The 144179-nt window shown below is 39.6% G+C and overlaps 2 protein-coding genes across 2 annotated transcripts; one reads left to right on the top strand and one right to left on the bottom strand.

The window, feature by feature from the left end:
* Positions 1-26596: 26596 nt before the first annotated feature.
* Positions 26597-91135, top strand: LOC126334581 (COMM domain-containing protein 2). The gene is made up of 5 exons (XM_049996966.1): positions 26597-26834; positions 36023-36100; positions 36182-36264; positions 75267-75440; positions 90570-91135. The coding sequence occupies exons 1-5, from the start codon at positions 26768-26770 to the stop codon at positions 90768-90770; spliced, it is 603 nt and encodes a 200-aa protein (XP_049852923.1). The 5' UTR covers positions 26597-26767; the 3' UTR covers positions 90771-91135.
* Positions 91136-105827: 14692 nt separating this feature from the next.
* On the bottom strand, positions 105828-120556 carry LOC126334580 (opsin-1-like). Its single transcript, XM_049996965.1, has 9 exons — positions 120445-120556; positions 119996-120114; positions 119655-119893; positions 114001-114107; positions 113813-113919; positions 112459-112606; positions 110877-110987; positions 110301-110467; positions 105828-106217 (listed from the first exon to the last, which is right to left on the bottom strand). The coding sequence occupies exons 2-9, from the start codon at positions 120112-120114 to the stop codon at positions 106088-106090; spliced, it is 1128 nt and encodes a 375-aa protein (XP_049852922.1). The 5' UTR covers positions 120445-120556; the 3' UTR covers positions 105828-106087.
* Positions 120557-144179: the final 23623 nt, after the last annotated feature.

The following is a 144179-nucleotide window of genomic DNA, read 5'->3' as shown; positions in this document are numbered from 1 at the left end:
CTCCATTATGGTTATGGAGCCAGTACCAGCTTGCACAGTGCCTTGTTGACAACTTGGGTTCATGGCTTCGTGAGGGTCTGCGCGACACTCGGACCTTATGATCACCTCTTACCAGCTGAAATCAGAACGCATCTCACTCGGCCACGGTTTTCCAGTTCCCTAGGGTCCAAGCGATTGGTCACGAGCCCAGCAGAGGCGCTGCAAGTGATGTCCTGCTGTTAGCAAACGCACTCGTCTGCTGCCACAGCCCATTAGCGCCACATTTCGCCGCGCTGTCCTACTGGATACGTTCATCGCACGTCGACATTGATTTCTAAGGGTTTTTTTCGCGCTGTGTTGTTGTCTGTTAGCACTGACGACTTTACGCTAACGCCACTGCTCTCGGTCATTAAGTGAAGGCCGTCGGCCACTGCGTTGTCCGTGGTGAGAGATACTGGTTGAAATTTGGTATTCTCGGCACACTCTTGTCACTACTGATCTCGCAATATTGAATTCCCTAACGATTTCCGAAATGGGATGTCCGATTTGTCTGGCACCAACTACATTCCGCGTTCTAAGTTTGTTAATTGCTGTCGTGAAACCATAATCTTGTGGCGAACCTCTTCATATCAGTTACCTGAATACAAATGACAGCTCCGCCAATGCACTGACATTTTATGCCTTGTGTATGCAATACTGCCGCCATCTGTATAAGTTCCTATCGCAATCCCACGACTTTCCACCCCAATGTAATTCATCCCATAGGTGTTCCATTCGATTAAGATCGAAATTCCGGCCAGGCTTGTCCTTGAAAGGTATGTTATTGTTTACAAAGCATTGTCTCACAGATGCTACTTTATGTCACGGTGCTCTGTCATCATGATACAATCATAGTCTCCGAGCCGTTACTCCACGGCCGGCGGCGTGGCCGTGCGGTTCTAGGCGCTTAAATCTGGGACCGCGTGACCGCTACGGTCGCAGGTTCGAATACTGCCTCTGGCATGGATGTGTGAGATGTCCTTAGGTTAGTTAGGTTTAAGCAGTTCTAAGTTCTAGGGGACTGATGACCACAGATGTTCAATCCCATACTGCTCAGAGCCATTTTTTTGTTACTCCACTGTAAGCGGTACACACTCCTGAAAATGTGTTCATATCTCTTTGGATTTAAAATTTTCTTGGATATAGTAAGGGAACCACACTTAAGCCATGAAAAACATTCCTACGCTGTAACACCACCACCTGTAGAACTCTGTTGACAACACATACGATGGCAGGTAACGTTCTCCAGCTATTCGTCAAACCCAAATCCTTCTGTCGGATTGCCACGGGGTGTAGTAGTATGATTCATCACTCCAAATCCAGTCATCCACTGTCCAACGGCGTATCTCCCTGCACCACCTCAAGTGTCGCTTAGCTTTGCCTACAGAAATGTGCAGCTTGCGAGGAGTTGCTTGACAATTGTATCCCATTGTTTTTAACTCATTGAGCTATCTGGACTGCTGCTAACATACTGGAAGTCACCTTCTCCTTATTTCATGCAATCTTTTTACAATGACCCTCCGCAGTGTTTGACGATCCCTGTCTTTCAGTACTTGGTCTTGGTTTACCTGTGGTTGTTCCTTTGCTTTTCTACTTCACAATCTCATCACAAACAGTAGACTTGGACAACTTTAGAAAGAGTGAAATGTCAGCGATGGATTTTATTGCTCAGGTCACATTTAGTGATTAGCCCACATTCGAAGTTACTGAATTCTCTGACCGACCCATTCTACTGTTATTTCTTCTCTATCGACAACGCAATACTTCCCGCTTCCGCTTATACTTACGGGTCTCGTGAGATCTAGTGCTCAATTCCACATTACGTAGAGGTGTCTGGATACTTCTAATTTCTGATCAGATAGTGTGTGTGGGAGGGGGAGAGGAGGTTGGTAGGTGGAGTGTGCTTGTCTGACATTTAATACGTTTTTCTTGTAGCCGCAATAAGACTACTTAAAGCGAACAAGGATTTCATGTTACGTTTAACATTGAAATTAGCTCCTTTCGTAGCTCGTATCTATAATCTCTTGTGCAGTGCATAGTGCCATGTGACCGGAAAGGAGTGTTGCTCACACTTAACGGCTACAGATCCGATACACAGAATTACAGGTCAACATCGCTGACGTCCGTCTGCTGCAAAGTCCTAGAAAATTATCTAACCTTAAACTTTAGGAAGTTCGTGTAGAAAAATAAACTCCCCTCAGAGAATCAATACGGATTCAGGTTCAAATGGTTCAGATGTCTCTGAGCACTATGCGACTTAACATCTGAGGTCATCAGTCCCCTAGAACTTAGAACTACTCAAACCTAACTAACCTAAGGACATCGCACACATCCATGCCCGAGGCAGGATTCGAACCTACGACCATAGAAGTTGCGCGATTCCGGACTGAAGCGCCTAGAACCGCTCTGCCACCGCGGCCGGTACGGATTCAGGAAAAAACCTTGCTTACTTTATTTACACTGTACTTCTTGTGAACAACACAGTCAGGTGAACAAGTAGATGTATTCTTAGATTTCCGAAACGCTTTCCATACTGTACCATACCGTCGACTACTAATCCAGATACCGGCTTACCGACAGCAAAGAAAGTATCATAGGGTGTAATAGTGTAATAGGACCTCTGGCGTTCGCCATGTACATAATTAACTTATCAGACAGGATCATCAGGACTATAAGATTGTTCACTGACGATGCTGACGTGTACAGGAAAGTAACATCGCTGGACAAACGCAAGAAATTGCATCAAGACTTGTACAAACTTTCTATTAGGTGCAGTAAATAGCATCTCTCTTTAAACGCAGATAAATACACGACAATGCTCATAACAAAGAAACAGGGGTATATACTATTTGATTACAAGGTTAATGGGGAAACATGTGAAGCAAGCTCTCAAAAGGACACGGCAAAGTTGAGATCTTTAGTGGGTACTTTTTCAATTACATACTGATTTCCCCTGGGCCCTGCACGGCGCCGAGCGGGCAGACCGATTAGTATTAGGTCACAATTTCGTTGCGGGTCCGTATTTCTCGTGGGCCCTGTCATTTCGTCAGGATGCCAGAGACGGTGTCCAATGTCTGCTCTTGTACCGCCACCTCTCTATTAGGAACGTAAACATTTCGCGCGCTCAATCTTCTCTGCGTCGCGAGTTCACTTGCACGCATCACTAATTTTATATCCACTGTCCTGGTTAAAGTTGTGCTCGCACATTCTAATTTCTACAGCCTCTTTAATAATAGAACCTCTGTATATAGAAGCATGTGACAAGAATTGAATTTCATCAAACTCTATTCTGTATTTATTTGTGAGGCTTTGCTCATTTATCCTTGTTCCGTAGTCAATGAATACGACATTTCGTAATGATGTTTTCATAACACAAAATAATTAATTAGTTTTTTTCCAGTTACTACTTATCAAAGAATTCATCTATTGAGTAGAAAGAGTTGTCATTCAGAAATTCTCTTAATTTGCTTTTAAATTTTGGTAGGCTGACTGTCAAACTTTTTAATACTATTTGGCAAATGACCAAAGGTTTTTGTGGCAGCATAATTCACATCTTTCTGTGCCAAAGTGAGATTTAATCCAGAAGAATGAGTAACATCCTTCCTTCTAGTGTTGTAGATATGCACATTGCTGTTATTTTTTAATTGGGATAGGTTACTAATGACAGACTTCTTAAATGAATATACGTATTGCGAAGGTACTGTGAATATCCCGAGTTCTTTAAATAAATCTGCCAGGTGATCTCGGGTGGGCTCCAGCTATTATTCTGATTACACGCTTTTGTGCAATGAATACTTTATTTATGACGAATTGCCCCAGAATATGATGCCATATGAAAGCAGTGAATGAAAATAGGCATAGTAGGGTAATTTACTGATATGTTTATCACTAAAATTTGCAATAACCCTAGCAGAATAAGAAACTGAACTTAACCCTTTCAGCAGATCATCGATGTGTTTCTTCCAATTCAATTTCTCATAAATGCACAAACCCCAAAATTTTTGAGTATTCTGCCTTAGCAACAGACTTCCGTTCGTAGTCTATATTTATCAATGCTCTTATGCCATTTACTGCACAGAATTGTATAAGCTGTTTTTTATCAAAATTTAGTGAGAGTCCATTTACAGAGAACCATTTAATAATTTTCTGAAAGACATTATTTTCAATTTCCTCGGCTGATTATTGCTTCTTGGGTGTGATTACTGTACTTGTATCATTAGCAAAAAGAAATAGCTTTGCATCTTCATGAATATAGAGTGGCAAGTCATTAATATATATTAAGACTGAACCATTTGGGACACCATTCTTGATACCTCCCCAGTTAGAGGACTCTGCTGGTTTTTGCAGACTATCTGTACTGTTAATTTCAACCTTCTGCCTTCTTGCATTCTTCCGGTTAAGTATGAATTAAACCATTCGTGCACTGTCCCACTCAGACAACGATACTTAAGCTTATAAAGAAGAATTTCATGATTTTCACAATCAAAAGTCTTTGAGAGATCACAAAATATCCCAGTGGGTGATGCTCGGTTATTCAATGCATTTAATATTTGATCAGTGATAGCATTTATAGCATTTTATGTTGAAACGCCTTTCTGACAACCAGACTGACATTTTGTTAGTACTTAATTTTTACAAATATGTGATGCTACTCTTGAATACATGACTTTTTCAAGAATTTTGGATAAAGCTGTCAGAAGTGAGATTGGGCTGTAGTAGTTAGCAGCGGTCGGAAACACTGCAAATCAACAGATCAGTGTTGTTGCATCCGCACACATTTTTGTTCAAACTAAAACTCGTTCCGTTGTTCTGCGTACTGTGAGTCTGTTATTAAAGCGTCTTTCGAAATTAGAATGTACGAGAACAACTTTAAGCTCGTGATACACACCGAGAAGATACGGAGAAATGCGCTGTAATATTTACGCTCCTAGGAGAGCGGTTTCGCCACAAGCGCAGATATTTACTCAATCTCTTTCAGTGTGACGTAATGATTTACACCGATCAATCACAAGTTTTTTTTTTGGGCAATATATGGCACTTACAACAGAATTCATCATAGTCAGCCACTCCTGTAGAATACACAGGTGGTACTATCGATAGATTGAGATTTATATCTCGTGCGGTATTCAATTATTTCCGCTGGGGCTTGTCTTTTCCCCTGGTTGATCTAAAAAATGGCTTTCAGCACTATGGGACTTAACTTTTGAGGTCATTAGTCCCCTAGAACTTAGAACTACTTAAACCTAACTAACCTAAGGACATCAGCCACATCCAGGCCCGAGGCAGGATTCGAACCTGCGACCGTAGCGGTCGCGCGGTTCCAGACTGTAGCGCCTAGAACCGTTCGGCCACTCCGGCCGGCTGGTTGATCTCTGCTGCATGCAGCCAAGTTGCACGTCCTCAGGAAATACAGGGTGTGTCAAAAAAATCATCCGATTTAATAAAATAATAACTATTATGTTATTTTAGACATATGCGTGAGCAACGTACTGTTGGAAAATGCAAACTGTCGAGTTTTACATGGTTCCCCTAGGTAGCAGCAGTGTGCGCCTACTTCATTTCTAGTAAAAATTGTGTCAGGACAACAGAGAGCGTTTTGTGTTGTGCGTTTTGTGCAGTGCGGATCAGTAATAACTGTTCAGCGTGACTTTGCCGGCCGTGGTGACCGAGCGGTTCTAGTCGCTACAGTCTGGAACCGCGCGACCGCTACGGTCGCAGGTTCGAATCCTGCCTCGGGCATGGATGTGGGTGATGTCCTTAGGTTAGTTAGGTTTAAGTAGTTCTAAGTTCTAGGGGACTGATGACCTCAGAAGTTAAGTCACATAGTGCTCAGAGCCATTTGAACCATTTTTTCAGCGTGACTTTCGTACTATGTATGGTGTGGCTCCTCCTACAGCACAGAACATTAGAAGATGGCATGAACAATGCGAGAAACGGGTTGTTTGTGGAAAGGGAAATCGTCGGGCCGTCCCCGAGTGTCTGATACAGACGCCGAATGCATCCGCCACAGTTACCACAAGGAGTCCGCAAGAATTCGTTTGCCGTGCAACTCGACATCTCAACATGCCCCCGATGTCCGTCTGGCGAGCGTTGCGTCGACGTTTACTCATGAAACCACGCAAAAGGCAGCTACTGCAAACTCTTCGTGAAGGTGACAAACAATGACGTGGGGATTTCTGTAATTTCGTTCTTGGCAAGATGGAGGTGACAGTTTCCTTCCCCACTTAGCGTTCAGTGACGAGGCAACATGCAGATAAAATGGAGAGGTGGACCGTCATATGAGAGAATATAGGGTACAGAACAACCACAAGAAGTTGTAAAACATGAGAGGGGGGATTCTTCAAAATTTAATGTGTTTTGTGCAGTTTCATGGGAAAAGGTGTATGGTCCTACCAACAGGATGGGCCACTGCCACACTATCATCTGGAAGTACGAGGATTTTTAAATCAGAAGATTACTGAACGATGGATCGGTCGCACTGGACAAGATGATTCAACCTTACATTACTGGCCTCCAAGGTCACCGGACTTGACTGTATGTGATTATTTCTTGTTGGGGTTTATAAAAGACTCTGTTTATGTGCCTCTGTTACCAACAATGATGAAGGAACTGAGACATCGCATAGCAGCAGCTGTGGAGGCTGTAACTCAAGACATGCTCGCTGCAGTGAATACCGCACTGACATATGCCGTGCATCTCAAGGAAGGGCATATTGAACACCTATGAAAAGGTATGAAAAAGCTTTTGGAGTTTACCGTTCATCAAAAAACAAAATTCACTGTATATGTTTACTAGTTTCAGAAACATAGACGCCGGCAGGGGAGGCCGAGCGGTTCTAGGCGCTACAGTCTGGAACCGCGTGACCGCTACGGTCGCAGGTTCGAATCCTGCCTCGGGCATGGATGTGTGTGATGTCCTTAGGTTAGTTAGGTTTAAGTAGTTCTAAGTCCTAGGGGACTGATAACCACAGCAGTTAAGTCCCATAGTGCTCAGAGCCATTTGAACCATTTTTAAAAAAATATAGACATGCCAAATCTGATGATTCTTTTTGATACACTGCGTATAATAGATTTATTTTCGCTCTTGGTCTCACTTCAGCCATTTGCAGTACAGTATCATCAAAGCCAGGCCATACTTTTTAATGTAATACAAGACCATACCAGTCAGTCATCCAGACCGACGCCCCTGCAACTACTAGTATTGAAGAGGCTGCTGTTCTCTTTACAAACCGTATGTTAATCTGTCCTCACCATAGATATCCATTCGATATGGCTGCACCTACGGTATAGTGTTTCTATCGTTAAGGGATGTCGGCCACTCCTCCATGACAAGGTCCTTAACTCGTGAGGAAAGGAAAAGGGGGGAGGGGGGGGGGAGGAAGAGGCAGAGCTGAAAAAACTAAACAGCACATTTCGGTATGAACAACATTTATTTCAGTTTGTAAAAGTCAAACTGTCTGGCTGCACAACTTTTCCTGATAGTAAATCAATGTCGTTCATCTAGATTTACATTTTCTTTGATTTGCTTAAACTAGTGGAGACAAATGCCGAGATGATTCTTCTGGAAAGGTCTCGGAAAGTCATTCCCTATCCTTGTTCATTCTTAACGCGAGCTTTATCTATAACAACCTAGTTACGGACGGGATGTTTACACCTAATCTTCCATTCTGTTTCTGTTTTTCGTGGCGCCCAGAGTCCACGCTTATACGCTTCAACGAAGAAGGGAGTGCATAACGCGGTGCATTGTGTGACTTCCAGTGTCTCAAATCTAGTCAGGGTCTATATATTAAAATTTGTAACACAGGTATTTGGTCCATCCGTCCAGGCTCAAATAACTTTTCTTCTTAAAATATCTTTATAATCCAATGAGAAATTGGTTTGGCTGGGAGATTTGCTACACGCTATTGGAAAAGCGCATTTGCTTTATTTCCTTATTCCTGTGGTTTTCTGTATTTTTATGTAGCGATGGAGGTGCGTTAGTTGCTCTGGCAGGATGAGTGTAGGGCGGAAGCAACGGCCATTACGCAAACTCTGGTTATGGAAGCGTTATAGACGTTCAGTGATAAGAGAAACGAAGAAATACAGAACGAAACTTGAAGTATCACATTCAGTCAAATGTTTTGACGTAATCTTAGTACCTCATCTTGCTGCTGACATGAATAAAGAAACCCCCCCCCCCCCCCCCTCCAACCACCTCGGCCTATAATTTCGGGGGGAGCTGGTAGTTTTTCACTGTCATTTTATGTAACGAAACACGGTAGCTACTGAACGCGATGGACAATGGCATCAGAGTTGAAACGGGACCATAAACCGTTTAACAGTAGTGCATATATATCTGCAAAGTTTGCAAAGGTCGCGATGAAATATCAAACATTTATGTGTGGCATAATAAGAAGTATGTTTTGCCACAACATCGATATAATTTTGAGAGCTATTCGTGTAGATTTGTGACAAGCGTTTTCACATCTTTTCATGCCATAAACAACTTAGGGAACTGAACAAGAACGTCTGGGGAGAAGTCAGTGATGTGGTTTGTAGCGCACGCGTGAACTCATACGAGTCCAGAACACTAAGCGCAACGCGCCAGACCTTGACGGTCAGTGGCTTCTTGGGCGTGAGTCATTCATTGTCTTTGTCTCTTCCACAACTTATCTAACATCGCACCGGATGCAATTCTCTCAGGAAGCCCGTAGTACCGATTCATGACAAAGCAGAACGAAATAGAAACAATACGGCGTCTCAGAGAAAATGTCCAAGCAGTTGTTGAAAAAAAGTGAGATTGTGAATTACGTAGCGAATCTTCTCCAGGAAGGGACCTCATTGTAATGAGTGGCAAACACACTGATCTGGTACTTCTCTAATTTATGAATAATGTCCCTCACATCTGCTAACAATTATAGTTAAATATATGAAAAAAATTATTGTTTACAACAAACCATCGAAATCATTATCACTTCCTTGCTGGAAGGTGCGAAGCGAAGTGTCTTTTCGTTTTTCTTAATAGCATCCTCGTACATGGAAACTGAAATAAAAAGCTGAGGTTGAAAAGCAGAGTTTGTCCATTGTCTGCAGGCCGATTTCAAATACAACGCATTTGACTTAACCACAGACAAAAAACGGATAGAAGTCATTTTTAGCTAAATCAGAAGACAAAGGAACCATGTCAACGAAATAGCAATGCACACTGTCAAATAACGTCCTGTGAATGGCTACGTAGGTTTTTTCGTACCTTCCCATTTCAACGTGCAGGGTTGATGACAAACATTTCACATAATTGTTATGAGCGTGGTGTCTAACATTCTCCATGTGCGTTCCGTTTTTACTGCCGTGAAGCGTTGAACTGTTACTCTGTCCTGATCACAGTTATAGTTCAGATACATGCCCAATTAAAGCATTCTGAGTGCAATGTTGACGATGTCGACCACTCAACAGTAATTCAATTTAGGCAATACTATTCCTTAACACGATATACTTTACATAGCTCTGCCACGTTATCACAAACATGCACTGCACCTTTGTAGACAGCAGCGAAGTAGCTACAGTCGCTAGTTACTGACGTTAAATCTCTGGTTCGACTCCCGATGAACACTTCACTTTGCAATCCAAGGTCTGCAACGAGGTTCACTCTGGCTCGTGAAGCCACTTACGAATTTGTTTCAATAAATGAACAATGAAACTGCTACCTAAGCCCCCAAAGTGGTATTAAATCGGACTTGCACCAGGTTTTTAGTAATACTTCTACTTATTTAGCGTAGTGGACCAAATGGTCTGTGAGTCATTAATTTTCAACGCCAATAACATCTTAAGTTCCGCTTAAAGAAGAACACGGGAAATAACGCATATATGCAACAAAGTAATAATGTCAAAGCAGGTATTTCGTCACGCTGCTTGGAGTAATTCTAAAGTTATGAGCTGTAGAAACGTTGGCACACAGTAATGGTAGCGTGTGAATTGTCCAAAACTACAGGAGGCGTACGTCCCATTTGCCAAAAGGACACCTTTCACGCAGATAGTGAAGCATTTTTGTTTGAGGGATATTCACATTGATCAAAAGTATCCAGACACACACAAAAACATACGTTTTTCGTATTATGTGATTTTGCTGCCACTTACTGCCACCTACTCCATATTAACGACTTCAGTAGTCATTAGACTTCGTGCGACGGCAGAATGGGGCGCTCTGCGGAACTCACGGACTTTGAATGTGGTCTGGTGACTGGGTGACACTTGTGTCATACCTCTGTACGCGAGATTTCCACACTCCTAAACATCCCTAGGTCCACTGTTTCTGATGTGATAGTGGAGTGGAAACGTGAAGCGACACGTACAGCATAAAAGTGTACAGGCCAACCTTGTCTGTTGATTGACAGAGACCGCCGACAGCTGAAGAGGGTCGTAATGTGTAATAGGCAGACATTTATCCAGACCATCACACAGGAACGTCAAACTGCATCAGGAGCCATTGCCAGTACTATGACAGTTAGGCGGGAGGTGAGGATACTTGGATTTCACGGTCGAGCGGCTGCTCATAAGCCACACATCACGCCGGTAAATGTCAAACGACGCCTCGCTTGGTGTGAGGAGCGTAAAAATTGGACGATTGAAAAGTGGCAAAAAGTGCGTGGAGTGACGAATCACGATACACAACGTGGTGATCCGATGGCAGGGTGTGGGTATGGCGAATGCCCAGTGAACGTCATCTGCCAGCATGTATAGTGTAAACAGTAAAATTCAGAATCTTATGCTGTGGTCGGGTTTTTCATGGAGGGGACTTGTACCCCTTGTTGTTTTGCTTCGCACTATCACAGCACAGGCCTACATTGATGTTTTAAGCACCTTCTTGCTTCCCACTGTTGAAGAGCAATTCGGGGATGTCGATTGCATCTTTCAACACGATCGAGCACCTGATCGTAATCCATGGCCTGTGACGGAGTGGTTACACGACAATAACATCCCTGTGATGGACTGGCCTGCACAGAGTCCTGACCTGAATCCTATAGAACACCTTTGGGATGCTTCGGAAAGCCTACTCATTTTCAGCCAGGTGTCCGGATACTTTTGATCACATAGTGTACGTTGCGTCAGATTTTTTTGAGAAACATTCCACTAACCTGAGGGGCTTACACGCACCTCCTCCACCTTCTCCCAACATCACCTCTGAGGTTACCTGGTCTCAAACCGAACATAGCGCCATGGACCAAGCTCTGACGATCTCAATGAGTTAGTAGGTGGCGATTGGGCAATCATGGACCATCAGGACTCCCCATCGCTTTAGGTGTCTCGTGGAGTTCCTTTCATCGTCGCTATCATCATGTGAAAGTGGATGCTACATGCTGGTATATAAATGTCAGTAACTCAGTTTCTCAAGAGTGTGTCTCAACATCTAGAAACAATCTTTGTGGCAATTAATGATTGAAAATTGATTATTTTGCTCCATTTTTTAAATATTTATGACGGTATCTGCATCAACATGGCACAAGTTACCGCCAAGTTCATGGTAGGAGGTAATTAATACAATATGCACACTCAATTACCCCTTTCCAATGTTTACGGTTGGAGACTGGCCAGACAGACACATCTTGCAATCTTAGCTACGCTAAGACAGTGGCCTGCGGAATTTGGATATCATCCAAAAATAACATTTTTCCATAAAAACGAAAATTTACTTCTCAAAGTAATTTCCATTGCTTGAAATACATTTGGACAGAAAAATTGCAATTCGTTTTTATTTTCATAGAAAAAAGTTGCTATATATTCTGTGTAACACTTTCGTATAGCACACATAACCTGTTCACTGAATGAAAAATAATTTCCTTCCAAGTCTTGTTTTGAAGTGAACAAACAGAAAATTTCAAACTGGACGAATCTGCAGAATAGAGCAAGTGTTGCGCAACTTCTGGAGCCAGCTGATTCACAGTTTTTATCAGAATGGACGACATGTGAGTAGATGTATTGTCATGGTAGAAGAGCACATTCTCCCAAGTTACTCTGAGTCACTTCGGTATCTGAAGCTAATTCCAGGGCAGTGTGCATTATTGTTGGGTATATCCCAAACCTTCTTCCTTTGTAGAGCGTGGCTAGATTTTTTGAGGAAAAAATCAAAGCGGAGGAAATGACTGATTTTGCTATCTAAAAATCAAATATAACGTAAAGTAGGTTACTTGCCCTCTGTCAAAATGACTGGAGAATCGCCAAAATACATCCAGTTGAAATGGCAAGAAATCTTAGTAGCGCACTTGACCTAAATAAATGCTGAGCAATACATTCTCAAAGTGTTTTTCATTTCCCTCGAGTCCTGTCGAACCCTTGTGCTTTAATTTGTATCTGAGAGATCTCATATTCAAGATCCGCTTATGAGATTTTTTTTACAAAGCATGCTGAATTTTTATTTTGTAACGATCTTTCATAGTATCCTACGAGTGTTTCGTGTCATATTTTCGTAACACTTTACTCGGGCCTAACAGCTAAAATGGTTCAAATGGCTCTGAGCACTATGCGACTTAACTTTTGAGGTCATCAGGCGCCTAGAACTTAGAACTAATTAAACCTAACTAACCTAAGGACGTCATACACATTCATGCCCGAGGCAGGATTCGAACCTGCGACCATAGCGGTCGCTCGGTTCCAGATTGTAGCGCCTAGAACCGCACTGCCACTCCGGCCGGCCCTAACAGCTAAGAATTCCACTGTCATATTGTTTTAATAAATTCTTAATTTTACCATTCCCACATTTGCTAAATAACACAAGCATATCGTTAGTTTTTCTTTGCATCGTATAGCCCTACAACAATGATTTCAATGATGCAGACTAGTTATACACTTTTACACAATTTTTCGCTAAGACAGCCATATCATGTCATTAAACTTCAAGAATACGGAAATCACATAGACCACTGTTACAACCCCCTGAGCTCAGGGTTTGTAATATGTGAGAACGACCGAGAGCTGTGGTTTGGAGAGAAAGGTGACTCACAGCGAAGTGTTCAGAGAAACACTGGCAAGTGTGTCATTGACTGTATTGCATCAAAGGTACACAGACGGCCTTTTGCTGATCCCAGTGATGGCGCCTCGTGGTGTGCATGCGTTGGTCAGCGCCAATGCCAATGCTGAAATCTGCTGCGTCAGCGTCTGCTCACCTAGTCCTGCAGACATAGTGCTCCTACTCACACCATGGCTAAGTGGCCACCACGTGTGTTGGCTGTGCCAGTAGCCTGGAACACGGCTGACTGCTCCTCAAGTGAAGTTCGTGGACCCCATGTGGAGCAAGTGTGTGTTAGGGAGTGCTTTGGACTAGTGTAATCGCTGTCAGGTACACTAGATGCAATGCTGTGGTGGTATAATGACTAGCATATCTGCACAATAAACAAGGAGACATGGGTTCATGCCCCAGCCAAGGCAATAATTTAAACTCATTTCTTCAGTTTCCATCATTATCGTAGATAAAAATGAGTCTCAAATGTCTCAAGCAAAATTTAATTATATCAGATCTATATTTTAACTTTTGCTTTGATAGCCTCAATTTCAGTTTCTGTCCTCACTAGGGTCTGGACAGTACCTTTGGTGCCACTAACAGCCTTTACATATGGCCAGAATTTCTTTGGGTTCTGTGAAAGATTACTTGACAATATTCTACTGTGGTAGTCACTGAAGGCCTCACGCATTGATCTCTTGACAGCCAATCGTGTTTCATTCAGTATTTTTCTATCTATAGCCCTAGACTATGTTTTACATCTATTATACATTAACAAGTTTCTCTAGAAGTTTCTTTACATTGACTGTATGCCACCGAGGTTCCCTCTCTCCCCCCCTCCCCATTATGAAATGTTCTACTGGGTAAGTATCTATCCAGTGTATGGTCAACTACTCTTTTAAACTTGAGCCAGAGGTCCTCTGTATGTTCCTGCCCTGTGCTGAAAGTTTCAAGTTCCTCATTGAGATATGAGACTACTTTTTATCTAGTTCACTGAACATATACAATGAGGAGCCAAAGAAACTGGTACACCTGCCGAATATCGCGGAAGTGTCGCAACATGATGTGGCATTGTTGTTGTTGTTGTCTTCAGTCCTGAGACTGGTTTGATGCAGCTCTCCATGCTACTCTATCCTGTGCAAGCTGCTTCATCTCCCAGTACCTACTACAACCTACATCCTTCTGAATCTGCTTAGTGTACTCATCTCTCGGTCTCCCTCTACGATTTTTACCCTCCACACTGCCCTCCAATGCTAAATTTGTGATCCCTTGATGCCTCAAAACATGTCCTACCAACCGATCCCTTCTTCTAGTCAAGTTGTGCCACAAACTTCTCCCAAATCCTATTCAATACCTCTCATTAGTTACGTGATCTATCCACCTTATCTTCAGTATTCTTCTGTAGCACCACATTTCGAAAGCTTCTATTCTCTTCTTGTCCAAACTAGTTATCGTCCATGTTTCACTTCCATACATGGCTACACTCCAAACAAATATTTTCAGAAATGACTTCCTGACACGTAAATCTATATTCGATGTTAACAAATTTCTCTTCTTCAGAAACGCTTTCCTTGCCATTGCCAGTCTACATTTTATATCCTCTCTACTTCGACCATCATCAGTTATTTTACTTCCTAAATAGCAAAACTCCTTTACTACTTTAAGTGTCTCATTTCCTAATCTAATTCCCTCAGCATCACCCGATTTAATTTGACTACATTCCATTATCCTCGTTTTGCTTTTGTTGATGTTCATCTTATATCCTCCTTTCAAGACACTGTCCATTCCGTTCAACTGCTCTTCCAAGTCCTTTGCCGTCTCTGACAGAATTACAATGTCATCGGCGAACCTCAAAGTTTTTACTTCGTCTCCATGAATTTTAATACCTACTCCAAATTTTTCTTTTGTTTCCTTTACTGCTTGCTCAATATACAGATTGAATAACATCGGGGAGAGGCTACAACCCTGTCTCACTCCTTTCCCAACCACTGCTTCCCTTTCATGCCCCTCGACTCTTATGACTACCATCTGGTTTCTGTACAAACTGTAAATAGCCTTTCGCTCCCTGTATTTTACCCCTGCCACCTTTAGAATTTGAAAAAGAGTATTCCAGTCAACATTGTCAAAAGCTTTCTCTAAGTCTACAAATTCTAGAAACGTAGGTTAGCCTTTTCTTAATCTTTCTTCTAAGATAAGTCGTAAGGTCAGTATTGCCTCACGTGTTCCAACATTTCGACGGAATCCAAACTCATCCTCCCCGAGGTCCGCATCTACCAGTTTTTCCATTCGTCTGTAAAGAATTCGCGTTAGTATTTTGCAGCTGTGACTTATTAAACTGATAGTTCGGTAATTTTCACATCTGCCAGCACCTGCTTTCTTTGGGATTGGAATTATTATATTCTTCTTGAAGTCTGAGGGTATTTCGCCTGTCTCATACATCTTTCTCACCAGCTGGTAGAGTTTTGTCATGACTGGCTCTCCCAAGGCCGTCAGTAGTTCTAATGGAATGTTGTCTACTCCGGGGGCCTTGTTTCAACTCAGGTCTTTCAGTGCTCTGTCAAACTCTTCACCCAGTATCGTATCTCCCATTTCGTCTTCATCTACATCCTCTTCCATTTCCATAATATTGTCCTCAAGTACATCACCCTTGTATAAACCTTCTATATACTCCTTCCACCTTTCTGCCTTCCCTTCTTTGCTTAGAACTGGGTTGCCATCTGAGCTCTTGATATTCATACACGTGGTTCTCTTCTCTCCAAAGGTCTCTTTAATTTTCCTGTAGGCAGTATCTATCTTACCCCTAGTGAGATAAGCTTCTACATCCTTACATTTGTCCTCTAGCCATCGCCGTTTAGCCATTTTGCACTTCCTGTCGATCTCATTTTTGAGACCTTTGTATTCCTTTTTGCCTGCTTCATTTACTGCATTTTTAAATTTCCTCCTTTCATCAATTAAATTCAATATTTCTTCTGTTACCCAAGGATTTCTAGCAGCCCTCGTCTTTTTACCTACTTTATCCTCTGCTGCCTTCACTACTTCATCCCTCAGAGCTACCCATTCTTCTTCTACTGTATTTCTTTCCCCTATTCCTGTCAATTGTTCCCTTATGCTCTCCTTGAAACTCTGTACAACCTCTGATTCTTTCAGTTTATCCAGGTCCCATCTCCTTAATTTCCCACATTTTTGCAGTTTCTTCAGTTTTAATCTACAGGTCATAACCAATAGATTGTGGTCAGAGTCCACATCTGCCCCTGGAAATGTCTTACAACTTAAAACCTGGTTCCTAAATCTCTGTCTTACCATTATATAATCTATCTGATACCTTTTAGTATCTCCAGGGTTCTTCCACGTATACAACCTTCTTTCATGATTCTTAAACCAAGTGTTACCTATGACTAAGTTGTGCTCTGTACAAAATTCTACTAGGCGGCTTCCTCTTTCATTTCTTAGCCCCAATCCATGTTCACCTACTATGTTTCCTTCTCTCCCTTTTCCTACACTCGAATTCCAGTCACCCATTACTATTAAATTTTCGTCTCCCTTCACTATCTGAATAATTTCTTTTATTTCATCGTACATTTCTTCAATTTCTTCGTCATCTGCAGAGCTAGTTGGCATATAAACTTGTACTACTGTAGTAGGTGTGGGCTTCGTATCTATCTTGGCCACAATAATGCGTTCACTATGCTGTTTGTAGTAGCTTACCCACATTCCTATTTTCCTATTCATTATTAAACATACTCCTGCATTACCCCTATTTGATTTTGTGTTTATAACCTTGTAGTCACCTGGCCAGAAGTCTTGTTCCTCCTGCCACCGAACTTCACTAATTCCCACTATATCTAACTTTAACCTATCCATTTCCCTTTTTAAATTTTCTAACCTACCTGCCCGATTAAGGGATCTGACATTCCACGCTCCGATCCGTAGAACGCCAGTTTTTTTTCTCCTGATAACGACATCCTCCTGAGTAGTCCCCGCCCGGAGATCCGAATGGGGGACTATTTTACCTTCGGAATATTTTACCCAAGAGGATGCCATCATCATTTAATCATACAGTAAAGCTGCATGTCCTCGGGAAAAATTACGGCTGTAGTTTCCCCTTGCTTTCAGCCGTTCGCAGTACCAGCACAGCAAGGCCGTTTTGGTTAATGTTGCAAGGCCAGATCAGTCAAGCATCCAGACTGTTGCCCCTGCAACTACTGAAAAGGCTGCTGCCCCTCTTCAGGAACCACACGTTTGTCTGGCCTCTCAACAGATACCCCTCCGTTGTGGTTGCACCTACGGTAGGCCATCTGTATCGCCGAGGCACGCAAGCCTCCTCACCAACGGCAAGGTCCATGGTTCATGGGGGAGGATGATGTGGCATGGACTTGACTAATGTCTGAGGTAGTGCTGGAAGGAATTGAAAATATGAATACTGCAGGGCTGTCCATAAATCCGAAAGAGTATCAGGAGGTGGAGATCTCTTCTGAACAGCACGTTGCAAGGCATCCAGGATATGTTTAATGATGTTCTTGTCTGGGGGGTTTAGTGGCCAGCGAAAGTGTTTAAATTCAGAAGAGTGTTCCTGGAGCCACTCTGAAGCAATTCTGGGCGTGTGGGGTGTGGCAGTTTCCTGCTGGAATTGCCTAAGTCCGTCGGAATGCACAATTGACATGAATGGATGCAGATGACCAGATAGGATGCATACGTTTGTGTCACATCAGGTACCTCATATTACTCCAACTTAAGACGCCCTATACGACTGCAGAGCCTCCACCATCTGGAACAGTCCCCTGCTTAAATGCAGGGTCCATGGATTCATGAGATTGTCTCTATACTCGTACAAGTCCACCCGCTGTATACAATTTGAAATGAGACTCGTCCCACCAGGCAATATGTTTCCAGTCATCAATAGGCGAACGTCGGTGTTGACAGGCCCAGACGATGCGTAAGACTTTGTGTCGTGCAGTCATCACGGGTAGACGAGTGGACCTTCGGCTCCGAAAGCTCATATCGATGATGTTTCGTTGAATGGTTTGCACGCTGACACTTGTTGATGGCCCAGTATTGAAATCTGCAGCTATTGCACTTCTGTCACGTTGAACATTTCTCTCAGTTGTCGTTGGTCCCGTTTTTGCAGGCTCTTTTTCCGGCCGCATCCATCTCGAAGGTTTGATGTTTTGCCGGATTCCTGATATTCACGACACACACTTGAAGAGGTTGTACGGGAAAATCACCACTTCATTGCTACGTCGGAGATCCTGTGTCCCATCGCTCGTGCTCCGACCCTAATATCATGTTCAACCTCACTTAAAGCTTGATAACCTGCCATTGTAACAGCTGTAACGGCTCTAACAACTGCGCCAGACGCTTTTTGTCTTATATAGGCGTTGCCGACCACAGCGTCCTATTCTACCTGTTTAAGTATCTCTGTATCTGCATACGCATGCCTATACCAGTTTCTTTGCGCTTCAGTGTATATCTTTCTGCTTTTCTTAGTTACCCTTTGTACTTTGGTAATCATTGTTCCCACAACTGCATCATGGTCACTGATACAATTTTCAATGTGGGCGTCCTCAAAGAAGTCAGGTCGGGTTGTTGCCATTAGATCCAATATACTCGCACCATGAGTGGGGTTGCTAACTGTCTGTGACATTACCAAGTGAGCCTGCCTGTCCTTCGAGACTATTGCAAGAACAGGACCATCGTCATTCCCCACATCGTCTTTATATATTTACCAGCTGTAGAACATAGTTACTCTATCGACCATTTCCTCTTTCTGAGAACGCACACTCCACGAAAAACAATATCAGTAATAACGAAAAACTAACAACTCGGCAAAAAAAAAACAAATATCTATATGGCAATAAAAATACATACTCTTTGATATACTAAACCAATAGAACCCCAACAAACTACAATTACACAGTTTACTTACGCGACCTTAACCTATATGGCACATCATGCTCACCAATTCCAAATTACTTGTTTTTACCCATTGTGACTTTCATTTCCTGGCTTGTTGCTGATAACTGCGGTAACCCCTCTACCATTCCATTAAACAGTTTTATGCAACTGACGTGTATAACAGACGTTTTTGTGGGGAACTATGTCTTCGTGTTGCCCGATGAGCTCATTTCCACAACCTAGCATGGTCCCTGGTTGTTTGTTAAAAATTTCTTCGTTTTCTCCTTTAATATGTAGGGACCAGTGACCATTACCCACTGCCACTTGCGGCACTGTGGCAATTTGTCCATGCTGCCATTCGGTTGTTCCTGGCGTCCTAGCACCTTGTGTTTACCTTTTGCACACTCCTCCAAACTTACCTAATTCTTCTGGCAAACTACTTCACCAACACCCCATCTTGTCCTAATTTACGAATCAAAACGTCCAAAGGAGATGGCATTTTCCTGCCATACACCATCTCAAACGGCGACAATCCCATTGTAGTATCAACCTTCGAATTGCAGGCACACTGTACATAAGGTGAAAGGCGTCCCAATCACCGCACCTGGAACCTACGTAAAAGCCTTACAGTAAATTGTCTTGTGCACATGTTCCATTCTCCCACTGGTCTGCAGACGAAACTGACTCGTCCCTAACTTCTGTATATGCAACACACTTAGCTTTCTCTAAGTCTACAAATGCTAGAAACGTAGGTTTCCCTTTTCTTAATCTTTCTTCTAAGATAAGTCGTAAGGTCAGTATTGCCTCACGTGTTCCAACATTTCGACGGAATCCAAACTGATCCTCCCCGAGGTCCGCATCTACCAGTTTTTCCATTCGTCTGTAAAGAATTCGCGTTAGTATTTTGCAGCCGTGGCTTATTAAACTGATAGTTCGGTAATTTTCACATCTGTCAGCACCTGCTTTCTTTGGGATTGGAATTATTATATTCTTCTTGAAGTCTTACAACTTAAAACCTGGTTCCTAAATCTCTGTCTTACCATTATATAATCTATCTGATACCTTTTAGTATCTCCAGGGTTCTTGCACGTATACAACCTTCTTTCATGATTCTTAAACCAAGTGTTACCTATGATTAAGTTGTGCTCTGTGCAAAATTCTACTAGGCGGCTTCCTCTTTCATTTCTTAGCCCCAATCCATATTCACCTACTATGTTTCCTTCTCTCCCTTTTCCTACACTCGAGTTCCAGTCACCCATTACTATTAAATTTTCGTCTCCCTTCACTATCTGAATAATTTCTTTTATTTCATCGTACATTTCTTCAATTTCTTCATCATCTGCAGAGCTAGTTGGCATATAAACTTGTACTACTGTAGTAGGTGTGGGCTTCATATCTATCTTGGCCACAATAATGTGTTCACTATGCTGTTTGTAGTAGCTTACCCGCATTCCTATTTTCCTATTCATTATAAAACCTACTCCTGCATTACCCCTATTTGATTTTGTGTTTATAACCCTGTAGTCACCTGACCAGAAGTCTTGTTCCTCCTGCCACCGAACTTCACTAATTCCCACTATATCTAACTTTAACCTATCCATTTCCCTTTTTAAATTTTCTAACCTACCTGCCCGGTTAAGGGATCTGACATTCCACACTCCGATCCGTAGAACAAAACGAGCTGCCCTTTTTTGCACCCTTTCGATGTCCTCCGTCAATCCCACCTGGTAAGGATCCCACACCGCGCAGCAATATTCTAACAGAGGACGAACGAGTGTAGTGTAAGCTGTCTCTTTAGTGGACTTGTTGCATCTTCTAAGTGTCCTGCCAATGAAACGCAACCTTTGGCTCGCCTTCCCGACAATATTATCTATGTGGTCCTTCCAACTGAAGTTGTTCGTAATTTTAACACCCAGGTACTTAGTGGTGTTGACAGCCTTGAGAATTGTACTATTTATCGAGTAATCGAATTCCAACGGATTTCTTTTGGAACTCATGTGGATCAACTCACACTTTTCGTTATTTAGCGTCAACTGCCACCTGACACACCATACAGCAATCTTTTCTAAATCGCTTTGCAGCTGATACTGGTCTTCAGATGACCTTACTAGACGGTAAATTACAGCATCATCTGCGAACAGTCTAAGAGAACTGCTCAGATTGTCACACAGGTTCTCCATAGCCATTCAGTCACTGCCCTTCAAATCAACTACTTTCCTTGTAACACTTCCATATCGACTGTTTGCTTGTGGTTTTCCTCTGCACTCAATTTATCGAAGTCATCTTCCAAGAGTTTCAAAGTGGCTATTACCTATTATTGTACCCTTTGACAGAATCACTTCCCCTCCATCAGAGTTATCCTCACTAACCAGAATCCTCTGTTTCATGTTAGTGTCACTCACATTCTCTGAACTCCTGCGGATAAAACAATGCAAACTATACAACTCTTGATTGCTTAAGACTGGTTCAACCATGTATAATGCTAACCTTGGCAAACTGGTATCCTCTGAAAGACACACTATGTTTCCTGAACCTGCTGGTACTCTATCTTGCTGATCGATCTTTACTGAAAACATATGCAGTTTAGTTGGTCTCACCCCCATCCCCTTTCAAGAATTATGAATGAATGTGCTGGTAAACTACTACGTTATTTGATTCTCAAACAGCTGAGCAAAACTCAACATACTCAGACAGTTTTCTCTTTAGTTATTCTGATATTCACTAAACTGACACACAATATTTTTAGCGCAACGCAATCTGACTTCAGTAATCCCTACAAAAGAATGCCCCAGACTAACAATAACCTATAACTTTCATGAATCACTTACCTCACAAAAATCTTCGTTACTCGAACTACTGCAATACAGTTAGCGCCAATACTGCCAGCTGAATAAAATATTCTGATTACTGAAGGCACTAACTACTGATAGGCATAGTTAGCAAATGAAAGATTTTGTTAGAGAACAAACAATGTATTTACCGTAATAATGTTCATAAGTCATCGTATTCATGACATCCATCTTTATAAATTTTATTTTTCTGGCAGACACACGGCCAGATCGTCTGTTTACAGAAACTTCTCAAAACTCTGGCATCTATCTCTCCACACCCTCCACTGCTGGCGGCTCACCTCCAACTGCCCAATGCTGCACGCTGTTTACATTCAACTGCCCAACACCACACTAGCGAATATTCCAATAATGAGTCCAACCAGCCACATACTGCACACAGCACAGTCAACGATTTTCATACAGAACACTACATGGCATTACTAACATAAAAACCTAAACAGCCTACTTACATAGCCCCCATGCTTCCCACAAAAATTTTACAAATTGTTTTCGACAATGGCCACTACATACTTGCTAAAATTGTTTTTATATTAACACTAATAAATATACCAAATGCACACAATTATTCTTACACTCTTGGTCAAAAGCAAAATTGTCCTCACAGTCCATAAAGACAGTCCTGATCATTCATCACAGTAATACAAAGTCTGAGCAGCAAAAGAAAATGCACACAGAAGTAGTGGATTTCCATGCAGTCTTGAAGAAGTGGTGTTGTCCTTCCAACAGAAAGACAGTGCTGACTCTTGACATGCAGACAGGTAAGGGGCCACAACAGAGCAAACCCACAGCAGAGTCAGTCGAAGTTTTGAAGAACATTGGTAAGTAGGTCATCACAGAGCAGACCCATAGTATTTCTTGTAGAGATAATGGTATTGTTGGGCCACCAAAGGTGCAGACCTACTGTAGTCCTTGTAGAGATGGCTAGCAGCCATCCGTTGCAACTGTGCGGGTGCTCAGTCAACATCGAACAGTCTTGAGGATAATATAGCAAGTCCATAAACCACCACTTGTGCACTCACAAACTTTTTGGAATGTCCTTAGAACCAGCAATGCTATTAACCAGTCCCTTGCTGAATTATCAACACATGTGACAGTGCTAACAGCCCCTTTTTTTAAAATTCTCACATATTGTCCATATACTATGACCAACAGAAATGTGTGCAGTAAAATGAAACTTAATTTGAAGAACTGGTGCCTATATAATTACAAATATACAGTATAAGAATACAAATATAAAGATACAGAAAACATCATTAAAACATAATAATACAGACAACATTTGTAGTAATATAGGCTTTACACAAGAATAGAAATAAACACGTACATCAACGTTACAGGAATTATGACATAAGTAAGCAAATATAAAAGTGATAATAGCTTTCGAAACATTAACTTCACACATGTGTATTAAAACAGAACAGAATAAATCATATCTAAACATCTTTACACAGTAAATAACATATTATTAATGCAAATTATATTTGAGGATAACAGTATTCCTCATCATAGTGAATGTAGCTTAGTATCAGAAAAATTCTACAACATAACTCTTATCAGATAAACGCATAAAGATAGGAAGAACACAAATAAGCAAGAGTACACAAACACATAGCGGAATAACACAAAATGAAAGGACAGGGTTTGTTTTCAGTATGACATTTGGTAATGTAGTATTTATAGTATTTGATTTGCAAACAAAATTTTCTTTACTTCTCGGAGATCTCCCTTAGTTCATTATTTGTTCACAAGAAAATCCTATCTAAACCTGTTGTCCTTAAACACTACTTTTTTGTTCATATCCTCTTTCAAAATAATTATCCTTCATTGTACACTACTTTTTCGGCCAGACCTTTTTCTTATAGCTTCTCAATGCATTTCTTCCAGTTCATCACAACTCATTCTCTTATATACCCTAGCCCCTCTTAAGCTAACTTAAATCTGCTGAGCTCAGATACACAGGGTGGTCCATTGATCGTGCCTGAGTCAAATATCTCACGAAGTAAGCATCAAACGAAAAAACTACAAAGAACAAAACTTGTCTAGCTTGAAGGGGGAAACCAGTTGGCGTCATGGTTGGCGCTGTCATTGGTCAAATGGATATCAACTGCGATTTTTTAAAATAGGAACCCGCATTTTTTATTACATATTTGTGTAGTACATAAAGAAAAATAAATATTTTAGTTGGACCGCTTTTTTCGCTTTGTGATAGATGGCGCTGTAATAGTCACAAACATATCGCTCACAATTTTAGACGAACAGTTGGTAACAGGTAGGTTTTTTAAAAAATTAAAGTACATAACATAGGTACGTTTGAACATTTTATTTCGGTTGTTCCAATCTGATACATGTACCTTTGTGAACTTATCATTTCTGAGAACACATGCTATTCCACAGCATGATTACCTGTAAATACCACATTAATGCAATAAATGCTCAACATGATATCCGTCAACCTCAATGCATTTGGCAATATGTGTAACGACATTCCTCTCAACAGCGAGTAGTTCGCCTTCCATAATGTTTGCACATGCATTGAAAATGCGCTGATGCATGTTGTCAGGCGTTGTCGGTGGATCACGATAGCAAATATTCTTCAACTTCCCCACAGAAAGAAATCTGGGGACGTCAGATCCTGTGAACGTGCGGGCCGTGGTGTGGTGCTTCGACGACCAATCCACCTGTCATGAAATATGCTATTCAATACCGCTTCAACCACATGCGAGCTATGTGCCGGACATCCATCATGCTGGAAGTACATCGCCATTCTGTCATGCAGTGAAACATCTTGTAGTAACATCGGTAGAGCATTACATAGGAAATCAGCATACATTGCACCATTTAGATTGCCATCGATAAAATGGGGGCCAATTATATTTCCTCCCATAACGCCACACCATACATTAACCCACCAAGGTCGCTGATGTTCCACTTGTCACAGCCATCCTGGATTTTCCGTTGCCCAATAGTGCATATTATGCCGGTTTGCGTTACCGCTGTTGGTGAATGACGCTTCGTCGCTAAATAGAACGCGTGCAAAAAATCTGTCATTGTCCCGTAATTTCTCTTGTGCCCAGTGGCAGAACTGTACACGACGTTCAAATTCGTCACCATGCAATTCCTGGTGCATAGAAATATGGTACAGGAGCAATCGATGTTGATGTAGCATTCCCAACACCAACGTTTTTGAGATTCCCGATTCTCGCGCAATTTTTCTGCTCCTGATGTGTGGATTAGCTGTGACAGCAACTAAAACACCTACTTGGGCATCATCATTTGTTTCAGGTCGTGGTTGACGTTTCACACGTTGCTGAACGCTTCCTGTTTCCTTAAATAACGTAACTATCCGGCGAGTTCGAATCTCGGTCTGGCACACAGTTTTAATCTGCCAGGAAGTTTCGAGAAAACCATTTTCTTGCCGTGCTCTTTCCAATGATAATATCCCCATTCGCATTTCTCCACTTGGCACTCCATTTCCTAGCGTCCACACCTCTACTCACTTTCTCCAAATGACAAAATGATAATATGTAAATTCAAATAATAATAGTGAACTACAGATAAAAAGAGCAATCGATAAAAAAAACCATAGCAACCAGAATGCCAACATGCAAAACAAATACACTACAAACTTATGCAGCAACCTAATATACAGTATTTGAGAAAACTCATCAGAGAACTAAGATAAACATCTCGTAGCTGAGGTTCACAGTCACATAAGATTTCGTGCATGACCTCATGGTCGCCTTTCGTTTATAAAACTCTTTATTTCTCAAATCTAGTATTGCAGTTTCGACAGTGTGGCTTTTATCAGTGAAAATATTTACGCTTTAGCACATGTCAGAACCTAAAAATCATCTAACATAATGTGACAAAGAAACATGTTACATCGCATTGTATCCTTGATTAAAATCTTCTTTAGGGTAATGAAGTCTTTAAATTGCATTGTAAATATGTTGCTCGTATTCTGCTTAATTTTTGCTCGAATCCGTAATGTCTTGGGGGGGAGGGGGGGGGTTACCTATTTATTTTTGTTTCATGTAAAACACAAGCTGGTATCTTCGCATGGCATTCTATGGACTCAAGTCTATTTGTTACTGCTTACGAAACCATGTGTGAACAGCTCGATTTTAATGCACTTTAAGTATACTACCTCTACGTTATTTTTGGTCGCACCTATTATCATACTTCCATGCATTTCATGGAGGCTATAGGCATGTATATTAAATAGGATGGGTTGGGTTGGGTTGTTGTGGGGAAGGAGACCAGGCAGCGATGTCACCGGTCTCAGAGGATTAGGGAAGAATGGGGAAGGAAGTCGGCCGTGCCCTTTCAAAGGAACCATCCCGGTATTTGCCTGGAGCGATTTAGGGAAATCACGGAAAACCTAAACCAGGATAGCCGGACTCTGGATGTATTGCGAGTCCACTGTGCCAACCACTGCACCACCTCGCTCGATGGGAGAGGATGATTCTAATGCGTGCATTTCAACTAAAATGTATTGTTTATGTATCTGTAAATAACGCGTGAACACGTCTGCATAGCTACTACAGTTCAATTTTTGGCAATAGCAAGAAAGAATGCTCTAATCACTACGAGTTCAAAGAGTACAGTACGCCGACTCATCGACATCGGCATCCCTACTCTGCAAACCATTGCGAAACGCTTGGCACTCAGTGGCAAGAAGTATCATCATTTAGAGCACAAGTGCATACTCGTTCCATAACAAGGTGCAATAAAGGTGAAAACCAATTCTGTCATAAGTTGCTAACATCGAGTGATCCATTCACGAAGGTGGCGCCACTGCCTTGCCAGCAACAGTTTGTAGAGTTAGTAGGGCATCTTTGCTGACGGATGTATAAGAACTTTGATGAAAACTTGTTTACCTTTCGCATCTGTCTTCTGTCAGTCAGTCAGCTTCATAAAGCATAGGGTACAGATTAATTGTTCCTTAACGGCAGTGGAAGAATAATTAGTTGAGAATTGTGAAGAGATTTTTTTGTTCGAGCCTATCGTATTTCAGAATAACAGTGCCCTCCAATATGCTGCTGACACTAACAGATGACCACAAAAAGCATTTAAGTTTGTTGATTGCTCAAACTCCTCAAGGTACGCCCTCATATTTCATACAGAAAAGCATACTCATTTTGTAACTGGTACCTGGCCCCGTGACATCGGCTAAAGTAATGTTACACTCTGCCTCCTGGATCCAGTGTTCAGTAGCGTAGGATGCATCAGAAGTATTGTATGGTATACAACCTCAAACTGGAGTTGAAAACATTTATGGAAGGATTGTCCAAACAGCAAACTTTGTCTCATCTATTGGAACCTTACCAGCTTCAGAACATCTAACCAGAGTATTAGATGCACATATTTTAAACTGTCGTATAAACTAGACAATATATGTTGTCATGACCTCTATAGTTCGTAGGGGGCTAGAGTGAGATATATCCAGCACCACAATTTGAACAGCACCATCCAAAGTTTATTATTTGAACGACATATTAGGGCGTTTACATCGTATGCTTGTAAAGATAAAATTGTAAAAATGTGGTAAGAAATGTTGTGACACAATGTAAATAATTTCGAAGTAAGAGACCGTGACAAGGGAAGATGCAGATGTAATTTTTGCAGTTGACAAACATATTACTTTGTCTAATATGCCTTTTTTTATCTCTTAAGTGTGATACATTTGGATGTCAGCTTTTTACAAAGTTTTACTGAAATTTTTACATTGAGAATTGATAGTATAATCATTTAAAGAATGAATAGTCTAGTTTCATGTGTGTAATAGCGGAATGTTGGTACACCAGTACTGAATGTGCTGAAGACATTAGTCTTCCATTTAGGATTGAGGATGAACTCAGTCAGATCATCAAGGATGTTTCCTCCAATGTGGTCACAGCCATTTTTATTGCCAACAATTTCATCTGAGATATTGCACTTTCATTAGTAAGAATAGTATCAATGAGATGTTATACTCCATCTCTTCTGTCGCTTCTGAAAGGCAGTGAAATTTATTAAGCATAAAAACCTTCAAAACCTGTTGTCCTCTGTTTAGCTGTTTGATTTTGATTGATGTTTCTCACTTTATATTGGAACTAACTTTATGAGGTCTTAGCCATAAGTTTGTCGAACATGGCACCTTGTTACAGACTTTGATCTTAGTTACAATATTTTTCTCTTTATCAGAGTGCTGTATTTCAAGATGTCTAGGCTGGAGCTCAAATATTCTCATTCTTCAATGCTAAGAAGAGTCTGAAAATAATTGATGTGTGTGTGTGTGTGTGTGTGTGTGTGTGTGTGTGTGTGTGCGTGCGTGTGTGTGTGTGTGTGTGTGTGCGCGTGTGCGTGCGCGTACGTGTGTGTGTGTGTGTGTGTGTGTGTGTGTGTGTGTGTGTGTGTGTGTGTGTGTGTGTGTGTACAGGTCATGCTGTTTCCATATAGGACATGTTGGTGGTTTGAGTCCACACAGCTGATGGTATCCCTGGTATATTACATTTGGTTTAGATCAAGCATACTTGGCAGGCAAGACATCAGCATGCATTCACTGTCATGCTCAGGAGACCACTCTAGTGTGATTCCATCCTTGTGACATGGGCAGTTATCCTGCTGTAAGCTGCAATCTCTGTTGGAGAAGATATATATCCACAATGCAACTGGCTGGCAATCAATATTGTGATGGGCAGTGGTTATAATATTTTGTCTCATTAATGTAAATCAGGATGTGTCGATCTCAAGGCATGATCCTTAATCCAAATCCCATGCATATATAGGTCCAAAGAGAGTGATTATGTTTCTAATGACGTTCATCACTCTTCATGAATTCCACTTACCATGAATTACAAGCAGTGGCAGTCAGAATGTGTGCTGCTACCACATGACCTTGTAGACATAAAGGTTCATGGAGACCTCTATAGACAAGTCCTCTTCATTTCTGCTGTGTGTTGGAGATATTTAGTGTGCATAACATTCTGTAAGTTCTGTGACACCTGCTGCCAGGGTTGTCACATAAAGTCTTATATTCAAACACATTTTTGTAATGAATAGTGAACATGTGAAAATTAGCTGTTCGTATCTATCTGTTCTCCTAACATGCATCTATCCCTATTCCTTCATTTCTCCAATCCAAAACTATTAGTATTTACTCAAATATGATTTGTTAATTGATAAGCCCATGATCAACAACTCTTTTTTTTTCTGCACTGATATATATTATCCCATATATCAAAGGATCCAGACAAAACACAAACACACACACACACACACACACACACACACACACACACACACACACACACACACACCTTGATGGAATTTAATGGCAAGTGTCAGGGAGTTGTTCTAGACTTAGTCAAACAACATCCCTAAATGTAATGTGTTACAGATATTTGTTGCATTGAGATTGGAACTTTCTCCCACTTGCATGTAATGTTTCTATATATCTTAGTCTCTACGCACATGGTTGAGTATCGATCCACTTAGAAATCAATGCATATACCTCAGAAATAACAATTGCTTTCCCATACGTGCAGACTTCGTTCATTTGTACTCAGCTGAATTGTTGGTGACATCATGCAATTTTTGTTTAATCACTCTAGAGGCATAACTCAGCATTGCAATAGGGTTGGTATCAGCTGTCTATTTTTCCTTCTGGTAGTCTATTCTTGGGGATACTGATCGGTGGGAAGTTGCTAATTATTGCACTCAAGTGACCAATTCCCCCTAAATGGTTTCAGCTTACTGGAAAATCAGTATGTATAAGGACTTTCAGATTGATGTTTAACAGGCATGTAGGACACCTAAATTACTGGGCTGTCAGAACACTGAGAGACAGTATACAGGACATAGTGGATCTCATTACTGGTGATTAACCAATCTTTCCAACATCCATCCCAAGAAGATCATTGTCAGCTGAATGGACAACGTGTCCTATAATGGAATGCAAAATGCCACTTGACCTAGAGGGACAGCTGTGCAGCCCTGCAGACATTTGAATGCAACTCACCAGCAGAAAGTGTAATAGCCTCTAACACGGAAGGAACAAAATTTCACTATATATTAAGGAAAGGCAAGTAAATATCTTGGTATGAATGGTGTCTTGGCATACACATGTAGAACTATTTGAAGATGACAGATTATTTGCCACCGACTAGTTGACTCAATGAATGTCGCACTAAAAATTAAAAAGTTTGGGATCCAATTGGTGTTCAGTTGCAGGATGTTTCCTGTCACTTAATGCTTCCTTCAACTCCAACAATCACTTGTTAATGTGAAAAAATCCCTGGTTGCACATTGGTTTGGAGTCCCTCTGTAACTGGCTGGTCAGTCAGGCCAAAGCTCAGAGGAAGGCAAGGGCATACCACCTGCAATACCTATTTAAATAGATCAACTTTAAAAGTTGTGGACAGTGTTATTTCAATGTTCAACAGGCATGTGTTACTGTTACCCAACTCTGAATTTGTCTACAAAGTCTGGGGAACCATTGCTCTGAATATATCAGCACTTCCATTTGGTAAGACAAGATCCGAAAGTACTAACATTGCAATAGGCACTAGCATTTGGTGTGATTCATTGTCCAGTTTTGATATGACTATCAGAAATGACCAAGCGTTTTTGATTCTGTAAGAGTATCTCTTGGAGCTGAGTATATCAGAACTCGAGACAATAAGTCAAGATTGGAATAATGTATCTACGTGTCTTGTACAGAAAATGTGATTCCTAAACATTCACACACTAGATGGTCATCTCATCACATGAGGAAGCTGTAAGCCAATAGGCAATGTTCTATCCTTACCCTTCTAAGTGTCACTATTTTCCAGTGTTGTGTGTTAAAGACTGAACATGGCTGGATGTTTTTTTTTTTGACCGTTAGAAGCCTGTTTGCTGCTTAACACACTGGTGTTTCCACCATAATTTCGTCTTCACATTGTTCTCAGTTTTAGGCAAACCAAAGGGAAAAAACTGAAATAAAACAGCATATCATTGCATTAATTATTTATTTCAGATAAAAGTAAAAGAAAAAAAAATCAGTCAACTCTATTAATATAGGGTACATAAATAAACATCTTCAGCCAGAACAATCCCATCCGTTGGTCTTTAGTACCACGAGAGAAACACACAACATTCTGACAAGAACACTTCTTGCTGACATGACTTCCACAATTGTCACTTGATGTCGTCTTCATAACGTTTTTGTGTCGTCCCCATATGTGACGTATTCCAGCCGGCCACGGTGGTCTCGCGGTTCTAGGTGCTCAGTCTGGAACTGCGCGACTGCTACGGTCGCAGGTTCGAATCCTGCCTCGGGCATGGATGTGTGTGATGTCCTTAGGTTAGTTAGGTTTAAGTAGTTCTAAGTTCTAGGGGACTGATGGCCACATATGTTAAGTCCCATAGTGCTCAGAGCCATTTTGAACGTATTCCAGGTTTGTCATGAAGTGGGCCTCCTTTTCTGAATTTTTCAAGAAATATTTCTATATCTTTCAGAAGATTCATTTGTTTCACTCTTTGTCCTAGATGATAGGTTTTCTAGAAAAAGCCATCGTCTGTTTTTACTATCTGGGTGGTTGTGGCTAAAGATGATATTCAAATTTATTCCTGCGATATCAGGATGTTGATAGAATAATGCCAGTGGCCATCTTCTAGTTATTCTGCTTGTTGTATGACACACACATCTGATCCACAGTATCCACTCCTCCCATGGTACTGTTATAGACCAAATTTATTGCTGATTTCCCACTTTCGATTTTTTTTTAAGTGACAGTTGAAGATAAACAGAAGTCGTACTGAAAGCCTCCGAGTGCTGATTTGCTTTCCCTAGTGGTTACTAGCCTGAAATTCAGGTGGAATTTCCTTCTTGTTTTTTTTTTTTTTTTTTTTTTTTAAATATTTATTTCAAAGTTTCGATGGTGGTCAACTTTATCTTGAAGATTTTGAGCTAGACTATAACTGGTGTAATAGTTATCAGTCGCAACATTACTGTTCATGCCCTCTATGGGAGTTACCAGTCTTTTGACAATATCTGCAGATTTATTTGATGTTAGATATGGCCAAGCGAACTGTTTGCCACTTTGAAATTGAGGGTATAAAATGTTTGTGTCACTAAGGGCATATATTTTGATACCATACTTTGCAGGCTTATTTGGAACATACTGTATAAATCCACAATGGTCCTTAAAAGCCTGCAGCATTTCATCAATTGTCCCAAATTCACTGACATTATAGTGAGCAATACAGTTATTTACAAATTCTTGGTGAAACTCGCTAAGAGGAGCCAGTTTATCTGAAGACCTTCATTCAATTCTTGTTTCTATATTGTCAAACCTAATTGCTCTAAGAAGAAAAAGGAAATGTTTATAACTGAAAAGTGATCATAAGATAGTCCATACCAGTACCAACAAATGTCAACAGTTGGCATGATGTCCTTTCTTTTTGCCAGTCAAAAAAAAGTGCAGTGAAAAGAGCATGAATTTCTTCTGCTGAAGTGTCTTTGCAATGGCAAGCTCTAGAATAGTTGGTATCATTAAGTTTTTTCTCAATTCATCTGTTGGAATGAGCTACGATGTCTTCTATCATGTTTTTAGTGATAAAAAGATAAAATGCATCTAAAGATGTAAGTGCATTTCTGGCAGTCCCTTTCGGGCTGAGCAAATTTCTGATGTTTTTAGCACTTGTTTTCCCTGCAGTTAGGGGCTGACTAATCCAAACTGTTTCACCATCTTTTCCAATATAAAATGTAAAGTTACGTTCCGTAACATCATGTGCTACTGTTTCCTGAGACTGTTCTGATCCACTACTGTGGTTGTTTCCTTTTCCCCATCAAAATTGTATTCAGATTCATCACACGTCAACTCATCTTCTGAAATTTCCACTAGAATTCATAGGATCTCTTCAGGATCCTTTACAATATCACTTTGCCTGGAAATAAATATAATGTGCCCACAAAACAACAAGTTAACACTCTAAACAAGAATAAATGATGAAAATGTGTGTAACAAATTGTAAGCATGTAATGTTGAACAAATACTTACATGACTAGGCGCGTTGTGGCAATCGCACCGCAGAGGCAGAACTGAAGTTAACAATGCTGTTGCAACAGAACAATGACCGAGCGTGGTGGCGCAGTGGTAGCACACTGGACTCGCTTTCGGGAGGACGACATTTCAATCCCGTCTCCAGCCATCCTGATTTAGGTTTTCCGTGATTTCCCTAAATCGTTTCAGGCAAATGCCGGGATGGTTCCTTTGCGCTCCGTCTCTAATGACCTCATTGTCGACGAGACATTAAAACACTAACCTAACCTAACCAAACCAGAACAATGGCCAGGTCTGGTTTCAAACGAGGTTACACTCTCCATCTATTATGAAGATTGCACACTAGATTCCATGGAAGCCAACAACTAGCACCAGCTAGTGGACACTCAGAAAACTAAAATTTGCGGTGCATATGCCACGGTGCACACACTGCAGCATTAAACCATTTGCTTTACCATAGACACATGGTCCTTGTAGTCAGCAACAAGATGACAATGTGCGATTAAGGATGGTTCCCACATTACAGTGTTCGGGCGAAACCGTTTTTGCTTTGGGAGCCGATTAACTTTTCTGCATTCCAATTCATTCAAGTACTGCAGAATGCCATCCTTGCATTGGTTTTGTACCTATTATAAGGTATCTTGAATCATTTTGGCTCTGAACATTATGGGACTCAACATCTTAGGTCATAAGTCCCCTAGAGCTTAGAACTACTTAAACCTAACTAACCTAGGGACATCACACACACCCATGCCCGAGGCAGGATTCGAACCTGTGACCGTAGCAGTCCCGCGGTTCCGGACTGCAGCGCCAGAACCGCACGGCCACTGCGGCCGGCTTGAATCATTTTCTGCTGGCTACATTTCAATTTATATATATTTTTTTCTTCACATCCATTCCAATGTCTTAAGGAGTGAATATACTTCTATGTAATGATTTGTTAGTCACTCAGAAAGATGGTATCTGAGGACACTGTGAAGGAAACCAGCAGAGCATTAAGGGTATTCCTCTGGCTAGACCTAGCACTGGTACATAGCACTAAAATCTTGAAATCCCCCAGGGCAACAGGTTATTCCAACCTTGACTTATTAAGTTTTGACACACTCAACTCCAAGAGAGATTCTTACAGCAAGTGTCTGGAAATACCCCAAAAATGGGTGACAAATGTTAAACATGAGACAGTGGCAGGTGACATAGCTTACCCAGAACTCACTGCACTTGAAGTGACTAGGCTCGTCAATCCTACCGTCACTGGTAGGGGGCAGTGTTACACATTGCTCTACTAGGCTATTCTGTTTTTGAACACCTTTTGTAAATGTGATCTTCTGTAAACATAGAAGTTGCAGAAATATTGTCCTCACTGTAACCAAACAAAATCTATTCTGATTTTGTGTTTCTTTCCTTTTGTCATTTCTTTCATTATACAGGCTTTATTTAATAAAGAATATGCAGATCATTTACTGCTAATGATTCAAATTGGAGGCTTATATTTATTTATTTGTGATGCAGTATGGTAGGTTTTTCTTGTACTGTTCTGTGCAGTGAACCAGTGGAGACCACGAGGCTGTTAAATACAATAATAAATCATACCTAAATGTAGACACAAGGATATCTAATAAAATGGAAAAAAAAACTGCCTACCAGATGGAAGACTCAAAACAGTGACACCAAATGCTAAAGTCACACACATAAGCTTGAGCCACACTGAGGTAAATACTTGACTTGGGTTGGGATGATTGTGTGACAGACCAACAGGCTCCACCATTGCAAGTGCAGTAGCAAGTCATACAGTGACGTCACACGTTCAATGTTGGACATCCACTTTTGAGGTATTTCCTGACAATTGCTGCCTCATATATCTTATATGAAATTATTTGTCTGAGCATTATCTACATTGCTTTGGTGAGTTTTAAACGTTAATAGGAACCATTTTCATCATTCATTCTTTGCTGTGGACATCCAAATGACTGTGTAATTTTTTGGAATGCCCTCAACTTGATGCAGTATGAGGATGGACAGAATGAGTGTTGGCATTGGTTTGTTGGCTATTCTTGCACAGTTGTGACCCTCCTAGCTGTCTCTGCCAGATGTTCTTCACTGTTAAGCTGATTAAATGCACATGTTTATATTCAGCAAGGATGGCAATGGAGCACGTTGTTGAATGCTATGTTGTCATCATACGTAATGCGGTATGACAGGTTATTTGAAATTATTTGATAGTATTGTAAATAACCTTTCCTATCCTTTGCCTTTTGTATTGAGTATAACTATGTACGGAAGTGAAACGTGGACGATAAATAGTTTAGACAAAAAGAGAATAGAATCTTTCGAAATGTGGTGCTACAAAAGAATGCTGAAGATTAGGTGGGTATATCACATAACTAATGAGGAGGTATTGAATAGAATTGGGGAGAAGAGAAATTTGTGGCACAACTTGACTAGAAGACGGGATCGTTTGGTAGGACATATTCAGAGGCATCAAGGGATCACCAATTAAGTATTGGAGGGCAGAGCAGATGGTAAGTCTTAGAGGGAGACGAAGAGATAAATACACTAAACAGATTCAGAAGGATGTAGGTTGCAGTGGGTACTGGGAGATGAAGCAGCTTGCACAGGATAGAGTAACATGGAGAGCTGCATCAAACCAGTCTCTGGACTGAAGACCACAACAACAACAACAACATCTTTTGCCTCACCTTTTACATTGTTGTTGATTCTCTTGTAAAACAACATGCTGAAATTTCTAATGTATTGGAAGGAGGTGAACCAAAAATTCAAGGGGGTGATAATAGATCTAATATATAGTTTCACTGTCTGATAGCTCCTCACATTGTTGTAGTCTTAATGGACCACTAAGTAATCAGCTTTCTTATCTTGTGCAGGACACCTGGTTAAGGGTTTCAGATAGTTTAAAGTATTGTTCATGATTGACTGCCATAAAACATTCTGATGTCCAAAGTTTTCTACACATGTTCTATCCAATTTTCATATTCCATGTTTTTCATAAATAATTTACGGTGAATGCCAGTGTGGTTCCTTTTTTGAAGGGAAGCAAAAAATGTGGATGGTAAAATCATATTCTGGCCATCACACTTCTGGCTGATGTCATACATGACCAATATACTAATTATGTTCACATCACCTGACTTCTAGCAAGTGTGTGTGTGTGTGTGTGTGTGTGTGTGTGTGTGTGTGTGTGTGTGTGTGTGTGTGTGTGTGTAGACCACTCATATAAATGTATTGAAATTTTATGTTTTACAGTTTTGCAAGACTTCTGCAAGCTGGCACTGGACTTCCTACGTAAAGGTGCAAACATGAAGTTGTACCATACTGCTGCAAGTTAGTATTTTACAATTAACTTGTTATCTAATTTTTATGAAAGATATAGCAAATTTGTTTTAAAATTTTTGATTCTTTCAGATAAACTTGGGGTTCAGCCAGAAGCAATACGAAATGTTGTTGAGGGACTTGTCAACCTGCTTGTAGAAAGCAGTAAACATGAGGTACTTCCTGCTTTGCACATGTCTTGTGAGAAGTCATAAGAAAAAAATTTGTAGACATATTTGGAATAAGGGAAAGTTTTAAGTAGCGCAGTTATTCATTTGAGAAATAATTGACAGTATATTCAACTTTATTTGTATATTTCACAGTAACTGAAGATTTACAGAAGTAGTAGTGAGACAATAGTAATAGAGTAATAAGCAATAAGTACTATATGTGGATCACTGTTTGCCTGTCATATTTTAGCTTCATGTGATTGTTAAACTGGGTCCTCCAATAAAGCCATAGCTATAGTCATCTATTCTTGGTTCAGTTACAACACAAGCAGCATTGTACATACTTAACTAAAAATGTCACCAAGCAAGTATCAACTATAGAATTCATCCATATACATAGTGTGGCCAAGTATGATGACTTAAGATAATTATAAACTTCGTAACTTTTAAAATACACCCAGTTGAATAATGTTCAGGGTTTACCATTATGTTGTGTGGTAGTATACAGTGATAAATTCAGATAATTATGTAAAATCTTAACCAGAAAAAGATTTTATCTTCGGATTGTAATTGTAGGTTTATACCATATTTACAATTTTATAAATAGTCATGATGGCTCTCTTTTAATCCAAAAGTCTAGGGTTTGTTTTCTATATCCACACTCTTTATTAACACTTACTAAATACACAAAAATTGCATCAGCTAATTACTGCATGCCGAATGATGACAAAGTTAGAGAAACATTAACATAACTAATAACTGTCTGAGTACTGACTGCACACTGGCACGGAGTTGGCAAGAGGGCGAGGCCCTGCTGTCAGTGGCCCAACACGTTTGCTGGCCGGAACACTAAGTGTGGCTGATGGTGGCACATTTGCTTCATCTGGCTGCTGCTGTTGTTGTGTACAAATGCTGCAGTTGTGGATTGTATGGGGGCATTGTCGCATCCCTCCTCTCTTCCACAGAGCTGGCTCCACAGCTATCAGTGCACAGAAAAGGAGGACCACACTAGCCAGACTGCTGGTAGAAGATTGGCACAGACAAGGAAGACCACACTAGCCAGACTGCTGCTGGTGGAAGATTGGCACAGACAAGGAAGCCACCCGATCCACCCAGGTGTCCCGACAACAATGATAATGTTGATGGCGGCAGTGCAGTGGCAGCTGCACAGTGACTCTGCTGGCTTCCATTGGCTAATCAGCATCTGCAGGGACTGGCTGTCTGCTGTCTCCAGCCCATCAAGGTGTGCAGTCGGCTGTATTCCAGACAATGCTGCACTTGCCTCGGTGATGGCCCCTCACATGGGGACTCTGTGGACCGAGCAGTGGCAAGAGACAGAATCTGCGATGACTGGATAACATCAGTCCAGGGGCTCTGATGAGTAGGGGGCAGTGGAAGGGTGTGGTTCCTGCAGGAGGGCCCTCTGACGGTGTCTGCTGTGACTGCAGTGGGTTGTTGCTCCACGGAGGGTGGAGTTAATTCTGACAGTAGGAGAGAGGTGACCTGCTGCTAACTGAAGTGAATGTTTGCCAGCTGTGCATCTCGCAAACCGTAGACACTGCCCGTACTGGCCACCGACTGAAAGTGCATGCCCAGGCTGGATTGTCCACAGCATATCAAGAATGGTGGAGCTGTGCCACAGGCCATGGCGCAGGATGGAACAGGTGTAGCAGTACCTGCTGGGCTGTGGTCTTTTAGCGGGGTGGTATTGTTGATGTTTAGGAACAGACACAGTGCCATATCGGCAGGTGAGTCCATCAAGCACTTTGCCACTTGCACCCCAAATGTATGCACCACATGTTCCACATCACCATTCGATTGGGGTAAATTGGTGTGGATGTGAGGTAATACCGCTCCAGATGCAGAAATCACTGAACAGTGCAGATGCAAATTGTGGGCCAGTCAATGTGGACTGGGTCCCACAGGTGATCGGGAGTGGGGGACGGAGCAAAAGTTTATGTGGTGGCTGCCTGATGCTTGGCACACTGTTTGTGCACACAGACAAGCTTCTAAATTGGTGAATCAGCTCCAGGCCAGTAGAGAAAATGCTTTACTAGCATTTTCAAATGGGTTATGCCACAATGACCACAGCGGAGAAGTGCAAGAATATCCTACCACAGGACTGGCAGGATAACAGTGTAGATCTTGTCTGAATGTGTTCAATCAACCATCGCCAGCTGATTACAAAGAAGGAAAAAATTGCGGATCAGTCCTGATTCCTTAGTGAATAACCATTTGGGCCAGTCTTTAGAGAGACAATGGGAGACCTGATAGGGCACTGCATCTTGTTGAGTGGCTTTCTCTGTGCACTTTACTGTGAGTGGGAGCCTACCCAATGCCTGGTGTATATGGTCATTGATTTGGAAGCACCTAATTTCCATTTTGCCAAATTCAGAGTCAGGGTCAATGGGTAAGCGTGACAGCGCATCTGCATTGGCATGATGAGCAGTGAGATGACAATGAATCTTGCACTGATACACACTCAGAAATAAAGCCCACAGCTGCAGTCTTTGTGTGGTCCTGTCAAGAAGCAGAGAAAGGGGGCTGATAAGTGCCACAGGCAGTTTTTGGTTGGTGATGAGATGGACTTCATTTCCACTAAGGAAAATGTTGAACTTGCAGACCACGTAGACAGTCACCAGTGCTTCATTTTCTATTTGAAAATAATTTGTTTGAGTAGTTGGCCACATCTTTGAGGCATATGCCAGAGGTTCTTCACATCCATCATCTTCCCTATGAGACAAAGCCACTCCTAGTCCATAGTGGGACGTGTCTGTGGCAAGAACCAACTATTTACTTGGTGCAAAGGTACCAAGAAATGGGGAAGAGAGTAGAAGCAACTTGATAGGGCAAATGCATTGGCACAGTCCACCAACCAGGCAAAAGGAACACCTTTCTCCCATAAGTTGTTTAAGGGATGAATGACATCCACTGTATTGGAGATAAATTTTGAACAGTAACTGACTTTTCCCAAAAATGCTTAGAGTTGTTTCATGTTTTGTGACTTAGGAATGTTGGCAATAGCCTCTAGATGACCATATGTAAGATGGACACTATTCTTCAAAAGATGACGACACACACATTCTACTTCTGCCTGAAAACACTCTGACTGCAGGTTGCACTTAAGGCCTGCCTCTTGCAGTGTAGTGAAGATACTCCAAAGGTTGTCAAGATGTTCCTGCCTTGGGAACCCTGTGACTAAAATGTCATCTAGACAGTTTGCACAACAGGGGATGTTGCATGTTTACTATTCTAAAAATCGCTGAAAAATAGTCAGGGCACTTGCTATGCCAAAAGGCAAGCTCGTGTAATGATGTAACCCGAATGGGGTGTTGGGGAGCGGAATCCAGGGGAAGCTGTAGGTACGCCTCCACCAAACCAATTTTTTAGAGGTGACTGGTTCAATAATACCAAGACCCCGCAGTCTATTAAGTGCCCCCTAGACTGCCAATCTCAGTGTGAAGGGGAGAGGCTGAGCAAGACAAAATATAGGCCTGGCTGCCTGTTTGAGGGTGAAGTGTGCCACTCCCAAACCTAGTGAAAACAGTGGACCAAACTCGCGGCAGAGTCATCCAGTTCCTGCAATGGAACAGTGTCAGGAACAAAATATACTGTGTCTTGAATTTGAAATCCAAAGACCATGAATGCATCAAGACCAAACATGTTCTCTGATTCACACTGTCTATTGCCAAAAATATTATCACCATCTTGAATAGTTTGTACTCAAAGGCTGTCGTGAACTGTCCTTGAAGAGGAATGAGCTCATTACCATAACCAATTACACAATGATTTTTGGAGGAGAGAGCAGATCAACCCAGATGATGATACATTTCCAGATTCACAGGGAACACAAAGGACCCAGCATTGACCTGCATACAGAACTGTTGTTGCTGAATCAACGTCACAATTTAAATCTTGCTTGGGATGTTGAGCTCACAACCAAGGATTAGAATAACACTATGCACCTCCGAGGTATTCACATCTGTGTCCGAGGCTCGGCTGTGTGAGGAGCTACAGCAGACAGCAACCAGATGACCTTGTTTATGGCAAGTAGCACACATGGCATGCCTATGTGGGCAGCGGTGCTGGGATTGTACATGAAAACAATCAGCACATGACAGGAAACTGTGGTAGCAAACAGCAATGTCCAATTGCGTCCTGAATGAAATAGAGGAACAAATCAAGGGTGTCTGGGAATGTCACCATGCCAACGAACACATTGATGCAACACCCTCAAACTGTTCAGACACAGCTTGTGATACTTTGAAAGCCTTAGCGATAGCCAAAACCACCTCAACCATTGGATCTTCTAAAGACAACACCTCCACAGTGGAAAAGCTGGGGGAGGGTGGAGGGTTGGTGGATGGGCACATAGCAGCTGGGGGGGGGGGGGGGGGGGGGCAATGCTCCCAGCAGATTCGTCATAAATAATTGACAAAACAAGTCTAACAGCTGCTGTTGTTGCTCAAGTTGTCACTGCTATTGTTGTAGCAATTGAACCAATGATGAATCCATTTCACTCACAAGACACATGCAGAGCGATCTACTCATATCTCATCACCAAAACTGCTGTACCTGCTCTCTTTATTGACAACTACTACATGAACAAAACTGATGTCAGCTGATAACTTCTCGCTGAATAATGGTAAGAGTGGCACAACTATTAACTGTTCAAGTATAAAATCCTGTCATGGATAACTGAATGCACATCAGCACAGAATTGGTCTGAGTGGAGAATGTTTGCATATGACATAAAAGTTGCTAGAGAACAAAGGCCCGGTGGCAGTGGCCAACATGTTCATATTTGCCAGCTGAAATGCTGGCTGTAGGCGATGGTGGGGTGCTTGCTTCACCTGGCTGCCGCTGGCACTGGATACAAATGATGCTGTGGCAGATTGCATTATTGTGCCACCACACAGTTTCCGGTCAGTCTTAGGATTGTTTCTTCTACCACATCTGTTAATTCAAAAAATTACAAGTTGCACCATTGTTTGAAGCCCACATTAAATTGTAGGTACACCTACAAGTAGGGCCTTTAACTTGTTGAGTACATACCATCTCCAATAGGACTCTACCTACTGAAGTGCTGTGGTATTCAAAGCAAGATTTGGGTTGTGAACAGCTTTATTTAATTCAACAATCATGACTTTAATGCAAGGAATTTATCTTCCCTTTGGTGAAGTCGCGTAATGGAATTATTGGGAGTGAAGTTGTTAACTATGTAGCACAAATATGGATAATAACATGTACTATTTAGAAATTTGATAAAAGACTAGCAATGAAAATAGAACAATCAACTAGACAGAAAGCTAAAATTATGCAATAATTTATGCCATGTTCTTCAGACAACAAAATCTTTTTTTTCAATTTTCAAGCCTCTAGGCCCTGGTTGTCCTTTGTAGCTAGATTCAGATTTGACCACAGCCATTTTTGTAAACAGTTACGCAAACTGAACATTGTGGTGTCTCCTTTCTGTTCAGGCAGTTGACACAGTCAGGTTCTTCTGTGGGTATTGTGTCATACGACTAGTGTCTGTGATCCTATTAACAATCATACAGCCATGTGCAGAGAGTGCTTGCTGCAAGGCCTCAGGTGATCACAAGTACACATAAACATGCAGGATTATTTTCCTTCATGTCTCCAACAGTTGCCATGGCTCCTCATGATGCGACCCTTGCCACAGGTGGGACTGACAGAGCTGACATTAACACTACATTGATGGCCCCAGTCACTTGACTCCAAGTACTATTCCCTGTATCCATCCACGTCCTGGCTCTGTCACCACTCGACCAATCTATAGCTGACTTTCTGTGGTCCCCTAATACGGAGGTCCCTTTGCCAAGTGTTCCAGTCACTCTGATATCGATACTGGTTGCAGCTCGCGGCACCTCCAGTGAGTGTCCACTGCCAAAGGTTGAGAAGCGTATTGCAGGCCACGTGTGAAAGTACTGGTCCCTCGCCGAGTGCCTCCTCAGCACGTTTTATGGGATACCGCCTCTGTCATCATCTCCAGGCTCTGCACCTTGTGGGATTTCATTCTACCACTGATTGTGGCTAGTTACAACCAATAGTACAGCAGTACAGTAAGCATTGATGGACTCTAAGCCAGCACCCAGTTATGCACCTAATAACTATTGTTGTGTTGTTCAGTAACATAATAAAGTTGTATGTTCTGGGCTGCCTGGGCTAATATGTAGCAACATCTCATTTCGTCTGTCACAAACATAAAAATGGGTGTCCCAAACTGTTGTGTACATAGTTCCGCGTAGTCAGCATGTACACAACTTTCCCCACTAGAGCGCGCCCTGCTAAGCACAACAGCGCAGGCGCAGCGTTCGCCCATCTCCATGCTATGAGATGGTGCTGCCTAAGAGACGGACCAAATTCTGCTTCCGCCGATCCGCGTATTAATATGTAATGCAGCCAATGAGATTGCCGCTAATGTAGAACACTCGCCCAGTGATACCTGAATGTGCGAGGTATTATAAAGAGTGTACAGATCTCCGATTAGTCAGTCTGCATTAGTCAGTACCAGTCTACATTTGTCTGTACCAGATTATCATATTCCTGTACATAACCATGAAGAGAAATGTATAGACACTTTGTGAAGTATCAGAGATATGTAAGAATAAGATTAACATACCAAGACCAAAGGAACTTCAGATTGTCAATTGTAAATAGCATCCATAATCAAGTTAAGTAACGTTTATGCTTATTATTATTTTAATAAATGTGTGTGAAAATTAATCAAGTTCTGTTTAAAGATGGCCACCGTCAATCTGCTACTCTAAGCGTGAAAATGGCATTTCTATCATCTGACCTAACGGCAGAAGATAAACACGCCCCAATAAGGCCACGAGACATATTGCTGACACTCGCCTACTTTGTTAGCGCGACAAGTCAAATAATCTGATGGTGTGTGTACCGAAGGTCTTACAGTATGCACACCACACAAACAAAGTGAAATTAATGCAGTTCTCTTACACAAAAATATGTAGCACTGTTATTGATTGACAGCCTAGCCTTTGATTCTGTTAGCAATGGAGGATTGTAGAACTGTCACTGCAGACAGTTACCATCAGCCAAAGTTTAATGAAGGGCTCTCCATGTGCCCTGCTTGTGCGTGTATCTTAATCAGATGACTCTCTCTCTCTCTCCCTCCCTCTGTGTGTGTGTGTGTGTGTGTGTGTGTGTGTGTGTGTGTGTGTGTGTGTGTGAGTGAGAGAGATAGCACTATCCCAATAACTGGCAGTGCATGTTTGTGTGTTTGAGAGAGAGAGAGAGAGAAAGAGAGATACATACGTCATTGGGTAAGTTTCAAAGAATTTTGTGGCTGAATACACCACTCCTTTTTGTGCCACATTAAGGCCGAGTGATGGATGGTGAAAATCTTTTTTACTTCTATTATTATATTCATGAATGTCTTTAAGTTGCAGTTGACTGGTGACAACAAACTTGTAAGATAGTAAATGCACTGTGGTATTGTGTAGTGGTTGTCAGAATGGCTAGTTGTTCAGAGAGAGTTCTTCTAAAGATGGTGGGTCGGGCATCACAAACTACCATTATTACCCACTTCAGTGCAACAAACTCTTCTTCCTCGTTGTTGAGGTACGTCTCAGTATGATGATCCCATAACACATTAGTGAATGGAAATAGGAAAAGTCAGTAATTTTATTTGTAAAATTAGTTGAAAATACAAGTTTGCTAGAATTGTGACAAGGTTAACATGGGCCATCCAACGACTGTGTTAGCTAATTTCCTATATGTTTTGACTGATACTTCATTTTTATTATCACTGTTGTTTGTGGTAGATGATAGCATCGTGCATTTCAAGGCAGTTTTCTTCCTCGTTGTTGAGGTCCCTCAATATGATGATCCCGTAATACATTAGTGAATGAAAATAGGAAAAGTCAGTAATTTTATGTGTAAAATTAGTTGTAAATACAAGTTTGCTAGAATTCTGGCAAGGTTACCATGGGTCATCCAAGCACTGTGTTAGCTAATTTCCTGTATGTTTTCAATGATACTCCATTTTTATCATCACTATTGCTTTTGGCAGATGATACCATCATACATTTTAAGACAGTTGCTTGTTTGGTCCCTCATGTGATTTTACCTCCACATCTAACACCAACACAATGATCAGTTTTAATAATCCGGCTGTAAGAAGCAAGCTAAAGAGCAATAAATTAAATAAAAAGATCAGTAACTGTTAATCTGACATCACCATTGTTTCTTAGTCTCCAAAATTAAATAACAAGGCAAAGATTTTCTGCTATGTTTTTCTTGAGGAACTTAATGCAGGGGAGAGTTTTGAAGATGGCCAGAGAGCCAGGGTGTCAAGCAAAATGTAAGCAGAAACCTCCATCTCTATTTTTAAAGTCACTTTCTAATTTCAGCAGCTTCCTTAATAACACTATCCCAATAACTGGCAGTGCATGCCAGAATCTCCATGCTGTTATACTCTTTTGGTTGACTGCCAAGTCAGTGTCCTGTAATAGCAGATTTTCTCAGCCGTTATAAGCATGTGTAATGCTAAGGGCCGTAAAATGTAGCATCTATTCTCAGCAAAATTCGTGTCTATTTGTGGCAGAATTTGCATCTGTTTGTGGCAAAATTTGCATCTATTTTTTATTTTATTTTTTTGTATGTGTAAATGATTAGATGCGCTAATATAAAAGATTATCACGTTACATGAGTGAAGATGAACAAAGCCTTAGTAGTTTAAAACTGACTCTTAAAAAAAGTGGGAATTGGGAACATTTTGACTGGATTGTTTGCTTTTGCAAAAACTTCAACACTTGTTGTTCTGAAATGACCTTTGTTTTCTTGGTTTGGCAGCATTTCAGCTTTCAAGAATATATGTTATGTTGAAAAGCAGCAGCATTTTCCCACTAGTGAACTAAATACGTCACCAAATTAAGGTGCTCTTGGACATTACTCGTCTTTTCCCACCCAATTTGATGATTACAAAATCTGCAGACTATTAGCTTTGACCTTTTGTGGGCATTCATAGCGACCCATGAGTGGCAACGCTACTAATTGAACTAAAAGGTACTTAGCATAGAAGGAAAAATGAATGTACGGTAATTCAATTTTACGTTAGGGGAAGATTTTCAGCGCAGTCGAAAAAGTTACAGATTGCGTTTCCCAGTCGCTGTAGTGCAGAGTGCGGGCACTATTGTCTATAATGGCAGACAGCCGGGAGTGTAAACAATTATAGGGATTACTGATCCCTTCTGGTGTTGTAAGGGTGGTAGTTGAAATCCATAATAGACCAAGTTTAGTCTCTTCACTTTTTCAAAATAAGAAAACAACGAGGAACACACAACACAAGGCATTCGGGCACAGTGACCATGCAGTTGCTTGTTGACGTTAGCAAAGTGTTGTTAACAAAGTTAGTTCAGGCTGGACCTCTAGCGGTATTCGATGCAACCACAGTTCAAAACATTCACCACCTAATTTGCCAAGTTAAAAGTTTCCTTGTTATACCATCTTTTGAGCTTTGGCTAACAAAAAATCATACACGTCTCTTAGTCGTAAAATACTAGGTCCCACAGCAGAGTACTATTACATTGCATTACGTGGTGTGTTTCTTAAATAGGCCATTCAACCATCTGCAATGGACATGGAGATGGATCATTTGTGCATTGATACATCATTGCGTTAATACACATTTTATATGCAACAGGTTCATACGCGCATTATCTTTTGAAACTGGGCTTCGCCGGATGATGTACAATACCAGTAATTGAAAATTGATTACATTTTCAATATTTATACGCAGAAAATAAAGCTATTTAAAACTATCTCTGATAAAATAGTTCATATGGATAAAATTAGCTATGAAATAGTGTCTGTTAAGTAATTTCACATTTTTGCATTTTGAGGCAGAATTCGCATCTATTCCACACTTATTGCAAAATGCAAATTTATCCAGTTCCTACTAATGCTTATGTTAAATACACAGGTCCTCCTTAGTCCAGACGGTGTGACCTGTATGATGTGCCACAACATCAAAGAATACCTTACACAAACCTAGATAATTCTTTACAGATCGTAAAAGGTCCCTAATCTTAAACGGTGGTTGATGGAAATGCCTTCTGCGAAACACAAAAAGTATGTAGGCTTTGGTACCACCTCATTATCACCACCACTCATCATACTCACAGTTGGTCGATAGTGCATTGAGTGTCTTATCTGTCTCTCATTAACCCATTCTGACAAAAGAACACTTGGAGATGGGCTAACTTAGCTAACAAAATTTCAGGGTCTGGAATGACATGGGCTCAGTGATGGTACTTGAGGCAAGCCGTTTATAGGAAGCCAGCTCACACTGATTCGTATCTACAGGCTGGCCATCTGACTCAGTGTGAGGGGGTACTTTGTACCTTGGTTCATAGAGCCCATGTCCTCTCAGACCCTGAAAGTTAGTTAGCCTCACAAATATTTAAGTACTATCTTTATTGTCAGGAGATAAAATTCAACTGCCAGCCTGTGCTCTCATGTACGTCTCACACATATACTGGCTCTTGCAGTCATCAGTATTTGTCCTGGCAGTTGTTGTGGGCACTTGAAGGGAATTCTTAAGGGGAGTTGGAACGCCATAACTCGACAATGTTAAATTTAATGACTTGGCTTCCCTGTATTTCAGAAACCACTGTCACCTTTGACATGACACTGCTACAGGACATTAAACTGTGTGTTTGGAGTCTACTGAAATACGATAATTGCATTTCAGTCTCTGCTTTTGGAAATACAATTTTTTTAACTACACGGTTAAAATTTGGTGTACTTTTTTGTACATTACCCTAAATAATTTTAATTACATGTAACATTATGTTCGTCTTTTAGTTCAGTGGTGGACTCAGGATATGTATGTTATTACTCCCTGAAAATTTGAATACTCTACTCGAAGTGGTTTCTGAGATTTAGGGAAAAATGCAACAGAAAATGTAAATTTTCAGGAACGGTTTGTTAAGTTACAAAAGACTGTAATTCACTTAATATATGCTTATTTTTTTTATTTTTTAGTCCCTCAGAAGCACCCTGCACCATACTGTTATCATCCTCTTGATCTTTTTCCAAGGTTTTTCTTCTTTCTGGACTCCTTAATGGCCAATTGTGTTACATACTCTGCCGTATCAGTGCGAACCTTGTCCATCCGTTCAGGTTCTCTGATGCAGTTTGCTCCAGGATCAACTCCCATATGCTATAGCACTTCCACACTACCAGCATTGCCATCATTAAAAGCAATAATAGCATCACTGACCCCCAAATTTAGTGTCTTCATTCCAACAAAAACATTTTTTGGTAAGCGAGTCCATATAAGATTACTGAATTACTCATTGGGATTTTGAGTCTGACTATGCAGACACTCCTTCAGTAATTCAGGATTTGCCAGGTCTCTGTAAATATGTGTTATGATATCCATTACTGCTGCTGGGATGAAGTGTTTGTGGTTGTATGAACTCTTTGAGTACTGGGCATTGTGGTAATTGCACCATGAATCGGGTCCAGGAGGGCAAAGGTGGTGTACTGGTTTTTCGTCAGTAGACAGTCTGTGGAAGAAGATAGCCCATACTGCCTGCTTCATTTTCAACAAATCCTCAGTATTATTTATAATGGCCATCCCATAATACTGCTGTAGTTGATCAGTCATTTTGTCTGTCAGCCTACTGCTTATGGTTTTACCATCAGAAAGTTTCTTGTCTCTCAAACTTTTTCAGCTTCCTCAACCTGGTGCCCATCCTCTTCTGGACATGACCAAAACACAGCAATTCACAGCCTTATATATAAAAATTGCCAATTTTATTAGATATTGAAGTAAGGCACGTAAAATTTTTTAACATTTTTAACCAGTGTAGATTATATTTTAAAAAATAAAATAAAATAGTTCCCATGTGAGTTTATAATTGATATATCATCACATTCCATGTGGGAAAAATATATCTAAAACAAAGATGATGTAACTTACCAAACAAAAGCGTTGGTGTGTTGAAACACACACAAACAAACACACACACACACATTTTGTGTGTGGTTGAATTTTGTGTTTGTGTTTGTTTGTGTGTCTATGAACATACCAATGCTTTTGTTTGGTAAATTACATCATCTTAGTATATATATAATCAGAAAAATGCATATTTTATGATGAGAGAAAAATCTGAAAATGTGTGATTTTTTTCCATTCTAACAGCCTTTAGGTGAAAAAGTAGGTCAGTTAAAAAAAGTAGTATTCCATTTACAGAATGCAGATGGGCGTGTACAGCTCAGTCTTTCAGGGAATTAGTCAGTCTTGACTGCCAAAAGACAATGTTATTTTTATGCCTGAACAAGATTCAAAGAGAGGTGTGGGGGAAGGAATCACATCATTGCTAGCTGGAAGTGAGTGGCAGAGAGTGAATCTGGCCTGAAACCAATGATCCACCCAGTGACCAGTAGTTAACATGGGATTTCCCTCAGATGCTACCCATAGGCTATCAACAATGGGTGCATAGTAGGCATGTTGTTTGCAGATCATGTTCAATAGAAAAATGAAACTTCTGCTGATGCAACGATCCTACTTGCTATATAAGCTACAATGAATTATTCTTGAATGTTACAAGAAAACTTCAAAATTAAAAATTGAAAATAAAGATCAGACTGGCTAGGTGATCTACACAGTTGTAAAGCAACCTAAATGGTTTCCACAAAATGATTTTATAGTGACTAATTGGTGATAAGTTGAGATTCTGGTACTCAGAGCCAGTAGCCATGACAGTTGTGACAGTATGGCTGGCAGCAGCATTACTTTTCTATTTGTGTTAACCTTTTTGTTACTGTTCTTGTGTTAGCTCCTTGCTCCATTTTTACAAAGCAGGGCCATGTTGTGGTTGTGGGTGGAGCGGGAAATAGTATTGACAGGGATCAGTACTACAATATTGAGTATTACCTGGTAAAAATAGCATCTGCAATGAACCATACAAATGTTGGCTTGGTTGGTTCCTACTTTCATGTGATGTGATTGGCCCCAATTGAACAACTCTGCCAGGAGGGTCAGTATGGAGCTAGTTCAACTGCTTTGGGCGACTATTTTGTCAGGCATAGGTTTGGCTCCTGTTAATGGTATTGGTAGGTGGGACTTCACAAGACACGGCCTGCATCTCAATAGGAAAGAGAAGGGTAAATTGGCTGGGATGATAGCAAAATCTTAAAGGGGGGGGGGGGGAGGGTGGCACTGAAATGCATGGGGGTATCTCATTTAGGCTAAGATCAGTGTCCAATGACACAACATAGAATTAATTTAAGCTTAATGAGAAGCTCAGACAGGCAGGTACTTGAGATGTTAAAATATGACGAGATTCTCATAAAAGTACAGTGAAAAATAATGTTAGTATATTGCATCAGAATATCAGGGGATTAAAAAACAAAGTAGATGAGCTTCTGGTTTGTTTAGAAGATTTAGAAACTGAGGTTGGAATATATGGACTTTGCCTGTCTGAACATCATATAGTCACAGATATGAAAAATGTAAATGTAGGTGGATATAAGCTTTCACCACACATAAGTAGACACACTAAGGAGAGAAGACGAGTTGCCACATATTTTACAATTTATCACGGTGTGAAAAATGTAGAAACTAAAAAAAATGTGCAAAGCAACTTACAGAAGCATGTACCTGGGTGCTTAAATTAAATAATGGTACTTTTATAATTGCACTATGTATAGGTCCCCGCCAGGAAATTTTCAGCTATTTCTGAAAAACTTAAATTCTTTGTTGTCCTCTCTGTCAGACAGAAGGAAGTAAATTATTGTTTGTGGTGATTTCAGTGTAGATTTTCTGAAAGAGTCCAATGGAAAGCTTGACCTTGAAGTATTACTTGGTTCTTTCAGTTTGACATCAGTTATTGGTTTTCCTGCTCGGGTGTACAGGAAAGCAGAACACTGACAGATAATTTTTTATTTATTTATTGTTCCGTGGGACCAAATTAGGGAGAAGTCTCCATGGTCATGGAACAAGTCAATACATGAAATTATAAAACGATATTGGAAACAGATAAAATGAAATATTAAAAACATTTTCAGGTGACAAGTAAGTTTAAATAAAGAAAATCAACAATGTAACACAGGAATTTGCTTAATTTTTTAGATCTTCCAGGAACTCCTTGACAGAATAGAAGGAGTGAGCCATGAGGAAACTCTTCAGTTTAGACATAAAAGAGTTTGGGCTACTGCTAAGATTTTTGCGTTCTTGTGGTAGCTTATTGAAAATGGATGCAGCAGAATACTGCACTCCTTTTTGCACAAGAGTCAAGGAAGTGCATTCCACATGCAGATTGGATTTCTGCCTAGTATTAACTGAGTGAAAGCTGCAAACTCTTGGGAATAGGCTAATATTGCAAACAACATTAATGAAAATATATACTGTGAGGGCAATGTCAGAATTCCCAGACTATTGAATAGGGGTCGACAAGAGGTTCTTGAACTTGCACCACATATAGCTTGAACAGCCTGTTTTTGAGCCAAAAATACCTTTTTTGAATCAGAAGAATTACCCCAAAAAATAATACCATATGACATAAGCGTATGAAAATATGCGAAGTAGACTACTTTTCGTGTTGAAGTGTCACTTATTTCAGATACTGTTCTAATGGTAAATAAAGCAGCATTTAGTTTCTGAACAAGATCCTGGACATGGGCTTTCCACAACAGCTTACTATCTATCCGAACGCTTAGGAACTTGAACTGTTCCGTCTCGCTTATAAGATGCCCATTCTGTCTTATCAAGATATCAGTTCTTGTTGAATTATGAGTTAGAAACAGTAAAAACTGAGTCTTACTGTGATTTAACAACAAATTATTTTCCACAAGCCATGAACTTATTGCATGAACTACATTATTTGATACTGTTTCAATATTACCCACAAGATCCTTCACTACCAAGCTGGTGTCATCAGCAAACAGAAATATTTTTGAATCACCTGTAATACTAGAAGGCATATCATTTATATAAATAAGAAACAGCAGTGGCCCCAGCACCGAACCTTGGGGAACGCCCCACTTAACAGTGCCCCATTGGGACTGAACATCACTACCACTGTCAATATTGCGGAGAATTACCTTCTGCTTCCTGTTCTTACAGTAAGAGGTGAACCAATTATAAGCTACTCCCCTTACTCCATAATGGTCTAACTTCTGCAGTAATATTTTGTGGTCAACACAGTCAAAAGCCTTCGTTAAATCAAAGAAAACTTCTAGCGTTCGCAACCTTTTATTTAATTCGTCCAAAACCTCACTGAGAAAAGAGAATATAGCATTTTCAGTTGTTAAACCATTTGTAAAACTAAACTGAACATTTGACAGCAAATTATGTGAATTTAAATGCTCCAGTAACCTTGTATATACAACCTTCTTGATAACTTTAGCAAACACTGATGGCATAGAAATAGGTATATAATTGTCAGTATTATCCCTGTCTCCCTTTTTATAAAGTGGCTTCATTACCGAGTACTTTAATCGGTCAGGAAACCGACCACTCCTAAAGGAAAAGTTACAGATATGGCTAAGTACTGGGCTAACATACATAGAGCAATACTTCATTATTCTGCTAGATACCCCGTCATATCCATGAGAGTTGTTGGTCTTTAGTGATTTAATTATTAACTCAATCTCCCTCTTATCAGTATCGTGGAGGAGCATTTCAGGTAACAGTCTCGGAACACTTTTTTCTACGAGCGCTATATGATTCCCTGTTGGGACTAGGTTTCTATTTAGTTCACCTGCTATATTCAGAAAGTGATTATTAAATACTGTACATATATGTGACTTATCAGTAACACGGACATTCCCACTACGCACTGATTCTATATCCTCGACCTGTCTCTGCAGACCAGCCACTTCCTTTACGACTGACCATATGGTTTTAATTTTATCCTGAGACTTAGTTATTGTATCTGCATACCACATTCTTTTTGCCTTCCTAATAACATTTTTAAGCACCTTACAATACCGTTTGTAATGGGCTGCTGCATTTAGATTCTGACTGTTTCTAACGTTTCAATATAATTGCCACTTTGTTCTACAAGATATTCTTATCCCTCTAGTCAGCCACCCAGGCTGCCTGTTTGTGCCAGTACCATGTTTTGAATGTTCTAACGGAAAGCAACTTTCAAAGAGCACGAGAAAAGTCTTGAGAAAAGCATTATATTTATCGTCTACTGTATCAGCGCTATAAACATCTTGCCACTCTTGTTCCTTTATAAGGTTTACAAAGGTCTCTACAGCAACTGGATCAGCTTTCCTAAACAGCTGATGACTATATTTAACACATGTTGCAGTACAAAAATCTTTTAGAGTTAAAATTTGTGCATCATGATCTGAAAGGCCATTCACCTTTTTGCTAACAGAATGCCCTTCCAGTAATGAGGAATGAACAAAAATGTTGTCTATGGTTGTTCTACTGTTCCCTTGCACTCTCGATGGAAAGAATACGGTTTGCATAAGATTATATGAATTAAGGACGTCTACCATCATCCTTTTCCTTGCACAGTCACTTACACAATTAATATTGAAGTCACCACATATAACAAACTTTTTCTATTTCCTATAAAGTGAACCAAGAACCTCCTCTAGCTTTAGCAAAAATATTGTGAAATCAGAGTCTGGGGATCTATAAATAACAACAGTTAGAAGCTTAGCTCCATCAAATTTATCCACACCTGCACAACATTCAAACACCTTTTCAGTGCAGTACTTTGAAACATCAATTGACTCAAATGGAATTCCGGTTTTCACATACATGGCTACTCCCCCACAAGAGCTCCTTGAAAAGCTGCCAGACAACCTGTATCCTGGTAAAGGAAGCCTCTGAATTATCTCCTTATTTAAGAAGTGTTCAGATACACCAATAATTTCAGAGTCAACATCTATAAGCAATTCACTAACTTTATCTCTAATACCTTGTATATTTTGATGAAATATACTAATTCCCTCATTACTCGGATACTTAAGCTTTGTCAAATGTGGTTCCTTTGTTAGAGAGACTTCCCTTAAACAGGAATACCTATCAGCTGACTTCAATCTAAAAAAGGTGCAGCTCTAACACCCACTACTGCAGGAATTTTCCCATGAGTGATCCCACCAACCCCACCTATGCTGTCACCTATAAGCTTTGCTAACCTTCCCTTCCCATACCTGTTGAGGTGCAGGCCATGTCTAGTGAAACCCGTCCTGCTGATAGACTCCACCAACACCACTGAAATGTGACCCATGCTTTCTGTCATCAGCACACCCCCAAGTCTGATGTTATTACGCCTGACGGCTGTATTAATGCTTTTATAAACCAAAATGAATTTAATCAGATAAAAACTTTTCCTGTTAAAGAGTGGTCTGTCTGAACATGATGCACAGCTAATTATGCTATATGACATAGCACCATACAGTAATACAAAACAGTCCTCCAAAATAGTGTGTTTAGTTGATGATATAACAATTGCAAATTTTAGGGAAAGCTTGCAACAGTTAGACTGGAATGAAGTGTTCAGGGAATCTGATACTAATTAAAAATTCAACCTATTTCGTGATACCTTTGTGAGTATATTTGGAGACAGTTTCCCTAAGAAAACAGTGAAATGTAATTGTAAGAAATGACCTAAAATACCATGGATTATGTTATAACTTCAAGTTGCACAAATATATTTCAAGGACGTCGCGATACATGAGTCACAGATCAACAAGTAAACAAAGTAAGAAATGTGTACACTTTAACAGTCAAATCATAACTGAGTCCGAGTCTAGCGGCCGCTGGCTGGCTGGCTGGCTGCTTAGGTGGCACTGCTGCTACATGGCTGGCAGACAGCACTGCATGTAGAGGACGCGCGTAACTGCGCGGAGGCACTATGAAAGATCGAGTCACAACAGCTTACTAAAGGGATAAAAATACTTTGTAAACAAAAAAGCTAGAAGGAGTAATGATCCAGAAACAGTGAAACACTATAATAAATTACTGTACTGTCTTTCAAAAAGTTATTAAAAAGTCCGGAAGTATGTGCATTATGTTTGAGATTAGCATATCTGATAATAAAATTAAAACAATTTGGAATATGTCAAAAGGGAAACAGGGCAACTGAAAGCTCAGGAAGACTGTTTTTCTATCAAACTCCATGAAAAGTTTGTTAACAAAGTCAGACAGAAACTATTTTAAATAATCATTTTTAAGAGTTATAGAGAAAATAGCCCCCCATGAACCATCGACCTTGCCGTTGGTGGGGAGGCTTGCGTGCCTCAGCGATACAGATGGCCGTACCGTAGGTGCAACCACAACGGAGGGGTATCTGTTGAGAGGCCAGATAAACATGTGGTTCCTGAAGAGGGGCAGCAGCCTTTTCAGTAGTTGGAGGGGCAACAGTCTGGATGATTGACTGATCTGGCCTTGCAACATTAACCAAAACGGCCTTGCTGTGCTGGTACTGCGAACGGCTGAAAGCAAGGGGAAACTACGGCCGTAATTTTTCCCGAGGACATGCAGCTTTACTGTATGATTAAATTATGATGGCGTCCTCTTGGGTAAAATATTCCGGAGGTAAAATAGTCCCCCATTCGGATCTCCGGGCGGGGACTACTCAAGAGGATGTCATTATCAGGAGAAAAAAAACTGGCGTTCTACGGATCGGAGCGTGGAATGTCAGATCCCTTAATTGGGCAGGTAGGTTAGAAAATTTAAAAAGGGAAATGGATAGGTTAAAGTTAGATATAGTGGGAATTAGTGAAGTTCGGTGGCAGGAGGAACAAGACTTCTGGCCAGGTGACTACAGGGTTATAAACACAAAATCAAATAGGGGTAATGCAGGAGTAGGTTTTATAATGAATAGGAAAATAGGAATGCGGGTAAGCTACTACAAACAGCATAGTGGACACATTATTGTGGCCAAGATAGATACGAAGCCCACACCTACTACAGTAGTACAAGTTTATATGCCAACTAGCTCTGCAGATGACGAAGAAATTGAAGAAATGTACGATGAAATAAAAGAAATTATTCAGATAGTAATGGGTGACTGGAATTCGAGTGTAGGAAAAGGGAGAGAAGGAAACATAGTAGGTGAATATGGATTGGGGCTAAGAAATGAAAGAGGAAGCCGCCTAGTAGAATTTTGCACAGAGCACAACTTAGTCATAGCTAACACTTGGTTTAAGAATCATGAAAGAAGGTTGTATACATGGAAGAACCCTGGAGATACTAAAAGGTATCAGATAGATTATATAATGGTAAGACAGAGATTTAGGAACCAGGTTTTAAGTTGTAAGACATTTCCAGGGGCAGATGTAGACTCTGACCACAATCTATTGGTTATGACCTGTAGATTAAAACTGAAGAAACTGCAAAAATGTGGGAAATTAAGGAAATGGGACCTGCATAAACTGAAAGAACCAGAGGTTGTACAGAGTTTCAGGGAGAGCATAAGGGAACAATTGACAGGAATGGGGGAAAGAAATACAGTAGAAGAAGAATGGGTAGCTCTGAGGGATGAAGTAGTGAAGGCAGCAGAGGATAAAGTAGGTAAAAACACGAGGGCTGCTAGAAATTCTTGGGTAACAGAAGAAATATTGAATTTAATTGATGAAAGGGGGAAATTTAAAAATGCAGTAAATGAAGCAGGCAAAAAGGAATACAAAGGTCTCAAAAATGAGATCGACAGGAAGTGCAAAATGGCTAAACAGCGATGGCTAGAGGACAAATGTAAGGATGTAGAAGCTTATCTCACTAGGGGTAAGATAGATACTGCCTACAGGAAAATTAGGGAGACCTTTGGAGAGAAGAGAACCACGTGTATGAATATCAAGAGCTCAGATGGCAACCCAGTTCTAAGCAAAGAAGAGAAGGCAGAAAGGTGGAAGGAGTATATAGAAGGTTTATACAAGGGCGATGTACTTGAGGACAATATTATGGAAATGGAAGAGGATGTAGATGAAGACGAAATGGGAGATACGATACTGCGTGAAGAGTTTGACAGAGCACTGAAATACCTGAGTCGAAACAAGGCCCCCGGAGTAGACAACATTGCATTAGAACTACTGACGGCCTTGGGAGAGCCAGTCATGACAAAACTCTACCAGCTGGTGAGCAAGATGTATGAGACAGGCAAAATACCCTCAGACTTCAAGAAGAATATAATAATTCCAATCCAAAAGAAAGCAGGTGCTGACAGATGTGAAAATTACCGAACTATCAGTTTAATAAGTCACAGCTGCAAAATACTAACGCGAATTCTTTACAGACGAATGGAAAAACTGGTAGATGCGGACCTTGGGGAGGATCAGTTTGGATTTCGTAGAAATGTTGGAACACGTGAGGCAATACTGACCTTACGACTTATCTTAGAAGAAAGATTAAGAAAAGGCAAACCTACGTTTCTAGCATTTGTAGACTTAGAGAAAGCTTTTGACAATGTTGACTGGAATACTCTTTTTCAGATTCTAAAGGTGGCAGGGGTAAAATACAGGGAGAAAAAGACTATTTACAATTTGTACAGAAACCAGATGGTAGTCATAAGAATCGAGGGGCATGAAAGGGAAGCAGTGGTTGGGACAGGAGTGAGACAGGGTTGTAGCCTCTCCCCGATGTTATTCAATCTGTATATTGAGCAAGCTGTAAAGGAAACAAAAGAAAAATTCGGAGTAGGTATTAAAATTCATGGAGAAGAAGTAAAAACATTGAGGTTCGCCAATGACATTGTAATTCTGTCAGAGACGGCAAAGGACTTGGAAGAGCAGTTGAACGGAATGGACAGTGTCTTGAAAGGAGGATATAAGGTGAAAATCAACAATAGCAAAACGAGGATAATGGAATGTAGTCAAATTAAATCGGGTGATGCTGAGGGAATTAGATTAGGAAATGAGACACTTAAAGTAGTAAAGGAGTTTTGCTATTTAGGAAGTAAAATAACTGATGATGGTCGAAGTAGAGAGGATATAAAATGTAGACTGGCAATGGCAAGGAAAGCGTTTCTGAAGAAGAGAAATTTGTTAACATCGAATATAGATTTATGTATCAGGAAGTCGTTTCTGAAAGTATTTGTTTGGAGTGTAGCCATGTTGTTGTTGTTGTCTTCAGTCCTGAGACTGGTTTGATGCAGCTCTCCATGCTACTCTATCCTGTGCAAGCTGCTTCATCTCCCAGTACCTACTGCAACCTACATCCTTCTGAATCTGCTTAGTGTACTGATCTCTCGGTCTCCCTCTACGATTTTTACCCTCCACGCTGCCCTCCAATGCTAAATTTGTGATCCCGTGATGCCTCAAAACATGTCCTACCAACCGATCCCTTCTTCTAGTCAAGTTGTGCCACAAACTTCTCTTCTCCCCAATCCTATTCAATACCTCCTCATTAGTTACGTGATCTATCCACCTTATCTTCAGTATTCTTCTGTAGCACCACATTTCGAAAGCTTCTATTCTCTTCTTGTCCAAACTAGTTATCGTCCATGTTTCACTTCCATACATGGCTACACTCCAAACAAATACTTTCAGAAACGACTTCCTGATACATAAATCTATATTTGATGTTAACAAATTTCTCTTCTTCAGAAACGCTTTCCTTGCCATTGCCAGTCTACATTTTATATCCTCTCTACTTCGACCATCATCAGTTATTTTACTTCCTAAATAGCAAAACTCCTTTACTACTTTAAGTGTCTCATTTCCTAATCTAATTCCCTCAGCATCACCCGATTTAATTTGACTACATTCCATTATCCTCGTTTTGCTTTTGTTAATGTTCATCTTATATCCTCCTTTCAAGACACTGTCCATTCCGTTCAACTGCTCTTCCAAGTCCTTTGCCGTCTCTGACAGAATTACAATGTCATCGGCGAACCTCAAAGTTTTTACTTCGTCTCCATGAATTTTAATACCTACTCCAAATTTTTCTTTTGTTTCCTTTACTGCTTGCTCAATATACAGATTGAATAACGTTGGGGAGAGGCTACAACCCTGTCTCACTCCTTTCCCAACCACTGCTTCCCTTTCATGCCCCTCGACTCTTATTACTGCCATCTGGTTTCTGTACAAATTATAAATAGCCTTTCGCTCCCTGTATTTTACCCCTGCCACCTTTAGAATTTGAAAAAGAGTATTCCAGTCAACATTGTCAAAAGCTTTCTCTAAGTCTACAAATGCTAGAAACGTAGGTTTGCCTTTTCTTAATCTTTCTTCTAAGATAAGTCGTAAGGTCAGTATTGCCTCACGTGTTCCAACATTTCGACGGAATCCAAACTGATCCTCCCCGAGGTCTGCATCTACCAGTTTTTCCATTCGTCTGTAAAGAATTCGCGTTAGTATTTTGCAGCCGTGGCTTATTAAACTGATAGTTCGGTAATTTTCACATCTGTCAGCACCTGCTTTCTTTGGGATTGGAATTATTATATTCTTCTTGAAGTCTGAGGGTATTTCGCCTGTCTCATACATCTTGCTCACCAGCTGGTAGAGTTTTGTCATGACTGGCTCTCCCAAGGCCGTCAGTAGTTCTAATGGAATATTGTCTACTCCGGGGGCCTTGTTTCGACTCAGGTCTTTCAGTGCTCTGTCAAACTCTTCACGCAGTATTGTATCTCCCATTTCGTCTTCATCTACATCCTCTTCTATTTCCATAATATTGTCCTCAAGTACATCGCCCTTGTATAAACCTTCTATATACTCCTTCCACCTTTCTGCCTTCCCTTCTTTGCTTAGAACTGGGCAGCCATCTGAGCTCTTGATATTCATACACGTGGTTCTCTTCTCTCCAAAGGTCTCTTTAATTTTCCTGTAGGCAGTATCTATCTTACCCCTAGTGAGATAAGCTTCTACATCCTTACATTTGTCCTCTAGCCATCCCTGTTTAGCCATTTTGCACTTCCTGTCGATCTCATTTTTGAGACGTTTGTATTCCTTTTTGCCTGCTTCATTTACTGCATTTTTATATTTTCTCCTTTCATCAATTAAATTCAATATTTCTTCTGTTACCCAAGGATTTCTAGCAGCCCTCGTCTTTGTACCTACTTTATCCTCTGCTGCCTTCACTACTACATCCCTCAGAGCTACCCATTCTTCTTCTACTGTATTTCTTTCCCCTATTCCTGTCAATTGTTCCCTTATGCTCTCTCTGAAACTCTGTACAACCTCTGGTTCTTTCAGTTTATCCAGGTCCCATCTCTTTAATTTCTCACATTTTTGCAGTTTCTTCAGTTTTAATCTACAGGTCATAACCAATAGATTGTGGTCAGAGTCCACATCTGCCCCTGGAAATGTCTTACAACTTAAAACCTGGTTCCTAAATCTCTGTCTTACCATTATATAATCTATCTGATACCTTTTAGTATCTCCAGGGTTCTTCCACGTATACAACCTTCTTTCATGATTCTTAAACCAAGTGTTAGCTATGATTAAGTTGTGCTCTGTGCAAAATTCTACTAGGCGGCTTCCTCTTTCATTTCTTAGCCCCAATCCATATTCACCTACTATGTTTCCTTCTCTCCCTTTTCTTACACTCGAATTCCAGTCACCCATTACTATTAAATTTTCGTCTCCCTTCACTATCTGAATAATTTCTTTTATTTCATCATACATTTCTTCAATTTCTTCATCATCTGCAGAGCTAGTTGGCATATAAACTTGTACTACTGTAGTAGGTGTGGGCTTCGTATCTATCTTGGCCACAATAATGCGTTCACTATGCTGTTTGTAGTAGCTTACCCGCATTCCTATTTTCCTATTCATAATTAAACCTACTCCTGCATTACCCCTATTTGATTTTGTGTTTATAACCCTGTAGTCACCTGACCAGAAGTCTTGTTCCTCCTGCCACCGAACTTCACTAATTCCCACTATATCTAACTTTAACCTATCCATTTCCCTTTTTAAATTTTCTAACCTACCTGCCCGATTAAGGGATCTGACATTCCACGCTCCGATCCGTAGAACGCCAGTTTTTTTTCTCCTGATAACGACATCCTCCTGAGTAGTCCCCGCCCGGAGATCCGAATGGGGGACTATTTTACCTCCGGAATATTTTACCCAAGAGGATGCCATCATCATTTAATCATACAGTAAAGCTGCATGTCCTCGGGAAAAATTACGGCTGTAGTTTCCCCTTGCTTTCAGCCGTTCGCAGTACCAGCACAGCAAGGCCGTTTTGGTTAATGTTGCAAGGCCAGATCAGTCAATCATCCAGACTGTTGCCCCTGCAACTACTGAAAAGGCTGCTGCCCCTCTTCAGGAACCACACGTTTGTCTGGCCTCTCAACAGATACCCCTCCGTTGTGGTTGCACCTACGGTACGGCCATCTGTATCGCTAAGGCACGCAAGCCTCCCCACCAACGGCAAGGTCCATGGTTCATGGGGGGGTGTAGCCATGTATGGAAGTGAAACATGGACGATAACTAGTTTGGACAAGAAGAGAATAGAAGCTTTCGAAATGTGGTGCTACAGAAGAATACTGAAGATAAGGTGGATAGATCACGTAACTAATGAGGAGGTATTGAATAGGATTGGGGAGAAGAGAAGTTTGTGGCACAACTTGACTAGAAGAAGGGATCGGTTGGTAGGACATGTTTTGAGGCATCAAGGGATCACAAATTTAGCATTGGAGGGCAGCGTGGAGGGTAAAAATCATAGAGGGAGACCGAGAGATGAGTACACTAAGCAGATTCAGAAGGATGTAGGTTGCAGTAGGTACTGGGAGACGAAGCAGCTTGCACAGGATAGAGTAGCATGGAGAGCTGCATCAAACCAGTCTCAGGACTGAAGACAACAACAACAACAGAGAAAATAGGATCCAGCTATTCATTATAAAATGGAAGGCAGTATGTGGAAGAGGCAATACCTGTGTAATTTGATAAAATTGAAATTCAATCCACCTCTCCTTCTGAAATTAGGAAAATAAGAAATTCACTCAAAAATAAAAATTAACATGGTATTCATCACATTTCCAACAGAGTATTAGAGCACAAAAAGCTTGTTCCCAACAGGTAGGTAGGATTCTCAGCCACGTATGTAGTACCTCACTGAAACAGGGCATTTTTCCAGATAGGCTGAAATACGCTATTGTTAAACCACTGCGTAAAAACAGGGATAGGTCTGATGCTAACAACTACTGCCCAAACTCACTTCTGACCGCTTGCTCCAAAATTATTGAAAGACTAATGTATTCAAGGGTAGCATCACATATTTGTAAAAATGAAGTACTAACAAAATGTCAGTTTCTGTTTCAGAAAGGCCTTTCAACAGAAAAAGCTGTATAGGCTTTCACTGATCAAATATTAAGTGTTTTGAGTAACTGAACATCACCCATTGGGATACTGTGTGATCTCTCAAAGGCTTTGACTATGTGAATCATGAAATTCTTCTAGATAAGCTGAAGCATTGTGGTATGACTGGGACAGTGCACAAATGGTTTAATTCATATTTCACTGGAAGAAGGCAGAAGGTTGAAGTTAACAGTACAGGGAGTCTGCAAAAATTTGCAGAATCCTCTAACTGGGGTTTATCAAGAATGGCGGTGTCCCACGGGGTTCAATCTTGGGTTCATTATTGTTCTTAATATGTGTTAATGACTTGCCATTTGTCATTCATAAAGATGCAAAGCTAGTTCTTTTTGCTGATGATACAAATATAGTAATCACACTCGACAAAGAGGAATGAGCTGAGGAAACTGTAAATAATGTCTTTCAGAAAATTATTAATTGGTTCTCTGCAAATGGACTCTCACTAAATTTTGAGAAAATGCAGTATGTACAATTCTGTACAGTGAGTGGCATAACACCATTGATAAATATAGATTACGAACAGAAGTCTGTTGTTAAGGCAGAATATACAAATTTCTATGTGTGTGGATTGATCAGAAATTGACTTGGATAGTACAGATAGTGTTGAGGATCAGTGGACAAAGTTCAAAACCATCATACAATATGCGTTAGATGAGTATGTGCCAAGCAATATTGTAAGAGATGGAAAAGAGCCACTGTGGTACAACCACCGAGTTAGAAAACTGCTGCGGAAGTAAAGGGAACTTCACAGCAAACATAAACATAGCCAAAGCCTTGCAGACAAACAAAAATTATGCAAAGCGAAATGTAGTGTTAGGAGGGCTATGCGAGAGACGTTCAATGAATTCGAAAGTAAAGTTCTATGTACTGACTTGGCAGAAAATCCTAAGAAATTTTGGTCTTATGTCAAAGCGGTAGGTGGATCAAAACAAAATGTCCAGACACTCTGTGACCAAAATGGTACTGAAACAGAGGAAGACAGACTAAAGGCTGAAATACTAAGTGTCTTTTTTCCAAAGCTGTTTCACAGAGGAATACTGCTCTGTAGTTCCTTCTCTAGGTTGTCGCACAGATGACAAAATGGTAGATATCGAAACAGACGACAGAGGGATAGAGAAACAATTAAAATTGCTCAAAAGAGGAAAGGCCGCTGGACCTGATGGGATACCAGTTCGATTTTACACAGAGTATGCGAAGGAACTTGCCCCCCTTCTTGCAGTGGTGTACCGTAGGTCTCTAGAAGAGCGTAGCATTCCAAAGGATTAGAAAAGGGCACAGATCATCCCCGTTTTCAAGAAGGGACGTCGAACAAATGTGCAGAACTATAGATCTATATCTCTAATGTCGATGAGTTGCAGAATTTTGGAACACATATTATGTTCGAGTATAATGACTTTTCTGGAGACTAGAAATCTACTCTGTAGGAATCAGCATGGGTTTCGAAAAAGACGCTCATGTGAAACCCAGCTCACGCTATTCGTCCACGAGGCTCAGAGGGCTTTAGACATGGGTTCACAGGTAGATGCTGTGTTTCTTGACTTCCGCAAGGCGTTCAATACCGTTTCCCACAGTCGTTCAATGAACAAAGTAAGAGCATATGGACTATCTGACCAATTGTGTGATTGGATTGAAGAGTTCCTAGATAACAGAATGCAGCATGTCATTGTCAATGGAGAGAAGTCTCCTGAAGTAAGAGTGATTTCAGGTGTGTCGCAGGCGAGTGTTGTAGGACTGTTGCTATTCACAATATACATAAATGACCTTGTGGATGACATCGAAAATTCACTGAGGCTTTTTGCGGATGATGCTGTGGTATATCGAGAGGTTGTAACAATGGAAAATTGTACTGAAATGCAGGAGGATCTGCAGCGATTTGACGCCTGGTCCAGGGAATGGCAATTGAATCTCAATTTAGACAAGTGTAATGTGCTGTGAATACATAGAAAGATAGATCCCTTATCATTTACCTACAAATTAGCAGGTCAGCAACTGGAAACAGTTAATTCCATAAATTATCTGGGAGTACGCATTAGGAGTGATTTAAAATGGAATGATCATATAAAGTTGATCGTTGGTAAAGCAGATGCACGACTGAGATTCATTGGAAGAATCCTAAGGAAATGCAATCCGAAAACAAAGAAAGTAGGTTACAGTATGCTTGTTCGCCCACTGCTTGAATACTGCTCAGCAGTGTGGGATCCGTACCAGATAGGGGTGATAGAAGAGATAGAGAAGATCCAACGGAGAGCAGCGCGCTTCGTTACAGCATCATTTAGTAATCACGAAAGCGTTACGGAGATGATAGATAAACTGCAGTGGAAGACTCTGCAGGAGAGACGCTCAGTAGCTTGGTACGGGCTTTTGTTGAAGTTTCGAGAACATACCTTCACCGAAGAGTAAAGCAGTATATTGCTCCCTCCTATGTATATCTCGCTAGGAGACCCTGAGGATAAAATCAGAGAGATTAGAGCCCACACAGAAGCATAACGACAATCCTTCTTTCCACGAACAATACGAGACTGGAATAGAAGGGAGAACCGATAGAGGTACTCAAGGTACCCTCCGCCACACACCGTCAGGTGGCTTACAGAGTATGGATGTAGATGTAGAGATGGAAGAAACACATTGATGATGTGCTGATATGGTTAGGTTCTGCTATTTATGCTATTTTGCAAATTTTGGAGATAAACATATCAGTAAATTAGCTTGCTATGCCTATTTTAATTCACCTCTTTCATATGGTTTCATATTTTGGGGTTATTCATCATTAAGAGAAAAAATATCCATTGCACAAAAATGTGTAATCAGAATAATAGCCTGAGCCCACCCAAGATGACCTTGCAGACATTTATTTAAGGAACTTGGGATATTCATAGTACCTTCACAATACATGTATTCACTTACGAAATTTGATATTAATAATGCATCCCAATTCAAAAATAATTGCAAAGTACATAGCTACAACACTAGAGGAAAGGATGATCTTCACTATTCTGGGTTAAATCTGACTTTGGCACAGAAAGGGCTGCATTATGCTGCCACAAATATCTTTGGTTATTTGCCAAACAGCATTAAAAGTCTGACAGACAGCCTACCAATATTTAAAAACAAACTGAAATAAGTTCTGAATGACAACTCCTTCTACTCAATAGATGAATTTTTAGATATGAAGTAGCAACTGAAAAAATTAATTATCGTGTAAAACTTATGTTAAGTGACATGTTCCACATCATTATGAAATTTCGTATTCATGATCCATGGAAGAAGTATTAATGTAATGCATTAATTAATAGTTTGTGTATTTGTTGAAACTGACAGAACAAAGGTAAATTTATGCCTTTTTCTTGAGTATGGAAGCCTCTCTTTTAAGTGTGCTCAGGATTAGTGTTGTCAAACAATATTCTGATCTGTGAGGATGAGAACCTACTTCTCAAATTGTGGTAATTTGTGTGATGGGGTGATCTCTCATTATTCATGAACATACAAACTTTTCCTTCAACATAGTTCACCTGCTTGCGAGGTACCTTTTCATTTTGTTGAACACTGTGGAGCATTGACACCATATACATTTAAGGCAACTTAGGAAGTCAGCTGTTTCAAAGCATAGCGTCTTTAACACACAGACGGTTGCTGGAAAACATTAAGGTCATTGCACATTTTGGATTACTGAGGTTCTGTAATCAGAATGACAATGGAAATTATTCATTATAGTCATTCAAAAAGAGAGTGCTATCTGAAACATGGTGCCTGTGAAATCTCTGCTTCTGCCATGCTGTTGAGGTTATTGGCTCCAAGGAGAGTTGAGTTATAACCAATATTTCTGATTTATCTATTATTCAAGTGTTTAGTGAAAACTATTTAAACTGCCATATAGAATAGGGGCCATATCAATATTCTGATGTATGGAATAAAGACTGGAAGCAAGATTTTATCTGGTGTTGATAACAGAGGCTGTGATCCTATGTTTGTTTCAAATTTAATTTTGTGGGTTATATCGTGTGAGCTTTTCAAGCTAATGTTGTCATTCTTTACACTGTATTTAAACAGTGTGTGCTATTGTCATTGTTGTTGTTTCTACTACTACTATCACCACCACCACCACCACCACCACCACCACCGTATTGACCAACTGGGATCACATTACAGCTTCAGTTCTTCTTCTTTCCCTAGCATTGTTTCCTATTTTTCCAGTACTCTCTCATTATCTCATCAAGTTCTTTTTCTTTTCTTTTTTTCTTTCATTCTTCTATCCATGAAGTTCCCGATTTCTTATTTTTTCTGCTTTGAAAGCATTATAAATTTAGTATTTTATTCTTAAAAAGGTTTCTTTGTAGTTCTTTCCTTATTTTTGTAATCCACGCTATTGTTGGTTGTCTCTTCCAAAAATACAGGAACATTTGTGTTGTTTGCCTGTTGTCATTCATTCGGTAGAAGTAACCAAACGAGATCAGTCTTCTCTTAGCCATTACTTCTGATATTTTCTCCGTAATTTTGTAGAGCCCTTCATTACTTCTTATTTTCCAGCCATGTGTAGTTTGTATTGCACCTATTACTTTTCCAATAATATGTCTTTAAAGTAAATGTATTTTGTCTGGCTTATAGTTTGTCTTCAGATCGATATAAATATTGTGATAGAATCATGGTAGTGTAGTGTTTTAGTTTTGTTATTGCAGTTACACATTTCTTGTTGTAAATATTCTTTGTCAAACCATATGCTGTTTCTATTTTGTTAACTCTTACATCTATTGCAGTGTTTTTCTAGTCCATTCAATTGTACAGTTTCTCCAAGATATTTACACTTACTTACTTGCTCTATTTTATTGTTTGTGTTTCTGTGAATTTTAGGGCATTTTACATATTTGTCATGAATTTTGTTCTTCAGCTGAAATTTTGAGACCAGTTCAATTTGCAATTTTTTTCCAAAGATCTATTTTAATATCTGCTTCTGTCAGATTATCTGAAAAGTATTACAAAACAGTCTGAAAAAAGCCTCACAGTTTACAATTATTTCATGTGTTATCCTTCCCAAAATTATTGGTTCTGTTATTATTACTACTACCACCACCACCCACAGGACTGGTAGCAAAAATTTTTCTACACTCTATAAAGGAACAGTCGCAAAGTTCAACAGTATCCACTATGGATAAAATTCATCCACAGGAACTTTTGCCTTAAAGAATTTTTTTACGTGAGAAGGATAACTTGGAATACATTTCCATGCTGTGCAGAAGTACAGGAAGGTGGAAAGGTATAAAATGATGTTTAGCTACAATCCACAAAAGATGTGTCTGTGACTGAAATAGAGGCATAAACATACATGAAAGTTTGAATTGGAATCACCTATGAATGTAATTAGAACTGGTAGATTTATCAGAGAATCATGAGAAAACAGCGTTGTTAGCATTGGACAAATACTAAAAAATTTATACGAACTTTGTTGCAACCATTGAGCAGTATTCCATGTGGCCATCAGACTTCTTGTTGCCTTTCATTTTAATTATAAGTATATCTAAAGCTAATGTTATTTGTCTCAGAGCCTTTCTCTCATACTGAGTCCTCTGTACTGATACTGTTGTTGTTGTTGTTGTTGGTGGTGGTAGTAGTAGTAGTAGTAGTAGTAGTAGTAGTGGTCTTCAGTCTGCAGACTGGTTTGAGATCAGTTCTCCATGCTACACTGTACTGTGTTAGCCTCTTCACCTCCACGTAACTACTACAACCTACATCCATTTGGAGTTGCTTACTGCATTAGAGCCTTGCCCTCTCCCTTTCTGTACAATTTTTACACCCCACACTTCCTTCCATCACCAAACTGACAATTCTTGGATGCCGCAGAATGTGTCTTATTAATCAGTTCCTTGTTTAGTCAAGACGTCCTATAAATTTCTTTCTCCCCCCCCCCCCCCCCATTTAATTTAGTATCTCATTTGTTATTCAATCCATCTTATCTTCAGTATTATTCTGTAGCACCACATTTCAAAAACTTCTATTCTTTTCTTGCCTGAACTGCTTATCATCAGTGTGTCACTTTTGCACAAGGCTACACTCCAGGCAAATACCAAGGAACATCAGGTGAAGTAACAGTAAATCTTATTGCACCTTTGAGGTAGTGCACCTCGAGTTACACTGACTTGGCTATGCTGCATTTCACCATTAGGTGCCTGGCAGAGGATTCATCAAAACACTTTTACTATTCCTCTGCCATTCCATTCTCTAAAACGTTCTTGAAAAAGCCTTGATGCATCAAAAACACCTTTGTTTTCATGATTAACACCCCAACTCGCACTCATATCCCTGACACTCTCTCCCATATTTTGTGATAGTTCAAAACAACCTTAAATTCTTTGAACTTTTTCAATGTGTTCCATCAATCCTATCTGGTAAGGATACCATACCATGCAGCAGAATTCTAGCAGAGGGCAGACAAGCATAGTATAAGCAGTCTCTTCAGTTGACCTGTTGCATCTTATAAGTGTTCTGCCAATAAAAGTCAGTTTTTGCTTTCCCTAAAACATTATCTGCGTGATTGTTCAGATTTCAGGAACATTGCATCATAATTCTGAACAACACAGGCACTATAATAGCAATTAATCCACCGACACCAGGCAGGCGACTTTCATTTAAATTTGGCTCCTTTGTATGGGAATGTACATAACGAATGTACGACTGCATTTTGTAGACACATGGAAGTTTGGTTTTGGCCATGGGACATGCTCGGACAGTGAAGTGGTAAGGCAGCAGCATGCAATAAGAGGGAAATTTGTGTTGAGTCCCAGTCCGGCACAAATTTTCATTGTCGTCATTCCGTTACACAGCTGATGGTTGTTCATATTTGCGACTATGACTACATTTCATGTACCTCTCCCTGTGTTAACCTGCAGACAGATTTAATAGCATACTCTGACTCAGTTCTACATCTACACCTACATTTATACTTCGCAAGCCACCCAACGGTGTGTGGCGGAGGGCACTTTACGTGGCACTGTCATTACCTCCCTTTTCTGTTCCAGTCGCATACGGTTCGCGGGAAGAACGACTGTCTGAAAGCCTCCATGCGCACTCGAATCTCTCTAATTTTACATTCGTGATCTCCTCGGGAGGTATAAGTAGGGGGAAGCAATATATTCGATACCTCATCCAGAAACGCACCCTCTTGAAACCATGCGAGCAAGCTACACCACAATGCAGAGTGCCTCTCTTGCAGAGTCTGCCACGTGAGTTTGCTAAACATCTCCGTAACGCTATCACGGTTACAAAATAACCCTGTGATAAAACGCGCCGCTCTTCTTTGGATCTTCTCTATCTCCTCCGTCAACCTGATCTGGACCGGATCCCACACTGATGAGCAATACTCAAGTATAGTTTGAACGAGTGTTCTCTAAGCCACCTCCTTTGTTGATGGACTACATTTTCTAAGGACTCTCCCAATGAATCTCAACCTGGTACCCACCTTACCAACAATTAATTTTATATGATCATTCCACTTCAAATCATTCCGCACGCATACTCCCAGATATTTTACAGAAGTAACTGCCACCAGTATTTGTTCCGCTACCATGTAATCATACAATAAAGGATCCTTCTTTCTATGTATTCGCAATACATTATATTTGTCTATGTTAAGGGTCAGTTGCCCTCCCTGCACCAAGTGCCTATCCACTGCAGATCTTCCTGCATTTCGCTACAATTTTCTAATGCTGCAACTTCCCTGTATACTACAGCATCATCCGCTAAAAGCCGCATGGAACTTCCAACACTATCTACTAGGTCATTTATATATATTGTGAAAAGCAATGGTCCCATAACAGTGCACTGTGGCACTCCAGAGGTTACTTTAATGTCTGTAGACGTCTCTCCATTGATAACAACATACTGTGTTCTGTTTGCTAAAAATTCTTCAATCCAGCCACACAGCTGGTCTGATATTCCGTAGGCTCTTACTTTATCAGGCGACAGTGCGGAACTGTATCGAACGCCTTCCGGAAGTCAAGGAAAATAGCATCTACCTGGTAGCATGTATCTAATATTTTCTGGGTCTCATGAACAAATAAAGCGAGTTGGGTCTCACATGATCGCTGTTTCCAGAATCCATGTTGATTCCTACAGAGTAGATTCTGGGTTTCCAAAAACGACATGATACTCGAGCAAAAAACATGTTCTAAAATTCTACAACAGATCATCGTCAGAGATATAGATCTATAGTTTTGCACATCTGCTCGACGACCCTTTTTGAAGACTGGGACTACCTGTGCTCTTTTCCAATCATTTGGAACCTTCCGTTCCTCTAGAGACTTGCGGTACACGGCTGTTAGAAGGGGGGCAAGTTCTTTTGCATACTCTGTGTAGAATCGAATTGGTATCCCGTCAGGTCCAGTGGACTTTCCTCTGTTGAGTGATTCCAGTTGCTTTTCTATTCCTTGGACACTTATTTCGATGTCAGCCATTTTTTCGTTTGTGCGAGGATTTAGAGAAGGAACTGTAGTGCGGTCTTCCTCTGTGAAACAGCTTTGGAAAAAGGTGTTTAGTATTTCAGCTTTACGCATGTCATCCTCTGTTTCAATGCCATCATCATCCCGGAGTGCCTGGATATGCTGTTTCGAGCCACTTACTGATTTAATGTAAGACCAGAACTTCCTAGGATTTTCTGTCAAGTCGGTACATAGAATTTTACTTTCGAATTCACTGAACGCTTCACGCATAGCCCTCCTTGCTCTAACTTTGACATCGTTTAGCTTCTGTTTATCTGAGAGGTTTTGGCTGCGTTTAAACTTGCAGTGAAGCTCTCTTTGCTTTCGCAGTAGTTTCCTAACTTTGTTGTTGAACCACGGTGGGTTTTTCCTGTCCCTCACAGTTTTACTCGGCACGTACCTGTCTAAAACGCATTTTACGATTGCCTTGAACTTTTTCCATAAACACTCAACATTGTCAATGTCAGAACAGAAATTTTCATTTTGATCTGTTAGGTAGTCTGAAATCTGCCTTCTATTACTCTTGCTAAACAGATAAACCTTCCTCCCTTTTTTTATATTCCTATTAACTTCCATATTCAGGGTTGCTGCAATGGCCTTATGATCACCGATCCTCTGTTCTGCACTTACAGAGTCGAAAAGTTCGGGTCTGTTTGTTATCAGTAGGTCCAAGATATTATATCCACAAGTCGGTTCTCTGTTTAATTGCTCGAGGTAATTTTTGGATAGTAGACTCAGTATAATGTCACTCTATGCCCTGTCTCTACCACCCGTCCTAAACATCTGAATATCCCAGTCTATATCTGGTAAATTTGAATCTCCACCCAAGACTATAACACGCTGAGAAAATTTATGTGAAATTTATTCCAAATTTTCTCTCAGTTGTTCTGCCACTAATGGTGCTGAGTTGGGAGGTCGGGAAAAGGAGCCAATTATTAACCTTTCTCGATTGTTGAGTGTCCCTCCGCCCGTAATAATTCAGAGGAAGTATCCACTTCTACTTCACTACAGTATAAACTACTACTAACAGCGACAAACACGCCACCACCGTTCGCATGCAATCTATCCTTTCTAAACACCGTCTGTGCCTTTGTAAAAATTTCGGCATAATTTATCTCTGGCTTCAGCCAGCTTTCTGTACCTATAACAATTTCAGCTTGTGTGCTTTCTATCAGCGCTTGAAGTTCCAGTACTTTACCAATGCAGCTTTGACAGTTTACAATTACAATACCGATTGCTGCTTGGTCCCCGCATGTCTTGACTTTGCCCCGCACCCTTTGAGGCTGTTGCCCGAGGCCATCTAACCTAGTTCTGTCCTATGCCATAATCTTCTGATGTGTTGGAATCAAAGTGAAAAAGGTATTTATGCTATAGAAGGTGCAACAAGAATATAGTGACAAGTTGATAAGTAAATAACTTTTTCTGAACGGAGCTAATAATTCGTATATATACTTGTCAGTATGTATACTCTATACTGGTATTTCTGGTTAATAACAAGAATGAATTTAGGGTGAATTCAGGAATTCACTAACACAATACTAGGTGTAAAATATAACTTCTCCATAGACTGTATATTAATATCTAGGATTTAGGGTGGAGCTATTTTATTCTGGTGAAAAGGGTTATAACTGGTTGTCAGTTGACTTCTGACAGAAAACTGAAAATTGTCAAATATTTAAAGTCGAAGTAAAAGAATACATTAGTCACCCGGTTTACAATACATCAGAACACTTGTACTCAAGAACGTAAATTCCACGTCTCGCTGAGCAAGGTGGTGCAGTGGTTAGCACATTGGACTCGCATTCAGGATGACGATGGTTCAAACCTGCATTCGGCCATTCTGATTGTTTTCTGTGATTTCCCTAAATTGCTTCAGGCAAATGCCAGGATGTTTCCTTTGAAAGGCATGGCCGACTTCCCCTCCCCGTCCTTCCCTAATCTAATGGGACCGATGACCTCGCTGTTTGGTCCCCTCCCCCACATCAACCAACCAATCCATGTATCTTTGCCATTATATAAACAGCTGGTTGTCTGAATAAAGGTGCTGAAGCATTCTGTTTGAAGTGATAAATTAAAATGGCAGCTAATTAGTTTAGGAAGAGGAGTACCTTGTTTTCTATTTTCTTTTTTTTCCAAAGTAGTTGTTTCCCTCCTAACATAAATATACAAACTAATCTAGTTCTAAGTACCATAATTATAGTTTGAGTAGATTAGTGCTGGTAATAGTTTCTTGTTAGTATGTTTCAAGAAGATGCAATATTCCAATTCCAGAGAAAGTCATGTTCGAAAAATACTGACAGGTATTCTTTACAGAAGAATGAAAAACTGGTAAAGCTGAGCTTGGTGAATATCAGTTTGGATTCGAGAGAAATGTGGGAACATGTGAGGCAATACTGAGCGTATGACATCTTGTAGAGGATATATTAAGGAAAGACAAACCTACATTTACAGCTTTTGTTATTTGTAGACTTAGAGAAAGCTCTGGATACCTACAGAAACAACTTTTTAACCTTTAAATTTATATTAAATTTAACATATACCTCTTTTATCAGAAATAACAGAGATGGTGATTCACAGATAGGCACAACAAAAAGATGTTTAGAAAGTGAGCTGTTGGCCAACAAGGCCTTCATTGAAAACACGCACACGCACGCGCTTCTGAGGCTTCAGCAGTCCGTCCGTCCGTCCGTCCGTCCGTCCGTGTGTGTGTGTGTGTGTGTGTGTGTGTGTGTGTGTGTGTGTGTGTGTGTGTGTGTGTGTGTGTGTGTGTTTTGTCTATTTTTAACGAAAGCCTTGTTGGCTGAAAGCTCACTTTCTGACAGTTTTTTTGTTGTTTCTATCTGTGACTCAATGTCTGCATTATGTGGTGAGTAGCTACTATCCTTTTCATAATATTGTTGTGTTCCTTCATGGATTTTCCGCTGTTTGTTTTTTTTCTTTTTCAGAAATACTTTTTTGCACTATTGCCAGTCTGCATTTTATGTCTCCTCCACTTTGGCCATAATCAGTTCTTTTGATTCCCAAATACCAAACCTCTTCTACCACTTTTCATGTCTCATCTCCTAATCTAATTCCCTTTGCATTGCATTATACAAGTTACTTTTGTTTTATTTTTGTTGATGTTCATTTGATAATCTCTTTTCAAAACATTATCCACGCTATTCAAGTGCTCTCCCAAGTTTTATCGCATCTGACAGAATTACACTGTCATTGGCAAACCTCAAAAGTTTTTGGTTTTTCTCCCTGAACTTCCAAATTTTTCCTTGATTTCTTTCAGTCTACAGATTGACTAACATTGGGGATAAGCTACAACCTGTCTCACTTGCTTCTCAACTACGGCTTCCCTTTCACATCCTTCAACACTCATAACTACTGTCTGCTCTCTCTGCAAATTGTAAATACCCTTTCGCTTCCTTTATTTTATTCCTACTACCTTCAAAAATTGACCACAACTCATTAAATTGATGGTAGTAGAATTGCCGACTGTGATGGCCGAGCAGTTCTAGGTGCTTCAGTCCGGAACCACGCAGCAGCTGCTGCGGTTGCAGGTTCGAATCCTGCCTTGGGCATGGATGTTGAGATGTCCTTAGATTAGTTAGGTTTAAGTAGTTCTAAGTCTAGGGGACTGATGACGTCAGATGTTAAGTCCCTTAGTGCTTTGAGCCATTTGAACCATTTGTAGTAGAATACATATCTATCAGCGCCAGTCTTCTTTGGAATTGGAACTGTTACATTCTTCTTAAAGTCTGCGAGAATCTCACCTGTCTCATTTATCTTGCACACCAGGTGGAATAATTTTGTCGTTGCTGGCTCTCCCACAGAACTCATTAATTTTGTGAGAAGTAGTCTATTTCATGGGCCTTGTTGTGTTGTAGGTTTTTCAGTAATCTGTCAAATTCTCCTTATGGTACTGTATCTCCCATGTCATCTTCACCTTCTTCTCCAGCTCTTCCTCCCACATCGTCTTCTAGTTTGTTTCCCTTATAAACATTCTATGTCTAAACTACAATATGTGTACAATTCTACAAGGATCTTCCATCCCCCCCCCCCCCCCCCAGCCCATTGTTCTCCTCCTTCATTCTCTTTCTTTTCACATGATTGAATTCCAGTGATCCATCACAATTAAATTTTCTTCTCCCTTAACTATCTGAATAATTTCGTTTATCTCATTATCTCATTTTACATTATTTCAGTCTCATCAGTTTGTTGACATAGTAGCTTGTACTACTGTGGTGGTTGTTGTCTTCATGCCTGTCTTGACTGTGATAAGTCACCACACTGTTCAAAATAGTTTAGCCACATTGCTGTTTTCTTTTTTTATTACGGCTCCTGCGTTATCACTATTTGATTTTGTAGTTATAGCCTTACACTCATCTGATCAGAAGTCCTGTTGTACTTGCCACCGAACTTCACTAATACCCATGGTAACAAAACTTCGTGCTATCCATTCCTGTTTTAATTTCGTTAACCTACCTAACATATCACACCCTTACTCACAGAATGTCAGTGATCCTGATGGGGAGACCATTTTACCTCTGGAATATTTTACCTAAGATTATGTGATTGTCATTAAGCCATACAGTAGAGCTGTGTACTCCTGGAGGAAAAAAAAGGGCTTTAGCTTCCTCTTGCTTTCAGCCATCTGCAATACTAGCACAGCAAGGCTGTGTTGGGTAATGTTACAAGGCCATATCTGTCAGTTACCCAGAATGTTGCCCCTGAAACTACTGAAAAGGCTGCTGCCATGCTCCAGCAACCACTGGTTATTATGGTTGCTCCACAATACTCTTTCATTGTGGTTGTCCGTATCGCTGAGGCACGTAAACCATCCCACATTAGCAGGGACCATTGTCCATGGGTAATCTACACACTGCTTCCATAATCATCATGTTTCATCTTGCTCTTTCCTTTATCATGATGTAAGGATCCAGGCCATTAGCCTGATGTGGACTAGTGCGAGATGCTCCTACTCACATTTTCTAACTTCCCACTTATTGTTCCTGAGTCTACTTCTTAGTCTCCTCTTACCTTTTGGTCTCCTTATGTCTTCTGGGTACATCCCATCCAACATATCTGACACAACTACTCACTCTAATTGGGTCACTGTTTGAGAAAGGGTATTGGGTGTGGAGGGATGGATATATCTAATACTATTACAGGCTTAGGTTCTGCAAGCCCAGCCCTATACTTTCCTGCAAACATATTGACTTTTGGAACATCGTAAATCAAAATTTGTCTAATCCTATGTTTGTTTTGCAGCTTACTGCAGCTGACTTTAAGGACACTCTAGTAACACTGGGGTTTACTGACCAGCATCAAGAAGTGCTATGTTCATTTTATGAAGGAGTGAAGTCTGAGATCAGAGATGTTCTCTCTAATATGACAGTTAGTCTTCCACATTATAAAAATCTTGAATGGAGGTTTGAAGCTCAAGTAAGCCAGTTTTTCTTTTTATTGTGTGTTAATGGTATTGCTAAGCATACTAGCTTTTGGATGTATTGATAGATAATGTAGTGTAATAAATTACACATTGTTATTTTGAAATTGTACAGTGCATTTGACTGACACATTCAAAATGTATTTTGTGAGTGCCTAAGATTATCTTTAAAAGATCTGTTGTTGGAGGGCCAACCTGATCTATGACCATTCGCCCATCACCATAGATGGAAATGTTGGAGCTTGAACTAGTGCAAGCACACTTCACTCAATAGTGCGCGTGTGTCCAAGATGTGCTCTATGTAACTGAGGCAACAAAGGCAGTCATCTTCAAAGTGTGATCCACAAACCATTCTGTAACAGCCCTGCAGAGATGGAGCCATACATTGCATTGTCTTTTATGAGATGAAAGTCACTGTAGAATAGAGTAGATTAATGAACAGGTATATATGAGTGACAGTTGTGTTCCTTTATAGTTAGGCAGTGATAAATGATGGCAGATATATCAGAAAGCTGAAACTTCCTGCCAGATTAAAACTGTGTGCTGGACCAGGACTCAAACCTGGAACTTACCTAAAACTGTCAGCTGCACATTACATTGTTTGGAGACTATTCAGTTCACATTCTGACTCAGGGGATTACACTGTGGCAGTAGTGGTTTTACCCAGGTTGTGGTATTCACAATACACCTTTGATTTGGCGATATGTGAAAATCCCAGTTTCTGGGATAGTGCCCCTTGCCTGAGGAATTCACAACCTGGACATTATTAAATGAACTGATATTGCGTTCGTACCCTTATACTGCACTAGGCCAGGGCTTAACAACCGATGTGCTCTGCAAGCAGTTGGCAACCACTGGCCATTGAGCACCAATCACTGCAACCACTCTTATCACAGGGAAGGGTGGGGAACCATGTGACGACCTGAATGGGAACAATACATTGAATGATGGAATTCCACATATTTCTGAGGCTAATTTATTTTGCAACCAGTAACATGTAAGTCACAGTAAATGAGATTTCACTGCTATATAGAAAAGAAAAAACTTAAAAAGTACAGCTACCTCTTAATTTTATTATTGCTCATTTCAGTTCCTCCCCCCATGAACCATGGACCTTGCCGTTGGTGGGGAGGCTTGTGCGCCTCAACAATACAGGTAGCCGTACCGTAGGTGCAACCACAACGGAGGGGTATCTGTTGAGAGGCCAGACAAACGTGGTTCCTGAAGAGGGGCAGCAGCCTTTTCAGTAGTTGCAGGGGCAACAGTCTGGATGATTGACTGATCTGGCCTTCTAACACTAACCAAAACGGCCTTGCTGTTGTGGTACAGTGAACAGCTGAAAGCAAGGGGAAACAACGGCCGTAATTTTTCCCGAGGGCATGCAGCTTTGCTATGTGGTAAAATGATGATGGCGTCCTCTTGGGTAAAATATTCCGGAGGTAAAATAGTCCCCCATTCGGATCTCCGGGCAGGGACCACTCAAGAGGATGTCGTTATCAGGAGAAAGAAAACTGGCATTCTACGGATCGGAGCTTGGAATGTCAGATCCCTTAATCGGGCAGGTAGGTTAGAAAATTTAAAAAGGGAAATGGATAGGTTAAAGTTAGATATAGTGGGAATTAGTGAAGTTCGGTGGCAGGAGGAACAAGACTTTTTGTCAGGTGAATACAGGATTATAAATACAAAATCAAATAGGGGTAATGCAGGATTAGGTTTAATAATGAATAAAAAAATAGGAGTGCGGGTAAGCTACTACAAACAGCATAGTGAACATATTATAGTGGCCAAGATAGACATGAAACCCATGCCTACTACAGTAGTACAAGTTTATATGCCAACTAGTTTTGCAGATGACGAAGAAATTGAAGAAATGTATGATGAGATAAAAGAAGTTATTCAGGTAGTGAAGGGAGACGAAAATTTAATAGTCATGGGTGACTGGAATTCGACAGTAGGAAAAGGGAGAGAAGGAAACATAGTAGGTAAATATGGTTTGGGGCTAAGAAATGAAAGAGGAAGGCGTCTGGTAGAAATTTGCACAGAGCATAACTTAATCATAGCTAACACTTGGTTCAAGAATCATAAAAGAAGGTTTTACACATGGAAAAATTCTGTAGACACTAAAAGGTGTCAGATAGATTATATAATGGTAAGACAGAGATTTAGGAAGCAGGTTTTAAATTGTGCGACATTTCCAGGGGCAGATGTGGACTCTGACCACAATCTATTGGTTATGAACTGTAGATTAAAACTGAAGAAATTGCAAAAAGGTGGGAATTTAAGGAGATGGGACCTGGATAAACTGACTAAACAAGAAGTTGTACAGAGTTTCAGGGACAGCATAAGGGAACAATTGACAGGAATGCGGGATAGAAATACAGTAGAATAAGAATGGGTAGCTTTGAGGAATCAAATAGTGAAGGCAGCGGAGGATCAAGTTGGCAAAAAAAAAGAGGGCTATTAAAAATCCTTGTGTAACAGAAGTAATATTGAATTAATTGATGAAAGGAGAAAATACGAAAATACAGCAAGTGAAGCAGGCAAAAAGGAATACAAATGTCTCAAAAATGAGATCCACAGGAAGTGCAAAATGACTAAGCAGGCATGGCTAGAGGACAAATGTAAGGATGTAGAAGGTTATCTCACTAGGGGTAAGATAGATACTGCCTACAGGAAAATTAGAGCGAACTTTGGAGAAAAGAGAACCACTTGTATGAATATCAAGAGCTCATATAGAAAACCAGTTCTAAGCAAAGAAGAGAAAGCAGGAAGGTGGGAGGAGTACATAGAGGGTCTATACAGGGGCGATGTTCTTGACCACAATATTATGGAAATGGAAGAGGAGATAGATGAAGAAGAAATGGGAGATACGATGCTGCATGAAGAGTTTGACAGAGCACCGAAAGACCTGAGTCGAAACAAGATCCCTGGAGTAGACAACATTCCATTAGAACTATTGACAGACTTGGGAGGGCCAGTCATGACAAAACTCTACCATCTGGTGAGCAAGATGCATGAGACAGGCAAAATTCCCTCAGACTTCAAGAAGAATATAATAATTCCAATCCCAAAGAAAACAGGTGTTGACAGACGTGAAAATTACCGAACTATCAGTTTAATAAGTCACAGCTGCAAAATACTAACGCAAATTCGTTAGAGATGAGTGGAAAAACTGGTAGAAGTCTACCTTGAGGAAGATCAGTTTGGATTCTGTAGAAATGTTGGAACATGTGAGGCAATACTGACCCTATGACTTATCTTATAAGGAACATTAAAGAAGGTAAACTTATTTTCCTAGCATTTGTAGACTTAGAAAAAGCTTTTGACAATGTTGGCTGGAATACTGTCTTTCAAATTCTGAACGTGGCAGCGGTAAAATACAGGGAGCGAAAGGCTATTTACAATTTGTACAGAAACCAGATGGCAGTTATAAGAATCGATGGGCATGAAAGGGAAGCAGTGGTTGGGAAGGGGGTGAGACAGGGTTGTAGCCTCTCCCTGATGCTATTCAATCTGTATATTGAGCAAGCAGTGAAGGAAATGAAAGAAAAGTTCGGAGTAGGTATTAAAATCCATGGAGAAGAAATAAAAACTTTGAGGTTCGCCGATGACTTTGTAATTCTGTCAGAGACAGCAAAGGACTTGGAAGAGCAGTTGAAAGGAATGGACAGTGTCTTGAAAGGAGGATATAAGGTGACCATCAACAAAAGCAAAACGAGGATAATGGAATGTAGTCAAATTAAGTCGGGTGATGCTGAGGGAATTAGATTCGGAAATGAGACACTTAAAGTAGGAGTTTTGCTATTTGGGGAGCAAAATAACTGATGATGGTCGAAGTAGAGAGGATATAAAATGTAGACTGGCAATGGCAAGGAAAGTGTTTCTGAAGAAGAGAAATTTGTTAACATTGAGTATTGATGTAATTGTCAGGAAGTCGTTCCTGAAAGTATTTGTATGGAGTTTAGCCATGTATGGAAGTGAAACATGGACAATAAATAGTTTAGACAAGAAGAGAATAGAAGCTTTCAAAATGTGGTACTACAGAAGAATGCTGAAGATTAGATGGGTAGATCACTTAACTAATGAGGAGGTATTGAATAGGATTGGGGAGAAGAGAAGTTTATGGCACAACTTGACTAGAAGAAGGGATCGGTTGGTAGGACATGTTCTGAGCCATCAAGGGATCACCAATTTACTACTGGAGGGCAGAGTGGAGGGTAAAAATTGTAGAGGGAGAGCAAGAGATAAATACACTTGAGAAGGATGTAGGCTGCAGTAGGTACTGGGAGATGAAGAAGCTTGCACAGGATAGAGTAGCATGTAGAGCTGCATCAAACCAGTCTCAGGACTGAAGAGCACACCAACAACAACAACAACAAACAACAACATCCAGTGTCTTGTAGCTCACTAAGCATTTTGAAAATTCATCTTTTTCTGTAAAAATATTAGATTTCTTCAGCTGCAGACGAAAACGTGAAGATTTTATTGCTGTCACATAATAAAAACTCGCCATTGCCGCATTTAAAAAACTCACCGTTGCTGCATTTACAAGTCACACTTTTCTGTTGTTGGCGCAACCATGTTGTGTGTATCTATTTATCTCACTTATAACCATGCCACTTCTACAATGTCTTCAGATGTGGCCACAAACAAGAACTCAGGCAAATGCATGTGCTCATGCTCAGAACCATTGAGTTGTTGAAGCTCTACAGGAGATTATCACACTGATAGGGTGTGATCATGTGTGTTCTTAGAAATTTATCCAAGAAGAGACCAAGTTCTAAAATGACCATTTTTGTTTTACGTAAGCGAGTCGATAAGTTTGAGAATGCAACAACTAAAATTTTTGTGAAATACAAGAAACTTATTATACCTCAAAAATACAACACACACACACACACACACACACACACACACACACACACACACACACGGCTGTCCCTCTATGTGATGTCAGTTGGACAAACAGTGTCAATACTGTATTTTGACACGTTGTGGTTGTGGTGTGGTAGTGGTAGTGTTAGTGTTAGTGTTAGTGTTGGGGTAGGTTTGGGTCAGTTTGAGTGGGATGGGTAGAGGGAGTTGGAGGTGGGAGACAGGGAGTTGGAGTGGGTTGGGGGGGGGGGGGGGGTGGCTTGTAGGTTGGTGGGAGGCAGTCGGTTTGCCAGCTAGCAATTTGGGAGGGATGGGTGGCAGGTATATGGACTAAGTATGTAATGTATGATTGTAAGAGCTAGTGAAGAGCAGCACAAGATGAAGGTGACATGGGACTGTGAACTGGAATGGAATGACAGGTTGAAGGAAGGCAGAGCTGTTGGGTGGAGGATGCAGGGACAATGGATTACCTGAGATTGAGGTAGGAGGATAACGGGAGCAGAGGATGTGTTGTAAGGATAATTTCAATCTGCGTAATTCAGAGTAGTTGGTGACGGAGGGAAAGATCCAGAAGGCCCGAGTTGTGAAGCAGCTATTGAAACTGAGCATGTTATGCTCAGCTGTATGTTGTGTCACCAGTTGGTTAACTTTAGGTCAACTTTCTTCTTGACAACTGTTTGGCAGTGGCCATTCATCCTGCTGGACAAGTGGTTGGTAGTCATACTGACATAGGAGGGGCAGTCAAAAAGTTCCTGGAATTTTGTTATAACTATTTATTACCACAATTTAGGTACATATTTACTTAATCACCTTCAAAATAGGCTCCTTTAAAACACACACACACACACACACACACACACACACACACACACACACACACACACACACGTTTCTCCATTCTTTCCATTGCTGGAAACAATGAAGAAAGTCCTGTTTTGGTGCTTGTGAAGTTTAGCCATAAGGTTGGTTTTGATATCTTCTACAAGGCAAAACAGTTAGCTTTGAGGCCCTTTTGCATTTTGTGAAAAAGCCAGAAATCTGCCAATGATAAATCCAGTGAGTAGGGAGGCTGAAAGAGGAGCAGAATGTTCATATCTGTGAGCCATGTCCCCAGCGCAAGTGATGTGTGGGAGGGAGCATTGTTATGATTCAGTGTCCATCGTCCTTGCCATTTCACTGGACTTTTCTTCAGATTGCTCCCCGCACCCATTTCAAAACCTGCACATAGAAAGGCTGTTAAGTTTGTCCAGCTGATACAAATTAATGCTATGCCGTCCAGCAACACCACAGTGGTGTTGTGCGCGAAATAGCGGTAAACGGTCAACAACACTACGGCTGTGTCGTCTGCATAGCATCGCTCAGTGGCTGGTGACACCACAGTGGTGTCATGAGCATAGTATCATGCAGTGGCCATCGACGGCACTTAGGAACTTTTGCATTCTGTTGATGTTTTGTTTAGATAACAATAAGTTACACACATCAACAAGATTTTTGTTTTTATAAGTACTTGAGCCCTTTCAGCATTGCGGTCGAAAGAGACAATATGATTCTTTACGCAGAATGCACGAACGTCTTGTCTGACTTTCCGGACGACTTAGCCAATCAGGAAGTGAAATACATTCAAGAAAAATTTGGTAAATGCTACGGTTGCCAACCGATTTGGCTGAATCAGACGAAGAAGACAGTGCACAGTGGTCAGACTTTGATTTACTGAGGACCAATAACAAATTTGAAGGATCACTGGGTCCAAACATATTTCCCAAAGATACACAGAGCATCAAGGATATCGTAGAATTATATATTGGGAATGACCTATTTGAATATATTAGCAATGAAACCAACAAGTACTACAGTCAAAATTGCAATAGAAGGAAACTGGATTTAAAAAATGCCAAATTTGTTGACGTTGTGGGACTCGAAATTAGAAAGTGGTTTGGGCTTGCTATCCTTATGGGAATTGTAAAATATCAAGGGTTGATGATTATTGGTCAACAAATCTGTTGATTGGCGCACCGACATTTCGCAAAACGATGTCGTGCAACCGATTCAGACAAATATTATCAGTTTTACATTTTTCTGACTGCAATAATAAATCAGATATTGCCGACCAGCTTGTCAAAGTGCAATTCGTAATTGATTATTTTTCCAAGAAGTTTAAAGAGATGTTTATCCTAAGTCAAAACATTTCAGTTGATGAATTAATGACACCGTGGCATGGATGGTCAAGTTTTAAAGTTTACAAATTGTCGAAAATTACAAAATACGGCATACTCATTCGGATGCTGTGAGATTCGAGTATGGGATACATTTCCTCATTTGAGATATACTCCGGCGCTGGACAGCCTTTAGAGAAAACAGTGACGGAACTATTGACACCTTCTGATGGAAAGTGGCATCACCTCTGCATGGATATTTATTACTACTGTGTAGAACTTGCAGAGAAGTTACTTGAAAAGAAAATTTGAATTTGTGGAATGATACGGCAAAATGGAGGATTTCTTGAAAATAAAAGCATGCAAAAGCCAATGCGTTTGAAGCTTGTCATCAACAGAAAGGTGACAAGCAGCCGGCAACAAGCCCAGTAATCCAAATTAGTGCTGCTGGGGCCAAACAAATAAATTTGTGCAAGATGTGCTGACAGCAAAGTGTTAATGGTGCACCACACATTTGTTGGCAGAAAAGGCAATGAGCATCACTTTTGTTTTGGATTTTGAATAATGTACTTTCTTGGCCAAGGGGAGGAGGTTGTGTGTTGTTCTGATGACTGCCTCTTTTGCTCAAAGTCACAAGGGGCACACTCCTTTGTAGCTACTTCTTGGGGGGGGGGGGGGGGGGGATGATTGTTGCTTTGTGTGAGAATATGGCATGGGAAATCTGTCTGCAGATTAGATTTGTGGGTATCGCCTGTCAGTGATGAAGGCCTTCTTCAGCATGCTGTAGGTTGTCAAAAATGCAGATACTGTTGGTGGGTATAATGTGGACAGAGACGTGGGTGGAGCCATTAGAGAATGGAGGTCAATGTCCAGGAAGGTGGTTTGTTGGGTAGAGGGGGACCAGATGAAGTGAATGAGAGAAAAGGTTTTTTTTTATTTACATCTACTGTCACAAACTTTTTGTGTACAGATTACCGGTTTTGGTCAATAATGCAGCAAAAATGGGAAAAAACATAAATACACTCACAGATTGTCTTGTTGTTGTTGTTGTCTTCAGTCCTGAGACTGGTTTGATGCAGCTCTCCATGCTACTCTATCCTGTGCAAGCTGCTTCATCTCCCAGTACCTACTGCAACCTACATCCTTCTGAATCTGCTTAGTGTACTCATCTCTCGGTCTCCCTCTACGATTTTTACCCTCCACGCTGCCCTCCAATGCTAAATTTGTGATCCCTTGATGCCTCAAAACATGTCCTACCAACCGATCCCTTCTTCTAGTCAAGTTGTGCCACAAACTTCTCTTCTCCCCAATCCTATTCAATACCTCCTCATTAGTTACGTGCTCTATCCACCTTATCTTCAGTATTCTTCTGTAGCACCACATTTCGAAAGCTTCTATTCTCTTCTTGTCCAAACTAGTTATCGTCCATGTTTCACTTCCATACATGGCTACACTCCAAACAAATACTTTCAGAAACGACTTCCTGATACATAAATCTATATTCGATGTTAACAAATTTCTCTTCTTCAGAAACGCTTTCCTTGCCATTGCCAGTCTACATTTTATATCCTCTCTACTTCGACCATCATCAGTTATTTTACTTCCTAAATAGCAAAACTCCTTTACTACTTTAAGTGTCTCATTTCCTAATCTAATTCCCTCAGCATCACCCGATTTAATTTGACTACATTCCATTATCCTCGTTTTGCTTTTGTTAATGTTCATCTTATATCCTCCTTTCAAGACACTGTCCATTCCGTTCAACTGCACTTCCAAGTCCTTTGCCGTCTCTGACAGAATTACAATGTCATCGGCGAACCTCAAAGTTTTTACTTCGTCTCCATGAATTTTAATACCTACTCCAAATTTTTCTTTTGTTTCCTTTACAGCTTGCTCAATATACAGATTGAATAACATCGGGGAGAGGCTACAACCCTGTCTCACTCCTTTCCCAACCACTGCTTCCCTTTCATGCCCCTCGACTCTTATGACTGCCATCTGGTTTCTGTACAAATTATAAATAGCCTTTCGCTCCCTGTATCTTACCCCTGCCACCTTTAGAATTTGAAAAAGAGTATTCCAGTCAACATTGTCAAAAGCTTTCTCTAAGTCTACAAATGCTAGAAACGTAGTTTTGCCTTTTCTTAATCTTTCTTCTAAGATAAGTCGTAAGGTCAGTATTGCCTCACGTGTCCCAACATTTCGACGGAATCCAAACTGATCCTCCCCGAGGTCTGCATCTACCAGTTTTTCCATTCGTCTGTAAAGAATTCGCGTTAGTATTTTGCAGCCGTGGCTTATTAAACTGATAGTTCGGTAATTTTCACATCTGTCAGCACCTGCTTTCTTTGGGATTGGAATTATTATATTCTTCTTGAAGTCTGAGGGTATTTCGCCTGTCTCATACATCTTGCTCACCAGCTGGTAGAGTTTTGTCAGGACTGGTTGTCAGTAGTTCTAATGGAATGTTGTCTACTCCGGGGGCCTTGTTTCGACTCAGGTCTTTCAGTGCTCTGTCAAACTCTTCACGCAGTATCGTATCTCCCATTTCGTCTTCATCTACATCCTCTTCCATTTCCATAATATTGTCCTCAAGTACATCGCCCTTGTATAAACCTTCTATATACTCCTTCCACCTTTCTGCCTTCCCTTCTTTGCTTAGAACTGGGCTGCCATCTGAGCTCTTGATATTCATACACGTGGTTCTCTTCTCTCCAAAGGTCTCTTTAATTTTCCTGTAGGCAGTATCTATCTTACACCTAGTGAGATAAGCTTCTACATCCTTACATTTGTCCTCTAGCCATCCCTGTTTAGCCATTTTGCACTTCCTGTCGATCTCATTTTTGAGACGTTTGTATTCCTTTTTGCCTGCTTCATTTACTGCATTTTTATATACAGATTGTCTACAGCTTAAAAACAATAAGTAGATTATAATGAAAAGTACTACTGACAAATATATGCATTAGTGTGCTTTAAGTATGAAGAGGCATTCCTGTTTATAAAAACAAAGTCCTAAAGTACTGCAGCCACAGTGGCCTCATTAAATGTTACATGCAAAATCAGCACCAGCATCGTCAAATGTAAATAAATAACATAACATGCACAAGTCATGTTGTCAGTGGCACTACTGTTCAAAACAAGCTGCCGTACAGTAGCCACAAAATGTTTGTGTTGTAAGTTCACCAGATGTCACTAATGTCGGCATACCCTAGTTTTCAATAATTAATTGAACAACATAAAATAAAGGAGGATACGATAGTTGAAGTCTGTAATGAGCTTATAACATATAAAAGACATTACAGTAATAAAAAGCAGTGAAATAGAACACAACAAAAGTCAGATCGTTAAAAAGAGGAAGAGTTAAGAGACAGTAGTTTACATATGCTCTAGTGCCAATATTGTAGATAATGAAATAAGTAATAAACACTTTTGATAATATTAAAAACCATAAAACAAATTGGTCAAGAAGCCACAATAAAAGAAACCATAGTGCTGCACATAAAACTAGTTTTATGATTGTTTAAGATCTTTTTACAGTTGTCAACAACTTTCACCCACACTGAGACAAAATCCGATTCATTTATTTTAGGATGATTCCTGGTTCTGAGAACCAAAGGCATACTCGACATGCAATATGAGAATCCTTATCTCTGTTGAAAACTTCACAAATCTGAAATGTCAGATAAGCGATGACATCACATGAATTGAAATTATATAGCCCTTTTACTTTATCGACTTTTGGTCCACATACAAGAGCAACAGTGACCCAGCTGTTACCATGTTCATTCTTATCCTTGTTAGCAAGAGTGAAGTTCAAAACTCCACCGCAAAACACCAATGGCCCATACAAGATGACTTGGGGGGTCTACGTAATCCTTGGTAGTAATAGAAATGATGTCTATTGCTTTAAAAACTGTAAGACGCGATGCCTACTCTCCTAAAACAACGCGGCATAACTAATCTATCTCGATGCTGCTGCACGTGCGGCTGCTCTTCGACTGATGCTGTCTTTCCAGATTTATTACTTATGTGACTGCCCCCTCCTCGCTCCCTGCTCTCCCCCTGATCTCCTCCTCCCTCCCCCTCCCCCTCCCTCCCCCTCCCTCCCCACTCCCCTCCCCCTCCCCTTCTGTTCCTCTCTTCTCGCCTCCTCCTCCTCTCTCCCCCTTCTCCTCTTCTCTCCCTCTCCCCCTTCTCCTCCCCCTCACCCCCCTTCTCCCCTGCTCTCCCTCTCCCCCTTCTCCCCCTCCCCTCCCCTCCCCTCCCCTTCTCCTCCTCACTCCCTTTCTCTCCCCATCCACCACCCACTCCAACTCCGTCTCCACCTCCCCCTCCACCCCCACCCACTCCCTCACCAACTCCCCCTCCACCCCCACCCACTCCCTCTCCCCCTCCCCCTCCACCCCCACCCACTCCCTCTCCAACTCCCCCTCCAACCCCACCCACTCCCTCTCCAACTCCCCCTCCACCCCCACCCACTCCCACTCAAACTCCCCCTCCCCAAAACCCCCCTCCTTCTCCCCCTCCCCTTCCCCCTCCCCTTCCCACTCCCCTTCCCACTCCCCTTCCCCCTCCCCTTCCTCCTACCCTTCCCCCTCCCCCTCCCCTTCCCCTTTTCTCCTTTCTTGTCTTGTTTGTATTGAGCTGTTGATGCATTATTCCACACAATTAAATTGACAACACAAACTGATGTGGACATATTCACTGTGTGTGTGTGTGTGTGTGTGTGTGTGTGTGTGTGTGTGTGTGTGTACTGCCCGCTTAAAGACAGCAGCATTAAATGAAAACTAAGATGAGGATGGTACCTATAGTGTGATTTAAAATGTCTGTATGTTGACACTACATTTCTAGGATCTTAGTTCCTCCTACCAGTGTTCTCAATTTCATGCATGAATTGTCCAGTGGTACTAAAGTGCTTGTTCATTTCCTTTGATTGAATAGAACACAGTACCTGATGTTCTAGTAAGGCTGCATTGTATCAGTGATTGAAGCATTTAAATTTGCGCAAGTCTTATCCAACAGGCAGCTGACAACTGTTGCAGTCATGATGTACTGGCCTATAGCAGATATTGACTAATGAATAATTAAATGAAACTAATCTGAATGTGTTGAGAGTGTATGTGACGTTATTTCAGTGATTAAAAAATTGAGTCAAATATACAAAGAACGTGGCAGTATGTGCCCACTGCCCACTTTTAAGAATGACATTGCACCCCTCTGTCATGGATGCATGCACTGAATCTGTCGGGAATGGTGGGAACGGTGTCGTAAAGCTGTTGTATCCTCTCCTGGGACAAGCTGACCCACAAATGTTGTTACTAGTTCTTGATATTTTGGATACTGACACTGGGGCAGAATTGACATCCAGGCTGGTTCTGCACATGTTGTATTGGAGGTAGATCAGGAAATTTTGCTGGTCGTGGGAGTACCTTAACATCACGCAGACAGTTCATAGAGATGCATGTCATGTGGGCGAGTATTGCCCTATTAAAAAATGGCACCACAATAGTGACTCAGGGGAGGTCACATGTGAGGATGCATTCTGTCTGTGATGTACTGTTATGCCCACTGATGTCTCTAGTCCCTACTACCCATGGTCTTAAGTTATACTTGATGGTTCCCCACACCATGATATCAGGAGTAATACCACTGAGCCTCCCCAAAACTTTTGGAGAATGGGATGTTTAACTAGTTTAGCGCCATACTTGCTGATGACAGTCATCTGGGATAGTACAGAACAGCAATTCATTACTTAACACAATGCAGTGCTATTCAGCAGCAGTCACAAGTCCAAAACACCAACTACAGTACTCAGGGCATTCCATTGTGGCTAGTTCCTGTGCTCCCACTGACAGAATCTCTGCTCTCTCCTGTTACTCATAACCTATTCTCATATATAAACAGATTTTAACCATTTCTTCCATCAACTCTCCACAGTTCCTGTTCCTTTACCACTATTGAAGCCACCTCCCTGTGCACTAACATCCCTTAATTCTGTGGCCTTACTGCTATTGAACACTGCCTTTCTCAGTGCCTGACTGTCTCCATACCTACAATTTCCTTCCTGGTCACCATTACCAACTCCATCCCCAGTCACAATTACTTCGCCCTTGAAGGCATTACATACAAACAAATCCATGATACAGTAATGGCCACCTGTGTTTCACCATCCTATGCCAACCTATTTATGGACCATGTAGAGAAATCCTTTGTGACCATTCAGAATCCCAAACGCTTCATGTGGTCCAGATTCATTGATGGCATCTCCATGGTCTGGAATGAGGGTGAGGACACCTTGTTCACATTTCTCCAGAAGCTTAACATCATCTCCCCCATTAGCTTCACCTGCTCCTCCTCAACCCAACATGTCACCTTCCTCAACATTGACCTCCACCTCAAAGATGGCTACATCAGTACTTTTGTCCAAATCAACCTATCAAACACCAGCAATACCTCCACTTTGACAGCTGCCAACCATTCCACACCAAGTAGTCTGTTCCATACGGCCTAGCCACCTATGGACATCACATATGTAGCGACGGGGAGTCCTTCGCCAAGGATATTGGAGATCTGCTTAGGCTTTCGCAAGATGAAACTACCCTCCCAACCCTGTAAAGAAACAGATCTCCCATGCCTTACCTCTCTAGTCACCTGCCCCTCCCACATGTCCTCTACCTGGCCACAAAGGAGAACTCCCCTCATGACTCATTACCAACCAGCATCTGAATCACATTCTTCACCAGGGTTTTGACTAAATCTTGTCATACCCTGATATAAGGTATATCCTGTCTGTTATCCTTCCCACCCTCCCTCCTGGCTCATATCCCTGAAATAGACATAATGCATACATTGTCGTACCACCATCACTTGCTGCAGTATGGTCACAGACATCACCTACCCCAGCAGAGGCAGGGTACTTTTGAAAGCAGTCATGTGATATATAAACTAAGCTGCAACTAATGCGCTGCTTTCTACTTTGGCATGTGAATAAGAAGCTGTCTGTCTGTATGGATAGCCACTGACAATCTGTTACCAAGAGATAACTGGACCACCAAATTGCTGAACATGCTGCCCAACATATTGTGCTTCAGTTCATTGACTGTTTCATAGTGTGTGGCATCTGGATTCTTCCTACCAACACCAATTTTTCTGAATTGCCCAAGTGGGAACTGTCCCTGCAATATATCCTATGTTCCCATAACCCCCCTGGCCTCAACCTATCCTAGTCTCTGTCCTTCACCCACCTATCCTTACCTGTACCTCTCCAGCACTGCACAGCCTTCTATTCCATTAATACGTCCACAAGTCTGTTTCCCCTCCTTTACATCTCTCCTTTTTGTGCTCCCCTTCCACCTTCTCCCCCTCAAACCTCATGAATGAACCTAGCAGTCTTACCCTTTCCCTACCATGTGTCTGTATACTCTTACAAGCAGCACTCCACACTACCCCACCCCTATACTGCTTTCCCTCCCCTCATCCTGTTTTCCTTCCTCCCATCCTGTTTTCCCTCCCCCTCCCCACCCCAGCTCTTTCTTAACCCTTCCTGCCCACAGATTGCTTCTCCCATCAGGCACACACAGATTGATTCTGTCATCAGGCATAGTTTCTCTCTCTCTCTCTCTCTCTCTCTCTCTCTCTCTCTCTCTCTCTCTCTCTCTCTCTCTGTGTGTGTGTGTGTGTGTGTGTGTGTGTGTGTGTGTGTGTGTGTGTGTGTGTGTGTGTGAGTGAGTGAGTGAGTGAGTGAGAGAGAGAGAGAGAGAGAGAGAGAGAGAGAGAGAGAGAGAGAGGGAGGCGGCCACCTATTAGCTGAAAGCTCAAATGTATAGCAATCTTTTTCTTGTACTTATCTGCAACTCAACTTCTCCTCTGTATGGTGAGTAGCAATGTATCCTTCTTACAATATTACCAGTAGTCCATCCTGATTTTCCATTGTTTGAAATATACTCATTACACTGCTTGATCATGTGTTTACCATAAATTGCAATTACACTGAAGCCTTTGGGAGAAAGTAAAATAGCATATTATTTGTTCTTTGTTACAACAAAAAATATTATGTTTGAGATAAAAATGGTTTGTAAGTATCCCTTTTCTTTTCAGGTAGCATCAAGATCATTAATGCAACAGGTAACTCCCCTTATAACAATGAATCTTACATTGACAGAAGCTGGTAAGGGTGACAGCAATATTTGCCTTCAAACAGATCCAAATAATTTACTTCATATTACACAAGTACTTGAAGAAGCACTCCGTGAAGCAAAGAGTCAGCACACACGCAGGGTTTTACGGAGCTTTAAATAGAAAATATCTTGTTTGCTCTCTCTCACACCTGGTTACAGTGCTTTCATATTGAAAGCAAATATGTTGCTAAATGTGGAGATTACAGACCAGAATTACATGCATATTCTTACAGAAGAGTTGGTGCCAAAGAGAAATGACATGATTTGGACAAAGTTCTGATTGCTGGAAGCAGTACAGTTATTGTAGTGTGTCTGGTATCTGAAATCAAATGAGCAAGAGATAAATGACATATGTTAGAAGTAATGGACAATACTTTCCAGTGTTTTGCTCACATTGTTACATGCATAATTGCTTTTGTCTTTTTTTAGGTTTCAAATGCTGTAAAGAGTATATATTCCAAATAAAATATATGCTTTTTGTTTTTATTTTTAAGTGTAATTCATTCTTCACCAACATTAGTCAGTTTACTTGTGATCTCATTTGTTCATTCATTTCTTAACTACTTGAATCTTTGATTAGATATGTATCTATCCACAGCAGTCTTTCATTCTTAATATAATGTGAAGAAGTAGGACAGTAATCATCTTTACTTGATCCAGCCATCTGCCTACTTGTCCTGTAGTATCTCCGTGTACCGAAGTAGTGTATCCCCATTTCGGTAATATGTTTATCTTTGTTAAAAAATTTTCAGTAAATCTAAGTATGTAGAAAAGAAGGGTTAATGGGAAGTGGAGGTGTTCATTCATTACAGTAAAAAAGAAACTAATTTACTGATATTGTAATTGAAACTGCTGAGCAAGGTTCATTTTCATGGGTGGGCAATAATTCATAACTGGGGTACCTGACCATCACTTTCACCTTCAGATGTAACAAAATGTGGAAATTTAGCACTCTGTAGGATAATGTGGAGGGACTAAACTATGTGATCAAAAGTATCCGGCCACCCCCAAAAACATAAGTTTTTCATATTAGGTGTGTTGTATATTAACGAATTCAGTAGTCATTAGACATCATGAGAGAGCAGAATGGGGCGCTCTGCGGAACTCACGGACTCTGAATGTGGTCTGGTGACTGGGTGACACTTGGGTCATACGTCTGTATGCGAGATTTCCACACTCCTAAACATCCCTAGGTCCACTGTTTCTGATGTATAGTGAAGTGGAAATGTGAAAGGACACGTACAGCACAAAAGTGTACAGGCCAACCTTGTCTGTTGACTGACAGAGACCGCCAACAGTTGAAGAGGGTTGTAATGTGTAATAGGCAGACATTTATCCAGACCATCAAACAAAAATGCCAAACTGCATCAGGAGCCATTACAAGTACCATGACAGTTAGGCGGGAGGTGAGAAAACTTAGATTTCATGGTCGAGTGGCTACTCGGAAGCCACACATCATGTCGGTAAATGCCAAACAATGCCTTGCTTGGTGTAAAGTGTGTAAACATTGAACGATAGAACAGTAGACATTGTGTGGACTGACGAATCACGGTACACAATGCGGCAAGCTGATCGCAGGGTGTGGACATGGCGAAAGACAAGTGAACATCATCTGCCAGTGTGTGCAGTGCAAACAGTAAAATTAGGTGGTGGTGATGTTATGGTGTGGTCATGTTTTTCACAGAGGGGGCTTGCACCCTTTGATGTTTTGTGTGGTACTATTTCACCACAGGCTTACATTGATGTTTTAATCACCTTCTTGCTTCCCACTCTTGAAGAGCAATTCAGGCATGGCGACTGCATCGTTCAACACGTGGTTACACAACCATATCATCCCTGCAATGGACTGGCCTGCACGGGATCCTGACCTGAATCCTATAAAACACCATTGGGATGTTTTGGAATGCCGACTACTTGCCAGGCCTCACCAACCGACATTGATACCTCTCCTCAGTGGAGCATTCCATGAAGAATGGGGAGCCATTACCCAAGAAATCTTCCAGCACCTGATTGAACGTATGCTTGTGAGAGTGGAAGCTGTCATCAAGGCTAAGGGTGGGCCAACACCATATTCAATTCTACCATTACCAATGGAGGTCACCATGAAATTGTAAGTAATTTTCAGTCAGGTGTCCGGATACTTTTGATCACACAGTGTATGTTTAGAATAATAGCGGACAAAGCACTGGGCAGATATGTACCATGTTGAATAGTTCAGAATGGGAGCAACTGTAGTCTTCACAGGAGTTTTAACCTCACTACAAACAGCATAGTGAACACATTATCGTGGCCAATATAGATATGAAGCCCACACCTAGCACAGTAGTAAAGGTTTATATGCCAACTATCTCCGCAGATGCCAAAGAGATTGATGAAATGTATGGTGAGATAAAAGAAATTATTCAGATAGTGAAGGGAGACGAAAATTTAATAGTCATGGGTGACTGGATTTCGATAGGAGGCAAAGGAAGCGAAGGAAACATAGTAGGTGAATATGGAATGGGGGTAAGGAATGAAAGAGGAAGCCACGTAGTAGAATTATGCGCAGAGCGTAACTTAATCACCGCCAACACTTGGTTTAAGAAATGTAAAAGAAGGCCGTATATGTGGAAGAGACCTGGAGGCGCCAGAAGGTTTCAGATTGTTTATATAATGATTAGACAGCGATTTCAGAACCAGCTTTTAAATTGCAAGACATTTCCAGGGACAGATGTGGACTCGGACAACAATTTATTGGTTATGAACTGTAGATTAAAACTGAAGAAATTGCAAAAAGGTAGGAAATTAAGAAGGTGGGACCTGGATAAACTGAAAGAACGAGAGGTTGTTGAGAGTTTCAGAGGGAACATTAGGGATTGATTGGCAACAGCAGGAGAAAGGAATACAGTAGAAGAAGAATGGGTAGCTTTGAGAGATGACATAGTGAAGGCAGTAGAGGATGAAATAGGTAAAAAAAGGGAAGGTGTAGCAGAAATCCTTGGATAACACAAGATATATTGAATTTAACAGATAAAAGGAGGAAATGTAAACATACAGTAAATGAAGCTGGCAATAGGGAATAAAAACATTTAAAAAAAAAAGAGATTGACAGGAAATGAAAAATGGCTAAGCAGGAATGGTTAGAGGACAAGTGTAAGTATTTAGAAGCATATGTCACTAGGGGAAAGACAGATGCAGTGTACAGGGAAGTTAAGGAGGCCCTTGGGGAAAAGATAGCCACCTGTATGGGTATCAAGAGTACAGATGGGAAACCACTCCTAAGCAAAGAAGGGAAAGGTGAAAGGTGGAAGTAGAACATAGAAAGTCTGTACAAGGGAGATGTACTTGAGGGCAAAATTATAGAAATAGAAGAGGATGTAGATGAAGATGAGTTGGGAGACATGGTACTGCTAGAAGAATTTGACAGAGTACAGAAGAACCTAAGGTGAAACAAGGCCTGAGGAGTAGATGACATTCCATTGAAACTGCTACTAATGATAGCCTTGGAAGAGCCAGCAATGACAAAACTCTTCCATCTGGTGAGCAAGGTGTATGAAACAGGTGAAATAACCACAGACTTCAAAAATAATAGAATAATTCCAATTTCAAAGAGAGCAAGTTCTGACAGGTATGAATATTCCTGAACTAATGTGTTAATAAGTCGTGGTTGTAAAATACTAGCATGTATATTCTTTACAGAAGAATGGAAAAAGTGGTAGAAACCAACCTTGGGGAAGATCAGTTTCAATTCTGGAGAAATGTAGGAACTTACAAGGCAATACTGACCCTACGACTTAGCGAGAAGATAGGTTAAGGAAAGGCAAATTTACATTTGTAGCATTGATAGGATTAGAGAAAGCTTTTGACAATGTTCTCTGAAATAACCTCGAAATTCTGAGGGTAGCAAGGATAAAACACAGGGAGTGAAAGGCTATTTACAACTTGTACAGAATCCAAACGACAGTTATAAGAGTTGTGGGATGTAAAGGGAAGCAGTGGTTGAAAAGGAAGTGAGACAGGGTTGTAGCCTATCCACTATGTTGTTCAATCTGCACTTTGAGTAAGAAGTAAAGGAAATAAAAGAAACATTTGGAGTAGGAATTAACCCTTTCTGCGTCTGCGATTCCATATGGCATCATTAAGCATTCCTGGCTTTTTTGAGCTTCCCAGTGCTTCAATGATACAGTTTGGCATTGCTTCACATGGTTCCAAGCGTGGCCAACAGATCACATTGGCGTTTGCTTTTATGACACGCCGTTTGTTTGAAGTGCAGAACAGAGTAGTGTCATGAGTTGTGCTGCTGCATTTGTGAGGGAACAATAACTGTTGTGTTTAGTTTTATTCTGTGTATACTGAAAATCTTGGCTATGGAACCAACTTTATGTAGTTCCTTAAGGGCAAGGGAAAGAAATACGGTAAGTTTACAATACAGTTATGTATGCATTTTTTTTTAGTAATTATTATGTAATTTCTAATGATGCCGTTTGGAATCATTATTTTATTTATTAGCCAATAGCTTCAAAAGAACTTTTGCAATGGATATGGCATATGTGCAACATATACAGTAAATATTCATCACAAAAAAATTTCCCCTATTTTTTTCTAAATGTGATGCACAAAGTGTTAAAATCAAGGAAGAAGAAACAAAAGCTTTGAAGTTTGCCGATTACATTGTAATTTTGTCAGAGACAGCAATGGAGCTGAAAGAGCAGCTGAACAGAATGGACATAGTTTTGAAAGGAGGATATAAGATGAACAACAACAAAAGCAAAACAAGAATAATGGGATGTAGTCTAATTAAATCAGATGATGCTGAGGGAATTAGATTAGAGAAGGAAAAAAACACTAAAAGTAGTGCATGAGTTTTGCTATTTCAGCAGCAAAATAACTGATGGTGGCTGGATAGGAGAGGATATAAAATGTATAGTGGCAATGGCAAGAAAAGCATTTCTGAAGAAGGAAATTTGTTAACATGAAGCATAGATCTGTTAACATCAAGTATAGGTTTAAGCGTCAGGAAGTATTTTCTGAAAGTATTTGTTTGGAGTGTAGCCATGTACTGAAGTGAAATATGAACAATGAACAGTTTAGATGAGGAGAGAGCAGGAGATTTTGAAATGTGGTGCTAAAGAAGAATGCTGAAGATTAGATGAGTGGATCACTTAACTAATGAGGACGAACTGAATAGAATTGGGCAGCAAAGAAATTTGTTGCACAATCTGACTAGGAGAAAGGATCAATTTGTAGTGTATGTTCTGTGACATCAAGGGATCACCAGTTTAGAATGGAGGGAAATGTAGGGGGTAAAAATTGTAGAGGGAGACCAAGAGATTTGTACAGTAAGCAGATTCAGAAGGATGTAGGGTGCAGTAGTTACTCAGAGATGAAGAGGTTTACACAGGGTAGAGTAGCTTGGAGAGCTGCATCAAACCAGTCTTCAAACTGAAGACCACAAAAACATGATGTACCAGCTCTGTACACTCCTGGCATCAAGTAGTAGTTCACAGCAGTAGCTGTATTTTGTGTGTGTTATGAAATATAGATTTAATTGTTTTGAAATGTCTCTTGTACCTTACAGGGGCCATGGGAAGTATACAGACGACCCAGTAAGATTGCTTTAAAGGCCAGTAGGAAGTATGTGCGCCACCAAAGCAATTTTTTCATCTCAAATGGGATGTGTACTTAGCACAGAATTTTTTGTGGACTGTGGGATGTATATTTACCACCAGCTCTATAGTTTTACTAGGCTCATAGGAATGTGGCTTACCATCTCTGAATGGTTCTGATGTCTCATGGTAGTACACTGTACAGGTGTACTAAAAAAAAAAAAAAAAAAACTATACAAGGTGTGTATAAAAATGCTGCAACAATCTATCATGACATTTGTAAATTTGTCACATGTAAAGCCCAAACACATTGCTTTATTTCTACAGTACACACTATTGTGACGTGTCTTGGCTCATTTCTTTATTGTGTGGTAATAATACACACCAGAAGCAGCATTGGAGTTGCTGTCTTCACTGTCTGGCAATCCTGATAATTATGAAACAGAAATTGATGAAGGTCCAGATCATGAATTTGTTTCAGGCATTGTGCATGGTTGTGACTGTATTTGCTTCCACACCATGGTAACGATAGTAGTCTAAACAGTACCTGCGCTCTGGATACTGGTGTTTCTAGTTGTGCTATAAGTGGTGAAGAGTGGTTTGCAGAAGAAGAATGGTCACATGACACTGTTTTTCACTTGTTTCACCAAGCTACACAAGGAGAACCAGCTGTTGAGTAAGTTATTGACAAAATACCACACAGAGAAAGACGACTTCTTCTTTTTATTTACCACTGAGGTACTGGAGCATGTGGTTTAGCAAACAAGTCTTCGCACAGAGCAACTGAAACAAAAATAACAAGCCAGTTAGACTATAAGTGAAATGGCAAACAACTGGAGAAATTTATCTGTAGGTGAGTTAGATGTCTGGATTGGGATGAATATCTTGAAGGGTATCACTTTGTTTCCATGAGTAATGCACTACTGCAGTTCAGAAACTGCTCTGGTCGTCCATATACAGGGTGTTACAAAAAGGTACGACCAAACTTTCAGGAAACATTCCTCACACACAAATAAAGAAAAGATGTTATGTGGACATGTGTCCGGAAACGCTTAATTTCCATGTTAGAGCTCATTTTAGTTTTGTTAATATGTACTGTACTTCCTCGATTCACCGCCAGTTGGCCCAATTGAAGGAAGGTAATGTTGACTTTGATGCTTGTGTTGTCATGCAACTCATTACTTTACAGTACTATCATCAAGCACATCGGAACATAGCATCAACAGGTTAGTGTTCATCACTAATGTGGTTTTGCAGTCAGTGCAATGTTTACAAGTGCAGAGTTGGCAGATGCCCATTTGATGTATGGCTTAGCACGGGGCAATAGCCGTGGCACGGTACGTTTGTATCGAGACAGATTTCCAGAACAAAGGTGTCCCGACAGGAAGACATTCAAAGCAACTGATTGGCGTCTTAGGGAGCACGGAAAATTCCACCCTATGACACACGACTGGGGAAGACCTAGAACGATGAGGACACCTGCAATGGACAAGGCAGTTCTTCGTGCAGTTGATGATAACCCTGATGTCAGTGTCAGAGAAGCTGCTGCTTTACAAGGTAACGTTGACCACGTCACTGTATGGAGAGTGCTACAGGAGAACCAGTTGTTTCCGTACCATGTACATCATGTACAGGCACTATCAGCAGCTGATTGGCCTCCACCGGTACACTTTTGTGAATGGTTCATCTAACAATGTGTCAATCCTCATGTCAGTGCAAATGTTCTCTTTACGGATGAGGCCTCATTCCAACGTGATCAAATTGTAAATTTTTACAGTCAACATGTGTGGGCTGATGAGAATCTGCACGCAATTGTGCAATCACATCATCAACACAGATTTTCTGTGAACGTTTGGGCAGAAATTGTTGGAGAAGTCTTGATTGGGCCCCATGTTTTTCCACCTATGCTCAATCGATCACATTGTTATGATTTCATATGGGATACCCTACCTGTGCTGCTAGAACATGTGCCTTTACAAGTACGACACAACATGTGGTTCATGCACGATGGAGCTCCTGCACATTTCAGCCGAAGTGTTCGAACGCTTCTCACTAACAGATTCGGTGACCGATGGATTGGTAGAGGCGGACCAATTCCATGGCCTCTACGCTCTCCTGACCTCAACCCTCTTGACTTTCATTTATGGGGGCATTTGAAAGCTCTTGTCTACGTAACCCTGATACCAAATGTAGAGACTCTTCGTGCACGTATTGTGGACGGTTGTGATACAATACGCCATTCTCCAGGGCTGCATCAGCGCGTCAGAAATTCCATGCGACGGAGAGTGGGTGCATGTATCCTCACTAACGGAGGACATTTTGAACATTTCCTGTAACAAAGTGTTTGAAGTCATGCTGGTATGTTCTGATGCTGTGTGTTTCCATTCCATGATTAATGTGATTTGAAGAGAAGTAATAAAATGAGCTCTAACATGGAAAGTAAGCATTTCCGGATACATGTCCACATAACATATTTTCTTTCTGTGTGTGTGAGGAATGTTTGCTGAAAGTTTGGCCGCACCTTTTTGCAACCCCCTGTATACTGAAGCCTATGACGTGCAAACATTTCAAAAAGATATGTCAAAATATTCACATGAGTGAGAATAGGATGAATCCTATGATAAGACTTCATAAGGTCAGGCCACCTATAACTTTCTGAACAGCCCACTTCGTAGGCAATACACCAATAAGGTATTCACTGTGGCTCAAAGCATGACACCTCTCGGATGACAGATATCGTTTAAGCAATAGATGCATTTGAAACCAGTCAAGTGAACGTACAGTGTTTGGTGTTTAGCAGACTCAGACAGGTGATGTTATACATAGGGAAAGTCAGATCTACAGAAAATTCCCTGGGAAACTGAGTAGTCATTAGCCTGACTCGTTCAACAATGGTATCTGTTTTATAGGCGCTGTTAGAGCAGATTGGGAAGGACTCCCTTCAGTGATGAAAGAGAGATACCATGAAAACAGTAAAATTTCTGTTGCAATGCAAAAGTGGTATTGCTGCCATAAAATGCACAGACAATGAACCTGTTACTAGTTTGTCAACTTCCAACAACCCCGTACACACCAAAAGTGTTTCAAGGAAGAATATAGATGGTACTACCAGCCGTAGTAGTTGTCTGACAACTGCAGCAAAATATAATAATATAATATAATATGCATATCACTTCAATCAACTCAAAACATTACACATTAAGTCAAATTTTTTGTAAATGGTGGCATCAGATTCTCTGCTTCCTTCTAGACATGGGAGTTGTAAATGCTTTTATACGGTACAAAATGGGTTTAGGACAAGGATACCAGTATCAACGAGCCTTCCATTAATACTTGCGAAACAGATGATAGATGGCTTCTTGTCCCACACACAAAAAAGACTTTCTAGTAATCTTTATAACCAAGAAGAAAGCCTTAGCAGGTTACATTTGACTACAAAAGCAGGGAATCATGTAACGGTTTTGGGGGAAAAATGATGCAGACATTATGAAATATGTTCTACAAAACCCAAGACGAGAGAACAAAATACACGTACATCCACTGCAGAGTGCCCTGTGTATCATCGAACCATGCTTCCGCAAATTTCTTGGAAACGTAAAAAAAATTGACACTTGTCTGAATGTTTGTGAGAAATATTACTCATTTACATGCATTGAATTTGAGCCTCTTGTGAAAATAAAGTGTCAGTACTTTTGAAATAAAGTAAAATAAGTATCTCTATGCCCACTTGAATCAAATTTGGCAACATTGGTCTTGGAAAACCCATCTTGCACTCTTCTCACATGATATCTCGAAAATAGTGGATCAAAGTAAACAGGTGGACACAGTACTTTGTGACTTCTGAAAAGCTTGTGACTTAGTACCAAACCAATACTTACCAACAGTGGTATGGTCTGCAAAAAGACAGCTTGCTGTACACAATGTGCTGCATGTGGAAATATTTAATTGCCATACCAATATTCAGGCATACAGTCCACTGTCAACGGTATACATTGTGCACCTCTGTGTCATATGAGGTTTGTGTCACATGTGAAATCTGTATGGTGTTAAAATTGATGTGGGCCTGTGTAGTACACAAGTTGTCATGTGTACATGTTAAAGCTGCCAAACGCTAAACAGCTACACTTCTTGCTTGTATTTGACAATACATACTACTAAACTAAACCCAATAAAATATGCACTTTTCTTGGCGCAATGACTCACTACCCCTGAATCATTGGCAGCTGATGTAGTTTGGACAAACAGGGTAACTGCACCTACAGTCACAAAATTTTGCAGTTTATTAGTAGTCAGGCTCCTTTGAAGGCCCATTAAGGAACTGTTAACTAATTAATGATGTTTATGAAGTGAATTGTTGCTGATATTGGATCACAAGTGATGGATACTTTACTATAAGACTGAGTAATATTATAAGATCCATGATATAAATATACCAATCAGAGTTGAGCATAGCAACAATACAATAATTTCCAGTCTAGCAGAAGGCAAAAGTGTTACATTGTTCACAGACATACACAGAACATTTGGTGAAACTAAGCTCCATGAGGGCTATAAGTGTGAAGGGATCTAACTTTTATCATACAAAAAAATTACCCCTCAATGAGGAGTAAATGTTACTACCCTGGTACTCATAAGGTGTGGCGAAAACATGACAGCATATATTTTAGTCCTTAGAAATAATCTTCAGAAGCAGCTCTCTAAGAGGTCGATCTAGTTTATTTGTCATTGCTGACAGTGTAGTTAACAATGTATGGAAAGTTCTGGTTGAGAATTAAGAATTATTTAGGAATAAAGGAGACAAGTCAGAAAAGTGACGGTGTTGTTAGTTAGTTAGTTACACATTCCATACATAATGTGAATGATTCTTTTATCGAAATGACATGGAATGAGTCAGTTTACAGAATATGTGTACATGTCAAGCATTAACATTAATGAACATATCACGTTTTAGTCTTACACATGCAACTACACTCAAAGACTAGGTTTCTCTTATAGGCTACTAGTTTTTAAATAGAAATTTGTCTGTGGAGGAGGAGCTGTTGAGGAGAAAATAATTTTAGATTAGATTTAAAATTTACTTTGGCACCTATTAGAAATTTTATGTAATTGGGCAAGTAATATTTAAAAAATGTTGTTGCTTATTAAACTGCATATTGAATTCTTTTCTGAGCTACTGACCCCTTTAATAATGGGTAATAAAGGTCATTTTATCCTCTACTTTTGAAGGTGTGGATACCACTAGTCTTCTCAAATTGTGATGGATTACTTATGGCAAATTTCAATAGCGAATATTTGAGGATTGGAACTTAAATAGTGGCACCTATTTATTCACAACTGATACAAAAGAGTTACTTGTTTGCGCCTGTTACTGTCCTTCAAAGTAGTCACCATCGTTGTGTAGAACCCGTTGCCAGCAATGTGGAAGGCACAGTATACCGTTAGCAGAGCCTGTTCTGTTGATGGTGTGAATGGTGCGCTCTGCTGCCTGTCAAATCTCTGGAGCAGTTCTGAATCGAATGTCATGATTCCAAACCTGAAACACCAATCCAACGAATGGCATCATTATGGGTCGCCGTGAAAGTTGAAATTGCGTCAGACCCCCAGTATGGTGAAGTATCACTTACAACCAGCTTTGCAAAAGAAGCGGTGCACTTTCTGCGCAACCCTCCCATCATTTTGCACGACAATGTGTGGGTGCATACAGCTCAAGCTGTGGCTGCTCTATTTGGTCGATGGGACTGGAAAGTACTGTACCATCCACCATACTCCCCCAAATTAAGTCCTTGTGACTTTGATTTGATTCCGAAGATGAAGGAACCTCTTCATGGCATTCGTTTCAAAACTGTTCCAAAGATTCAACAGGCAGTAGACCGCTCTATTCGAGCCATCAACAGAACAGGCTCTGCTTTCAGTATACTATCGCTGGCAATGGGTTCTACAAAATGCTGGTGACTACTTTGAGGGACATTAACAGGTGCAAACATATAACTCTTTTGTATCGGTTGTGAATAAATAGTTGCCACTATTTAAGTTCCAACCCTCGTACATATTGTGATGGTGCAGTTAAAATTTGTAACTTCTTGAAGTAGTACCTACATGATGAACATCACATATTATTCTTACTGCTCACTTTTGTGCTATCAGCTCTTTCTATGTAAGTGTTCTTTCTACGCCAGAATATTATTTCATAAGATATTATTGAATGGAAATATGTAAAATGTCAGGAAGTTGATTTGTTTGTTTCCAAGTCAAGCAATTGTATGAAGAGCATAAGTAGCCAAACTTAATTGTTTGGGAAACTGTGATATGTTTTTCCAGTTCAGGTCTTCACCAGTATTTGCACCCAAAAATTTGGAACATTCTACCCTATTTACTGGCTCCTGTATGTGTGCTAAGTCAGTTGGTATGACTCTACTTGTACAGAATGGAATGCAATGTGTGTTCTCATGATTAAGGAAAGGGCCATTTTCAGAGAACCACTTAATAATACTTTGAGAAACATCATGAACCATCTCTTCTGTTGCTTTCTGATCAATTCCATAAAACTTGAGTTATGTTAAGAGTGTAACATGATCCACACACACACACACACACACACACACACACACACACACACACACACACACACACACAATGATGCAATTCGCACATACATGACTACAGCCTCTGGCAGTTGAAGCCACACTGCAGGTAACAGCAGCAGTGCATAATGGGCATGGAAACTGGGTGGGGGATAAGGAGGAGGCTGGGTTGGGGAGGGGACAGGATGGCAGGGTAGAGGTGGGAGACAGTGAAGTGCTGTTGGGGAGCGCACAGAGATGAGGTGGAAAGGGGATGGGGCAGCTAGGTGCAGTCGGGAGGTTAGATGGATGGCGGGGGAAGGGGGGGGGGGGATTAGCAGAAAAGGAGAGAAGTAAAAAGACTGGGTGTATTGGTGGAATGAGGGCTGTATAATGCTGGAATGGGAACAGGGAAAGGGCTGGATGGGTGAGAGAAAGCACTAATGAAGATTGAGGCAAGGAGGGTTATGGGAACATAGGATATCTTCCAGGGAGAGTTGCCATCTGCACATTTGAGAAAAGCTGGTGTTAGTGGGAAGGATACACATGGCACAGGCTGTGAAGCAGACATTGAAATGAAGTAAGTCGTGTTGGGCAGCATGCTCAGCAGCAGAGTGGTCCACTTGTTTCTTAGCCATAGTTTGTTGGTGACTATTCATCTGGACAGACAGCTTGTTGGTTGTCATGCCCACATAGAATGCAGCACAGTGGTTGCAGCTTAGCTCGTACATCACATGACTGGTTTCACAGGTAGTCCTGCCTTTGATGGGATAGGTGATCTTTGTGACTGGACTGGAGTAGGTGGTGGTGGGAGGAGTTATTGGACAGGTCTTTCATCTAGGTCTATTACAGGGGTAAGAGCTATGGTGTAATGGGTTGGGAGCTTGAGTTGTGTAGGGATGAACAAGTATAATGTGTAGGTTTGGTGGACTGCAGAATACCACTGTGGGAGGGGTGAGAAGGATAGTGGGCAGGACATTTCTCACCTCGGGGCATGATGAGAGGTAGTCGAAACCCTGGCGGATAATGTAATACAGTTGCTCCAGTCCTGGGTGGTTCTGAGTTACGAGGGGAATGCCCCTATGTGCCCGGATGCTGGGAGTTTGAGAGGTTGTGGGAGACTGGAAAGATAAGTCATAGGAGATTTGTTTTTGTACAAGGCTGGGAGGATGATTACAGTCTGTGAGCACCACAATGAGACACACTGTATATTTTGAAAGGGACCACTCATCACTGCAGATGGGACGACCATGGGTGGCTAGGCTGAATGGAAGGGTCTTCTTGGTATGGAACGGAATATTTCGAAGTGGAGGTATTGCATGTGATTAGTAGGTCTGATGTGGGTAGAGGTGCTGATGCAGACATCTTTGAAATGGAGGTCAACTAGTAGGAAGATGGTTTGTTTGGTTGAGTAGGACCATGTGAAGCAAATGTCCATATCATAGCTACTAACCACATGCAATACCTCCACTTCAACTGTTCCCAACCTTGTACAAAAACAAATCTCCCATGCCTTATCTTTCCAGAATCCCACAACTTCCCAAACTCTGACTGTTCAGCCACAGAGGAATATTCCCCTCGTAACTCAGTACCACCCAGGACTGGAGCAACCGAGTTACGTTCTCCTCCAGGGTTTCGACTACCTCTCGTCATGCCCTGAAATGAGAAATGTCCTGCCCACTATCCTTCCCACCCCTCCCACAGTGGTATTCCGCCATCCACTGAACCTACACAATATACTCATCCATCCCTATACAACTGCTGCTCCCAGGCCCTTACTTCATGGCTCATATCCCTGTAAGAGACCTAGATTCAAGACCTGTTCCATAAATCGTCCCATCACCACCACCATATGCGACTCAGCATCTCCACTATATGGTGAGTGACAACTTTCCTTTTCATAATACTGTTACATTCCATCCTGGATTTTCCAGATTTGCTTATTTAAGACTTGTAATATTTGATGGGTGAATGTATAAATACTATTCTAAGTTGGACGACCCTTGTGTAATCCAACACATGATTCTGGGAAATGAGTCTGAGTGTAGAGCTATCCTGCAATTAAATGCAGGTTTTCAATTGAGATTTCAATTAGCAAGCAGTCTTCCTCCACTGAAACATGTCACAAACCAATGCCTGGAATTTTCTCATGTGCCTTAAGTTCCCAAAATAATTTATACATTTTCTGTGTGTAGTGTGCCATATTACCAGCCTCTTCATTTCAGTGTATCCAACATAGAGTTAATGTAGGGCCTGCTGTTTTATTCGTAATGTGGCACTTTCAGTGGCATTGTTCAGTTTCCATACACAGTTGATGCAGGTAACACAGATGTCACAACCAATCCAACTCCCTGCATTATCATCGGAATGTACTGATGTATGTAACTTTCCAACCAAGTCTGGAGACACTGAGAATGTCTGTCACCAAGAACAGTCATGATGTATACTCCTGTCACAACAAATATTTAAATGTTGGCATCATGTCTACCAAAACTACATACCAAATTCAATTAATGCATAATTTTCATTGGTAAGCCTCAAAATCATTGTATTAACTATCATAAAGTGTTGTGATGGTTTTAACATGAGAGATGTAACAAGTTTTTCTTTGCAGTAAATCTGAAGAGTGAAACAACAATCATTATTAGTTTGAATTTGGGTGTTTTAGCTGAATGATAGGTGTTTTGATTATGTGTTTCTTATCAAAGAAATTACATGTCAATTAGCAGTCGCACACCAATTTCTTTGCTTCTTGCTTAGTGTCTGCTCCACACATTACACTTGTAATTTACTGTAAGTTATGATAACTACAAGTTAACATGAACAAAAATGTGCTGGAATGGTTGTTTTGTAACTGGACAGGCTGAAGATGTTTTCATTCAGTCAAATTCTTAAAAATAAATGTGTGTTTATTTTACTTATAACTAGTGATTTATTATTTTTAGTCACTTCATCATAAATTTTGCTGTAGTATCCCAAGAAATAGTATTCACTACCATGTCTAGGTTAAAGGTTTTGAGAGAGAGATTGAAATATATTACTAGTCATAGCACTTTATTTTCTTTGGCTGTTATTTCCAGTTGGTGAAAGTCTAGTTTTTCAGAAGTTTCTCAGTTTCGAAAACTCTTGTATTTTTGATAATTATTTTGTGAAATCAGTTCATTGCTGTTGACAAAATGTTTCTGTGGTAATAACGGTAGTTTCATCATTTTGGCATGAATGTTGTCTTGTAGCAATTTTGATCAGTATGAATATTTTATAAAATGAGAATTTTTATTGCTTGGAAGATTATTTTATGCCTTTTCAGCAACAGTTGTAGCTGTAGTCGCTCCAGATGCTTGTGATGTAGCATCTCCATGCTCATCATCCCCACAGATCAGGAATGGAAGTTTCTCTTTCAAAGCTGCACGATACTTTGGATGACTGTTAAAAATAAAAAAAATTAATAAGAATTATTTGTTTATGCTCAACTGTATAAATGTAAGTTACAGGCATATTGTGCACATGTCAGTGCATATAAAGATCAGACAGAGGTTCAACAGATCCATATATTATCAAAATGCAATAGACAGAGATTAAACAAAATCCATAGCATGTTATCAAAATGCAATTGCCAGAAATATGACTGAGTAATAGTTTTGCAGCTTTGTAAAAAGGGGGAGAGGGTGTGGGGAGGGGGGGGGGGGGGGAGCAGCTGGAACCACGCTTGTGTATATTAAAATGATAGAATCCTGTTTTAATGTATACTACTCAGCATTTCCTGTCATTATTTGATGTTTATATTGACAATATTGGTTGAATTCTTAAGTAAGACTGCTTTGCATAAAATCAAAATGAATACTGTAAATTCTTATTGATGATTCAGGAAAATTAAGTATACCTGCAAACGTCACTTTGCTGACTGAATAGAGTATCTAAAAATATAATATGAAAATACCAAAACAAATGGTGAAAGCTGTGACTTTCAAAGGAACCTATATAATTAGACAATAGATATACATTGGTCACAAATTGATAAGCAAGTGTCACAATTAAACTCTATGATGAGGCATGAGTTACATCTGAAATCTCACAATATGTAATATAATCCAAACATTGAAGACTAAAACGAAAAGGAGCATATCACTAAAATTCTGTAAAACAATGGCATTGTCTACAATACCTTACAGGTGTGAAAACTGGTTCCTGCCTTGAAAGACAAAAATTTCAATTGTTGCCTAAGTGAACTTCCACTTGAAAGCAAAAATTTGTACTCTACTGAATAGACAAATTAATTAAAATATGAAATTAGAGGTGAATAAACACACAAAAATGCAACAGTATGAACATAAATGAAAACATTTAGAAAGAATGTATGATGAGTTAACTAAAGAAGTCATCTTCTATTGTCCAGTGGGCAACAGGATCCAAAGATAGTGTGTGTGGAAGTCAGTTCAAGGTGCAAAGCTGGAATAAACAGCTGCCTATTTCCTGAAATGAAGCAGCAGCATGCTCATTCATAAGCTAAGGATGTTAGTAGCTGATTTTCCTTCCATGTTACTTTTTCAGTTTTGATACACAAGTGAAATAGCAGAAGTTCCAGATCTTTCAAGAAACTGCTGTTAATGAACATTGGTATTTTATGTAATGTACAGAAGCAGGTTGTTGCCTAATGTACTAGTTCAGACAATCCATACTGTTGAAGGTTATCTTTCATTCTGGCATCTACAAAGCCTGTACAGATGAGAAGCTACTGTTATCAATAAACTTAATAGTTAGACAGCTGTGTTCTGTTCAGTTCATGATTTTGTTTTTTGGTGTATTGCAGTATGTCGCTCTACTGATAGTGAGTGTATCATTTCATCTAACCACACTCACCATCACTACTCTTGAAACTGTCTTCTTGGGAAAAATAATGAATTAAAAAAGTTTCATAAAATAACTGCTGTTATGGTTTAGATTTATGCTACATCTCTTATAGGTTGACAGTTTAGTTATACATTCATGTAATTTATGGTTAACCAACAGAAACGCCAGGTATCAACAATGTAGGAAAAGACAATTGCTACTTACTGTAAAGGAGACATGTTAAATTGCAGACAGGCACAATTAAAAGAACTTACATAAAGCTTTCAGCCACATTCTTCATTAGCAAAAGAGAAACATGCACACATCAATGTATTGCTGTGTGTTTATGTTGCCCTTTCTGACATTCCTCCAACAGCACTCTTGTTCCATGCCACCCACTCCAAGTATTCACTATCTCCTTGATTAGTGCATTCCACCTGTCTGGGGCATGCAACAGCATTTTTCTGCTGTCGGTCACTATTTTGTTTGCATTAATTTGTGTTGTGTGTCAGCAGACTTTTAATGCTGCCTCAGCTTTGTACTTCAGAAGTATTCCACAGCTTTGATTTTAGTGAAAATATCCTTTCCTACATAATTTGCACCAGATTCCTACAGTATATTTTTGAAACCAGGTATTAAGAGACCAAGAGAATCTTGAAAAGTGTGTAATTTTGCCTTAATCAGTCTGATTTATGCTTCTGTAATATTCACATAAACTTGAATGAATTCATTTCAAGAAATGTAAGAGAGACCACATGTTTCTTTCTGCCTTCATAATGATAAGGTTTCAGTTTTAGTTTTATATGCATGAATGATTGAATTTCATAGCACCCACAGTCATTGCCCCTGAATACCCATCTGAATACTTTGAGCCTCAGTTTTGGTTATCTGAGTGAACCCTATGCACCAAAATAATAAAACAAACCAAATAATTTCAACAACTCTATAGAAATCCTGTTGATTCATCTATTAACTTACACACAGTTAGAGTATATGGCTACCCTGTAGAACTGATAGCTATTATGAAGAGGAGAGAGAATTATTACTAGATTTTCAACCTGTACAGTTATTGACAATTTCCTTACCACACACACAAAAAAAATGCGTTCCTGATTGCTGTCATTCAGTGCAATGTCTTTTCACTCCGATGATTGTTGTTTCTTATATAAGAGTTTCAGCATGGTCTGTGACACTCTTTTTCACTCTGAATCTAAGGATTCTGCATCGGAGATGCAATATCAAACTTATTACACCTGCTAACATTATTTTACACATAATAGTCCGCAGTTTTAAATTTGGATTAGGAGTACCATTTTAGTGTTGGATGATTCACAGTCCCTTGCAGATCACAACTTCACCGCCACTCTCAGCATTTTAAACAAGAATTATTTAATATTATTTCTTCCATTTTAAAGAAATGTAGCTCAGGATCTTCACAGTAACTGTACATTTAGGAGAGGAGTACGCTGGACAAAATTTAATATAAGGGGCAATCGAAAAGATCCTGTTTGAGGGTGTTGCTGCAGTGTATATGCAACATAATGTGACTCCAATGTGGGTTTGTAAGCACCAACATGTAGGTAAGGGATTAGTGTCACATTCATGTCTTTCCATTGCACATTTGGTAAATGCAGAAGTGTGAACTATGGCAATGTTATTACCACATCTGTTCACACAGGACCAACATACAATTGTTCTGTTCAAGACTGCTGAAGAACAAACACAGGTAGACATCCATTGGGAAATGAAGTATGTTTATGGGGCAGTGTGCCTGTCAAAAACCTCTGCAACAAGAACTGCTGCTACTATTTCATGAGAATGCATGTCTCTGTATTACAAATGTTGTAATGCATAAGTTACACCAACTCATGTGGGAGACATTTGGGCACCTGTCCTATAGTCCTGATCTCTCCCCTTGCAGTTAGCATGCCTTCAGTCCCTTAAAAAAGGTCTTGATGGATCAGTGATTGCTGTGCAATGAGGACATGCAGCAGGTAATTATGGACTTCTTCATGCAGCAGGACACAGTGTTTTGCCAAACAGATACATTCAACATGGAAATCAATAGGATGATTGCCTCAACCAGCATGAGAGTTTTCCTGATTGTCATACCAGTTCTGGACTGTATGGGCTCTGAACAGAAACTGTTTTACTGTCCCTTGTATGAGTGTTACAGTTACATCATCACAGACATTGGTAAACCAGTAGTCTTTTGCTTTTTATATGCAGACATTGTGAAAATCACAGAGATTACTTTGAGTTGATTCACAATTTAATCGAAGTGAACACACAAAGCACATTGAAAAGTGCATTAACATCCTCATTATTGCTACTTGTTCTCAATCAAGTAATCATGTGTCTCGAATCTCTTCAATCTGTTACAACAACTTCGCAATCAGGTTTTTACTCAGGTATTCAAAACCCACAGTTGTTTCAGTTCACAGTCTTGCAGCTCATAGGCAGTCACTAATCCTTGTTCTTCAGCTACATTTCATGTTGAGTAAATCTTGTTCATTTAGGTGTTAAGGTCTTCTTGTATATGTGTGTACTCTACTCCAAGTAACTGTAAAGACCAACTGTTTGACTTAAAAATATAGATGGATCTAAACTGAACTACATCTAGCTCTTGTTGACTCACTCTATATATTCTTATTATGAACTGTCAACGAAATAGCTCACCTTATTCCATATACAATTGGGTTATAGACAGCATTGGCTTTTGCAAATAATGATCCCCAGATTGTTGCCAGTGGACTGATGTTTGCACCCTCAAAGATGCCAGTGTAGTTTATTACCAGGTATGGTGTCCAGGCAAAAAACCACAGGGAGATTGTCATTAGAGCAACCTGCAGGTAAAATTATTAAAAAAATATATTTATAACATTTGTTTCAAATTTGCAAAAATTTGTACAAAGTTTCATAATGCTGAACTGCAAAGAACAGCCAAAATTTTAGCAATTTTTCTTTTCTTTTCTTTTTATTTATTTATTTGATACAGTATCCATATTTTCAACAAAAATTGTGACAAAGCTGGTGTAAATGTTATCTCGACTGCAAGTTTTGCCACAGAGCCATCTTATGTAAATGATATTTGCTACAAAATCTTTGCTCGTAATTTGTAACTGCAAGCAACATAATACTTATTTTCACACAGCAGTTTGAATTGTTACACTTACATCAACTAATTTTGTTATCAGGCAATGATTTCTACATGATTAGTTTTTCTATTGTTCCGTTGTCTGCAGGACACATTACCTTTGCAAGTTTGCATTCTGCACTGGTATTTGATGCATCTGATGATCGTAGTGAAGCTACATTCATCTTCTTGGCCTGCTCTCGCATATTCTTCTCATGGGCAGCAACAGCCTGAAAAAAGAGATAGTTTTACAATTGAAACTGATTAATGTATATAGTGTCACGAGTGCGCTGAAAAAGAAGTTTGTATATTCAGTAATTTAATATGTGCCTGTTTTTTAATAATTTATATATTTTTGTTACAGATGTTGGAAATAAGAACTGTATTGTTGTTTCAGATAACGTATTTTATGTGTGTTCAACTTCTATTCCTGTTCTGCTTGGAGATAAGGACACTAATCAATGCTTTACACAGTGAGAAATAAACCATTAAGAGGATCACTAGAAATTGTCAAAGTTGAATGATGATGTCAATTAATATTCAGTCAAATAGTGATATTAATAGGATAAAAATTATGCTATGGAGACCCCACAAGTTGCATAAGGATCATAAATACAGAGCATCAAACCAAAAAATGCCAGACGATCTACTCCGATAATGTCTGCCTGGCTCCTTTACTCTGTGCATTGTTGATTTCTGTTTACTGCTTAGGCAAAGTGGAAGTCATTGTATCAGATTCTTATTCAGTCTTTTACTTAGTTTGCTAAAGGAAACCAGATAAGTATCGTTACTGTATGAAGTACACAAGGATTCATCTTTGATTTTCAGAAAGAAATTATCTAATTTGATTTTTGTTACTACATTTTGCTCTATTTTCTTGCTTCTGTCTTTATATGTATGTGCTAGCTCAACATTTAACATTCCTTTCATTATGATAGGTGTACATTGGCTACGCTGTTCCATTCTTTCCTTATGTCGACAGATGCAATAAAATCCTAACAGTCAGTCTTGTCAGTGGCATTGGCTCATAAGTGAAGTCCTGAGTATTATACATAAATGATATTTACTACAAAACTATAATTTAAAAAAAATATATAAATATGATCATTCAGTAGGAATAACACGTTAAAGTAAATATAATAACTGAGTATGTGATGCAATTTATTTTTAATTTCATGTATCAGTGCCACTACAAATTATGTTGCATTTACTAATCATTCAGATGTAAGAATAAGGATATGTAAATAATATCAAGGAAAAATAGCTTTGCTTCCCTGCATTTACTCCTTCAGTGGTGATTTCCATAACTAGAGTCAGAATTTAGAAGTAATAGAGTACCAGATATGTTTTGGTTTTTACTATGGCATTAGTAGCCCATTCCATGACACAAGTAGTTTCACATTTGTCTATAACTCAGACTACTGCAATCTGATTCATTAGTTTGATTACACAGGGCAATTTAAGATATGATAGATATTAAATGCACCTTGTAAAAGGTGCTTTAGCTCCCAGAATGGTATGTGAACAGATGTCGTAGTAATGATGAGGTTTTGATTCAAATGCTGCTGGTATGCATGCAGTGAAAGGGGATCAAATATAATGTTCATTTGATGTGTGTTGAAGCATGAAACTATGCTCAGTGTGTAACTTTAGAAATTTCACATGTTCATTCTTTGCATAAATATGCATTATATCACTTACCTGTACGATAAAGTAATAGGAGTATATTATAGTGAACAGAGGTGTAAAATAGACAAATACAGAGTATACGAGAATGTAGCTTCTGCTTGTCCATGTTTTTGTCAGATAATCAGTTCCACAGGCTGTCATGTTTCCTTCAGGTACATACCTACAAATATAATTAAGGAAAAAAAAAGAATATTAAAAAATACTGTAGATCTCTTTTGTTATGCACAGCAGCTGTATATGTTGCTGTACACATGCTGTGAAAAATATTAGTTGACAAAATTTCCTTGAAAAACAGTTAAAAGATAATGAAAAAGTTTGAAGGATATTTAACTTCTACACACTTTAACCATTTCCAGCAAAAACACACAATATGTGGTACATAAAACTGAAATATCCAGTTGTCTCAAAGTTAGTTTTAATACATTTGTTAAGAGTCCTCTGGTGATGAAGCTTTCACAGGTTTCTCTGAATTCACGCAGTGCTTGTGAGTGAAGTATGTTGTATTTGGCCCAATATTCTACAAGAAATACCACAAGGTAAGTGTCCACATTATCTATACAATTTGCTTGCTGCAGAAAACACCATTACTCCCAACTTTTTGCTTTCCTGGACCATACATTTAGTATATAGTTAGCGTCATTCAAAACTATGACAGGTGTTGCAACATGTCATATTGAGACAGTTTATGATCCAAATAGATAACTTGATGCTAGTCTCAGATCTACACTTGCAGTCTTGCTCATTTGCTATGAGAACCTTTTGACAAATGCTTCACGTGAATCATTCGTAGTATTCCAGTCTCATCTGACTTAGATGATGGACCTAAAGATGTGGAAATTGAATACAGTTCTTTCCTGATTTCCATTTGACAGCTGTACCTACAACTGGCTGTAATCAATACCACATTGATTCGAAAGAGAACTTTGCTGATAGTAATGTGCGACAAATTCATGAGCATCCATACCAAATCAAAAGCTGTTAATTGTGTCTAATCTCAAGTTTTACAGAAACAAGTGTGTGATTGCTGACAAAGGAAATTAGTGATGCGGCTGTGGCTAATGATAGTGCTGCATCTTTTCAATTTTTGAAAGTGTAGATGTTCTTTCATGTACTTCATTTATGTTAGTGCACTGCTTCAGTGTTAAATGAGACAATGAAGACAGCGTGAGTGATCTGTCAACAACCAAGGTAATTCTTGGGAAGTTTAAGAACAGGATTACATATAATAAACAATGTGTCATATTAGCAGTGTAATACTGTCTAGAAGATAATGGGAATGCAGTAAAACTGGATTATTCAAGTTATTTTACTCAACTTCTGTATTCTACTATATCATCTTATATTTGTATTTTGCTGACATGCTTACCTATTCCACCCAAAGAGTGGGGCCAAAGTCCATCCAATAGCAAAGAACCAGATCAGTGCTATTCTAATGAGAGCTGTTTTAATTGTCATTGGTTTAGCAGATAATCCCTGTAAGAGTTGATAATTGTCTGTAATTTTTAATGAAAATGTCAAAATATACTTTTAGATGCTAGTTGTTATTACATTTACCTTCACAATTACATTGTATCTGTCCTGTGCTATCATTGTCATTGTCCATATTGATGCAAAACCAAACAGTGATCCACACATCCCATAAATGTCACACATTAGAGGACCTGTAAGAAAGAAAATAGTTAATTTGTGGAGACTAGATAGATTTTGCATATCTGCCCTCTCTAATACAGTGGATCTTGTAGTGCCGATGTGAATTTCAGCCATATTCATAAAGTGAAGTGTCTCCTATAGTTTAAAATTATATGACAGCAATAGCATGATCTCCAATCCATATATGTTATAACTGCACACTTTTGACATCACAGTGTATACACAATACTCTAGCCAGTAAGCAGCACTGTGGGACTGTGTCAGAGCTGTTGGTGGTGGCGTTCAGACCAGTATCACCTGGAAGGCTATGAGGGATGTTTGTTCATTGGAGTACTGTATTCATGTTTTACACATACAGGTGGTATGAAAATAAGTGAGAGGCATCTAGTATGTAACCTTCTTGTATTGAAAATCAGACAAGAGTCTTCCACATGTAGCATTCCCATCCACAATGTGAGTATATGCCATCAAGAGTACCAGGCAGTTTCACTGAAGGAGGAAACACAGTCATTAAGGCACTAGACTTGCATGTGGATTGAGTGGACTACAAATCACAGTCCGGTTATCAGATTCAATTTTTCTGTGGCTGTTTTGATGAAGTAAAGTTGCAGCCAATTTTATTATAGTAATATAGCCAATTTTCTCTCCTTTCCTTCTCCATTCTGAGCATGCACTCCACTTACATTGAGCTCTTCATCATTGAGACATTAAACTTTTCTCTCTCCCCTCTCTTCTTATACAATAACTGTGAGAATCTGGAGTAGATTGGATGCCTCAAGCCAAGAAATTCTTCACTTCCACCAATGTCCTGAGTGCCCATCATACTAGTGAAGTATGTGGACCCAGCAGAGAAACAAGTCTAGCACATCAAGAAACCTCTTCAACTTACAAAATTTTGGGAAGTAAATGCCATTATTCCATGTACCAGAGTATTTGGTAACAATGAAACCTGAGAAGACAGATGTATCAGTTAAGTCTGCTTGTAGTAGGCACATTGTTGCACTATTTGCTGTCTGCCATTATCTGACTGTTGATGCTCAGGAATATGCTTTGGTGAGAAAAAAAACTACAAGAATTGAGTGATAATCAGCCATTTGTAATTATTCAGTGTCTGATTATGGCTATCATATTATTGAAAAATGCTGTTAACAAATCTACACCTACATAAATCCTCTGCAAGCAATGTATGGTAAGTGGTGAAGGGTACCCTGTACCACAACTAGTCATTTCCTTTCTTGTTCTAGTAGCGAATAGAGCGAGGAAAAAATGACTGGCAATATTCCCCTGTATGAGTCGTAATTTCTCTTATCTTTGTGGTCCTTACATAAAATGTATCTTGTCAGCAGTAGAATTGTTATGCAATCACCTCAAATGCCAGTTCTCTAAATTTTCTCAGTGATGTCCCGCAAAAATACCATCACCTTCATTTGAGGGATTCCCATTTGAGTTTCTGATGCACCTCCATAATACTTGTTTGTTGTTCAAATTTACTGATAAAAAATCTAGCAGCCTGCCTCTGAAATGGTTCAATGTCTTCCCTTAAACTGATCCCAAACACTCAAGCAGTACTCAAGAGTGGGTTTCACTAGTGTCCTATATGCGGCCTCCTTTTCATATGAACCACAATTTCCTAAAATTTTTCCGATAAACTAAAAGTGACCTTCCACCTTTCCTAATGTGCTTGTTCCAGTTATTATTGCTCTGCAACATTATGCTTTGATATTTAATTGATGTGACTGTCAAGCAGCACACTACTAATGTTGTATTTGAATAGCATAGGATTGTTTTCCTACTCATCTACATTAACTTAAATTTTTCTACATTAAGAGCTAGCTGCCATTCATCACACCAACTAGAAATTTTATCTAAGGCAACTTGTATCCTCCTACAGTCACTCAATGATGATACCTTTCCATAACCTCAGCATCATCAGCAAACAGCTGCAGATTATTGTTCATCCTGCCAGATGATTCATGTATACGGAAAATAATAGTGGTCCTAGCACACTTCCCTGGTGCACTCCTAATGATACCCTTGTCTGATGAACACTTGCCATTGAGGATGACATATTGGGTTCTATTATTTAAAAGTATTTGAGATGCTCACATATGTGCGAACCTATTTCATATGCTTGTACTTTTATTAACACCTATGGTCGGGAACCGTGTCAAATGCTTTTCGGAAACCTTATATGGAATTTGCCTGTAACTTTTCATCCATAGCTCAGAGGATATAATGAGAAAAGGGCAAGCTGATTTTCGCAAGAGTGCTGCTTTCAGAAACTGTGCTGATTTGTGGACAGAAGCTTTTCCATGTCTAGGCAAATTACTATATTTGAACTGAGAATACGTTCAAGAATTCTACATCAAACTCATGCTAAGGTCTGCAATTTTGCAATCTGTTCTTTTACCAATCATCTGCATTTTTTCCAGTCACTTGGGACTTCACACTGGGCAATAGATTCACAATAAATGCAAGCTAAGTAAGGGGTCAGTGCCATTGAGTATGCTTTGTAAATCTGAATTGGGATTCCATCTGGACTTGGTGATATACATGTTTTTGACTCTTTCAGTTGTTCCTCTATACCAGGAATGCCTGTTACTGTGTCCTCTATACAGAAGTCTGTGTGATGGTCAAATAACTGTAAATTTGTAAGATTCTCCTGCATGAACCATTCCTTAAACTCAAAGTTTTAAAAAATCAGCTCTCCTTTTGTTGTCTTCTGCTGCCACACCAGACTGGTCAATGAGTTACTAAATATAAGCCTTAGACCCACTTAGCGATTTTATGTAGGACTAGAATTTTCTCGGCAAGCTCATTTACTGAGGTATGACAGTGGTAGCTGTTGTATGCTTTGTGCATCAGTCTTTTTAAAAATGCCTGAATCTCTGCTAACTTCAGCCTATTAGCATTTTTGCATTCCCTTTAGAACCGAGACTTTGCTTCCTCAGCATTTTCCAAATTTCTTTGCAAAACCTTTGTGGGATTTTTCCACTTACTGGGAACATACTTGTCCAGAGCTCAATTTACAATCTGTATAAACTTTGCCCATAATTCCTATATGTCCATCATCCTGGAACTAAATAATGTCAATTCACTGTCTAAGTGGGATGCCAACAACTGCTTATTTGCTCTCCCTAGCAGAAATAGTCTCCTAGCCTTCTTGACTAATCTATTACCTTTAATAACCATAGTTACTATGATACCATGATCACTAATCCAACTCTATAATGATGCCATTGATAAGGTCAGGTCTGTTTGTAGCTCGAAGGTTTAAATATTTCCATTGCATGTTGGCTGTTGAACTAGCTGCTCAAGACTGTTTTCAGAAAATGTATTGAAAAGCACTTTGGGAGGCAGTCTGTCTGTCTATCCCTTGCAGTGAATCTGTAGATGTCCCAGTCTATAGTCGGTCAGGTAAAGTCGCCTCCAACAAATGTTTTGCGATCTTCATATTTGTGCACTCCTGACCTTAGGCTTTCTGTCAATGACTCTGGAATCATAAGGCCGGTAAAAACATCCAACAATTAACTTGATTTCACTTAGACATGCTGTACATGATGAGGTAACTTCACTGTTACACTCAAATTTGACCTCAACAAGACAATATTTTTATCAACTGCAATGAACATCCCTCTTCCATGGCATTTGATCTGTTTTTGATTTATGTTCCATGACTCGCTAAATATCTCAGAGCTTTCTACTTTGGATTTCAGTCAGCTTTTGGTCACAAGAATTATTTGAGCACAAGATATTTCCGGGAGGGCTATAAATTCAGGAGCTTTGTTACAATACTCTGACAATTTACTAGTAAAACAATGACAGTCAAAGTGTCTGTACCCTGAACACTGTCTGATTTCTCGGTCCGCATGTCACATGTTATCTGGCAAATGTTCATCAGAATGCCTCAAACTGCCAACTACCCCCCCCCCCCCCCCCCACACACACACACAAAAGTACCAAGTAGTTGCTTCATTCATGTAGTGCACCCCTGACCTATCAAGGGGAATCCTACAATTCCCCACCTGATAACACAGGACCAGAAATCTGCAGTCAATGTCATCACAGAATTGATGAAGCCTTTGATTGAGTTCCTACAGTCAGATCCAAATCAAATGACTCCTATCAGCTATGGGAACAATGTGCAAGGCCTTCATGTCTTCTGCCAGCTGTCTATATGAACTGAGGGTGGCCTCAGAACCTGAACGATAGGTGTCAGTGCCAACAAAAGCCACAACTTGCGGATGAGTGCACCCTACATGCTTGATAGCTGCAGGAAAGGCCTCCTCCAAGGCCTCAATATCTCATATGAGGCCCCCAGTAGACATATCAAGTGCACGCTGGCTTTTTTTCCAGCCCTGAACACTATTTGCCTAAGGGGCCCCATAATGTGCTCAATTGTGCAACACTCTGATTGTCAAGCAAGCAATAGCCACACAATAATGCACTATGTATCTTCCCATAATGGAATACATTGGAACCATTTGAATGTGTGTCACATTTTTTTTAAAACCAACAGGCATTCACTATATTGAAGAATGTAATGGAATCAAATGGTATGTTTGTTGATAACCACATACTCACCACATTTTATTGTAATGCAATTTGTAATCTCATGAGAGAGTTTTTGCAATGGGTTACCTGCATAATAATTTGAGAGATAACACAAGACTACGGAATGTATTCTAAATTCCTGCCTTACGCAAATCCTTCTCAAAGGCATATGAAGAAATTTTTAATCAGTTAGTCAGGTTGATTCTATCCAGCTATTAAATGCTTCTCATTCGAGCTCTTTATACAAGTTTATACAATCCTGTAATGTACTTTACTTTATTGCCTTTTCACTTGTTCATGCTTAGGCACTAACAACTGTGCCATCACACAGCCTAAGGCACATGTACTGTTTTATGAAATCACTTCATAAAGTACTGAAAAGAAAGTATGTGTAATGTGTGGTGGTGGTGGTGCACAGCTTGCTGATTTCTTTTAATGCTGTTACCGTGTCCCCTCTGATACCTTCAGTAGTCACAGTTAGGCAATGAAAATATCTTCAAACAGTAACATTGGTCTAAAAGTATTACGTTAATTTGATTTGAAATACTCTGTGAGCACTGATCTGTCTACAAAATAAACTGTGTGTGCATTTCGGATCATATATGCTTCATCTTTAAACGCTAAATTTGTGAATGGTGCAGGATGATGTTAATGTAGTCTACTGGAACTAGGACTAGCATATGTTCTCTGTCTCCTATCTTGTTGGACATTTTGTCATGATTGTCCTCCTGTGACAATTTTACAAATGTCTACTAAATATTGGTAAACATTTTTACACTCATGTTGAGGACAGTAATAATTTTTACAGTTTGAAGTTATCAACAGAAGATACCCACACCATTCAGAATCTTGTACATTTATCTGCTAATTTTTAGCTTTTTATCATATTTACCACATGTATGTTTACAGTTCCAATCATTATGTAAAACACTAAAGTAGTCTTTCTTGGATAAATGTTTGCTACTATCATAAATACTGTCCTATTTTATGAAATATCTACTTACCCAGCACCCATGTTTCATAGTAACAGTTTAGTACCATTGGTGGTGACATTACAACCATCATGAGAAAATCTGAGAAAGCTAGATTCACCACTAAAAGGTTGGATGGTGTTCTCAGAGATTTGGTTGTTGAAAATATATAGATGACTACACCATTTCCAATCCAAGAAATAACACCAAGAACAGCAATCATGAAGCCAAGAATGCCATGCCAGAGGGGGTTCAGGGGAGGAAACTGGTACCTGTTGATTTGCATTGGATATATTGAAATTTAAAGAAAAGTAACACAAAAAATCATCATAAAACCACAGAAAAAGTTTCTAGCGTCAAGTTCATGTACTTACCAATGAGCATCCACAAGATGGAGCATATTTGGTGGCACTTTATCCACAACAGTGATGTTGGATGGTCCCTGCCACTGGGCAGCATAGTGTGGTACCAACAATAGGCTTGCTGTCTCCATCTGCATAACAGATAATCAGATATTATGTATAACAGTCCATACTACAGACATCAATAGCAGTGGTCCTCACCAGTAGGAGAGAAAGCAAGCTTAATATGATGGTCATTTACATGAACGCAGATTTCACAATGCACTTCCACCAATTATAATATTATTTGTTGATCTGAAAGCTTGACATGCAGGTTTTGTCTTTAAGCTTTTTCATCAACTACTCCATTTTTGACAGAACATTTATTCTCTAGATCATTACTTACAAACAAAAATTTTTGTTGCAGAAATGGTGAACACTGCATTAGTAAAATATTATTTGAAGCAAAGACATTTAATTACCTTTTTAGAAACTTGAAGAAAACTACCAAAATGGTGCCTACTCAAGTTTCTGAGAGAAGACCTGAGCTACTGGTGGTATACCTGTTGTGTAAAGTGCCACTCAAGACACTCAAATTCATGTCAGTGATTTACCCTTATATATTGTACTTCTAAACCTTACAAATGCTGTGATAAAATCGTCTGTTTCATGAGAGGCTTCAGCAATTCCTTCAAGCCAACATGCTGTCTTCTATAAAGCCAATAAGTGTCAGTCACATGAACAGGATAAACTGTAATGAATTATATGCATTTGACACACAGGGTATTATTTCAGCAACTGTCTCTGACACCAGAGCTAGAAGGGTGGAGCAATAGGATCATTATCATCATTTTGTTAGTACTGTAATAGTGGTATAGTTTTTGCTAGAAAATTTGTGAAGAGTGTTGCTGCTTATTAGAGGGTTAAAAGCTAATTAATTAGTTTATGCATTAACTATTTGATCTATACATACTTCCATTAGAGCAGTTATTAAGTCAGTGCATTTATAAAATGGTAATTGTGCAGTAATAGACAGCTTTAGCATTTTTACAAGTGAAATTTTTTATGGAATATTTACAACATTGAATGGAAATATTACTCTCTGTGCCCATGAAAATACTGACATAATTTTGTCGGTATTCGCATTATGCCTTAAATCATTGCTTGTATAGCTGCACAACATGCCATTTTACATGTGACATTCATAATCTGTACCATCTAGTGGCCTCACGTTGATGAGGCATTCACCCTTCCATTCCCTTCTTATTCATAAGTAGACTATTTTTTAAGAAAAGTTTTCAATGTCTTGGAGATTATTATAATGTTTAACTTCTGATATTTTTAAAAAAAGAAATATCTTTATAAATTATGGGAATATTTATTTCAATGATTTTGGAGTATTACTTAATATAAGCATCATATTTGTGCGGGTGTGTGTGTGTGTGTGTGCGGGTGTGCGTGCGTGTGTGTGTGTGCGCGTGCGTGTGTGTGTGCGTGCGCGCATGTGTGTGTGTGCGCGTGCGTGTGTGTGTGCGTGCGTGTGTGTGCGCGTGCGTGTGTGTGTGCGTGTGTGTGTGTGTGCGTGCATCCTGGGCATGTTGCACAGTGCCATCCGTTTTCTAAGTATTCTTTGTGTGGCAAAATCAGAAATATTTACAAAATTACTTACATTTTAACAGAATTTCCTCCAGAGCGAATATATGAATTTTTGTGATCCCTATGCCATTTCTCAGTTTTTTTTTGTAAGTTTTCCAGACAAAGTAAGGATGATAACCTCTTGGAAAATCCTTGCCAAACTGTCCATCTGTATTCATTTGCATTTGTTAACTTCTGTCTCATGCTACAATGCTATGTTTTCTGTCACCTGAAGTCTACTGTCATGTTGTGGTGAAGTCCCATTTCCTCCAGATCTCCAGATTTTGGCTGGAGAAAGGATCAGTAAGTTTCAAAATAATTTTATAATTTTGTGTATAGGAGTTGATCAGCTGTTGCACTAGTGTAATTTCTTAAAAACAGTGTTTCAGAGTAGTTTTACTAGACTTTCAAAGTTAGCAAGCTTTTGAAGTTAGCAAGCTTTTGAAGTTAGCAAGCTTTTGAAGTTAGCAAGCTTTTGAAGTTAGCAAGCTTTTGAAGTTAGCAAGCTTTTGAAGTTAGCAAGCTTTTGAAGTTAGCAAGCTTTTGAAGTTAGCAAGCTTTTGAAGTTAGCAAGCTTTTGAAGTTAGCAAGCTTTTGAAGTTAGCAAGCTTTTGAAGTTAGCAAGCTTTTGAAGTTAGCAAGCTTTTGAAGTTAGCAAGCTTTTGAAGTTAGCAAGCTTTTGAAGTTAGCAAGCTTTTGAAGTTAGCAAGCTTTTGAAGTTAGCAAGCTTTTGAAGTTAGCAAGCTTTTGAAGTTAGCAAGCTTTTGAAGTTAGCAAGCTTTTGAAGAATCTCCCAGATGTTCAACTATGATTCTGAAATTTGCTATCCACAATGCACATTTGTACTGTAAAACATAACTGTTGTATTACAAAATACCCCCATAAAAGACAAGCTGTTGTAAAGAATCCTGCAAAGAGATTTTCAAAAGTAAGAATCTTCCAACACTGCCATCAATATACGTTTATAAAATGGTTCACCTAATTTTAAAATATAAGCAGTTTAGTCGTCTAAATAGAGATTTGCACATTTACAATACTTGGAGCGACCATGATTATCATCTGGAAAGACATCACAGATAGTGCAGACAACAGGCCCTATTACATGGAGATCAAATTTTATAACAAAGTACCAAGAAATTTAAAAAGGTCCATTGGAAGGTACTTTGAAATGATTTTCAAATAGTTTTGTACCAATAAGTATTTTTATTCAGGAATTCCTTTCAGAGGAGTACCATACTTTCATTTGTACAAATAGCATTGGGTTGGGTTCGTAGCATTTTTCTGTAAGTTTAATAAACATAACAGATACATATGACAGAAAATTTAGTTATCAATAATATATTCTCCTTCACTGCTTACAACAATCTACCAATGCTCAGGTAACTTCTCGATTCCACAGCTGTACAAATCATGTGGTTCCGAGGTGAGAAACTTGTCGAGCCACGTTTGGAGTGCATTTTCATCCGGAAAGAAAATTTCTTGAAGGTTGTTTGATAGAGAGCAGAAAAGGTGAAAATTTGAGGGCAAGAGATTAGGTGAATAAGGTGGTTGTGGAATGACTTCCCAACCAAGCCTCCTGTATAGTGTTTTTTGTCTGTCTAGCAGAATGTGGGCAGGCATTATTGTGGAGTAGCATCACTTCACACAGTCTTGGCAATAAATGTTATCAGTGATGGTACACCTTTGGGAAGCAATTCATAGTATAACATACCACTGCTGTTCCACCAGATAAGTAACATTATTTTTTGTACAGGGAGTCTCTGCTTTGTGTGGGCTCAGCCATTCTTTTCTTTCCATTATGTTAGTATAAAGACACCGTTTCTTGTCTCCAGTAACAATATGGGATAGGAATGGTTGGTGGTGTTCATGAGCCAATAGATGATGAGCAAGCAGAGATGCATAAATGGCCTCCTGCTGATTTTTGTAATTTTGACTTGGAGCATGCGGTACCCACATGCCTTATTTTTGAACCTTCGCCATTGAGTGCAAATGTCACACAATGGTGGAATGATAACAGTTTATCACATTTGCCAGTTCTTGAGTACACTGACATGGATCATTGTGGATTGATGTGTTTAAAATATCTTCATCAAATCCTGAAGGTCCTTCTGAATGTGGAGAGTCACCAATGTGAAAAATGGCCTCCTTAAAATGAGAAAACCATTTTCTTGCCTTGCTCTGTCCAATGGCATTATCCCCACACATGGTGGAGGTGTTTCTGACTGCCTCTGCTGCTGTCATCCCTATACTGAACTAAAACAGAAGAATATGTCGGAAATTTTCTAATTTCACCACTTGGCACTCAATTTCCTAACATCTACAGTTCCACTCACTACCTCCAAATGACAATGTGTAAACTCATATAGCAACAGTGAACTACAAATGAAAAATGATAATCGATGAGTAAACTCATAACAACCTGAATCCCAATGTGCAAAACAAAACGCTATGAACTTATGCATCAACTTAATATCTATAAGTACCAGTAATCAAGCTATGTAACTTTTTATCTTTATTGTTTGTAATGATTCGCACACAGTTATGAGAGGAAGTGTAAAATATGTCCTTAATCCATCGAAAAATGCAACTGCGTAAATCCTGGTATTCTGTTACATGAATAATGTCAGGTAGTGTGACACTGAATGAGAAAGATGTAGTAAATCATAAGCAAAACATCTGTAGCAATTACCAAAACATTAGTATCTGGGGCTAAAATGGCCTCCTTAAAATGAGAAAACCATTTTCTTGCCTTGCTCTGTCCAATGGCATTATCCCCATGCATGGTGGAGATGTTTCTGACTGCCTCCGCTGCTGTCCCTAAAATGAAAAGATTTTTAATAATGAACTTCTGAAATTAATTATTCCTTTACCTTAAGCAAGACAGAAAGATATGAGATAAAGAAATGTTGAAGTTCTATAAATGATGGAGGAAATAAAAAAAATCATTAAATATTCAGTTGAGAACACATATAAACTACGTAAATCGATGAAAAGTAATAACTAAATGTAACAAATGCCAACCAAATTTGAAATTCCAAACTATGAGCGCTATGCTATAAGTTTTTGACAAGTATCATAATAAAAAATTCTTCAGTTACAAGATTTTTAAATGTGGAAGTGTGTTTATTGTTAGATACCTCACCATGACTGAATAGGAAGATTCTGATGACAAAAGTGGCAAGTAATGAAAAGTATCATTTATAAACATGCTGCATTACAAGATGGGTATCTTGCAATACTATTTATTTATTGTCCCTGGCATCTTGTGATGTACAATGTACAGAGATATAGGATGTGGTTTACAGTAACTGTGTGACAGTTGTTCCTTTTTTATAAGACAGATTAAAGTTACATATTTGCAAATGCATAAGCTTACATGTATGATGACATTAAAAATTATCAGAAAGCTAAACATGCGTTGGGAACAGTCTATATCTATTATTGAATTAAAAACCGACATAAAGCTAAAAACCCATAGGGGACAGTTCTCATTTATATGGGGATGCATAGAACATGAAGTAACAGTAATACATAGGTCTTACAATGCATGATGGGAATTAATAAACTACAATAAGTTCAAAGATGTAGACTTATTTCTAAGACAACTGACTTACAGTGCAGTTTATTTCAGTATATAAAACAAGATTAAGAATAGGTAAAAATAAATTTAATGTGTTATTAGATGATCAGTGAGCTTGTGTTTTTGTTTTTTTGGGGAAGGAATTTTGGAGAGATGGTGTAAATTTGCCTTTAAGTGCTCATCAATAGAGTAAAAGGAGTGTGTGAAAAGTAGTTCGTTTAGTACTTTTATCTATACACAAAGTTGAAAGGAATTATAACAGAGAAAGAGAAGACTGTTTCCTGATCCTTCATGAAAGACTGCTTGTCTTGTATCACTATAGGCCTACCTTTGAGCTTTAAATACAAATTAAATTTATATTTCTTTTTCACATTGATATCTTTGAGAATGTCTTCTGCAAGAGGATGTTCTGTCTTTGTTTGTAACGTATCATACATGTTGATTGCATAAAAATAACTGAATATGAAATGCTGAACAAAGCTTTCATTTCAAATGATAAATGACGTGCTTCTGAAGAGTCATGGACACTGGTCACAAATTATGTACTCTTAACTCCTAACATGGAACAGATTCTTTAAGATTGTTCGGAGTCAATGTAGCATGTTTCCAGAGTAAATGAATAACTTGCTTCTCTGCACTACTTAGCTGCTGACTAATTTTTATATAAATTTAGTTATACAATATTGATCAATGGTGTTTGCTTTTCACTACATATAAGTGATTATTGCACATTTTATTTAGATAATCTGCAACTTTCTCTACTGTATGCATACTAATAAATCCTGTAATTAAGAAAATGCATGTGGTTACTAGTGGAAGGAAAAATATAATCATTTAGGTACAACAGGTCACCTAAGTTCAGAAACTGCACAGCTACGATTTTCTCTGTTTTGAATAGATCATCAGGTTTCAGGTAAGTTTATCACATAATTGCATCCCATCAAAATACAGTATGTGTCTAGAGAGACAATTACACACTTTAGAACCACTAGAGGTGCAGGAAGCCCAGTAGATTTTCATTTCTTTTATTCAGTTTTTTATTTTAGTAAATTATATAACTGTACTCTTTAAAAGTGCATGCTTGAGGTTCTATTTTTCATTTGACCTATGTACATGAATAGTTTGATTTGCTTGCCACTGAAGCAACATCAAGTCCACAACTTTCTTGCTCAGACTGTAACCTATGACTGAAGTCCATGAGACAGACAGGCTGTGGTGTGTGCATCACAGCACGTGACACAGAAGGTCTTAAGAGTGCCAGCAGCTATCTCCAGCGGAGAGTGAGTAACTGTTTCAGACAAGTTTAATAATTCTTGAGTGCATGTTTAAATGCATGTAAGCTCTCAACAAAACACAACAAAGTTGAGGTCTTTAGTGGGTACTTTTTCAACTACATATTGATTTCGCCCTGCATGGAGCAAGTGTTCTCGAAGTGTGGCAGACAAGCAGACTAGTGTGATGTCACTAGTAAATTGTGGTGCCCATATTTCTCATGGGTCCCACCTATGACACTGACGATGTATAAGCATGTTCTAAAGATGTCATTTGACCATTGAACAATGGAAAACCCAGGATGGAATGTAACAGTATTATGGAAAGTATAGTTGCTACTCGCCATACAATGGAGATGCTGAGTTGCAGATAGGCACAAAAAAAAAAGACCATTGCTAAGTGAGCTTTCAGCCAAGAAGGTGTTTGTCAAAAAGAAACAACATGCATGCACGCGCGCGTGCGCCCCCCGCCCCCCCCCCCCCCCCACACACACACACAGAGAGAGAGAGAGAGAGAGAGAGAGAGAGAGAGAGAGAGAGAGAGAGAGAGTCTGGCAGCTTTTGTTGCATTTGTGTGTGTGTGTGTGTGTGTGTGTGTTTGTGTTTGTGTTTGTGTTTGTGTTTGTGTTTGTGTGTGTGTTGTCTATTTTCGACAAAGGTCTTGTTGGCCGAAAGCTCACTTTCTTACAATCTTTGGTCATGCCTATCTGCAACTGAGCATCTCTTCATTTGTCCTTCATATTCAGACATTCCTTTTATCACTGTAACATGCAAGTATTATAAACACATTTGGTAATGTCAATGCAAGCAGCAACTGATGTTGAGAATGTTCTATTATCTGGAAGAAAACCACATACAATCATCTCACCGCTGCTTCAGTATAGTTATATTAATGTTGTTTCCAGCTGTACAAGTAACACGGAAGTATTACACACTAGTGCTGTGTAAACTCTTATAGGTAAGAAAGTTTTTAGCTCTTCTTTCAGTGCAATATTCATAATGACTGCATGAATGGAGAGGGAGGTTCATAAAATAGCCTGTTAATACAGGTACTGCCACACTATGCATTACTTTCTTTAATTTTATATCTTGCCATAATGATAGCTGATTTTTAGCTCCTCACATCCCTTAAAGTTTCAGATGTATTGTACTATCAAAATATCAAATATGTTAGCACTTTGAATAAATATATATTTCCCTGAGAATATTACTGACATTTATTGTTACTGAGATCTTTGGGCTCACCCTAAAAGTAACATAAATATTATTAGTCACAATGTGTATTCCTCATTTAACCAAAGTTAGCCATATTCTAGCATGTAATTTTTGTAGCACAGTTTGTTCTCATTATGGACAATGACTGACATGTATTAAAATATCCATCTTACATGACACATTATAATAAAATATTTCATCCTAGACGTGTGGATGAAGCAGACTCTAGTCGTTTTTATACTTCTTGTTTGAGACAACTGGCATGACACAATGATCAGCCTATGAAAACTTAACAGAATATGAAACAGCTCCAAGGGAGGCAGAATATGTGTGACATGCACATGTAACTTCTACAGCATAGAAAAACCCCTCCATATGTCCTATGTTTATGTACTGATTTAGGAGAGGACAGAATATAATCCCCATTAATTATAAGAGACGTCATTCATCAATGCAGACTGAAGCAGCACATGTTTATGTAGTATTAGTTAAGTACAGCAGCATCCATAAAAATGCTCCTGAACTAATCTCTCTTATAAAACACAATAATGCTCATGTAACACTAGGAACAGAAAGCTGGCTGAAACCAGAATGGAGTGCAATGAAATTTTAAATCCTGATTGAAACATTATCAAATAATGTAGTTCATGCAATAAGTTCATGGCTTGTGGAAAATAATTTGTTGTTAAATCACAGTAAGACTCAGTTTTTACAGTTTCTAACTCACAATTCAACAAGAACTGATAATTTGATAGACAGAATGGGCATCTTATAAGCGAGACGGAACAGTTCAAGTTCCTAGGTGTTCGGATAGATAGTAAGCTGTTGTGGAAAGCCCATGTTCAGGATCTTGTTCAGAAATTAAATGCTGCTTTATTTACCATTAGAACAGTATTTGAAATAAGTGACAGTTCAACACGAAAAGTTGTCTATTTCGCATATTTTCATACGCTTATGTCATATGGTATTATTTTTTGGGGGTAATTCTTCTGATTCAAAAAGGGTATTTTTGGCTCAAAAACAGGCTGTTTGAGCTACATGTGGTGTAAGTTCAAGAACCTCGACCCCTATTCAATAGTCTGGGAATTCTGACATTGCCCTCACAGTATATATTTTCTTTAATGTCGTTTGTTGTTACCAATATTTGCTTATTCCCAAGAGTTAGCAGCTTTCACTCATTTAATACTAAGCAGAAATCAAATCTGCATGTGGAATCCACTTCCTTGACTCTTGTGCAGAAAGGAGTGCACTATTCTGCTGCATCCATTTTCAATAAGCTACCACAAGAACTCAAAAATCTTAGCAGTAGCCCAAACGCTTTTTAAGTCTAAACTGAAGGGCTCACTCCTTCTATTCTGTCGAGGAGCTCCTGGAAGAGCTGAAAAATTAAGCAAATTCCAGTGTTACATTGTTGATTTTCTTTATTTAAACTTACAAATTGTTGCCTGAATACGTTTCTTATATTTCATTTCATCTGTATCTACTATCATGTTATAATTTCATGTATTGACTCGTTTCATGACCATGGAGACTTCGCCTTAATATGGTCCCACAGAACAATAAATAAATAAATAATGTATGTACCAAAGATAGGCTGGATGGAAGTGATGAAGACTTGCTTGAAGCCATAAATAATAAAATAGTCTGATCATTCTGTCATACCAATTGACTCAAATGAAAATGACTGGAGTCTGCTTCATCTGCACGTGTAGGATGGAATATTGTCATTATAATGTGTCATGCAAGACACATATTTTAATACATATCAATTGTTGTCCATAATGATAACAAGCTGTCCTACAAATTGAGATTGGTAGAGATCCCCAAAAATAATGTGAATGAAGTGGTTTGAATGTGGAAGATTCTGTGTAAATTTCCTGGTCATGTTACAGTATTAGGGGGAGATTTCAACTTGTTAACTGTAGACTGGAAGAGTCAAGTAATTTAGGCAAGTGGAAGATATATTGTTCTAAATGCCCCCTTCCAAAAATTACATTGAGCAGTTAATCAGAAAACTGACCCAAGAGAAACTTCTTAGAGCACCAGGTTGCAAACAGATGTAAACTTTTTAACTCAGTTAGTGTAGAATGTGAAATCGGTGACTGTGAAGGCTTTTTGGCATCACTGAGTATGGGTGGCAATAAGAAGGTAAAGGAGAGTAGGAATACATTTCTAGTTAGTAAGTGCAACAACAAACAGATTTCAAATTACCTGAGCAGTCAACATCAAACTTAAATCTTTCAGACTGAAATTTTGAGTATAAATGGATAAAGTTGCACAGTATTGTACAATTTGCCTAGACAGTATAGTACTTCTAGAATTTACACATAAATTCTGGAGCCACTCAACATTCTGCCACCTCCAACATGCAATATTTTAAAGATAAGTGTGAGAGAGGGCCTATTTACTGCACAACACATGTCTGTATGTGCAGGATTGACATTTATCGTGGGAAGACAGATGCTGCATCAGATGAGTGGTACCGACAAGTGTTTGCTGGTTGCACCTTGGAAGCTGTATTAGAAGGACAAGGAGCGTCTTTGTAATATTCCATGGCTTTTGGTCCTGTGATTACTCACTTCATGTCTTAGCTCTGAACGAAGTAAGACACATGGGATGTCTATAAATTATTTGGTTGTTAAAACCAGACAATTGTGATTATATTTAATTTTATCAAATGGTTATCAACGTAAGTGATTGGCAAGAGTTTGTATACTTATGTGAGACTTGTGGCAGTGAAACTATACCTGAGTTGAACTGAAAGTATGAGGGTACAGAGTTATTTCTAGTGAGAGAGAGTATTTTTTAGTTCCTCTAATGAGCATTATTTCTTCAGAGAAGAAGTTGTGGAGACTGACGCAGCCACATATCCATTGAAGAGGATTGGCTGAACGTTTCAAGTAAGTCAACTGAAGTGAGAGAAGTGTGAAGTTCACAATCCAGTTACCCACCACAATGCCTGTCGCCGAAACCATTAGAGCATGGCAACTGTGACAGGACTTGAAGAAAGAGGAATTTTGCAAAGAAATCAAGATAAGAAGATATTGTGAGTTGTCATAGAAACCAGTATTAACAAGATAGGGAAATTGTTTCGCAGAGTTGGATTCTGCATAAATGGTGAAAAGGGGTGAAAATTAATAACTACGATACAAGAGGAGGCGTAAGTAAAATCTCAAAAGTTCAGCCTAAGAAGGGTTATGACAAGATCTAATCGATGACAAAGGTCTAGTGTGAAGAGTGAGCAGCCCTCACACATATCCCGGGGACATGGACGCCGTAACCAGCTACCGACACCAAGGGCGCCAGCTGTTGCTCACCGGGGTTGACTACAAATCCGTTCACTGTCACCAATGCTGAAACCAACCTTTGATGCTGCTGGCACCCATGCTGTTAACCAGTGCTGTTTCCACACCACACCTCCTCACCGATGCAGCCTAAAACTCTACGCCGGGTGAGCAAAAGACAATAATTATTTAAGTGTGAAGTTAAGGACACTGTTCAATAATAGACTGTTAGTATAGACTGTTAGTATTATTATTATACTAAGAGGTGATTTTTTTTTAATGATAACTTGATCTAAAAGTAAGAAAAATATGGATAATACTAAAAAAAACTGGGGAAACATCAGAACCAGCCATGGCCATGACAGTGACAAAAGAAATGCCAGACTGGACTGAGGTAGCAAATTTAGTTAAAGCACTAAGCCTTAAATTAGACAACCAAAGAACAGAGTTAAATGCCCAAATTACTACTTTAAGTCTCAAGTGAATACTTAGCTGAATGCTAAATTAGATGACCAGAAGGCAGATTCAGCAACTCGAAGTGAACAGCTGGAAGCACAGAGTGAGGTTTTAAATTCTAAATTTGAGGCCTTAAATGATAGAATGGAGAGTTTGTGGATAGATTTAAAAAATAAATTAGTAATTTCTTGACTGTCCAGATGAATCAAGTGTTTACTGACCTTAGCCAAAAGCAGAATGACCAATTTCAAAAGTTGACCCAGAAGTTGGAATATGATATTGAAGACAAATGAAATGATATAAAAGCTGAACTTGGTGAAAAGTTAGAATTATTTCAAAGTGTATGCTATGTTACATTTGATGCTGTAAAACAAAGATTACACACTTTAAAGGAAAGTGTTGAGAAGCAGGACAAACTAATTCCTATAGTCCAATTGCAAATTGCAGGTGTTAACACGCGAGTTAATAATGTGGAAAGAAATTTTAAAGAGGAACTAGTCACTTCAGACATAATAAATATAAGCAATCTGGAGGAACAGGTAGAGGAAAGTTGCTGAGAGGGTAACTCCCTACTACGTTTCTTCAAATTTAGCTTCAGAACTTAATGATACTAAGAGAAGCATAGATAATTTATGGAAAGAATTAAAACTTATCCAGGATAAGGTAGACAAGAAGGTGACATCTCCCAACATGGTGTTAACCAGTGAAGTAATGGCTGACCTACAATGGGGGGCAAATTCTGGACTATCCAGACAGTTTCCAAAGTTTAAGCCAGATGCGGAAGTACATCCTACTCATTTTCTAAAACGTTTTAACCAAGTCTTACCAAAAAACTGGGAAGATTCCTAAAAGATGGAATTTGTGGTAGGGTATCTTTTAGGAGAAACTTCAGAGTGGGGCACATTCAACATAGAGAGTTGTTCGTCTTGGTTAGATTTCCAGAAAAAGTTTAAGGAGAATTATTGGTCAGCTAGTGCCCAACAAAAATTGATATCTGATTTGTGGGACCCAAAGTATTACGACAGTATGAGAAAGTATTTTGACTGGCATTTAACATGTTTGAAGTACTTAGACAAGCCTATAGAGGAAGAAGGGTTATGTTTACCCATTTACACCAGGAAAGATATATTATGTAGTGGGTGGAAAACCATAGAGGAAATGTTGTCTTTTGTGGAGGCACTCGATGCCTTGAACAAGGACTGTAATGAGAGCAAACACCAAAACAAAAATCAGACTTATAAAAGGAATAGTAATAATAATTTTAGAAAACATGAGGCTAATTTTGCTAGAGTACACCAATGTAATAGGAGTAATGATAACAATAATTACCTAAAGAAACATCCACCTTCGAATATAGGCCCAGGAAGTACAAAGTGGTAATGTTATACCCCTGTTTGGTACCAACGAAAGAATGGGTGTTACTAGAAGAACTGAGCTTGATCCACAACCAATAATAGTAGGTAAAGTGGAGGATTTTGAAGTTAACATATTTATAGATTCCAAGAGTGAAGTGTCACTTATTTCTAGCATTTTCTTTAACACATTATGAATGAAATATCACTTACTGATACTTCCAGTAACAAGAGTGTACATAGTCAGTAGTACTGGAACAAAGAGCAAAGCTGTGAAACAAAAGACCCAGGTGAACTGCAACATTGGGAATATCCCATTTCGTCAGACACTTTTAGTAGTAGAAAATATCAATAGGGATGTGTTATTTGGCCTAGACTGGCAGTCAGAATTTAACATCATATTGAATTTTGAGGAGAATTTTCTTTATTTTGGAAAAGGTGACTACAAATTTTGTGTAAAGTTTGTGACGGCAACTATATTGGTAAACAAACAACTGAGAATCAATGTTTACAATTAACAGTGACAGTGCAGTTGTCACTCATTGAGTTGACATACAGGGCAAAGTAAATGAATCACCAATGTTAACCAGTGAACAAAAACTAGACTTATCCAAAATTCTATTGGAATATGAAACGGTATTTTCTGATCGTCCAGGTAGTATTAGTGACTATATATGTAAATTTAAGATCAAAGATAATACTCCATTTTTCTGTAAGCCATATCAAATACCAATAAGTCTGAAAGAAGCAGTTACGGAAGAAATTGGCAAGATGATTGACAATAATATAATAGAACGTAGCTCTAGTATCGTGAATAACCCCTTGGTAGTAGTAAAACAGGCTACTGGAGGTGTATGGTTAGTACTAGACGCACATACTTTAAATAAGCACATAGAGATGGAACAAGACAGACCCATTAACATTGATGATTTATTGTCCAAATTTGAGAAAGCAAAGTATTTTGGCATGATAGACTTGTCTGCTGGATACTGGCAAATTCTGTTACATCCTGAATCAAAGAAATATACAACATTTCTATTTGGTGGGAAATCAAATCATTTTAATGTGTTACCATTTGGGCTAAATAACTCAGTACCCATGTTTATATGTGCACTGGACTAGGCGTTAGGGAGGTAATTGTTAAAATATTTGATGAAATACCAGTAATCTCATCTACCTGGGTAGAGCATTGCCCGACCATGAGTAAAACCCTGAAAAGGTTTAGAGAATAAGGTATTATAGTAAAATTGTCTAAATCGCACTTTGTGAGGCAAGAGCTTAAGTTTTTAGGGCGTACTGTAGGAGTACAGGGAATTGGACCATATCCAGAATATATAAGGCCATTAAGGAGTGTCCACCCCTTAGAAACATAAGACAATTGAAGGGGTTTATTGGAATGGCCGGGTACTATAGATGATATACCGGGTGATCAAAAAGTCAGTATAAATTTGAAAACTTAATAAACCATGGAATAATGTAGATAGAGTGGTAAAAATTGACACACATGCTTGGAATGACATGGGGAAGCAGTAGTCAGTATCCCTAGTTCCTTAAACAGGCTTCTGCAGGATGTTCTTGAGTTCACACCACATATAACTATTACTGCACGTTTTTGTGCCCACAAAACTTTATCTTGGCTTGATGAATTGCCCCAAAAAATAATCCCATATGACATTATGGAATGAAAGTAAGCATAGTACGCCAACTTTTTCATTTTTATATCCCCTATGTCTGACACAATTTGCATTGCAAATAGAGATTTGTTAAGACGCTTCAGCAGTTCTGTGGCGTGCTCCTCACAGTTGAATTTATTATGAAACTGTAATCCCAAGAATTTAACACTGTCCAGTTCTTCTATCTGCTTATCATTGTATGTTAGACATATACTTGTGGAACACCGTTTACAAGTTCTGAACTGCATGTAATCTATTTTTTCAAAGTTTAGTGACAAAGAATTGGCTAAGAACCAGTGATTAATGTCCACAAATATTTTATTAGCTTATCTTTCTAAGACTACACTTGATTTGCTATTTATTGCAATGATTGTATCATAGGCAAACAAAACAAACTTGGCTTCTGGTTATGTTACTGATGAAAGGTCATTGATATACACAAGAAAAAGTAAGGGCCCTAAAATGGAACCTTGCGGGACCCCGCAAGTAATTAGTCCACACTTGCATGATGACTGCTAGCTTGATACATGTTTCTTTCTTAATAACGCCCTTTGTTTCCTGCCAAAGATATAAGATTTGAACCATTTTGCAGCATCTCCAGTTACACTATAATATTCTAATTTGCTTAGAAGGATATTGTGATTTACACAGTCAAATACCTTTGACAGATCACAAAATATACCAGTTGCCTGCAATTTTTGTCTAATGAATTAAGCACATTTTCACTGTAAGTGTACATAGCCTTCTCAATATCAGAACCCTTTAGAAATCCGAACTGTGACTTTGACAGTATGTTATTTGAGATAAGATGGTTATAAAGCCGAGTGTACATTACTTTTTCTAAAATTTTTGAGAATGCTTTCAAAAGTGAAATTTGATGCTATTTCTTTATCTCCATTCTTAAACAGTGGCTTAACTTCAGCATATTTCAACCATTCAGGAAATATTCCGCTGATAAATGACTGGTTACAAAGATAGCTTAATATGTTATGTAACTCAGAATCACATTCTTTAATTAGCTTTGTAGATATTTCATCGTACCTACTAGATGTTTTTGATTTTAAAATTGTTATGATGGATATTATTTCTGCTGGGGTAGTAAGAGTCAAATTCTTATTACGGAAGTTACTTGAAATGTCTGGTCTGAGGTATCCCATAGTGGCATCTACAGAACCTGACAACTCCATCTTGTCAGTAACAGTTATAAAATGTTTGTTAAAAAGTTCTGCAACACTATCCACATCTGTCACCAATGTATCATTTACTCTTAATGCTATTTGTCCCTTTTCATGTCTTGTTCTACCAGTCTCCTCCTCCACTATATCCCATATAGTCTCTATTTTGTTATCTGATATATCTTTTCCTTGTAATGTATTTGCTTTGATGTCCGTATTACAGTCTTTAATATTTTGCAGTATTTCTTGTAATGTGGTATAGCATCAACATCAGAACTGTTTTGGATTGACAGATACAGTTTTCTTTTTGTTTTACAAGATACCCCTATTCCTTGAGTAATCCATGGCTTCTTTGTAGATTTTGCTCTAACCTTTTGGGGGAAAACAGTGTTCGAATAAGGTAAGTACCTTATTAGCAAAAGTGTTATATTTTTCATTCATGTCATGACCACTGTAAACATCAGTCCAGTGGTTGTCTGTGAGGAGTGTCCTAAAACAAACAATTTTTGGCTTATTGATTACTCTCTTGAGCTCAGATTTAACAGATGTTATATCCTGTTCAGTATTAACATTTCACAGAAGGAACTGCATGCCATGGTCTGGGAGGCCATTTACTATTGGTTTTTGTAATATAATTTTGTTAATTGCACTTTTCTATAAAGATATTACCAATGGCTGTTTGTAAGCAATTGGCTACCCTAGTGGGGAACTTTACAGTGGGAATTAAATTGAATGATAGATTCTTATTGGGAGAGTCTTTAAGGAAATCTACATTGAAATCACCAGCAACCACTATTTCCTTGTTTTTGGTTGTTCAATGGGCCAGTACAGCTTCAAGGTGGTTTACGAACAGATTAAAGTTACCTGCAGGTGCTCAATATACACTTAATATTTTATATTAAGTGTAAAATATTAAGTGTAATATATATAATATAAAATGTATTGGTATTCCATCTTCTTCCATTCTTGTGAAGTGGTCCTTCCAGCTATTCCTGCATTCATTAATCTACTTATTTAAGCTTTTCATTCTCAGTTTTTCTTTGATGTCAGCATTGCTCCTCCTGTTAGATAGTGTGTGCCCAGTTTGTCTTCTGAGGAACTCCACCTCCTGTGCTCATATTCTTTGTTCATTTCTTTTTTCTACCATCCATGACTCACTTTCATATGTTATGACTGGTGGTAAAACTTAAGTAGAATTTCCTTTCTCACTTTAAGCTTTTGTATGTCCATCTTTTTAGCAGGACATCTCTGGGCCAATAGCCATTTACTATTGTGACAAAAAATAAAAACACCTGCAGCTGTCCTTATGATTTTATTTTATTTTATTTTATTTTGTCGTTACCAGTTTTGATGCTTGATTGCGTCATCTTCACGCCTGTATGCATAATACTTTAAAGATAGCGTTGTCAACTGATCGGTCAAGTTATATAGTAACAGATTAAAATAGAATAAGAACACAGGCAGCTTTAGTTCTGAGGGTTCTATACATTGTTTCATCAACACAATTAAATCTTTCTAATTTGTTTCATACGTCTATCTTTAGATGTACAAATAGCTTTGGGTGTACCATAAGGGAGTGTTACAGCACAACTTCTGTTGGCAATGTATATAGATGATCAATTGGATAATAGCAGAAAGTCCATGAGGTTTGTGGATTATACTGTTGTATATAGAGAAGCCAAACACTAGAAAACTATATGGAAATGCAGAAATACCTGAAGGGGATTATTTTCTGTGCAGAAATTGGCAGCTGACCCCCACATAAACAGATTTAAGATATTGTGCATAAATAGGTTCCTATAAAGAGCCAACGTTGTTTGATTACATGATTTCTGAACAGTGGTTGGTGACATTCACCTCAATCAAATTTCAGGCAGTTTTGCATATGGGATGATTTAAAGTGTAATGACCACTGAAAAAAATCACATGATAGACAAACGCCAGAATGAGTTTTACTGGAAAAATTCTCAGGAACTGTTGGCACTAGTGATGGAGGTAGCTTATAAAACACCTGTTGACATGATGCTTGATGATTGCTCCTTACTGTGGGATCCTTACAAGGTAAAAGTGATAGACGATATAGAGAAGGATGAAAGAAGAGCAGCTCATTTAGCCATGGGTTCAATTAGTAGGCAGAAAAGCACCATGGAGATGCTCATCAAACTCCAGTAGCAGGCATTACAAAAGAGGTGTTCTGCATCACAGTGTGGCTTACTGTTAATATTGTGGCAGTATATGTTGCTTGATGAATCGATGAACATACTGCTGTCTCCTCTATATATCTCATGAAAAGACCATGAAAACAAAGTCAGACAGAGTCATTCTCATATGGAGACTCGGAAACAGGAGAATCATCTGAACAACATTCTCATGTGCAAGAGGAAAAGATTGGGGGGAGGGGGGGGGGGGGGGGGGGACATGACAAGTTTTCAAGGTACCCTCCACCACACGGCAGAAGATATCTTGCAGAATATAGATGTAGATGTAGAAGATTAAACAATTCAGAAGGAGCAGCATGCATGATACACACCCCTCCAGTTAGTGCTTCCCACACTAATTTCCTTAATAATATCGATGAAGTGATATGAATTTTTAACATGACTGTCAATTCCAGATGACTGTCATAGCAAAGACACCACAATATTATGCATGAATGTACAGAGAGGCCATTGAGATTGCCACACACTGCAATAATTTTAATAGAAAAAGTGAAGACATTAATCTGGATAAGATATGGATGTCAACATTGCAGCAACAGCGTGACAATCGATTAATTTCAATTGAGAGAGTTGGCAATATCAGAGATCATAGCACAGCTGATGTCACGTGATTGATAGCAGCACCCTCTGGATGTCTCATATATACGACGCTCACTCACACTCTCATCGCAGTTAGCCAATTGTCCTCGGAGCATGCCTTCTGCAGTCGAAGGCGAAATGTCAGGGGAGAGTCTTATGTATGGACCACGGCATCTCAGCCCAGAAGTGTTAAGTGATGAGTCTCTATGCCAGTTGAAGGAAGAAATGTTGGCTTTGAGTAAAAACTGTATGTACACATCTGTGGCCTACCAAAACACTAAGATGGCAAACTCCAATATGAGCCACAACAGCAGTCTGTATAACATAATTCCAAGATGTGGTGATGGTTGTGTAGAAATTGAATTAACTGTTAAGAGTCTTAATTAGTTTCAGACAGCAGCTTCTCTTTTGATGTTCATACCCATTAACCATCACTGTTACTTGCATTTTGATTTATATTACCCCTTCCTCAGTAGAAGAAGAATGGGTAGCTTTGAGGAATGAAATAGTGAAGGCAGCAGAGGATCAAGTATGTAAAAAGACGAGGGCTAGTAGGTAATCCTTGGGTAACAGAAGAGATACTGAATTTAATTGATGATAGGAGAAAATACAAAAATGCAGTAAGTGAAGCAGGCAAAAAGGAATACAAACGTCTCAAAAATTAGATCGACAGGAAGTGCAAAATGGCTATGCAGGGATGGCTAGAGGACAAATGTAAGGATGTAGAGGCTTATCTCATAAGGGGTAACATAGATACTGCCTACAGGAAAATTAAAGAGGCCTTTGGAGAAAAGAGAACGACTTGCATGAATATCAAGGGCTCAGATGGAAATCCAGTTCTAAGAAAATAAGGTTAAGCAGAAAGGTGGAAGGAGTATATAGAGGGTCTATACAGGGGCAATGTTCTTGAGGACAATATTATCAAAATGGAAGAGGAGGTAGATGAAGATGAAATGGGAGATATGATACTGTGTGAAGAGTTTGACAGAGCACTGAAAGACCTAAGTCGGAACAAAGCCCCGGGAGTAGACAACATTCCATTAGAATTACTGACAGCCTTGGGAGAGCCAGTCCTGACAAAACTCTACCATCAAGATGTATGAGACAGGCGAAATTCCCTCAGACTTCAAGAAGAATATAGTAATTCCAATCCCAAAGAAAGCAGGTGTTGGCAGATGTGAAAATTACCGAACTATCAGCTGCAAAATACCAACACGAATTCTTTACAGATGAATGGAAAAACTGATAGAAGCTGACGTTGGGGAAGATCAGTTTGGATTCCATAGAAATGTTGGAACACGTGAGGCAATACTGACCCTACTACTTATCTTAGAAGAAACATTAAAGAAAGGTAAACCTATGTTTCTAGCATTTGTAGACTTAGAGAAAGCTTTTGACAATGTTGACTGGAATACCCTCTTTCAAATTCTGAAGGTGGCGGGCGTAAAACACAGGGAGCGAAAGGCTATTTACAATTTGTACAGAAACCAGATGGCAGTTATAAGAGTCGAGGGGTGTGAAAGGGAAGCAGTGGTTGGGAAGGGAGTGAGACAGGGTTGTAGCCTCTCCCCGATGCTACTGAATCTGTATATTGAGCAAGCAGTAAAGGAAATAAAAGAAAAGTTCGGAGTAGGTATTAAAATCCATGGAGAAGAAATAAAACTTTGAGGTTCGGCGATGACATTGTAATTCTGTCAGAGACGGCAAAGCACTTGGAAGAGTAGTTGAACGGAATGGACAGTGTCTTGAAAGGAGGATATAAGATGAACATCAACAAAAGCAAAATGAGGATAATGGAATGTAGTCGAATTAAGTCAGGTGTTGCTGAGGGAATTAGATTTGGAAATGAGACACATAAAGTAATAATGGAGTTCTGCTATTTGGGGAGCAAAATAACTGATGATGGTCGAAGTAGAGAGGATATAAAATGTGGACTGGCAATGGCAAGGAAAGCACTTCTGAAGAAGAGAAATTTGTTAACATCGACTATTGATTTAAGTGCCAGGAAGTCATTTCCGAAAGTATTTGTATGGAGTGTAGCCATGTATGGAAGTGAAACATGGACAATAAATAGTTTGGACAAGAAGAGAATAGAAGCTTTCGAAATGTGGTGCTACAGAAGAATACTGTAGATTAGATGGGTAGCTCACATAACTAATGAGGAGGTATTGAATAGAATTGGGGAGAAGAGGAGTTTGTGGCATAACTTGACTAGAAGAAGGGATCGCTTGTAGGACTTGTTCTGAGGCATCAAGGGATCACCAATTTGGTACTGGAGTGCAGCGTGGAGGGTAAAAATCATAGAGGGATACCAAGAGATGAATACACTAAGCAGATTCAGAAGGATGTAGGCTGCAGTAGGAACTGGGAGATGAAGAAGCTTGCACAGGATAGAGTAGCATTGAGACCAGTCTCAGGACTGAAGACCACAATAACAACAACCACCCCTCCCATACAGTCTGGCCACCAATGCTGGTGACGAGAATTCTCTTGTCCAGTATGCTGAGCACCTTGTTAAGTGTCATGCTCATAGTTGGTACAAGGTGGCACAGGCACTTCAAAATTTATTAACTGGTTAAAAGATGAACATATTTTTTACACTATTTATAAGATAAAAAAATACTTAGACATAATGGCATCTTAAAAAGATGCACGAAAGTTACATTTCCTTGAAGCGAGTCAAAGTGAAGATGACCTCCTCCCGTGGTATCTGTGATCCCACCTATCAGAAGATGGTGAGCTCTGGAGAGAGGGAGAGATAGATAGATAGATAGAGAGATAGATAGATAGATAGAGAGATAGATAGATAGAGAGAGAGAGAGAGAGAGAGAGAGAGAGAGAGAGAGCCTCATGGCAGTGCACTGGCAGGCAGTTTAAAAGTTTTGCCTTCTGCAGAAATGTGTGAAGTCTGTGGTGCACCCTGTGTGGTCATCAGAGATACTGTCAAAGCCATATTCCTGCCCCCCAAAATTACGCATTTTCTCCACATAAGGTGTTTGCGGGCAACAATGTGCAGAATATGTAGATCCACAGCACATCTAAACTCTGCAAATCACTGTGAGGTGCATGGCAGAGGGTATGTGTACCAGTTATTAGTGTTTCTTCCTGTTCCATTCATATATGGAGTGCAGGAAGAACGATTGTTTGGTTCAAATGGCTCTGAGCACTATGGGACTTAACATCTGTGGTCATCAGTCCCCTAGAACTTAGAACTACTTAAACCTAACTAACCTAAGGACATCACACACATCCTTGTCCGATGCAGGATTCGAACCTGCGTCCGTAGCAGTCGCGCGGTTCCGGACTGAGCACCTAGAACCGCAAGACCACTGCGGCCGCCAACGATTGTTTGAATGCCCCTGTGTGTGGAGTAGTTATTCTAAAATTATCCTCACAATCCCTATGTGAGTGATACATAGGGGGTTGTTGTATACTCCTAGAGTAATCATTTGAAGCAGATCCTTGAAACTTTCTTAATAGACTTTCTCTGGATAGTTTGCGTCTATCTTCAAGAGTCTTCCCGTTCAGTTCCTTCAGTATCTCTGTGACACTTTCCCATGGATTAGACAAACCTGTAACCATTTGTGCGGCCCTTCTCTGTAATGTTCAATATCCCCTTTTAGTCTTGTCTGGTATGTGTCCCACACACTTGAGGAGTATTCTAGAACTAATCACACAAGTGATTAGTAAGTAGTTTCCTTTGTAGGCTGATTCCACTTCACCAGTATTCTACCAATAATCCAAAGTCTACCATCCGGTTTAACCATGACTGAATCTATGTTGTCATTCCATTTCATGTCCCTACAAATTGTTACACCCAAGTATTCATACAATTTGGCTGATTCCACTAGTGACTCATTGATATGATAGTCTTAGGATACTATGTGTTTTCATTTTGTGAAGTGTAAAATTTTACATTTCTGAACATTTATAGTAAGTTGCCAATTCTGCAACCTGCTGAAATCTTATCAAGATCTGACTGAATATTTATGCTGCTTCTTCCAGATAGTACTTCATTGTAGACAAGTGGAGCATCTGCAAAATCCTGATTTTACTATTAATATTGTCTGCAAGGTCATTAATATACAACATGCATAGTAAGGGTCCCAAATCTTTTCCCTGGGGCACACCCAAAGTTACTTCTAGATTTGACGATGACCCCTCCATTCCAGATAACATGTGTCTTCCCTTCCAAAAAGTCCTCAATCCAGTCACAAATTTCACTTGATACCCCATATGATCAAAATTTTTACAGTAAGTGTAGGTGTGATACTGAGTAAAATGCTTTTCAGAAATCAAGAAATACTGTATCTACCTGGTTGCCTTGATCCAAAGCTTTCAGTTTGTAATGTGAGAAAAATGAGAGTTGTGTTTCCCATGATTGATGTTTTTGAATCCCATTATGTTCAAGGTACCTCATTATGTTTGAGCACAGAATATGTTTCAAGATTCTACAGCTAATAGATGCCGAGCATATTGATTGTTAGTTTTGTGGATCACTTGTACTACCCTTCTTATAGACAGGTCTGACCAGTGCTTCCCCCCCCCCCCCCCCCCACACACACACACACCCACACACACCCCCCCACACACCCCCACCACCACCACCACCCCAAGAACTGGGCAAGGATTTTTTGTTCAAGGGATCTACAGTAAATTATAGTTAGAAGAGAGGCTAACTCAGCTGCAAATTCAGTAGAGAATCTTACAGGGATTTCATCAGGGCCTGGAGCTTTGTTCAATTTTAATTATTTCAGCTGTTTCTCAATGCCATTGATAATTTCATTCACCTTTTCAGTGGTACAAAGATTAAATTGAGGCAATTGTCTTCATTTTTCTTTGTAAAGGAACATTTAGAAACAGAGAGATCATCATTTCAGTTTTTCCTTTGCTACCCTCAATTTCAGTTCCTGTCTCATTCGTGGGACACTGATTTTGTTGCCACTAACCGCTTTTACATATGACCATATTTTCTTTGGTTTCTTTGAAAGATCACTTGGCAATATTCTGCTATGGTAGTCATTGAAGGCTTCACACATTGCTCTCTTGACATCCAAATGTGTTTCATTCAGCATATCTCTATCTATAGCCCTATGCTTTATTTCTTGTCTATTATACAGTAATCTCTGTTTGTTTAGAAGTCTCTATGCAATGACTGTGTACTAAGGAGATTCCCTACCATTATGAAGTGTTCTACTGGATATGTATGTATCTTGTGCTTGGTCAACTAATCTTTCAAACTTGAGCCATGGATGTGTGAAGAGATGCAAATTGTTTAATAATTAGAAAAATTGATTGGAAAGAATGGTTGAAAGAAACTTGAAAGTAATTTATGAGTCTTTATACAATCTTGAGCGAACTTTAACTGGTACCAGTATCAGCAGACCTTCAGTATCAATATGTTCAAGGTCAATATACATAATTTGCATTACATACTGCTTCTCATTAATTCCATCATGCATAGTCATCATTGTGACAATGTCAATGCTGGATCACTCCTCTGGATATTGTGCAAGTTCTTCTTGTCTCCTCTGAACCTCTTGATGCAGGCTCTCAGCAATGAGTGAAATGATGAACAGATGGGAGTAGACATCTTAAATGTGCAAATAAATTTTGCTTTTCTAATAACTTTTTGTGACACTTTTAATGTATGCTTGAAATACACTTTTTTAACAAAGCTGTTACAACGGATCCAAGCATATGTCTGTACACCAACATTTGTTGAAACAAAAGGGTGAAGATACAAGAATTAATAAATTGAAGAGCATGTTTCTTGTT

This window comes from Schistocerca gregaria, chromosome 2, assembly GCF_023897955.1.
Source record: "Schistocerca gregaria isolate iqSchGreg1 chromosome 2, iqSchGreg1.2, whole genome shotgun sequence".
Taxonomy (NCBI): Eukaryota; Metazoa; Arthropoda; class Insecta; order Orthoptera; family Acrididae; genus Schistocerca; species Schistocerca gregaria.
The sequence above is the reverse complement of the archived record's forward strand: the minus strand, read 5'-3'. Positions and strand labels throughout refer to the sequence as shown.

Excerpts from the sequence above, each read along its gene's own strand:
- LOC126334580 (XM_049996965.1), bottom strand. The coding sequence starts at position 120,114 with ATGGAGACAGCAAGCCTATTGTTGGTACCACACTATGCTGCCCAGTGG. Across the intron at positions 119,894-119,995 it reads CATCTTGTGGATGCTCATTG|GTACCAGTTTCCTCCCCTGA; the intron begins GTAAGTACATGA and ends GCAAATCAACAG. Across the intron at positions 114,108-119,654 it reads CTATGAAACATGGGTGCTGG|GTCCTCTAATGTGTGACATT; the intron begins GTAAGTAGATAT and ends TCTTTCTTACAG.
- LOC126334581 (XM_049996966.1), top strand. The coding sequence starts at position 26,768 with ATGCTGCTGACACTAACAGATGACCACAAAAAGCATTTAAGTTTGTTG. Across the intron at positions 26,835-36,022 it reads GATTGCTCAAACTCCTCAAG|TTTTGCAAGACTTCTGCAAG; the intron begins GTACGCCCTCAT and ends TATGTTTTACAG. Across the intron at positions 75,441-90,569 it reads AATGGAGGTTTGAAGCTCAA|GTAGCATCAAGATCATTAAT; the intron begins GTAAGCCAGTTT and ends TTTTCTTTTCAG.